Source organism: Dermacentor variabilis, chromosome 7 (genome assembly GCF_050947875.1).
Source record: "Dermacentor variabilis isolate Ectoservices chromosome 7, ASM5094787v1, whole genome shotgun sequence".
NCBI lineage: Eukaryota > Metazoa > Arthropoda > Arachnida > Ixodida > Ixodidae > Dermacentor > Dermacentor variabilis.
The window spans coordinates 73115506-73259684 of NC_134574.1; the positions used below are offsets into that span (position 1 = coordinate 73115506).

At 45.0% G+C, this 144179-nt stretch overlaps 1 protein-coding gene across 2 annotated transcripts; it reads left to right on the forward strand.

Annotated features, from left to right (window-relative positions):
* The first annotated feature begins 34952 nt into the window (after positions 1–34952).
* LOC142586840 (uncharacterized) lies at positions 34953–109216 on the forward strand. Of its 2 annotated transcripts, none has more exons than XM_075697707.1 (9): positions 34953–35103; positions 56828–57031; positions 60193–60388; positions 70212–70243; positions 72500–72525; positions 76113–76294; positions 94120–94193; positions 100551–100628; positions 108927–109216. In XM_075697707.1, exons 1-9 carry the CDS (start codon positions 35046–35048, stop codon positions 109112–109114), a joined length of 1038 nt encoding a protein of 345 aa, XP_075553822.1. In that variant the 5' UTR covers positions 34953–35045; the 3' UTR covers positions 109115–109216. The 2 variants fall into 2 exon arrangements, with proteins under 2 accessions (XP_075553822.1, XP_075553823.1); XM_075697708.1 differs by having other exon boundaries at positions 34956–35103; positions 56831–57031.
* The last annotated feature ends 34963 nt before the right edge of the window (positions 109217–144179 follow it).

Consider the following 144179-nt stretch of genomic DNA (forward strand, 5'->3'; position numbering starts at 1 on the left):
AAGAAGAACATAGTGAGTAATCAGCGAAAGAAAGACTGAAATAAATGAACACGCATATCATAACTAACAAAGAGCCTCATTTAATACGTTCGTATGGATGTGGTACATGACATGCAAGGGAAAAAGACCTGTTATACATATTCTTGGAGCCAAAATTTATGAAGCTAACGCATTAGCTGTTGAAAAATTACGCCAGTTTATGTGCAAGCTGGTAATAAGGCCCTCTGGCAACGTCGCCAGGTCCTCGAAGCTGAGATACGCGGTGCCCCTTGATCGAGAACAAAAGAGGAAACACTGCGTAATGGTAGTGTGGAGATGGAGGTCGCCTGAAGGAAGACGCCAATTAAGTGCGGTTAACTGGGCATTCCGGGAGAGTATGGACTAGGATAGTATCTGACGAACACTGGAGGCGCCTGTCGGAGGATCGCTTGTTTTCTTCGGCACAACCTACATTGTCTGACGGAGAAATCAAAGCACTAGTTAACCTCGCGCAGGACAATGATCATCGGCTCGACTCTATCGTAGAACTAGGCAAACCCTTGACTCGTGCTCGAAGCTGGTGATGGCCGCACATTCCCTCCGTGGAGTTGCAGGCTGGGCGATCAGCCAGGCTAACGTCCACACAGTTCCATCAAAGACATTATTTTTTTCTAGCCTTCTCGTCCGTCCCTTTACCCAAGCCACCACACTGGCAACAAGCTGCACCTAATTATTTTATCCTTTTCTCGTTCTCTACGTTTACCACCCGTAATTCACCGAAACCACTGCTGAGGTTACATCATTGTTTGTGTAAGTTAGTTCATAGACTTTTCCTGTTGTGATAGTCACTTCATCCTCCCGCTTATTAAGCAAATACTCCGAGGGCAAGATGTACCATTCTCCTTTTGAATGCTCGTCTGTCAATATCATTGCTTCCTGCCTACACAAGTTTAAATGGTTAAAGTTTGGCATATATTGATGCGCGAAATGAAGATCCAGCGGAAGGACACTGCAGGATAATCTAAAAACGTTAAAAAAGTTCATAAATTACTTCACGCCCATTTACGCATAACTTGCCGGGGTGAATTTTCTTTTGCATTTATAATTAAGAAGCTATTATGGACTCTAAAGGGCACATACTTTCAACCCAAGTGTATGCGCTACCGTATGTAAAATATTTTTTTTAATCTTCACCTACGTAACTTTATCCTGCAATATAGGCGACTAGACAGATGAATCTGCATAGCTCAATGAGATGCGGATAGGTAAACAAAGACATAATATCAATATTTATGCCGGTGCTGCTGCTTCAGTTTAACCAACTCATCAATTTCTTTCATCTGCAGGAGAAGCACTGCTTAAGTGTCTGCTTGGTGTAGCACGTGCTTACGGGCCTGAGACATATTTTGCGATTCCATTATAAACATTGCAGTATATGTGACAGGCAAAACTGGGTCGAGATTTATCGATTAGAAATCTGAGCACAAACGCCAGAGTTGTATTATTACCAAGGCGTCCCCATACTGTGCCAGCATATCGGAGTGTCATCTTAGAACTCAAAGGGGTCTGCCAAAAAAGATACATAAAAGACAGATAAGACATAAAAAAACAATAATAATAAAATACGTAAAAGAGACAGATTCGAGACTTAGTTTATTTTAATTCATGGCACAAAATTCCTCGACAGGGAATACTTGCTCTAAAGAAGTGCCTAACTCCTGGAGATTGACGGCAAATCCTTTAGAGGACAGTTATCATACAAAGCCCTGATATCACTCGCAGTGCTAAAGAAGTAAAGTAAGCTAGCAAGAAGTGTACTCTTCGCTAAAGTCGCTGCAGTGCAAGTAGATTTTTCATTCGATATATCCCCTGAACCGAACACAGGCAATGAGTATGTGGGCCGAATATATGAACAATCCAAAAAAAAAGCGGTCGCAGATTTTGCTCAAACATAAATTAACAGACATTTACGAAGAAATGAACTTTTACTTCTGAAACGCACAAGCATACACACGCACACACATACACACGCATACGAACGAAACAGCAGCTTTTGAAAATTAGAAAGGTTGAAAAAAATGTAAGGATTATTCTGAGAATGAAGCTTTCAAATGGTTTTGAGAAAGCCGGAACGGTAAAAATGGAACCACCCCCTCTTGATCTTTATTTGGCATTTTATTCTTTTGCTGGGTGGAGGGTTGAATGGAGGTGTCCCTTCTCACTTTTTGTTTCCCCGGCACTGGCTGAAATTGTAAGGCTAAGTATTTTCTTCTCCTGACCGACTTAGTTTGGGGCTTTCAGTATAGAGCGGAAGTCGTTCTCCTTTTCAAAGCAGATCCATCACGATTATGGCGTATTGCATTCACAATTTTAAAGCTTCAAATGGTGCCGAGTTTTGATCCGTGATGAGAACATCTAGCGGAAGGAGACCAAACTATGGTCACAACACGTTCGTGAAAAGGAGGTCACTGATATGCTAGCTTACACTTAAATATTTTATAAATTTTAAGTATACTACCGGTTGTAGCGCATGTCTGCTCCTCCGGCTAGATTACTCGATGAAGCAGACATTGTAGGTCAAGAAATCAAAGCGCCCAAATTAAAACTAAATTGCCGTCATTAGTAGTTCAACTAATAACTGTAGGTCGTATATTGCAAATTGCGAACTGAAGGCAGTGTGTTTTCAATGCTGATGGACTTAGAATTATTTTTTAATGAATCTGCATTTTGAAATTGGCGTCATCAAACTTGTGCTAAAAATGAACTGTCGTACCAGGTACATCTTTAATCAACATGCCTGTTTGTGCATTCACGCAGAGAAGAACTTGACCGCCGCTGTATATTGTCGCGCATTTTAGGAACGCGTAATAAAAGATTGGTGGCAACCTCAGGATTCATGTCACCAAAAAATTCTTGCGCGCTCGCGGGCTACGGTTTCCAAATTGCAACATGTGAAATAAAGCAATCGGATAAAAATTTACTGAGAAATTTTGGAACCTTGTCTAATGCATGTCCTTTTATTAAGTAAAATTTATGTGCTTCTTAGTGTCATCCGGTTCACGTAGTAGAATTACGTTACACGTCGCAGCGAACTTCTAAAGTTACTCTGTAACGATTTAAAAAATATACCTCATATATTTTGGCAGAAAGAACCCGGCGCTGGAACTCAAGGGAGACAGGTAAATGAGATGCGAAAGGCAGGGAGGTTACCGGATAATATTAGCAATGACCGGTTAGTGCGTGCCAGAATCAGTCATACAAATTCGTGAAGCAACTAATTTTTCCCAAAAGTTATCCTACACGTAATGTATAGACACGCAGACGTCTCTATGAACCTGTACTTGAGGCGATGCAAGTTATCGCCATCATTATTCGAGGAATAGTTTGATTTTGTTTTGCGTTCGAACAATGATATTGGCAGACATTCTAAACAGTTTCCGGCATGATATGCCCTGACATCGCTGCTGATGCGTGCCAGCGATCTCTTTGACATCGTCAGGCACACCTCGTGCAAATTGTGAACGCTGCATAAAAAAAAGTCCATATGCAGTATGGTGATTCCTCTGCTTGTACTTGCCCGGGGTTCATATATATATATATATATATATATATATATATTACCATCACGTCTGACGTCATTGACTGCGGCGACGTGCTCGCATTACCATCTGCACGCTGTCTCGCAAGCGGGATAGCCTTTGCATCAGGGCTCGTTAGGTTTGATCATGGCTCTGCACTTCCGTACGCTACAAACCCGACATCCGAAAACATTCTCATCCCTAAAGGCACTACATTGGCTTGCGCCACTGAATCGGAGTCTATATCTGTTGTTTCCTTTAAAGCAGCTTCCTCTGAAGTTCCTTGTACCGGTTGTATCTTCTTCAGCTCTTGCAGCTGCCATCAGTTCCGATCTCACACCTTCGCAGTCACAACAATTGCTTGCTTTGCTCCAAAAACATGAAGCTTCCTTTGATGCGCATTCAGCTTCGTTGGGAAGGACTTCGATAACGACGAATCGGATAGAGACAGATGGCACATCCACCGTGCGCCGTAGACCGTATCGCGTCTCGCTAGCCGAGAGGAAAGTCATTGACGAGAACGTCACCGACATGCTCCAACGAAACATAATACGCCCCTCTGCTAGCCCTTGGTCTTCCCCCGTTGTTTTGTTTTGGAAAAAAGACGCCTCTGTTCGATTTTGTGTCGACTACCGAGCACTTAACAAGATCACACGCAAGGATGTATACCCTATGCCGCGAATAGACGATGCCTTGGATTCCCTGCAGGGTGCCGAGTACTTCTCCAGCGTCGATCTGCGTTACGGCTACTGGCCGATACCTATGCATGAGGACGATAAGGAGAAAACAGCGTTTTCAACACCAGATGGGCTCTACGAGTTTAATGTCATGCAATTCGGCCTCTGCAATGCGCCCGCAACGTTCGAGCGCATGATTGACACCGTTCTTCGTGGCCTGAAGTGGAAGACTTGCCTGTGCTACCTGGACGATATTGTTGTTTTCTCGTCAACCTTCTCTCAGCACCTGCAACGTCTGGATAAAGTTCTCACGTGCCTTGCGAACGCCGGACTTCAGTGAAACACCAAGAAATGCCATTTTGCGAGCAAGGTGATCAAAGTACTAGGTCACATTGTGAGCAAAGATGGCAATCGTCCTGATCCTGACAAGGTTTCGGCAGTTCAGCACTTCCCTCGTCCCGAAAAGACCAAAGATTTGCGCAGTTTCCTAGGCCTCGCTTCCTATTTTCGCCGATTCATACGAGGCTTCGCCTCAATAGCGTCACCTCTGCACAAATTACTGGGTTCTAATGTTCGCTTTGTGTGGTCTCCCGAATGTGAATCTGCGTTCGCCCATCTGAAGCGCGCTCTCACATCTGGACCAGTACTACGCCATTTTGATGAAGCTGCTCCTACCCTCCTGCATACGCATGCTCGTGGTCACGGAATTGGTGGCATTCTCCTACAGCGAGACGACACTCTAGGTGAGAGGGTCGTTGCATACGCAAGTCGCGTTCTGGCAAAGGCCGACAATAATTACACCATCACGGAGCAGGAATGCCTAGCTATCATTTGGTCTGTGCAGAAGCTTCGACCTTATCTTCACGGCCGCCACTTTACGATCGTTACAGACCATCATGCATTATGCTGGCTTTCAACGCTGAACAACTTGTCTGGACGACTTGGTCGGTGGATTCTTCGTCTGCAAGAATACGACTTCACTATTACCTACAAGTGCGGAAAAAAACACCAAGATGCAGACGCGCTTTCTCACTGTCCGCTTCCTACGACACCATGCAATGGACCTCCAACTACCATCCGTGACAAGCTTTCGCACGATCCCTCCTCACATGCTTTCTTGTTGGCCATTGTCGACGAGATGCCTCCGCACGACAAGAAATCCTTCAAATCTCATCAACAGGCTGACTCTTACTGTCGGGGCATCATAGACCACCTTCAAGGAGCTTCGCGCCCGCCTAACGCCCGCCTTCGTCGACAGCTGACGCAATGTAAGATTGACAACCGCGTCCTATACCGTCATGTCTATCACCCTGACGGTCAACGCTGGGTTCCCTTCCTGCGACGCTCTCTGCGTGCTCATGCCCTGCAGGCTTCTCACGACGACATGACTGCTGATCAGCTTTGTTTTCAGAAAACCTATGACCGCATCAAAGTCGCTTCTACTGGCCTGGATTGTCCGCCAGTGTAGCGAGCTATGTCGCTTCCTGCGTCCTATGTCAGCGTCGAAAGCTCCCTACATCAGCTCCAAGCGGACAACTGCAACCTGTTCCTCGTCCGTCGCAACCATTTGAGGTCGTTGGCGTTGACCTGTATGGTCCTCTTCCTGTGACTCTCACCGGTAAACGATGGATTGTGACAGCCGTTGATCACTTGGCACGCTACGCCGAAACAACTTGTCTGAGTTCTGCCTCAGCCTCTGAAGTTGCTGCATTCATACTTCAATCCTTAATACTGCGTCACGGTGCTCCTCGCGTCCTCCTGAGCGACCGTGGAAAAGCATTCCTCTCGCAACTACTAGACGAAGTACTCAGAGCCTCCGGAACCACCCACAAGACCACCTCCAGTTAACATCCGCAAACCAACGGCCTCACAGAGCGATTTGATCGCAGGCTGTCAGACATGCTAGCCATGTACATCAACCCGGATCATAGAAACTGGGACGCAATTTTGCCATTCGTGACTTTTGCATATAATACCGCCGTTCAACGCACGACCCATTACTCGCCATTTTACTTTGTCTATGGCCGTTCGCTCTCTTCCTATCTTGACGTCTCTTTCTTCGCGCCAACTGTCCATCAATGTCCTTCTTCCTGCGAAGAATATGTGTCCCGCATTCTGCGTTGTCGCCAGCTCGCCCGCATCAACACCAAAGCACGGCAACAGGACCGCAAGCAGCATCACGACGCGTCTCATCGCGTCGTGTGCTCCCGCCCTGGCGAGGAAGTGCTACTCCGGACACCAGTTCGTACTCCTGGCTTGTGTGACAAGTTTCAGCTTAGGTTCATAGGCCCCTACAAAGTCTTGGAGCAGACTTCTCCGGTTAACTACCGCGTGGAACCAGTTATTGTTCCAAATGACCGCCGCTGCCGCGCCGCTGAGATTGTCCACGTTTCCCGTATGAAGCCTTTCACGAGTCGTTCACCGCCCCTTTGAATTGCGGCCAGGATGGCCGCTCTCGCGCGAGGGGACATTAGTGTGGGAATTTATAAGCTATTCTTTGCCACCTGTACATGATCATCATCATGTGGGGTTCATATGGGGTTCTTCTTCATCATCGCTTGTGGGGCTGGCTCTCGAGTGTGATCCGTGCTGTGGGCGTGGTCGGTTCGCCCAGTCTTTGACGCGGAATAAACGTCGGGATAACTGCTGCGTCACAATATATATATATATATATATATATATATATATATATATATATATATATATATATATATATATATATATATATATATATACATGAGGGAAGCTTATTGGGAAATATACTATGATTAACCGGTCCCCTAGGTACATAGCGCACATTCTTAAGGAGTCCATCATCTCCTTGAGTTGCCGATTTCGACTTAGTAGTTGTTGCCACTACCTCCCGTAGCAATGTACCTAACGTTGATTTATCAATTGTTTGAGGAGTACTGACAATCTGAAGCAATATTCGGGAAAACATCGCGTTGTGTATATAGGTTTTAGACGGTATAAGGAAGCATACAATGTGGTTTTATGAACTAGCTTATAGGCAAAAAACACCTAATGTATTTCAGCGCACGTCTCCTTTTCAGTCTAATACAATAAAGACAAACACTTGTTTTCATGCAATTGATTCCTGATCCAATGCTCCGGTGATCAAAGCGGATGTACCGGACATATGGACTAGAATTCGATCCACGTATAAGAGGAATACGAGTAAAGCGCCCCGCCAATTTGTCTGGTGAAGCACGAAAAAAATATACAGTCCTAAATATGCATATGTAAAGCTTGTTAATTCAGCGCCGAAATCAGAGAATTTACACGAAGCATTCAAATATAAATCAATGGACAGAATTTCTCAATGCTTTCCAGGAAACCAGAGCAAGTACACCGGAAAGGCTGCTGTCTTAACTTTACGAACTTTTTGTTTGAAGTGATTGCTGACCACTTGGGCTTATTTTTCGTTTCCTTTGTACTCACCGAGAAGTGTGCAGGTACTTAATTCGTTATCTGGCTGAACTACACTTTTGGTGCATTGACAAGCAGTAAGTAAGTCATGATTTTGAAGCGCTTCCTGCTGGAACATAGCCTCTTTTTGGCAGACATTCGAAGCGCCCAATTGGGCCCAGGTTCCTTTTATGCGAAGCATATTACTAGAGCTCAACCCAGCTCATCAGGCGCGGCGGTGTCGCCTTCAATACCACGTGAGACCGTGACGTCACGAAAGAGGAGAAACGGGGCTCCAACTCGCGCCGTCGCTCGCAGCGTCGCCCCCCGCATCGGACGCGGTGAGCGTCGAGCAACGCACACGTTCGGCGCGACAACGAAATGTGCGCCTGAGCAAGCGCCGCACGCCTGAGCCGACGCCGACGACACCGGCTTTTCTGCGACACGAGCTCCTTAACGCTGTCGCGTTAAAATAAAGGCTAGTATGCTTCGCATCCTGGGCTTAACCTTAGCTAAGCCACAGCCATTTTTTTTATTCGCCAGAACAAATTACAGCTCAAAAACAGAAATTGACGTTCGCAACTGTCTCGTCGAGAAAGGAAGGGCCTAGAAATCAGTTCGAAACAGGCCGAGTTCGGGGATCCTAGACTTTCAGGGAACACGAGTGGACCATATTGTCACGTTGCAGTGCGTTGTTTGTCAGTATATGCCTGATACACTGTGAGTGAACAGGGCTATTTGCAAAAGAAGACGCCTTCTATGAAACAGGACGAAACCCTACAGTATTTCGAAATATCTGAACGTAAGAGTTCTTGTGTATTCATTAAAAGCTCGCATGTAGTTTAGAAAAAATCGGGTCCCCTCTTCGCAGGACACCTAAAGGAGAGGTTTTTGAATGCAAGTACCATCTATATATGTTGCTACTATATATTTATATTATAAGAAATCAATCTGGAAAAACTAGCAGGAGCTGGCGCATTGAATACATTTCTCGCCTTTCATGCATATATCGTGGTGGTCTTCCCATAGGACATAGAGGATTACTTCCCGCTCGTCCATGCAACAAAATATATGGTTCAGAGGGAAGCTTCCTGGCAGCTTTCTTACAGGATGCGTCGCACAGAATAGATTATGAAATAAAAACTGATACACTACATCAGTAAAATTATAAAAGCGGCACCCATCGCCACAGTACTGAGCCATATATACCCTGATAGAGCTACCATTGCGCACATCAGAACGCGTGAGTTGTTTTGTTAATTCATATTAGGCAATAATTTTTAAGCGGACAAATAGTGCGCGTGGACGACGTCTTTCCTTCTCAAGTTTCAGGACTTGTCCACACAGGTATAACGATTTATTATACTTGAGCGTTGGGGAGGCCCACATGGTTTTCAAGATGATCTCACCCCTTGTGCAGGGTACCACTGGAAAGACACGAGACTCTATAGCTGGAATAAATCAGATAGACATATCGGCCGGTATTGTCGTACGAATAACAAGCATGTAGTATGAAGTAACTGTAGTGGTCCTGGAGTTCTGTTGAAAAATGGTCCCTCCTTAACTCATATTCTCTGCTGCACATCTAATTTTAACGCTTTACAATGCTAATCATCTATAACCGCCTTCATCTGGTCAAAGAAATCAAGCACACTGCTTTTCTTTTTTTACACGTAGCACATTCGAACAACGACGCTTATTGACGGAATTATGATGTATTATTTTCTTCTTTTTTGTCGCAGGGCTGCGCAGGTCAATTGAAGACATTTTCGCCAAATGCGTTCCACGGCTAGCCTTCGCCATTTCTTCAGAATTTCGCCATTTCTTTTTAAGTACCTCGTTTTTTAGAATGATATATTACGATTTTGTCGATTCAATTCGATTTTGTTGTTGGCTTTCTCTTTTGCACGTTTATTTGATGACTATAGTTCAGTCACCAGGAAATGCTTGGACATGGACGTTCTTGGGTACCTAGTTTTCTAACATTTCTGATATCATTACATTCCAATGTAATGGGCTTAATTGGAATCCTTGTGGGGGAACTTTCTTAAGGTTCTATTTTTATTTTAAATCAATGTTTTTATACATGCTTTGATAGGTCATACTGGCTTTTGGTAAATTAATTGGATAGGTGGGCACTCATTCATTCTTAGGTGTTTTATGAGTTCTTGCATCTTGAGGGCATGACATGCATTTTTTAATTCCAGTCACATAATCAATGCCTCTTTGTTTGTCTGAAATAGGTTTTTCTAAGAATTTTGATATTGCATGATGCATGGGAAATTGACGTTCCATGTTTAAATACACATTGATTCGTAAAGAGCAACCGTTTTCCGACAAAGAAAGTAAAGTCTGCCCTTTAAAACTATTTTCCAATATTTTTACCAGTATGTAATTTATAGCTAGGAATCTCAAACCGGCCGGTTGGCCTGGATCATAATGTTTGAATCATTATTATTTTATAAAGCTTCCATAATATCGAGAAATTTCCGGCCTTTAGGCAAACACGCAAGAAATTGACAGTCATTTTAGCATACACCAAAGAGGGTGAAGGCGAAAGCCTGCGTGCTCAAGAGACACCAAATAATATTCGACATTCTCATTTGAATGGGTTGTTACTTAGTAGTTGGTTTCTCTCAATAAAGATCGTGCGTTTGAGTACCTTATTTACAGCTACCTTAATTAAATGTACATTAGTGAACTTCGCCCTAATTAACACCAACTCTCGTGGGTTCGACTATCACCGAAGGTCATGGGTTCCAGTGCTCTATTTAACTATATATTAACCAACAGTGCCATAATTAACTTCGCCCGAATTAACATTGAAAGTCGAGAGCTGAACTGGGGTCACTTGGGTTCGACGTTGGTCCCAGGCCCTTAATTAACTCTCAGTTAATTGACTGTGTCTTTTTTGACATGGGTAGCGACATCGATATGGCAGCGATGTGGAAGAAGCCGACGACGAACGCGCGAGCGGTGGCACGCGAGCTCCAATTTTCTGTACCTCACAACCCGGCTTGAAAGCATGAAAGATATAAGGCTTTCACATTAAGGTGTTTATACGTACTTTCGGCTTTTCTACAAATAATTTCAACTATGGTCTGCTGTTGTTTGGTCTGAGCATGGAGAGATGTTTCTCGAGGTTCCTAACCGTGAGTATTATTTCCTAGTATGTGATTCTTCACACAATTTTCTTGTTCTTGTTCTCTCTAATCGTCTCTAATCCGACATCTTCCTGATATTCCTATGATTTTATTTCATGCAATTTGTGCAGGATATATATTATAGTTTCGGCCTAAATTAAGATAGAAGCCACAAAAAGCACACAAAAATTGTCCCGCGACTAATCGCGAGGCCTTTTTTTCCGTTCTTTAGCATTTCTTTCAGGCTTCGCCAAGGCATTTATGTAGCACTACTAAAAAGCAGAAACATGAAGCGAAAATATTTCATGATGAGCTACAATGTTTTCATTGACAGTTTCCTCTGATTATAGTCTGATTATAAGAAGAGTCTCCTGTCCCTGGTTACAGTCAACTGCAATGTTGTGTGTTTCGCGGAAACTTGTGTAATTCCATTATTTTCTACGTTTTCAGCTGGTACCTCTAACGCTGTAACACGTCTTATAGCAGAACAAAATAACTTGTATTATCATCTTGATACTTCCAGCTCTTGTATTTTCGCTATCTTGATTCTGTCTCATTTATGTCAATCCTCGTTGCGTTTTGCACCAGTGTTCGTTCAGGGTTTTTTTTTCTTATTTGTATTTGTGTAGTTCAAGTGCCCCAATGCTAATGCGTAGAGTGGTTCGTGGGCCTTTTGAGAAATAGGTGAAATGAAATAACACTTCAGAAGATAACTTATCATAATACCCAATATATAACTGGACAAAATGAAAAGGAATAGTCGTACTTGCTCCATGCGACTGCAAACAACGTTCCATTGGTTCTGTCTAGCTACATGACCCTCGCACATTTTGAAATCTTAGCACAAGTCACGTGGCACACTCTGCATATGTCTGGCCAACACCGCATTTCGGCTTTTTTTATGTAGTTGCTTGGTAGCGCCCCGTTCAGTGGTGGCAAATTTTTTAATATTCATGCACTGGAGGAAACGTGGAAGCAAGCAAGGGCACCGACGGCTCTAGAATGATGGCAGCTTGCCAACGAAGGAGAATGACTGGAAAGTGGACATGTCATATAAATTTGTTGCGCCACAAACAATTATGGAAGTCTGACCTTTTCTCTGTTTAGCCGCGGCAAACGTTTTTTGATATACTACCCTCCGCTGTCGTCTAAAGGACGTCGTCCTAAGCGGCCGTACAAGATCAAGAGCGCAGAGAGGCTTGTGAATGTCCTGGAAAACATGTCGCGCGAGCAGAGCAGCACCTTCGCAGACGACATTCAAAAATTAAATTATTCAATGTACCGAGCTGAACTGCGCTTAGCTTTCGTTAACCTCACTGACCTGGCCGAGGCTATCCATATTAAGCACAGCTGTCTCCTGCCGGTCAAGTGGATTTGCAGGAGGAACAACGCTCGAGCTTCATTCAAAATGACAATCAGACCTTGGTCGACACAGCCGGTTTGACGGCTTGTTTGAGGATCGATAAGTTGGTTGACCTTCTTGTAAAAGCAAGATTCAGGAAGTCAGGCAACACACAACGGAATATTCTTTAGGAATTGCAGAGACACGTCTTGTTTTAAATTTCGCTGACTCGGCATTTATTAGTGAAGGATAATTACTCGCTTTTGCCGTCTAATTCTGGCAAATGTTGCACTTTTTTGTTGGCACCTTTAAGGCCGACAGTTTTTGTATGACCGGCAACATTGATCATTATATAAGCTGTGGGTGGCATGTTATTGAACAGTTAGCAATAGATGCCATCTGCTGCTTAGGTGATTCATTTTTCATAATCATCATTCTTCTTTTCTGAAATAATTAGAATCCAGCCCTTAAATTTGACAGGCATCGCAGAATGAGAACACTACGATGCTTTGAACAATCTTAGATGTGGATTCATTAGATTTTCGGCCTAGATTGGTCATTTTGCAACTGTTCAAAGCTAGGACACATATAGCGACTCGATTCTGTAGCGTGACCGCTATCACACCACATGAGAACCAATGAATGCCCAGGCACTAAATTCTATTTCTCGACTTTACAAACGCTCCTCTAAGCATCAAGCAATGTTGACTTTATTCAAGTAGTCTCGTTTCTCTAAAGAGTCACCAATTTATAGAGCCAGATGCGGCGACATCTCAGGAAGCTCTTTCAATATGGTCATGAGTAGTGCATCAGGCGAGTAACTGGATATGTTGCATATCAGTAAATTGTGAAACAGCAATACTCTAACCCAGTAGCAAGAAACAATGAAACTAATGCACCGTTGCGCGTTGGAGTTCTTCGCTCTCTATCCACGATGACAAACTCCGTGATTTCAATATCCATCAAATAACCACAAACGCCCTTCAAACCCTCCAAAAATATTGGACATTTTGATTTATTTTAGGAAGAGGTATATCTATATTCTTCAACTATTTTCTCAATGCCAACCACTGCGATTCATCGAGTGGATCTTGCGTCAGCGATGACTACTTAAGCTCAGGAGAACAACAAAATTCCAATAATCATTAGCTTTTTGTGCCGACATCATATTCAGTGACTTTCAAACTGGCATTTGTCCTTTGTTAGAACGGTTAATCGAAATATGTAGTGCAAGCCACTAAACAAATTTTTTCATTAAATGCAGTGTGAGTAGTTTTTCCAGTGTGGACAAAATTTGCGGGCGGCCTTTTCAGCAATAAATGCTGCTTGCCATATCGCAATATGTGCACTAGTCTGTTGACACTTTTCATATAAACGAAGGGCGGCTGGAAGCTCGCGTGATTACATATCAATCGTCTTTGATATGTATCAATCGTCGTTTTCCTGGCCCGATATGCGGGCGAGGAGCGCGCGAGGGCCAGGAGGAAGCGCAGGGCACGTCAGCTGGCGGGTCGTAGCTACCTAGCGAGCGCCGGACAAAGCGCATCTCACGCAGCCGATCCGGGTCTGACGTTAGAACATGTAACGAGCGCGCGTGCGCAGCTGTTACGAGCAAGTGAACCAGCGAGCAGGTGAGCGCCGGTTGAGCACAAACAAGAGAGTGTCACATCCGCTCTTCTAGGCAGGTTTTAAGTCTATGCTAGGCAAGAATTTTCCATTAATAGACCGTTTAAATATCGCGCCACCTTCTTCTGTGTGACGTCACTAGTGACATCATTACTTCAGCTTTCTACTTCCGCGTTTTCAGAAATATTGACAATGTCATGCTCCCGTGGCGGGTATCTGAAGTCCATGATTCTATTTTTTGGTGTGTGGCAACCAGTGATTTCTAATTACCTCTAAAATTACAAACACTTCAGTAACTGTACTGGTAACTAAACTTATACCCTGATGTCACATCTATAATGAAACTCATGAATATTTGTACTGTCCTAGATTTTTTCTATTTTTTCCGATTTCTTTTGAATTGCGTCCCAAGTCCTCTCGGCAGGTGACCCAGAAGAACTGCGCAAGAAACAAGAGTGTCAGTCGATGCTCGTGGCACTAATAGGAAAAAAAAAACATGTGGTCTTCGGGCGCCACAGACATTCGAACCCAGTACCTCCCACATATGAGGCTCACCCGCTACCATTAAGGCAGCATAGAAAATAAACTTCACATACCATTTGCGTTCGATGTTTCGGCATGTCTGCAGAGTACCGTGTGAAACTAAGGAATTACGCAATCATCTGTGTAAAATGCAAACTCGGCCGGAAACCTGAGAAATTCGCCACTCATAGATTTTCTTTACATAACCAATCACAGATAGCCTTGTGCAGGGCCAGTCAAGAATACCAGCTGCTAAGCTTAAGTATGAAACACCTTTAATATTATTTTTTGCCAAATCCTGCAAATTTATGTATCATTCAATGCAGGTCGCAGCAAGGAACCAGCCCATACCGGACTTTTGTCGATAGATGAGCTTTTCGACAATTTGAGAGACTTTGAACAACCGACCACGTTATTCGTCGGCCCACCCTAACGGGCGCAGCCTAGGGTCGGCGTGGCGTCCGTTGTAGGCCACTTCCTACTCGGCGTTGTGGGGCGAAGTGCCTGAAGTTCAGATGGTGGAAGGGGTCGAGATTGACCCCGGCGAAGCGAATTACCCCGGCTCGACCACGACAGTGGGCAGAAACAAAATGGCTCCACCGGAGACTCCAAAGTCGACGGCCAGCACGGAGACGCACAATGGCGGGAAAGATGCTCGCCGCACGGCCACCCCACAGAGCGCGTTGAAGCAGCTTGTGAGTGCCTCAAGAAGCCCGAAATGCCTCGGCGTCATATACGCATTATCGTCTGACCAAGAGGAGGCCTCGACGTTAAGACAGTCAGTACGATTCGACTAGCCCAACCTTTGGCCACGGCGGGGGCTTTAGCTCCGGCGTGGTAATTTATTTAGCCGCATCGGACAACACATGCAAGGGAGTCGTTCGGGGGGTCGACGCCGACTTCTGCGATGTTCAGCTACTGGCAACGATTGTTGACCAACGCAACACCAAGGCGCTCGATGTGAGAGGCATCAAGACTACTACGACGGTGGGGGTGTTCTTCAATGGTATGAGAGTGCCGAACTGCGTCATGCGTGACGCGGACATACAGCTCTGCACGCTGTACAGTAGACAAGAAGAAGCGTGTTAGAACTGCGGCGATTTAGGACATCGTGCCGATGTGTGACCGAACCCAAGCAGGAAGAAATGCAGGGGATGCGGTCTAGCCTCCGCTGCCGACTATCATCAGTGCACGTCAAAGTGGGCCATTTGCGGAAGTCCTCACCTCACTGCGGACTGCCAGGGCAAGCAGCAATTCCAGCTGCCCCACATAGTGCGACAAATACGACGCCTGCGCAGGCGCGCCAAGAAGTGACAGGTGGCCAAGGAAGTTCGTTCACATGACTCCTGCGGGGTAACTGCACCTGGACGTGCGCGTTTGCTGAAGCCAGCGGATCGTCAATGCAGCCTCTCCAGAGGGCGCCCCTGGTCTCGCTCCAGGTGCCGCTCCGTGAAAGCGGCAATACCATTGAAGGTCTCACGGAGCGCCTGAACAAGACCCTCGCCGACATGCTAGCAATGTACCTCGACCTCGAACAGAAGACCTGGGATGCTGTCCTGCCGTACGTAACCTTCCCTTACAACACGGCAGTGCAAGAAACGACACAGATCACGCCATTCAAGCTAGTTTACGCCAGGAATCCGACGACTACTCTCGACTCCATGCTGCCGCACGTCTGCGAAGAAGAGAATCTTCACGTCCGCACCTATCTCCAGCGCGCCGAAGAAGCCCGACAGCTCGCCCGCCTGCGGATCAAGAACCAGCAGAGGATTGACAACCCACACTACAACCTCCGACGACGCCACGTCGAGTACCAGCCCGCCGACCGTGTTTGGGGTTGGAGCTCTGTACGCCGACCAGGTTTCAGCGAGAAGCCTTTACGCCGCTATTTCGGACCATGCACAATCATCCGACGCATTGGCGCACTTGACTATGAGGTCGTGCCAGACGGCATTTCGCTATCAAAGCGGCGCCGCTCACAACCTGAGGCAGATCACGTTGTGCGAATTAAGCCCTTACACCAGCGCTAATGAAATTTGGGGACATCGCATAGGGGAACTTTGGACCTTTCTTGCACTGTGTCACCTTAGACTTCGTTATTTTTGTTGTTTTGTTACTTTGTTTAACAAGTATCCTTGTTTGTGTCACTTGCCGTTTTGTTTGTAGCATCGGGACGATGCCTTTTGAGAGGGGGGAATTGACACGTTAATTCGTTTATCTTTTACAGGTGAGCGCTTTTACCGTCTAAAAAATGTTATCGCTAAGCGCAGGACGCGTGTACATGTATCGGAAGTTTCTAGAATGTTATCGATGCTTCTATCCGCTGTCTGTTGTCACCGAAACTTGCATAATCTGATCAGCGAGTCGAGCGCGTCGGCTTTTATAGAGCATTCGTTGAATGCTCCAGAATAATCGCTGGGACCCGCGTGCCTTCCACAAAGTTCTACGCCATTCGCGTCGCGCATGCATGCAATCAGGTTACACAACGTTCGGCGACAACAGACAGCGGATAGAAGCATCGATAACATTCTAGAAATTTCCGATAGATGTAGACGGGTCCTGCGCTGAGCGATAACGTTTGTTAGACGGTAAAAGCGCTCTCCCATAAAAGATAAACGAGTTCACGTGGCAAGTAAGCACTCAACACAGACTGATCAAACATTTAGGAAAATTTTCAACTTGTTAAGAAAAACATCATGGTTAATGGCCGATACAACGTACCTCGGTAGTTTATTCCAATTATATATTGCCAAAAGAAATGGTGAATAACGATACAGATTAGTGCGAGCAAAAATGGTTGCCCTTCAAATGGGTGAACCAAACGCTGAAAAATACTGTGAGCGGTATTCATGTAAGATTCGCGGAACAGGGATTTACTACGATAAAGCGCGCCAACATGTGATAACAGTGTTATTAGTCGGCGGTTTTGAAGAGAGAGCAATGAAAGTTATTCCTTATTATCTGTAACACTGTAGTTTCGCGAGTATTTCTTTGTGATATTTCTTGCTGCTGTATCTTGTATTGCTTCGAGTTGATCGATCAGATAGGTTTGATGCGGATTACAAATATGGATGCGTAATCTACCTTTGAAAGAACATGATCGCATGACGACCAGCAATGGCAAATTAATAATCAGAAAGTACAAGAGAACAAAATCAAATTTTTAAACAACACTTTTTTGAATAGAGATGTCGCCGATAAGTATGTTTTATTGTCGCGTGAAAATTAGTACCATGACAATACAATGAAACAATCTCAGTTCATCAAATAGGCCAGAAAGAATCATCTGCCCAATAATTGCATGATGTAGCAGCTGCAGGACAATACTAGGAACAAAAAATATGTTTGTACGCAAAATCGCTTATGCGTGTTTTTACAGCATGTATTCACAGGCGTAGCTATTTGTCCTTCTTATGGGGACTGCATTTCACCCGCTAACAGCTTAAAGTTATTACTCAGCATAGGGCGCACCTGCATCATTTGGAGCTTCGGTGAATGTTATCGTTGATTTTGTCAGATGGCTAAGTTTTCACCAATAAATGTGTAATCACATTGATGCGCGACGCGAATAGTGTTGTACAATCTGGAAGATATAACAGCACCAGAAATTATGCTGAAGCGTTCGACGAGTCATGTATAAAGGCCGACATGTGTTACCCAAAGATCATCCTCAAAAAGTATGGGGTTTTACGTACCGAAACCACGATCTGATTATGAGGCTGGCCGTAGCGGGAGACTCCGGAAATTTGGAACACCTGGGCTTCTTTAACGTGCACCTAAATCTAAGCTCACGGGTGTTTTCGCCCCCATCGAAATGCGGCCACCGTGGCCGGGATTCGATCGCCCGACCTCATGCTTAGCAGTTCAGCACCATAGAAAATAAGCAACCACGGCAGGTACAGATCATATTTCGACGATCGCAACTGGCACCAGCCGCACTCATTTTTCTTAAGTAGGAGTTGTTTTGCGCGCACAAGTACAAGTAATAAAGGGTTTTGTGGTTCGCATCTGTGTTAAAGGCTTTTCCTTCAGCGTCGCTACAACGTTACAATATGATCTTTGAGGCCTTAGCTTTTGTGTGGAAAGATACTGCATATTTGCTTCGATCAGAGATACAAGCATTCTTAGAATATAGAGCACCATAAGACATACTCTGTCCAAAAAAGTTACTATGTTCTTTCTAACCTAGAACCTAAACTTAAAAGTTATGATAGCGCAGGAGACTTATTGCTGACGTCATGAAACTCCTGTGTTCCTTTTGATATTTACTCATATTTTAGCCAACGAGCAGTTCTTTTGTATTCGTCTTGAAGTTAATGGCAATGACAGTGTTGACTTTGAACCTTAATAGTTCATGACAATACGCAGTTAACAGCCCCCTACATCACCTGTCTCCCGTGCACGATGACTATCAAGCCCATTTAGGGTGCATTGACATCTAGATATCGTGAACTAACTGCGTCGAAAGGGTTTCCGCCCCGTGTCAATGCAAAATTTGGCTACCACATAAAACGTCAACGAGAAGGCACGAAGTACTATACGGAAAAAAGAGCACGCTTGGAGGGAAATCAATAGTGCCACATGATATACTTCCCTACCGACGCGCCTTTTCTCTCATTAAGTGATTCATGTCATTTCGAACAGTATTCTGACAACATAACGCCAACCACTAATTGTACCTCTTTCTGCACACAGAAACACAAACACATACAAACACTACCTTTACTAAGTATGGACAGCTGGGATAGTTGGTTGTGATTAGCATTATGAGACATCGTTCCAGCGCACAATTTAACATGGACGAGAAGAGAAAGACAACACGAACGCCGGACTTCAACTGAATTTTATTCATGGAAAACATGGCTTTATGTACACAGGGGGAGGGAGGGGGTGCTGCTAGTGCGCAGGACCACCCAAAAATATTTCCTGGGTCTAGGCAGCAGTCATCAGAAGTGTCCAACCAAAAGACGAAAGAATAAAAGCAAAACGTAAAAGACAGGTGGAAAAACCTTTCCCTCTCTTTTCTTCCCCTCTTTTTTACATCACTCAGTACAATCTTGCTCATCTCCCGCCCTACCTAGCTGACTCGACACACCCGTTTGCCATGAGCTTATCAAGTTCTTTTTTCCCGAGTACAACAGAAGAAACACTGACACAGTAATCGTTTTCATTGGAGATACAAAATTCTTCAAAAATTTCCCGGTTTTTCTGATTGCTATATTTGCACAACACACGTGCTCGTTCCGAAAACGCCGTGCATGCTGGCTTGTGCGAGCAACAGCGAATGTGATCGGCTAAATGACCAGTGCCAATTTGTGAAGTAGCATTCCTGCGATGCCCTAGCACGCGTTCATTCAGACAGCGACCGGTTTGGCCAATATAGCATTTTCCACTAGCGAGGCGAATATTATACACAACACCGACGTCACATTCAACGAGGGCTTTGGTGTGCTTTATTTTGCAGGCTGGCTTCTTCTGCGATTCGTTTACTAGGCGAGACATACGTCCCAATTTTTTCCGGTGCTGAAAATACAACACGCAAGACGCACCTGTCGCCAACCTTCTTGAGGCGGCGAGAAACGTGTTGCCAATAGGGCACTACGACAGGGCGCTTAAGCGGGCGTGCGTATTTTTTCAGCCTGCGCCTCCCACCAACCTTTACCTCGCGAATCTGGCTCTCTACCACTGAGGCCACGATTTCTCCGTGGAACCCAGCCTTCTCCAGACGCATTAGCTGGGCGTCGACGCTGTCACGAACTTGATGTTCGCATGACTTCTCTAGAGCAGAGCGGATGCAGTTTTTTGCTATAGCTCTTTTTACGAGCTTGGAGTGGGCCGATTGATAATTAAGAATTTGTTTTTTCGACCGTGGCTTGTACTGCCAGCACACGCGCACTCCATGCAAAATAAGACACAGGTCGTGGTGCTGGATGCGACCATCTTGCGGCAGTTCGTGAGGGAACTTCATTCCAAAGGCGTTACTAGCAAAACTATCGACAATGTTGCTTATACTATTGCCTCTATCCTGAGAATGAGTCGAATTCATTACCACGAGATAATCGTCGACTTATCTAAAAACTTTCTGCACGCCTGCGTTTCAAAGGGACGCTTGAATGCGCTTGTCAATACTTGCTAAGAAAATATCGCTAAAAAGTGGTGCTAGGCAAGTGCCAATGCACACTCCCTCTTTTTGGATAAAACTGCTGTCATTAAAAGTGATTATGGTGGATGAGAGATAAAAGGATATTAGCTCTAAATATTGTCGGTTGATAACCCAGTCATGTTTTGGAAGGCCACTGGTGCCATGTCTTTAATGTGCCTTCTAACTGCGCGGAAAAGCTCAGGATGAGGCAATGAGTAGAACAAATCTTCTACATCGATAGAAAACGGAAACCTCTTGTGACACGAGGTTTCACAGCCAGAAAAACATTCGATAACCTCTGTAGAATTTTTTACCAGGAAAGGGACTTCTAACGGAATAGTACTAAGGTGCTTCTGCGGATTCCTTGATAAGATGCCCTGCCAGGAGCCCTTCTCAGTGACAATAGCCCTGAACGGAACAGATTCCTTGTGGGTCTTTACAGTAAAGAAAACACTCAAAACACAATGTCAGCAGCATTGACGCTCTTTCTTAATTTTTCTAGGTTGAGCTCTTTACATAAAGCAATAGCCTTTTTCTTCACTTTAGCTAACGACACATTCACTGGAACAAAGTTTTTGCGATAGCCTCATTTGCCTTCTCTAGGAACAGAACTTTTAGCATCCCAACAAAGCCGCCCTCTTTGACCCCATCTAATAGGTTAAGATCCTTGCTCTTCAATCAGTTAACAGTTAATCTGACAGGTAATTTTAAAGCAAAAGGCGCATTTCTATGTTGCAGTGACTCTACGCCTTCAGCTATACATCGCTCGTGTTCATCTGAACTGGCTGCCACGGCCACATTTCTGACTATAGACAGCATTCGTACCGGTTCTTCTTTAGGCTCGATACAAAACTTAGGGTCACGGCTTAGCACTGCTTCAACCCTTTCATTCAAGTCACACTCATCGATGCGGGTAACTTGCTTTGGTGCAACTTGCTGTCGCACTTGCGCTTTCTTCAACGCACGCAGATTTGTAAGACACATGCTCCACAAAAATTCGGAAGTCCTTGTAGCCTCACGGTTCAGCGTTCGAAAAAGTGGGTCGCCATTCTGTCCAGGCACTAACGAAGCGGAGTAGGTGCGCAGGCAGTTCTGCAGGTGTCTGATCTGTCGCCACAGCTCGGAGCGCATAATTTTCATTATCCTTCTTGAACGTCGGGCAGATGGGAAGCACGGCGCAAACAAGGCGGGAACACCAGGTAGGGCAAGACGGTGGTCCAGAACAAACGTGAGTTCCGTTGCACGCCATGTGGTCACTGCTAAAAGGTTGACAACGGCCGAGGAAGGGTTTGCACATAAAGGAGGAGGGGAGAAAGGGCCCAATGTACTAGAAAGTATATCGCTAAGTATGGACAGCTGGGCTAGTTCGTTGTGAATGGCATTATGAAACGTCGTTCTAGCGCACAATTGAACACGGACGAGAAGAGAAAGACAACGCGAACGCCAGACTTCAACTGAATTTTATTCATGGAAAACAGGGCTTTATGAACACAGGGGGAGAGAGGGGGTGCTGCTAGTGCGCAGGACCACCCATAAATATTTCCTTGGTGTAGGCAACAATCGTCAGAAGTGTCAAACCAAAAGAAGATAGGAATAAAATTAAAAATTTAAAAAGGTGAAGAAACCATTATGTCGGGTACAATTTATATCGTGTTCAATTGTGCGCTGGAACAATGTTTCATAATGCCAAACACTACCTTTACTTACGAGCAACAATCAACTTAATAGAGAACAAGGAGAGGATGATGAATAAAGAAATTGAAAAAGCGCCATTGGTGCTGTCCTAGAATAGTTATTTATGCAGAATACAACTTCAAAGGGAAATGCTACAATCCGACAGGGCCCGGCATAGCTCCAGCGGCCCAAGCTTTCTTTTGAGCTCCGGGCCTCATCTGTAACCGTAGAACGTGAACAGTTGTGCCTCGCTACAAGCACCTTTGGACATCTTGTAGCTGTCAGAAGGTAGTTTCAAGTTCAAGCTTAAATGACCTCAACTGCGTATGGTGTGAGGTACATTATCTGCATTCAATACATGGCATAGGCTCCCCTATCGTAGATGTCCTTGTCAAACACACACACACGCACACACACACACACACGCACACACGCACGTACACAGATACAGACACACATTCACAGACATATAGGACAATAATACTACGTAACGAGACAAACCGTCAACCCAAATAAAAAAAAAACAGCGTCCTCAAACAAGCTCCAAAGCACGTAATGGCAGAGCTGGAGCTTTACATGGTGCGCTCCGACCGCATTAGCAGCGCCTTGGTGTTGATAAGGAAAGGGTCCGAAACGACGAAAGTGATTGGTGTGTCGTGCAAAGATTGCGCTCGAAAACTCCAGCGGGGCATGTTTGAGGGTGCTGCTTTTTGATCCGTGTGGACGATTATTCATATGATATTTTCATTTTTCGCAGGCTTGCTTTATCAGGCTGAATTGATAAGCCTGCAAAAATTACATGGCTCAAAACACTCAATAGCTGCGCATAAGGTAGAGTAACTTCTTATCGTCGGTCATTTTTGGGTAGCCTCCACGACACAGAGGGCCCATGTCTTCGTTGAACATTGGGAAGGTTTCATCGGGTTTAGGAAGCCGGAAATGCTACTTCACATGGCATGACTGGAGCGACAAAAATGGGTGCAGTCGCATGCGCCGCAATGCGATTTGTAGAGGGCTTATTTCACACGATTGGAATTTCGTCAATGCGACTGCTGTTACGCCCCGGTTAGCTTGCTGCCAGGTTTTCTGGCACGCACCGCATAGTTCCTTTAATGCAATAAGAGAACATGTATGTTATAAAATAATTGCCTTGTTTTTATTCCATGCAAATATTACGCGTGTTATATTATTTAGGAAAGTTTTGAAGTCTAAATTTGATTTGGAGTGCGCAACAGTGGTCTAAGAGACAGGGCGTACGTAAACAGCTCTACGCAGCTTGTGATTCAGTACTGTGCGTTGTCTCATGTGTCATCTATATATGTCCGTGTCATTCTGTCTGCCCTAAAACATATTACAAGATGACGTATCAGCAAGACCACATAGCTACACTCACCACATATGCAGTATTCGGAATTCGGCTACAGCAAAGCCGCCGTGTCAGATCAACATGATCCCCGCGCTACCTGTGCTCAGCCTCAGCTTCTGGATAAATTATGTGTGTAAATTGCTTTGGCTGCTCATAAGCTGTGCCTGCTTCTAGCTATATTCTTGCACCAAATGCAGCAAACCCAAACCCGAAAGCCCACGTCTGCCCCTGAAGAAAGCTGCAAATAATCTTTGTGTGATTACTGAATGCGGAATGGAAATCTTGGGAAATGCATTCAGATCTACAACGGACCCAGCATTGTAAGGCGCGCGGCACCTATGAAAGGCGCGATTTGGCGAGTGAAGTCGTGCAGGAGAGGTTGGAATCAGAGGAGGTTCCTTGGAGTTGGCTGACTCTGTAACGTCATGCTGCCTCTCATAGTTTTCTTTCGCATCTGACGGGAGGGAAATAGAAGATCATGCAGCGACAACGGTTCTTGGCTTGCGAGAGCTAGCTAGCTGCCTGATGTCAAAATCCCACCGAATTTTTTTCTTTGCGTGCGCCATACGACTTCTAAAGGCGTGGCACGCTCGTCTTTCTGCTGGAAAAAGGAAACTGGCTAAGTTTGCAGCATCCACGGGAGCTCATTGAAGAAGGTATGCTTATGGGCTATTAATAACCTTGTGCAAGTGCCGTGGAGACATTACTGTCAGAACTAAGCATGTAAATAAGTACCGAAAGTTACTCTGCACCCGCCGGCCGCAAAAAAAAAGCAAGGTTTGTGACCAAAGGTACCTGGAAAAATGGGAAAAGGTGCCAAAATACCAAGCTTGGATAAAGAGGCAGAGGGAAGGGGCACTGCATTTTTACCTCAAGGCATGCCATTCGGACTCCAAAGAGCAAATGCACGAGATCGAAAAACTCATGGCTTGTAAAAACTACCATACCAATGCGTCATGCATGGTAAAGGACGTGGGCGCTTTTTGACATGCCGCGTGCCAGTCGCAATCGTCGATCCGACAACATGGTGAAAGAGAGTGAGATACGGTTATCATTTGTTGAAGTAGAACACAACTTGCCGCATGGTCTTACATGCCCCGTAGTTCTGATATAAGCAGTGTGCCGTGATTCTTAAGTCGCAAAGAAGGTAACACGCAGGACCAAGTGCACCGCCGTTATCGAGGGTGTGTTGGCAAGCAAGATCAGCGAAAACTTTCTCGAGCAGCTCGGAACACCATCATTCTGAATTATCGCTGATGAGTCAACAGACAGCGGTGGAATAAGAAACGTTCGTCTTGTAGGCGGAGCTTTAAAGGAAGGCGGGCAGGTTATGGATGCCTTTTTGGCATTACTTGCCGTTGAGGATGGTACCGCTGTTTGGCGGCCCATAATAATGGATAATTATTTTACAACAGCAAACATTGACCACGAAAAAACAAAACAAACTTGATTGGATTCGCGACTGACGGTATAAATGTGCTAATGGGCAATCGAAATTCGTTTTCGTCTCCTCCGAAGAATGAAAAGCCCGGGTTATTTGTAGCAAAGTGCCTTTGCCACTCGTGCGACTTGCGCGCCTTTTATGCCGTAAAAACGCTCCCCAGAGACGTCGAGGACTTGATCCGAGACGTGTAAAACTATTTATTCACGTACGAGCCAGCCGAAGCTTATAAACACGTTCAAGAGCTTCTCGATGTACAGCCCCACAATATACTGCATCCTCCGCAATATACTCCACAAACGCGCTGGTTGTCCCTTCCAGCTGTAGTTGAAAGGCTTATTGAGTGTTACCCTGCTCTTGTAGCCTTCTTCGAAGGCCATGGTCATGCGGACCAGCTCTCAGCCGCGAGTGGATACTCAGCAAGCTGCGGGAGGTCCTCAGCAAGCTGTAAGACCTGACCACCAAGTTGCAGCTGTATTTCCTCCAGTATGTTCTCCCACTGCTCGCGAAGCTGGACAGGGAAATGCAGGCTTAAAGAGTAAGAATCCTCATGCTGTGTGACCGCATTTCTACTGCGTTTAAAACAAACAATTGTCGAAGCATATTTGCAACCTCGATACCCTCGTGACACGCCGCTCGATTGATCGCGCTACAGCGACCGAACTAACGTCGCCCCACTCGAGTAAGTCTACTTTGGTGGCATGCTCAGAGTTATCTAAACCACTTGATGTAGACCCTACAGCTGCGCGCAACTTCAGCCTGAGATGTTTGGAATTTCATATTCCAGAGGAAGTCAAATTATCAAAACATTTTTTTAAGGCGAGGGTAAAGGCCTCAGGGCATACAGGGGTATGGGATGTGGGTGAATAAGGAATATTAAATGAATGAAAAAAGATTTGCCGATCTAATGAAGTCCAAGAGGCATCGATAATGTGGTCCCTGCGTCCACGCAGTGTAATCGCTAGGATTATGCGGAGAAAGTCCCGCTGCTGCGAGGTGCCGGAGCCACGTCGGTTTCAATGCAGGGCAAATCCCCAGCAGGTGATGGTTGTTGGCTTCAGCATTCAGCGACTCCAGGCGACTGACATGTAAGCAGATTTGCTGACGGAAAGCTTGAGGCCGACCGAAGAAGCGTAAGTCGACGTAATATATAAAGCTGGTTGAAGGCCAGCGGCTTGAGTCTGCAGGCTACGATAAGTGCTCCAAACCGTGATGTCGTCAGCGTACAACAAGAACTTCATGTCGGGTACATCGTGTAAGCGTCATGCAAGCGGGATGAAAGCAATATTGAATAATGTGGGTGACAATACCGATCCCTGGGATAAGCCGCGAAGAGGGACAAAGGAGCCGACGGCGTCACCACTGAGGCGAATTGCAAAGTGTCGGTCTGCAAGGAAAGATTTTACAAAATTCCGTACTCTAGGGGGAAAATGCAGCATGTCATTTGAAGCCTACATGGCTGCATAACGGATGTTGTAAAACGCCTTTTCGACGTCCATAGCGAGGAGAGTACGGACAGTGTGGATACGAGTTGACGATAAAACTGAGGATGCCTGGACATGCCTGGACAGCCAGCCCATCTTCAGTAACTGTGGATGGACGGAAGCCACATTGAGCAGGGTGGTAGAAACCGTGGTGCTCTAGCCACCACAGACAGTCGTGTGGCTAGCATTTTCTCAGCAAGCTTGCACAACGTTGATTTTAGGGAAATGGGTCGGAAGTTGCCAGGGTCGGTCGGCGGCTTGCCTGATTTCGGAATCGGGATCACAATAGTCGATTTCCAGCCCGGAGGGACAACGTCATCTAGCCATACCTTGTTAATGGTGTCGAGGTGTTGAGATAGCACAGTGCAACTCAGGTTCCTGTAAGCCTCATAAGTAATAGAGTCTGGACTGGGTGCTGTCTTGCGACTGGAAATCAAAATATTTTCTCTAGACACTTTACGGATGAAGCGGCTGCAGGCAATCGATCACCGCTCTGCGGTAGAGAGATGTGTTGCTTCGATTGCACCACTTGCTTCTTCGTTCTCTTTATTTGTTACGGTAGTGAACATCAACAAGCTGGACAATGAAAGGAGGCATCTTCGCAAGACGAGTCCAGGTTTACCTAGGGATGTTGAGTTTGGAAATTTTTTGCAAGTGCCTTGACACGCCACTCAAGGTGATGTTACCCCAGTGTTTCCGACACTAGGTGAGTTCGTGAGCAAACTGTTGTGCCTTCCTCATTCCGGCACTATCGTAAAGATGTCTCTCAAGTTAACTTTATCAAAACAAAGACCAGGAACAAAATGGAAGCCGTGACTCTGTGGTTGACGCTTCAAGCCAAGCAAGTTTACGAGGAACACACTGTTGCGGTTTTCCCGTGCACCAACGGCACATCGGTCTTATGCAAAAAGACGTGTACAATTTGGGATGAACGATCTCTAGACCACAGAAACATTTTCTCCAACATATTACGCAACCCCCTGGTGGGAACGGTCGTTTGACTCTAGCCGTGCAATACTGTCTTTAATAATTTCACCATTCATCACATTTTTCCTTTCATGTAAGTATGTGTGTTTTAACTGCTTGACGAAGAAGCGCGGCTATCTTATTCATATGAATGCGCATTTGACTAAAATTTTTTTCCCACGTTAGATATTGTTAGAGGCTGTGTGCGAATAAATGCTGTTGCAAGCATCGCTACTTCAACTTTCACATCATTTTAGCTTAAGTGCTGTGACGAATAAATCCTTTCCAATAAATACAAAATAATGTCTGAAAACTAAAATCTGCAATGTGCTTGCATAGCACAAACGCCGTTTACTTTACAGGGAACATACTAAATAACCGCCTTGTGGCTAAATCTAGGGAAATTTAGGAATATTTATATCCGAGTTAGGGAAAAAATAGCTTCGGAGGTTGGCAACTCAAGCTATAGATCGCTCTCAAGATAGGGCGCGTGCGATGGCGCGACGCCGCTTAAAGTAACAGTTGCTGGCGGAGAATCCCCGCTCCTCTCCCTGCCGCGCAGCCTCCCCACTTCTCTCCGTTTCGTGCGCGAGGTTGAGTCTCCGTAGTCGGCCACCCTTGCGCCCGGTCGCAAAAGGCGCAGTTGCTCCCGGAGCCAAAGGCGCCCCCACTCCCTCTCTCTCTTCCATCACCCTACGGCCTTTCGCGCAACGGAAGAAGGCGCGTGTGCTCTCCGCCTTCCACCGTCACGTGTGCCTGATTGAAACGAGGTTAACGGCTCCCCTCGCGTTCTTTCGCTCGCACGTACAGCATACAGCGCACGGCGACAATGTTCTCGAACTTGGGATTTACACAGAACATCACGGCAACGGCGACAGCGATAAAAAAAGTGCGCCTGGAGTGTCCATATAATTTCTATCGAACTAAAACGGATGACGTTAAAAAGGGTTATTGGTTTTATCCTTGAGTAGGCCATCTTTCAAAAATAATTAAAAAGAAATCCGGGCTGAGCTGCCTCCATAATACAAGCAAGGTGCAACGTATTGTTTCTCGAAAAGCCTAATGAAAAGAAGGGCCGCTTTGTGTCCGGAAAGGAAAAAAAAATGCATACGAGGAGAAAAATGCCAGAGTTGCTCTGAGTTCTTCAGCATTTAAGATTTAGTAGCTGCCTGTGACTTTTGTCGGCGCATTAGCCATGTACTGACGTAGATGCCGACGTCAACAGCGATATCCGCACTGCTTTAGTTTCGAGGTAAATACTAACATCTGTTCTTATCAAGCCATGAAAATAAAAGACCCTCGCTCATCGTACATCATAAATATTCTATTACCCAGTGTACTTTTGCGTGTCTTCAACTAAAGAAGCCCCCGCAGGGGCGTCTGCGTCAGCAGGCGTTTGGTGTGTTGCGACACCACGTACCCGAGCACACGAGGGTTGGACCCTCCCGCGTGTAGCCGTGCGCGGCTTAGCCGTGTCTGGGGAAAAGGGGATCCTGGGGGTTGAGCCGATGCTGGGTGTTCGGACCTTTAAGGCCCCCCGGCGGAGGCAACACACCTCTTCGGCCTCGGCTTCACATAGACGGCACCTCCAGACTGACCCACCTGGAGGACATCGGCAGTCGCCTTTTCCTGTCTCTCCCTCTTCGAATCTTCGTCTTTATCTTCCACTTTTTGACCTTTCCTGTCTCCTTCTCTCTTCTTATTACTTCTTTTCTCCTGGCGGCAAGGGTTAACCCTGTGTGGCTATCCAATCTTGGGTACACCATATTCGGTTATAGTGACGGCATACGACTGGCGTCGTGCAGACTTGCATGCAAGCTCTGCCGCGTCCCCTTGTTGGGCTCCGTGGTGGGCGGTCGGCGCTGTTGCCGAATGTATACATTTTGCCATGGAAACTGCTTTCCCTTCCCTTGCTGATCGCCCTCAGAAGCGAGGGCGCACCGAAGATGTCTTCAAGTTTTTTGGACGCCAAACCCAGAATTTTCCCCGCTTCCACGTTATTCATTCCGAAAAGCCAAACAAAGCAGTGCGAAACATTTCTCCGTTCCTTGTTTCAAAGTCCCTCAATGATGTTTTTGGTCCAGGATACAAGGTGTCGAGGATGGTAAGCGGCGACCTCCTCTTGGAGCTCCGCGATGTAAAACAATATGAGAAACTACCGCAACTAGTGTCATTTGGGGAGACCCCCATAACAGTAAGCCCTCACCGTACAATGAACACCACCCGTGGTGTTGTGTCAGATGATGATTTGCTTGAGCTGACTGAAGCGGAACTCCTGGAGGGCTTCAGCGAACAAAATGTGATCAACGTCAGAAGAACTAAGATGAGGCGGGATGGTAAAGAGATTCAGACGAAGCACCTAATAATTACTTTTGGATCAAGTATCTTGCCCGAGTCAATCGAGGCCGGGTACATCAAGCTCCGCGTTAGGCCGTACGTGCCAAACCCACTGCGTTGTTTCAAATGCCAACGCTTCGGTCACAGCTCGCAGAGCTGCCGAGGCCGCCAAACTTGTGCTAAATGTAGTGCCCAAGAACACACCTCTCAAACATGCGAAAACGCTCCACACTGCGTGAACTGTGATGGCGAGCACGCCGCGTACTCGCGGTCGTGCCCGTCTTGGAAAAAAGAAAAAGAAATAGTTACAATCAAGGTTAAAGAAAACATATCTTTCAAAGAGGCACGCAGGCGGGTTGTATACCTACCTAAGGCTAGCTTTGCCGAAGTGGCGCGTCAGGGGGCAGCGTCACAACGGCCTCCGGCGGCTGTCCGCCCCACAAGCCGTGAGTCGGCAGCAACGCCATCTGCCCCCGCGGTGGTTGCAGTTGGCGCTGCTCCGTCAACACAGCAGACGGGGCCACCGACCCCGAAGGTGGGCGCAGCCGAGGCTGCCCCAACGTCCCCGGCCCCTTCCTGCGCTGGCAACGGCCGGCGCAGCCAAATCCCCCAAGGAGCCCCATCGACCTCCGGGCTGGTGGGCGCAGGGGTCTTGCCCTCCAAGGCGGGACCCTCGCTGGTAATTTCCCGCTCGCAAGAGCACGTGTCCGGCGCCTCACAAGAGGCAATGGACACTACACCTATTCCCAAGGCGCACCAAGCGCCTAAGGAGCGGCGAGGCTCACTCGAACGCTCCAGAAAGGGCAGAACCCCTGTTACAGGGCCTCGAAAGAGCTCTGTAACCTAAGGCATGACCTGTTTCCATACACACAGCACTTTTAACCTTCAATATGGATACACAAATTATTCAATGGAACGTTAGAGGTCTGCTTAGGAACCTTGATGACGTGCAAGAGCTTATCCAAAAACACAATCCAAAAGTGCTGTGTCTACAGGAAACACACTTAAAACCACAACACACTAACTTTCTCCGGCCTTATGTTAAGTTCCGCAAAGACCGCGATGATGCTGTCGTATCATCAGGCGGTGTTGCCATTTTTATTCATAAAAGTATTTCCTGTCAACTTTTACAGCTGCAAACGCCTCTCGAAGCAGTGGCGGTTCGAGCTGTACTCCTAAACAAACTCATTACTATTAGCTCTCTTTACATACCCCCACATTACAAATTAACGAAGCATGAGTTCCAATCCTTTATAGATCAATTGCCAGAACCTTATGTTGTTCTTGGCGATTTCAATGCGCACAGCTCCCTGTGGGGCGACTCTCGTATAGATGCGCGAGGTCGCCTTGTTGAACAGTTCCTTTTTTCTTCTGGAGCGTGCCTTCTCAATAAGAAAGAACCCACATATTACTCTCTTGCAAACCGATCCTTTTCGTCAATAGATCTTAGTATAGTCTCTCCGTCTGTACTGCCTGAACTTGAATGGGAAGTTACCGACAACCCTTATGGCAGCGACCACTTCCCTATATTGCTAAGCTCACCTAAAGAAAACGAATATCCACCACACGCTCCTAGGTGGAAGATTGACACAGCAGACTGGGAGAGGTTCCGAAACTTAACTAGTATATGATGGGATGACATGTCTTCTTTAGAAATCGATGCTGCTGTGGAGTACTTCACAGCCTTCGTAATAGATGCCGCATCTAAATGCATACGTGAATTAAGCGGCTCGGCATGCAAACGGCATGTCCCGTGGTGGAACAATGAATGCAGAATCGCACGTAGGAATCAGAACAAAGCGTGGGGGTTGCTGCGCGCTTCGCCCACTGCAGAAAATCTTGTCAACTTTAAAAAAGTAAAATCCCAAGGTAGGAGAACCCGCCGACGGGCCAGAAGAGAAAGCTGGCAAAAGTATCTATCGAGTATTAACTCGTTTAGGGATGAGGCCAAAGCCTGGAACAGAGTTAATAGGATTAGAGGGCGGCAAAAATACTCAGTCCCCCTGGTAAACACACAGGGCGATACACTGCAAGACCAGGCAGACTCACTTGGGGAATATTTTGAGAGCGTGTCAAGTCCAACAAATTATACACAATCCTTTCTCAAATACAAACAAACAGAAGAACGTAAGCCATTAATAAGAAAAGGTCGAAAGAATGAGCCTTACGACCGTCCTTTTTGTATTGCTGAATTGAGAGCTGCCTTGAGCGCATGCAACAGCTCCGCACCAGGATCTGGTAGAATCACGTACGAAATGCTCAAAAACTTACACAATGACACGCAGGTTACACTACTCACACTTTTCAACACCATTTGGGATGTAGGGTACCTTCCAAACGCGTGGAAGGAAGCCATTGTGGTCCCTGTTTTGAAACAAGGCAAGGACCCTTCCTCAGTGGCAAGTTACCGCCCGATAGCCCTCACAAGTTGCATTTGTAAAGTGTTTGAAAAAATGATTAACCGGCGACTCATTCATTTCCTTGAACAGAGCAAAATCCTTGATCCCTATCAGTGCGGCTTCCGAGAAGGGCGCTCCACAAATGACCATCTTATACGTGTAGAAGCAAATATCCGGGACGCATTTGTACACAAACAATTCTTCTTATCCATATTCCTCGATATGGAGAAGGCGTACGATACGACGTGGCGTTACGGAATCCTAAGAGACTTGTTAGAAATGGGTATCCATGGAAATATGCTTAACCTAATAGAAAGCTGTCTGTCCAGTCGTACCTTCCGGGTAAAAGTCGGCAATGTACTTTCACGACCTTTTATGCAAGAAACGGGTGTACCCCAAGGAGGCGTGCTCAGCTGCACACTTTTCATCGTGAAGATGATCACGCTTCGCGCTTCATTACCACCGGCAATCTTTTATTCTGTCTACGTGGACGATATACAAATAGCTTTCAAATCTTGTAACCTCGCAGTCTGCGAGTGGCAGGTACAGCATGGCCTGAACAAAGCCTCAATGTGGGCAGACAATAATGAATTTAAGATCAATCCTAACAAAAGCTCTTGCGTTCTTTTTACAAGAAAGAGAGGAATGATCCCAGATCCTTGCTTAGAACTATGTGGACAACAAATACCCGTAAACAAAGAGCACAAATTTCTAGGTGTTATATTAGACTACAGACTCACTTTCGTCCCCCACATTAAACATATTAAAGAAAAATGTCTGAAAACAATGAACCTAATGAAACTTCTATCCCATACATCGTGGGGTAGTGACAGGAAGTGCTTAATTCATCTCTACAAGAGCCTGATCCGTTCACGATTAGATTATGGTGCCGTGATCTATCATTCTGCCGCTCCAAGTGCGCTAAGGATGCTAGACCCTGTTCACCATCTAGGTATCCGTTTAGCCACAGGAGCTTTCAGAACGAGTCCCGTACAAAGTTTATATGCAGAATCGAATGAATGGTCACTTCATATCCAGAGAACGTACATCAGCCAAACATATTTTCTGAAAGTCCACTCAAATCCTGAACATCCCTGTTTTAAAACCGTTAATGACATGACATATGCTACACTCTCTCGCAATCGGCCCTCCGTAAGACAGCCTTTCTCGCTGCGTGTGAGGGAGCTTAGTGATGAAATGCATGTCCCACTCCTCGAGTTCCGCCTAATGCCTCCAGCGAAGCTGCTACCTCCTTGGGAGGGGCAGATGATACAATGCGATATATCTTTCATGCAAGTTACAAAACACGCTGCAGAGATTGAAATAGAAATGCATTTCCGGGAACTCCAATACAAATACTCCTGCACGGAGTTTTACACAGACGCATCGAAGTCACGCGAGGGGGTGTCATATGCAGCCGTCGGTCCATCCTTCTCGGAATCCGATTTACTGCATCCGGAAACTATTATCTTCACGGCTGAGGCCTACGCAATATTGTCGACCGTGAAGCATATAAGGAAATCAAAACTCAAAAAGTCAGTAATATATACGGACTCCCTTAGTGTTGTGAAGTCTTTGATGTCGTTCTGTAAGCACAAAAATCGTATAATAATTGAACTCTATTCTGTCTTATGCAAAGCATATGTATCTAACCAGGATGTGGTTATATGCTGGGTGCCTGGCCATAGGGGCATCCAGGGTAACGTTCTAGCGGACCAGATGCCCACATCAATTGCATCACACACTGTTAATTCTACTGCTGCAGTCCCTGTCACAGACCTGAAATCCTTCTTAAGAAGGAAACTGCGAAACTACTGGCAACGATTGTGGGACCTGGAAACAAATAATAAGTTCCATTTAATAAAGCCACAATTAGGTTTCTGGCCTCCTGTAACAAAATCACGCCGGACAGATGTCCTATTCTGTCGCCTCAGAATAGGACACACATTTGGCACACATAACTTTTTACTCACTGAAAATGATCCTCCAACCTGCGGTAGATGCGGGGAGAGGCTGACCGTCCTCCACGTCCTCCTGGAGTGTCGGGCAGCCGAATCTGAAAGAAGGAAACATTTTTCCCTAGCATATCGGCAGCACATCCCCCTACATCCCGTAATGCTGCTCGGCCCAGAACCTTTATTTGACACCAACACAGTACTAAATTTCCTGAAAGATGTCGTCCTGCATGTTTTTAGCCCCACATGTTCGTAGCGGGTCCTCTCTTCAGAGGATGCCGCTGCGATATCTCTTTAGTATAGCACATCCCTCTAGGCCCTTGTCTTTCAAGGGCTCTGGCGAGGCAGCAGTGCTCCAAGTAACTTTAACATCCTACATATTTTTGATTTTGCATCATTCTTCTACGATGGATTTTAATGTTCATAGTAATCGCCATTAGTCATCGCCATAATTTTATAGCACGTAGATTTTACGCACTTTACAGCGACAATTTTTAGGCCACTTTACAGCCAAGTCACATCTCCATAATACATCGTCAACATCACCACTTGTCATGGCGCTCTTTGGCCAAACCTGGACCTTGCGCCATTAAACACTACATATCATCAACTAAAGAAGCTGTGGCTCTTGTTATTTGACTCAAAGAAAAATGGCCTTGAAACGTCGAACGTGGTATTTGGTTTCAATCTTTTAACTTCGACTAGATGGGCAATGAACCTATGCCCTATCACGACGCGCTCTAAACCGTTATGAACGTCACACTGTACGACACTGAACATGTGCGTTGGCGTCAAGAGAATGGCATGATAGTAGCAAAAAGGTTAGCGACATCAGGACATTACTGCGGTTAAGTCTGTTTTGTTTTTCCTTTTTTACCAAGCTAGCTTTCTTTAAATAGACAAAGATTACCGACACACCATAAAAGTGTCCGTGGATCAGCATTCTATGGCTCTGAATCCTGCTGTAATTTAGACGCATGGTCACTCTCTGATTGCGCAAAAAGACATGGATGTTCTAGCTTTGTTAGTAATTGCGATAGCTTGTCTTCTCGCTGGCGGAACCGGTAAGAAGATTCTTACTTATTTTTTTAACATCTCGCAATAGAATGTTGACTGCATTGCATGAATTCCTTATATAATTTGTGCCAATGCACTAAAAGGCAGGTGCGCACGGAACGAACGCCATCGCCACGGTAGTGCCCACTATTTTCTTGAGCAGCTTTGATTGTAATTTGAGACGAGAACAGATAAAAATCACCATAAAATATTTTCAATAAAAATAAAATGCATTGTTCAGCTAATCAATATAAATTAAGGCTGAAAGGAGGAGCAGTGGACCTTATTCGGACGCATCCAATAGAATGGTTCGTGAAAATAGGGGCTGTCGCTTTGAGTTCTCCGAGCTCGAAGAAAAGCGCGCAAGCTCTGAAGGCAGGTTACACTAGGATAACCTGCTATTAGAAGCAGGTTATCCCAGTGTAGCGGTGGCCACTGTGGCTGAGCGCCTAAAGAAGTCGGTTTCGAGAGGGACGGACGTGATTACGGAAAGCAGTAGTAGCAAAAAAAAGAGTAGTGGCTTTTCCGTATATTCATTCAGTGTCGCACAGGCTTAAAAAAGTTGCTAGTAGATATGATGGTAATGTTGCTTTCACTGCTCCCAATAAGCTAGGTAAGATATGTGCTGCCGTACAGAATAGAAAGGAGCGGGTAAAAGGCAAAAAAACGAACAGATATTTGTCCAGTGAAGCACAATAAGAACAACAGTTTTACTGACTGTCGTATGGGTGTGGTGTATAAAATTCCCCTTAGCTGTGGCCAGTTCTACGTAGGGCAAACGGGACGGTGTATCAATCACAGGCTAATGGAACATAAAACTTCGTTAACTGGTGGGTTGCCTTCTAATCTTTCGCTACATTGCCGAGATTGTAACTGCACGCCAGACTTAGATGAATGCGCGATATGGTACAGGCATAAGAATGAAGATACGCGTCTTATGGTAGAGGCATGGCATATCTTTAATGGTGGAAGTGCGTGCGTGAGTCAGCCTTCGAATACTTTACATAAGGAAGAGATTAAGTGTCTTAACAGTTATCTCTCACGTAGACCGGCACGTGTACCCGACTGACACGTCGTGTTACCATTCCTGAGCATGCGCAGATGAGTTTTGTGTCTTCTTTTTTCGCCTCAGTGCTCCCTTCAGTTGATAGTCGGCGTTCGTGTTGTCCGCTTCTCTACGCTTGTGTCCTGTCTGCACGCCTCACTTCTTTTTTGCATAATAAGTGACTGGTGTTCACGCATAGAAATTGGCAACCGAAAGGCCACCACCATGTAGCCATGCTACGTAGTCGTACATGGCGTAGATGACGAGATGACAAAACGCTTATCATACGAGGTGCGCAATCAAACGGGATCCTGAGTATTATGATGAGGATGAGGATGATGACGATATATTGAGCTCTCCTTTGGAACGATCGGGTGGCCGATATTCACCTAGCTTCCTTGAGTTATTCAAGGTATGCTTAGATGTCTTTCATTATAGCGTGTTGTGTACATCACCTTTATCTTTTCTTTCTTGTTTCTCTTGCGGAAAACTTCTATAATGAGACGTTTACTTGTTTACCTTTCTCAGCTGGGCGCTTTTCACCGTTCAATAAATGTCATCACTTAGAGCAGGACGCGCCCGCATCTATTAGAAGTTGCCCGAATACTATCAGTGATTCTATGATTACATCCGCTGTCTGTTGTCACTGAACCTTGCGTAATCTGATTGTATGCGCGACGCGAATTTTATAGTACTCTCTCGAGGATACGTAGCACCAGCGGTAACTCTGGAACATTCGATGATTGACGAAAAAAAGCTGACGCGCTTGACCCCTTGATCATATTATCGACAGTCGCCGACAGCGTTCACCGCTATCGCGTTTTGAGTGTAGCCTGGTTTTCTGATCCCAGGTTCGCCCAATGGAGAGTTAGATTCGCGATTAACAGTTTTGCTAATGTGTCCTTGGCCATCACTACCACGTGAGAATATCCACCTTGTACCCCTAACTATGCATGTGCCGGATCCTGCCCTATCCGTCTCTTTCCTTCCAGTACCCTAAATATTTCTTCCTTATTGCGACTGATGGCCGGTTGATGCTTCGATTCGTTTGAAATCCAAGCGCTTCTGCAAGGTGTACCTATTCGCATTGGCATTTTATTAGGATCGGTTGAGTGGTCCTCTTCAAAAAAGAAAAATGTTCAAGGACACGGGTCCAGAGGGGTTTCCGCACTAAATAGCTTAAGTGTTCCGTTCAACTTCTTACGGGCTTGTGAATTGTGCGACCTTTTTAAAGTTGTAGCGTCTAGCATCGTGTTATAGCGTGAATTTTTCTTACCTTTCTTTTCTTCTTTCCCCTTTTTATACCCATTTTCCTAGCGCAGGGCAGCCAGCCGATTCTTTCCCTGGCTAAACTCCCTGCCTTTCCTCTCATTATGTATCTCTCTCTCTCTCTCCTGAGTTTTGCTGCCGCAGCCACATGCCTCATCTGCATGTGGATTGCATGTGCATTTGCAAATATTTGCTACGGCATGTTTGTGTCGTCAGGCAACCAGCTCAAGCCTCTAATATCAAGGTACTGTCCTTTGAGTTATTGTACAAAATTTACAGTATAGAATTTTTATGCCATTCTTTTAAATACCCATGGTCTTTTTTGTATCCATTCTTTGAAATCAATTTACTATTTCTGTTTCGATCAGCTTTTTTGTGGCCTCCTGGTTATGTATTAAGGCGAAAGCCTTTCCAGGCTCATGGTGAAGTTTGTCTCAGCAAACCTGACCGCTTGAGTGCCTGCCGAAGCGTCATCACGCCATATGAAGACAGAATAAAGAGAGATTAAATAATGAAAAATAATTTATTGTGACAGTGAATGATAGCCTTATAATAGAGATTGGTAGAGGTTGATAATGACTAGTAATTACTAATTATTACTACTTGTCACTTGTAATGACTACTAGTGACTCCGAAATGACCAATATGTCGAACGACGGCTTGTAATGACCACAATTGATTACAAATCACTAGAAATGCTAGTAATTAGTAGAAATGACTAAATGACTATTAATTATTTGTAATGGCCACCTAATGACTAATATTTCTAACGACGGTTTATAATGACCGCAATTGATTACAAATGACTAAACATACTTACTTGTGAACAGTAATGACGAATAATGACTGAAATTACTTGTAATGACGAATAATGACTACAAAATGACCAGTATGTCTAACGACAACATGTAATGACTACAATTGATTAGAAATGCTTAAATATGCTTTGTAACGACCAGCAATGACTAATAATGGCTGGAATCTTTTGTAATGACTAGTAATTGCTAGAAAATGGCCGACATGTTAAATGACAACTTGTAAAGGCTACAATTCATTAAAAATGATTAAAAATGCTTACTAATGAGCAGTAATGACTAATAAAGACTGAAATGACTTGTAATTATGACTAATGACTACGAAATGACCAATCTGTCCAAGGACGACTCTTAACGACTAAAACTGCTTACAAATGACTAAAAATGCTCAGTAGAAAAGAAGAGAAAGAGGCAAATGATAAGAGGAGGAAGCGTAGGCTTTCGCCGTTCACAGCTTAGAAGCGATCTTAAGACACCCTGAAATTTCTTTCACTTTTAATTACCCTTAGTTGCCTGCCAATTTTCTTGACTTTTCTTTTATTCTTTGTTCGCGCTTCTGAGGCACAAATACTTGTGTACTTTATGGCCCCCTTAGTTTGGTAACCAAGTTGCTGATTCTTTCTTCAGAACTTATTGCTCTACGCTTCTCTGACTTGAAAAAATGACCAAGAGATGTCACCCTATATTGCCTAATTTTAGTGTCACCTTTTATGCTCCCGCAAAAAGCAGAATTGCGCATAAGCCCGCCAACGTGTTCCGAGTACGCAGTGAAGCCATTCCTCGCGTGCTCAGGAGGCAAATGCCGCGCGGTGTTCAATTATTTGCTTTTTTGTTTGTTGGGCGAACTACATGCGCCAATTATTCGCAAACGCTGAGAAAGATGGTGTTTTATAATGTAGGCTACGCTGGAACCATTGGCGTAGCCGGAACGGCGTAGCATTCCAACCCCCCGAAATTTTGTTTGTGTATGCTGTTGTGTCTGGGGTAGCATTCGAGGCATGGAATCCACCAAGCTCATCGCTTACTACGTCTGGTTGTAGAAAATTAAGTAAAAAGGGTTTATTTAGCTTAGTTACACGGCTCCAGAACGGAAGTGCACTTCATGCAGAATCAAGTTGAACGTCCAAGTTCATATCAGCACCCTCTGCCCTCACTCTCGGAAAAAGGCGAGTCGACTAGGGAATCTAAAGACTGTCCATCAGCAAATCACCATCTTCCACTACGGTGGGAAACCAAGCCCATGCTCGTAATAACCCGCCGTATCTCCGCCTCTGAAAAAAACTGGTTTGGAATCTGTGGAAGGAAATCAAGCGGTGGCACCTAGTTCGTTCGTCGTTCGTTCACATATTCGCCAAAAAATCGTCCAGCAACCTTTCGTGCTACCGTACGCATCGCAGCATTGACATGGGCGTGACTCGAGATAAATGTTGCTGTAGTGTAAACAAGGCAAACACACCTCTGTAAGCAAGCCGAACGCATCTCGCATGTCCTGGTCTCTTTCGGAGCAGGCCGGTCTCGCCTGATACGCAGTACCCATACCGATTGCCGGCGCACGCCCTTCCGTCAGCGCGGCACTGCGTAAAAAGCTTTGCCACCTTCCGTGTGGTTTGAGCAGTTTGGTGCACTGCACCCCGTCATACTGTAAGACAAGTGTCAATGGGATGTGTTTGGTATCACTCGTATCATTCTGTGACAGAGATGTTGCAAGAACTAAATTTACCCCCCCCCCCTCTTGGAACGCCGACGCATAGCCAGATTTAAATTCTTGTTTTTGGTTTCCCAAAATTTATTTAACCTTGATGCAGCACAGTACCTAATTCCTCGACAAGTCCGGAGCCTACGAAGTGACCACCACAGCAACTTTCTAGTATGTCAATCTCGTGTGAACACATACGCATACTCGTTTTTTCCTAGAACCATAAGAGACTGGAATGATTTACCGAACGCCATATGTAATTCTCAAACTGTAGAACATTTTGAAACCAAAGTACCAAAATATTTTCTAAATTAATCCTCATGATCTAACACTTTTCGTGTAAGTTGTAGAATCTAGTAGTGTTATATGTATAACGTTGCGATGTATGTGATGTAATATGTATGATGTAAGTTGTAGTATGTACTACGTGATGTATTTTTGGGCTACACATTGCTGCTTTATGTTTCACATAACGGCTGTTAAGCCAGATTTTGTATTAAATTTATGTATAATGGCACGCTGTGATTATGTATTAGCTATAGAGTGCTGCTTTATGTAAACCATGATGCGTTTTGTGCCATATTTGTACCTCACCCCTGTAAAGGCCCACTCGGCCAACAGTACCTGTAAATAAATCAATAAATAAATAAAAATAAAACTTCCCCAACGTCCCTGAGTTGATATCGTCAAATGCGCGCTCATCCGTGCGCTATTTTCAATGTCGATGGCACTGACAGAAACGAGGAGTCGGCATCGCGCCAATGTTGGCTTCGCAGCGGCGCAGTTGAACATGAGACGTCATTTTGCGCCACGCGATAGCGCTTCGTGAAGAGCGATTCGAGCGGCGCCGGAAAAGTTATGCGCAGCTTCTGGAGCATATACAGGAACACTACCTCATTTGTGAATCTGTTGTCGATTCCCAAATCTAACCGGCTTACCTGTGGTTAGTTAGTTTTAAGCCCCGGAAAAATATCTGATTCTAGGCACATTTTTGTGCAGTGATCGCTAGAGTATCGCCATCTCTACGTGCTAACATAGACTGCACGGACAGTGTTGGCACCGAAGCCCGCCAGAGGGCGCATCAGGTCCACTCAGTCTCCCCCTCCGGCCACCACCGGAGCTACACAACAGCGTCAGCCGCTGCCGCGCAGCTTGCGTCTTCCTAAAGTAACCTATCCTATTCGTATTGTGGAGTTTTGCGCGCCGAAACCACGATCTGATTATGAGGCAGGCCGTAGTGGGGACTCCAGAAATTCTGATCACCTGGTGTTCTTTTGCATGTACTTAAACCTAAGTACACGGGTGTTTTCGCATTTCGCCCTCAGCGAAAGGCCACCGCCGTGGCCGGGATTCGATCCCGCGAACTCATCCTTAGCACCATGTAACAATTACATCATGTATCCATAAAGTGTGCATTAACTACCATCATCATCCTATCTACGCCAACTACAGGGCAAAGGCCTCGCCCATACTTCTCCAGCTACCCCGGCCATATGCTAATTATGGCCAAGTTGTCCCTGCAAATTTCTTAATCTCATCCGCTCACCTAACTTTCTGCCACCTTAACCCTTAATGACCATCGGTTATCATCCCTCCACATTACATGCCCTGCCCATGTCCTTTTCTTTTTCTTGATTCCAACTAAGATCTCATTAGCTCGCGTTTCGTCCCTCACCCAACTGTTCTCTCTTATCCCCCACCCCCCTTTACGTTACACCCATCATTCTTCTTTCCATAGCTCCTTGTGTCGTCCTCAATTTGAGTTGAATCCTTTTTGCAAACCTGCAGGTTTCTGCCCCGTAGGTGAGTACCGGTAAGACAGAGCTGTTATACACTTTCCTCTTGAGGGATAACGGCAACTTACTCTTCATGATCTAAGAATGCCTACCAAACGCACCCCGCCCATTCTTATTCTTCTGATTATTTCAGTCTCGTGACCAGGATCCGCGGTCACTATCTGCCCTAAGTAGGTGTATTCCCTTACCACTTCCACTGTCTCCACCCAACGTAAACTGCTGTTCTCTTCCGAGACTGTTAAACATTACTTTACTTTTCTGCAGATTAATTTTTAGACCCTCCCTTCTATTTTGCCTGTCCAGTTCAGTGAGCATGCATTGCAATTTGTCCCCTGAGTTACTAAGCAAGGCGATACCATCAGCTAATCGCAAGTTACTAAGGTATTTTCCATGAAATATTATGCCCAATTCTTCCCAATCGAGTTCTCTCAATACCTATAATAAATGAAAGCTATATATAAGGGTTGGTTATATTCCGCACATTTCTCTATCACCTGATTGATAGTGTGAATATGGTCTATTATTGAGTAGCCTTTAGGAAATCCTGCGTGGTCTTTTGTTTGACACAAGTGCAAAGTGTTCCTGATTCTATTTGCGATTATCCTAGTAAATACTTTGTAAGCAATGGACGGTAAGCTGGTCGGTGAATAATTTTTCAAGTCTTTGGCGTCCCCTTTCTTATGGATTAAGTTTATGCTGGCGTTCTTCCAAGATTCCGGTACGCTTGAGGTCATAAGCCATTGCCTATACAGGGTGGCCAGTTTTGCTAGAATAATCTTCCCACCATCCTTCAACAAATGTGCTGTTACCTGATCCTCCCTATCTCCCTTCCCCTTTTTGCATTTAAATATACGTTGTTTTATATTGGCCACGCTTCTCTTCGAGACACTGATTAGGATGAGGATGTGATCGCGCCTTCAAGAGACCAATCTTAATCTGCATAACACGGACTGCCAGTGGCGCATTGGTGATGCCGAAGGCACGTCTGTGGCAATAGTCCTAACCCAATGTGTTGAGCAGAGATTTGGACTACTTCAACATGGCAGCTCTTTTCCATATCGACGAATTTGACCCTGCATTTCTAGAGAAATGAATTGCCTCTAAGGAGCGGCTCAACTTCTTTCTCGGCACAAATGGAATTGCGCAAGCCGAAAGGAAGTGCGCCGTTTTCTTCAGCGTTTGCAGCGCTGCCACTTTTGACAGCACGATCGCTGCATTCAGCGGCAGCGCCGAATACCAAAACCATTAGCGAAAATATTCCCGCTCTCAAAAGAGCACTTCGGGCCTTAGCCGATACAGACAGTGTGCCGAAACGCCTTCTACAAAAGGAGCCAAGGTCCCGGAGAGTCGGCCAGTGTCTAGATGTCTGAACTTTGGTGGTTAACTCAGCACTGCAACTTCTTGGACCTGGAGGAGATTATCCGTGAGCGGGTAGTGTGTTGGCTGGGGAATAAAACGGTGCACAGCCATCTTTTTGCCTTAAAGAAACTAACCTAGAAGATTGACTTAGAGGAGGCATTGGTGACAGAGGTGGCGGACCTGAGTGTCAGAGTCAACGGGCAATGAGGCCCAAAACACAACAGACGTCATTGCCGTTTGTCGAAGCCACGGTGAGCAGAAAACAAAGGCCTAATAACCAGGATGAAAAATCAACTGGTGTTAGGGGTGCGATAGTTTACAAAATCGAGGGAACTGTCGTTTTGAAGACTCACAATGCCGTTTTTGTAAATGGGTGGGCCTTAATGAGCGAGTGTACCACATGAAGCAGCGGCGTGATGCAAGTGCACTTCCGACGCCTACTACGAACGCTGTGAGTACGAGCCCTTCATGTGAAAAGCATTACAAAAGCCACCGGTCACCTCTGGAAACGTCAGCGCCACACAAAAGGCGCATGAGCGTGTCCATCGAGGGCGAACTGTGCCTATGGAAGTCGACTCCGGGTAAGAGTTTACGATATTTGAGGAGCGTACTTATAACCAAGTTCTCGAAAGGGTCTCTGAGCGTTCGGTTCCATTTCATTCGAGACACAGTTTTCCAAGGCAATGCTTTTGAGATACGAGGTTCGCGCCATGTTCATGTCGAATATGGCGACTTCAAGGGATTCCTCGAGCTCCTGGTGGCACACACAGGGTCACTGAACAAGCCAGCTGGGAATAAATTCGCTAAAGGCCTTGTGAGCTGAACTTGTAGGCGTGCATAGTGTGGACGGATTGACAGTAGTACGCGTCCTCGAGAAGTTTCACGGCGTATTAAGTGCGGGACTGAGAAAATGTAATGGCGCACCTGTCACACTTCAATTGGATCCTGCTGCCGTCACACCAATACGGATGAAGCTTCAATGAGTCCCCTTCGCACTGAAGCCAAACATACACGCAGAGCTGCACCGCCGGATTTAAGCAGTGAATCTCGGATCCAGCAACTGAACCAAAGTAGGAAACACGCATAGTGACACCCATTAGGGCAAATGGAGAAATACGAATATGCGGTGATTACAAATGCACAATTATCAAAACACTATCACATCACCCATAACTCATTCCTGTCCTGAAGCATCTACTATGCTCACCGTCTGGGGGACACTTATTCAAAAAGCTGGACCTTGCAGAGGCGTACCAGCAGCCAGCAGTTGCTAAGGCTGCAGCTGACGCACACAATCCACCGGGGAGCTTTCCGAGTTAAGAGTTTGCAGTTTGGTGTGAGTGGTGCACTTCTAATATTTCAGAATTTTATGGATGACCTTCTTAAGGAAATTCTAAGAGTGGTTAAGCATGCTGATGGCGTTTTTATAACAGTCAGAATGAAGAAGAGCTGTATGGACGCCTTCGTGATGTGCTGAGCCGCATTGCTAATGCCAGCATGCGTGTAAAAATTGAGAAATGGTGTTTTGGTATATTTCAGGTGGCATTTCTCGGATTCTTGACCGACAAAGATGGTGTGCGTCGATCAGTGCAAAAGCTGAAGGCGTTCCACAATGTACCTGTCCCAGCCAAGAATCAGGAGTCGCAAGCCCTCTTGGGCCTTCTAAACTTCTACCAAGTCTTCCTAACGAACAAAGCAACAGTGGCCGAACAACTTCATCATCTCTTTGACAAGAATGCCCCATGGGAATGCACGGCTTATTACGTTATGCTTTCAGTCAAATCAGTCGTTATCGTCAGAAAACGTGTTGCATCACTTCGACGACCACAAACCTCTTGTTATAACATGTGATGCCTCGCTTTATGGCATTGGGGCCGTACTCAGCCACCGACTGGAGGATGGTCACGAAGCCCATGTTGCCTTCTACCAATAACACTGACGGCTACAGAAAGAAATTATACACAGATTGACAAGGGAGCCCTGGCTGTGGTGTCATGCGTTAAGCAGTTTCATGACTATGTCTATGGGCGGAGGTTTTAGATTGTCACAGACTAGAAACAGCTGCTGGGCCTGTTCACACTATCACAGCAGGCACGTCAAATATTACCCCCACTAATGCTGCCTTGGACTATCCTCCTAACTAAGCACGACGACGCATTGACTCATCTGCCTCGAAAGAAAATACTAAACCCTGATTCACTGAGCTGTTTGCCCCAGACTGTGCCAGAGTTTCTAGTACAAATGTTTGGTTTCCTGACGAATCGCCAAACCGTCCACTCCAAGCTTAAGACATGGTGAGAATGACAACACAAGATCCCATTGTGTCACGCGTCTTGAACGGGCTTGGAGAGGATGGCCGTCAACCAATACGCAGCCGGATTTTCAGCCATTCAGGATCAGGCAGCACAAGTTGTCAGAGCAGAAAGAGCGTATCCACCGGGGCAATCGAGTTGTGATTCCGGAAAGGGGGAGGAATGTGATTTTTGAAGCCCTCCATACAACTCATCCAGGAATTGCGCGTACTAAGGCTTTTGCGCGAAGTGGTGGTGCCCTAAAATGCGTGCAAACATAAAAGACTAATTCAGTAGCTGCGCGGCCTGCGAAGAGTCCATACCTGCTCCTGCTAGAGCACCTGTCCATGCAATGGAAATAACCAAGGTTCCATGGCAAGATTGCAGGGTTACGGTATCGCGAGTAAAGGGGCTTGTTCCTGTGTGTGACTGGTGGAATGTGGCCGTTAATTAGAATGTGCACAGTACAGACAGAGGAGAGTCCCGAATTAGCGACCTCCGGGCGAACCACGGCTTGAATAAAGGAAACCGTAGGCTGTTTGGCAGTCGAGACATCGTCCACAAGAGAGGCTGGTGACATTGGTTCTCTTTTACGACGGACGATACGTGTGGAAGTGTCCGCAGCCGCCGATTGTAACGTCAGCGGTGATTAGATAGATAGATAGTACTTTTATTCGTATCAATTCACATACACAAAAATCAGGCCTACCAAAGCCTCACCAAGGGCTTGAGTGGCAGCGCCTGGCAGACAGCGAATATTAGCAAAACAAAGAATAGAGATATTGCAACAAACTCGACAAGCAAACAAAAAAAGAAAATTTAACAACTCCGAGAGACAGATATGGAGACATAACTATTACAACATCAAAAGGGATGACAACAATATGGAATTAAGATAGTAACACTCGATTAAATAATTACGGGGTAGGAAGCAACGCAGAGACGTACCGCAAAATTTTTTTCAGGGTGTATTTTGTTCTCATGCGGAATACACTAGGTGGCATAATATTGAAACAGGCAGGTACATAGTATTGACGTGTGCGCTTTCCGTACCGGGTTGAGGAGCGAGGAATGCAGTAACGGTATTTTGGTCTTAAATCACGTGCAGGAACATATGGAATGGTGAACTGACTGCACCAAAAATGTTTAAGCGCAATAGTTTCTGTTAATAAAGCGTTAAAATTTGGAAACTTTAATCTTCTGAAAATATCAATGTTATTACCGATGGGCAGGCCGTAGGCAATATTTTTGAAAAGTAAACGCAGAAGCGAATTCACCCTGCGCTGCCAGCGAACAGTGCAGTGACCATAAACAGTGATTCCGTATCGTAGTACACTATAGGCTAGAGCGTGTGTAACACATTTACGGACAGAAAAAGGCATAAAATATCTAATATTATACAGGACACAAGATACAGCACGAAGTCTTTGACAAACGAAAGAAAGGTGCGAGTTCCAAGAGAGATCACTGTCGAAGATCAGGCCAAGATATTTGACCGAATGCGCATATTTTACTGGAACACAGTTACAATGAGAACAGGAGGAAGTATGCAAATAAACAGGATGACTCAACTCAAATTTTTTTAAAGGGTTATGAAAACATAAGTTGTGTTTTAGAAGTATTAACATTGATAAGGTTAGACTTAAACCAGTCCATAGCTTTAACAGCTGCCGTCTGTAACATTGTTACAGCATCAGTGTATTTCTTTGCGCGCGCAAAAATGACAGTGTCGTCAGCATACTGGAACAATGAAACAGGCACATTGTTAGCAAGATCATTAACGTATAGATTGAATAACAAAGGACTCAATATAGAACCTTGCGGGACTCCAGAATTAATTGCCGTGAAATCGCTATGGAATCTTGAAATCGACACATATTGGCGCCTATTTTGTAAAAAGTTAGTAAGTAAATGTAAAAACGAACCTCGAAATCCCAATGTAGAAAGTTTGTCAAGCAGAAGAACGTGGCAGATGCTATCAAAGGCCTTGCTTACGTCAAGAAAAAGAGAGCATACGACTTCATTCTTATCAAAAGCTGAATTTAGTATGTCAGAGAATTCTTCAAGAAGGTCTGTTGTTCCTTTTCCTGGTATGAAGCCATATTGACTAGGTGATAGAACATTGTGCGTATTCAAAAAATTCGTCATGGTAAGTAGTAGATGCTTTTCAAAAATTTGGCCAATGCATGGCAAACTAGAGATAGGTCGGTAATTACTCATCATGTTTCTGGAGCCACCCTTATACAAAGGTATAACTTTAGCAGTTTTCATTGAAGTCGGTATTATACCCCTGGAAATGATACTATTAAGGATAACTAGTAGGACACCCTTAATCGCTTCAAAATTTCTGCACAACTCAGAAACAGTGAGGCCGTCATGACCAGGAGATTTGCTGCGTTTAAGACTGAAAAGTATACACCTTAAATCACTTTCGGTAATGTCAGGAAGGAAAGCAGATTCCATCACACTGGGAGGCATAGGACAGTCGTTAGGCGGGGTACCAGATGCACCAGAAACCAGAGAAAATAGTTTGTTAAAGTCATTCGCAATGCTCTGTCCATCTTTCTGGAAATGAGATATGAAATATGTATCATTATAAATAGTAGCGCTCGCTCCTTTCAGGTTATTTACCAATAACCATGTTTTCTTGCTGTTAAAACGTGCGTCTTTAAACTGAGACCTAAAGTGGTTGCGCTTGGCCAGACGGATCATGGCATTAACTCGGTTTCGTTCATGTTTAAACTGCTGTCGTAGTTGAGAACAGTTTGGAGCACGTCTCGTTCGAGCCCAGAGCAGATCTTTTTCTTTAATAGCTTCCAGTATTACGGGCGACATCCACTTATTGTCTAAATTTCGTTGCTTAACGATCACCATGCGTGAAGATTCGGCTTTGTGTGAACGAAAAACCTCGACGAAACTGTCATACAAGTCTGCAGGGGACACATTGTAAATAAAAGAATCCCAATCATACTTTGCTATTCTTTCATCGAAACGCTTATAATCAAGTACTGATACGCTTTGCTGGCTGCGCAAAGGTGCAGGGTGGCTGGAGCCATCCGTTAACGAGCAGCAGACGAAATAGTGGTCTGCAAGCTTGACTTCAACCACAGCAGACCGCACCAACCGGTTTTGAGAACGCACATTTATGTGGTCGATACAAGAAGAGACCAGCTGCCCAGATAAGTATTCCTCACGTGTAGGGCTGTGGATTTTAGTCTCTAGTCCCCACTTTGATAAAGTGTCAAGATAATCTGCGACTGTTGGCACAGTTGGGCGTAGAATATCGATATTCATATCCCCGATAATGCACACGTGTTCTTCACTGGAAAATGATGATATTGCAGAATCAAGCTCAGCTAAAAAGATTAGACCGTTACAACACGGAGGGCGATAAATTGCGAGTAGAATCAACGACAACCAAGGTGTATTTAGGCGGAGTGCAACGACTTCTGCTTGAGTAAAAGGAATACTAATTTCAGAAACGGACCAAGAATCTTTAACAAAAACTGCGATTCCTCCTCCTGTTCGTTGTTGACGAGTATGAGAATGCAACTGGCATCCTGGCAGCGAGAAATGTGATAACACGTATGACGAAACGTTCACTTCCGTGAGAGCAACAACGTCATAAGTTGAATAAAAAGGATTAATCAGCGCACGAAAATGGTCCCAATGCTTCCGTATACTGCGAATATTAACGTGAGTAAACTGAAATGAATTGCCTATGTGATGCTGAAAGAACTTCTGGGCTTCAGAAAAATCGGAACACTTCACGAAACCAATGTCAGACATGGTTATGTTAGTTTTTCAAGATCCGAAAGCTTGTTGATACGAATGAGAGGTGCACCTTCGGACTGTTTTGCAAGGACCTTCCCATTTTTGGTCCAGACGAACTGAAAACCCTTTTCTTTGCCACGAGACCTTGCTAGACGGAACAACTCGCGATTAGCCCGAGATAGGTTATAGTTGAAAAACAGCCGAGGAGACTCATCGTCATGCACCAAATCACGAAGGCCCTTCCGGGCCCCGAGCCATTTCTGCTTAACAGAAACTGAGCGAGTTTGCACTAGAATCGGTGGAATATAGTCGCCTCTGGATGGCAGCCGATGCACTGCCGAGATGTCTGCTTGTTCAAAATCGGTTATGTTTAGCTTGCCTGCCAAAGTACTTAAGAAAGAGTGTAAGTTTTCATCAGATTTGACAGGAAGGCCGTGAATCTCGAAGTTACATCTTCTGCTGTATTGTTCGAGGTCATTAATTTCCCCACTCATCCTGTCAATCACCTGTGTCTGGGAAACTGCTGTTGAAGCAAGCGATTGAACTTATGATCGAAGGTCTGCAAGCTCATTCTGATTAGCGGCCACTGTAGCAAGCACAGAGTCGTACTTTGACGAAAGGAAATCGATAGCGGAGCGTATGTCATCGACTGCCGAAGCAACCTTTTCACTAGCTTCCCTGACCAACAACAGTTCCTCAATTTTCACCATCAATGTTGAAACAGTTGTAGTCAAAGAATCAAGTTTCATATTCAGAGCAGACAGTTGCTGTGAGAATGAACCTTCACCTGGGTTGGATACTTCGTCTGGTTGCTTAACCGAATCAACCTTGCATGAAGGACACTTCCACGTTTCGCGTGTTACTGTACTCATCTTTTTGTAGGCGTTATCAGAAACTGACGAGCAGTTTTTCCCCAGGTGGAATTCGCCCTCACAGGTCGAACAACTCATAAATCTACCATCTTTCGGTATGGCTTTTGAGCAAGAAGTACACAAAGAAGACATGATGCAGTCAGCGGCAGAACCCAAAAAGTGATGAATTACAACAGGTGTAATCAACACTCACCTGCCAAAATGAAGCAAACGTTCAGTCTAGGACAAAGGTTTGCCGCTGACTGCAACGATCCACGAAGTTGACGGCCTTTAAATAATCGGTGATCGACGCCAGGGGGACATTATTGGCAGGTCCAGAGCCAATCAGTCAAGGATGGCTTGCTACGTCGAAACTGCAGCTTCCCCGAGATCCGCATGCGTAGATCAGTCGCCAGGAACAGTTGCGAAGATGACAGCCGTTGAAGATACGAGCGGTTTTCCAGCTGATACTGTCCGACAGCTTGCAGAGCCTGCCAAAATGAAGCAAACGTTCAGTCTAGGACAAAGGTTTGCCGCTGACTGCTAACTCATAACATCATGACTTCTTCGCATGATGACGATGCGGCAGCATTGGGGAGGCTCGTGAATTGCTAGGCGATACGGCGGGATTTTACTTGTTCCAACTACCGACACTCCGAACAATAGCATCCGCATTACCTCTGTTCTTGAATACCAAGAGCTTGAATGCATCATGGGCGATACCTTTGAGGATACGCCCGATCTTGTCCGCTTCGGCAATGTTACTCTCATATTTACGGCAAAGCGCTAGAATATCCTGAATATACGATATGTGTGATTCAGTCGATTACTGCGTGCGAGAGCTAACTTCTTAATATTGCGATATCAATCATGTGGACACTCCAGGTGCATTTCTGCCGTCGCCATTGCCGTGATGTTCCCTATAAAGTCCAAGGGCGAGAACATCGTCGCCGCGCGCTGTATGCTGTATGGGCGAGTGAAAGTGTCCTAGGGTGAGCCGGCGATGGCGGCTCATTCTCGCACGCGTTAGGGACTTTCACTTTCACTTTATCTCCTTGAAGACCCCTATTCGGGGTGTTACATAAGGGGTGGGCTACAAAGAATATAAGAAACAAACAATAAAAAAATGATACAAAGCATAATGCGAGGCAATTTCTTCTATGAAGGCAGATGAGCTGGGTATTGCAACGATGTTGTGCGCAAGTCCATTCTAGTCTTTGGCTGTTCGAGGGAAAGAAAGAAGATGCAAAAGTGACAGTACGCGCGTGTGGACGAGCTCCGTTTAAGGAATGTGCTATGCGATGGGATATGCATGATGGTGGCAAGATATATGGTGCTCGATTTAGTATGCTGTGGTAGAATTTGTGAAATAATGATAAACTGGCAATTAAACGGCGGTGGGAAAGGGTTTGTATGCCAGATTCCGATTTTAACAAAGTTACGCAGACATCGTATGAAAAATCCGAGTGAATGAACCGGATGGCCCGATTCTGAAATGCCTCAATGGTGGTAATGGGGAAAGTTTGGCAATGGCCCCAAATGGCTGATGCGTATTCTAGTTTGGGTCATATTAGTGTCTTATAAGCTAATAGTTTCACATGCTGCGGTGCGTTCTTTAATTGACGTCGTAGGAGCTCAAGTGATTTGTTAGCTGAAGATATAACGTTAGTCACATGCACACACCAATCCAGATCATTTGAGACAGTAACGCCCAGGTACTTATAAATGTTTACGCATTGAATTTGTTGGTTAGCGATTTCGTATTGAAATACCAATGGGTTAGAACGGCGAGAGAACGACATTGCTTTACATATAGTAGGGTTAGGGCCATTAACCAACGTTGACACAAATTTTTAATATCGTTTAAGCTTTCCTGAAAAGCGATTTGATCATTATCGCTAGTAACTGAGCGGTAAATGACACATTCATCAGCGTACACGCAGATTTTGCACGACACGTGTAATGGTAGAGCATTAATGTATATTAAATATAGGAGGGGGCCTAGCAAAGAGCCCTGAGGAACGCCTGACGTAGCGGGTACGGGCTCACAAGTATTGTTATTGACGTACACCGCGTCCATGCGATTAGTGATGAATTGTTCTATCCATGTTAAAACTGCAGGATGTAGGTTTAACCGTGGAAGTTTTAGGAGCAGTGGTTGGTGAGCTACTTTGTCGAATGCTTTTGTAAAGTCATGGAAACTTGCGTCAGTTTGTGTTTTAATATCCAGATTTGAGTGTAGATCGTGAAGGAAAATAGGCAATTGTGTTTCGCAAGTTAGTCCCTTGCGGAATCCGTGCTGGGATTGGTCAAAGAAATTGTTAGTATCCAGGAAATGAATTATATGGGTGTATATAACATGTTCCATTATCTTACAAGGCACCGACTTGATGGAAATTGGGCGGTAGTTCAAAGGTCGACTTTTATTGCCCGATTTGTAGACTAAAACGACCTTGCTCATGTTCCACTCTTTCGGGAGGTTTCCAGAAGACAATGACTCTGAAAACATCAATCTTAGGCATCATGCAGCGACGAACTTAGTGCTTTTTTAAAAAACGTGGATGTGATTTCGTAGAGACCTGCGGATGACGAATATTTAATATTATCTATTATATTTGAATTTCCATGTATCGAGAAAGTGATACCCGGCATTGAAGGTAGAGACGGCGCAAGAAACGTAGGTAAAGAGCGTCTGGTTCTTTAGTGAACATTGAAGAAAAGGCTGTAATAAATGTGTTTGCAATGTCCAAGTCTGATAATATTTCCCCCTGCTCATTCGGTAAGGAGATAGTGCGTGATGGCAGCGGATTAATGATTTGCGAAAATTTCTCTGGATTTTCATTTATCACGTTAGCCAGGTCGAAACGAAAGAAAGTGTATTTGCGTGAGCGGATTGCTGATAGATAAATGTGTTCTGCTTCATAGTACTTGTTCTATGAGCGATCGTTCCGCTTTTGCTTAGCTTGTCGAAATTGGCGCTTTTTCTTATTCTCGAGTGTTTCCAGATTTTACGTGAACCATGGTTTATGGCGGTTAGCTTGAATCAATACTGTTGGTGCGTATTTTTCAGTTAAGAGTGCCCCTATTTCCTGAAAATGAGACCAATTTTCTTGAACAGATTGGTGTTCAAAGGCTGTTTTGAATTCCTCGTAGAACTCTTCTAATTCATTATTTATTGCCTGGTAATTGCCTTTATCGTAAACGCGGATTGTTTTTTTATGAGTATGGCGCGGGGTCGGGAATAAGGTGAATGCAGCATGAATTACTTTGTGGCCACTTATTTTGTTACAGTAAGTAAGAGACGATAGTGTTTCAGGATTTGAAGACAGTACTAGGTCTAGGATGTTGGCATTATCATGTGTGACATGCGTTGGTTCAGTTACCAATTGTGAAAGGTTATAATTCAGACAGACATTAACGAACTCTTTGGATTCAGTGCTACTGGTAGTTATTTGAGGGTTAGACTAATCAATATTTGGATAATTGAAGTCCCCGAATAGCAGAATGTCCGAGTTAGGGTATTTTTTAACTAGTTGGCTTAGGATGGTATTCAGTTTTCTCGGAAAATCTGCAGAACTGTTGGGGGGGGGGGGCGGTAGCATACACCTACAAGTAGTAGTTCAGGTTTGGCACGACATAGGATCCATAAAATTTCTAAGTCCGAGTTCATGTGAACGGTGGAAAACGATAGTCCTTCTATAATGGCCATAAGGACGCCCCCTCGTCTGCGTCTTTGCCGATCTTTGCAGATTAATTCAATGTTAGGCAAGTCTTCTAATATTTCAGTATCAGGAATGTCATCGGAGAGCCATGTTTCGGTTAGTATGAGCAGGTTGCCTTCGGATGATGAGACAAGATCTGATGTAGTATCACGTTCGGTAAGGATGCTTCGTATGTTAGTGTAGATAACTTAAAATGACGGAATTGAACGAGCGGCAGGTGTAGCGCAGTGAGGCAGTTTTTGACGGCGTGATAGCTACGTTTTTCTTGGACACTTTGAGATGAATTGTCAAAGACATATCGCATGGAGTTAATGGGCAATGTTTTGTGATGAAGTGAATAAGGCTTAGATTTGTTTCTTGCAAAGGCGATAAGATGCCTCCGCGCATTTAGGACCTGGTGGGTGTAGTCTTCGCTAATGCCGTAAGGAGTACCTTTTAACATACGGCCATTAGACAAAATCGCTTCTTTAGTTTTGAAGGAAATGAATTTAACAATAATTGGAGAGTTTCGACCTTGGGTGTGTCTGCCCAGTAGATGTGCACGTTAAATTAATTGAGGATCTAATGTGAAGTTCAGGTTCAGGTACGAAAGCAGGGAACGCGCGCGCCTTCTTCTCTAGCGTGGATGGCACCGGCGGAAGGAGCAAAGGGGCGTACTGCTCCTTCTGTGGCTGCTTCGTATGGCGCGCCGCACGCTGGAGCCCGCAACTTACTTTCATAGTGATTTGTTATTAGTACAGAGTCTAGGTGCACATACGGCTAATCGCTTCGTGAGCTCTCTGCTCTCGCCGCTTAGTTCGCATTGACGCGTGAGGCCGCACCAAGGTCAATTCGCTCGCTGCTGCTGCCACGTTTTCTTCCTCCAGCGTTTTCACAGCGAGTGTGAGGTCACCGAGTCACATCTGTTCATCCTTCCTTGAGCGCGCGTGACACCATGCTTCTTAATTTACTCAGTAATCAAATGTTTACAACCTTATGCGGCCGACAGACTGCTACGCTTAAAATGCATTGAAGGCTGGGCGAGTTGATACGGGTTGTTGATAGGAAACAAGTGAGACAGACGAGCGCAGACTAAAAACTGATTTATTGAAAACACGTAGTGAACCCTAATTGGGCAGAAAAGACAAATATTAAACCAAGCTAAAGTGATAGATTTGTGCTCAGTAATTCCTAAGGCATGAATATTATTGCGAACAGAGCCTTAATAATCGAGAAATTGAGGTGAATACAGGACGTGGTTGGAGATTCCCCGGCACGTTCAAGTCCTTTCCCGGTGATGAAAGCACTCCTTTGTTTAACTTTGGCACTAGTATTCTAGCATTCGTTGCAAAAAAGATCCTTGCATTGTATTGTAAGACGAAATTCAGTTCTATTTCATTTTTTATAAAAAACAACTAATTGAAGTTAAACTTGATAACGGTGCGGGTGGTCGAAAGGCTTCATTTTCGCTCTACTCCGCGCCTCCCACGCATACTTGTTTCACTAACTTCGTTATCGCATAGTGCTGCGTTGGTTTGGCTGGCTCGCCAAACTCGCTCAAACTGCAAGTAGCAGATAATTCATCTTCAGTGTGATGTGGCGGAAACCCCAAACGGTCTACCACAAAGCAGCTGCAGCAGCCACGCCACCGCTCTGTCTTGCCTCGGTGCCGCCTCCTGTCGGGCGCCGTTTAACTCACCGACGGCAGAAAATGGTGCTGATGGCGTGTGCAACGTCAGCGCTCCCCCGGTTCGCTGGCGGGAGATTTCAATTTCGAAAACATATCAGGACCTTGAAATGCTGTTTTCTCGTAAATTAGGTCTTGGCGCAAAATCAGCTTTACAAGGTTTCTGGAATGGTATTTAAACCATATCAACTTATCATTTGCGTTTAGTTTCCTTTTAAATAGTGTACAACCTGAGTGACGTGTCACTATCAATGTTAACAACGTAGCAAGAAAACCTTTAGGAAAAACATTTAGAAAGAGTAGAGGCCACTCTCTTTCTCCTGGTGTGGAAAACCTCTATTATCCTATGGCTGATGAATCTGATTTTTCTATAAATACATTCCGCGTCCTTGAAAACAGGCTTGCAGCCGCACTACGGCAGTGCACTGGAATATGTAAAGTTGGGCTGTTAAACCGGAGATGCTTACTTCGTATAGCTGTCTACTAATTTACTATTGCAATCGATGTTTCGCCTGTCGGGCGACACTGAGACTTCTTTAGCTGTTAGCTGATGACCGAAAGACTTGACGACGAAGTCGCTCAAGTTTTCTTAGCATATTTCTCTGCTGGCGAGGTCTTTCTCATGCGTCTCGTACCAGCCGTGCGCGGTTGTTTTTAGATAAACTATCACATTCGCCCGCATAAGCATATCATCCCACCGGTTCTGTTTGCTGACACGCTCAGGTCATGATATCCAATCCTCGACCTCCACGTCATCTGTGCCACAGAGGTTACCTGAATATTTAGGAAGCGACAAGGCGAGAGAAATCTGCGAACGGCTATTGCGCCGTAGGTTCCGGTGCGGTGCGTGCCTCAGTGGCCATCGCCGAGGAAACAACGTGGCGACCGCTTCGTAGTTCCCGGCCTGGGTGATGGTGATGGGCGGGAAGCGTACCTCACACCTCCGCCAGCAATGTAGCACAAGAAATGTACATGTACAAACATTTACAAGTAAGGGCAGCAGCACAAGCGTAACGGCAGCCAAGATGGCGACAAGAAAGTTCTACTACCTCTTCGTCATTAGGGCAGGCCTAATGCTGCTGTCTTCTGTCTCGCCACAATATTGATAAATTAATTATTTTAAAGTGCCATTCATTTATTAGCAAAATAAGAGGGCACACTGGATCCTTTAGAGCCATGTGACATGTTGGCTCCTTCAAGAGCAATTTTACCTTTGTTTTGAAGAAGCAGTAATGGTTATACTTACAGGCGCTTGTCCGGCCATAAGGCGTCTGCTGAAACTAAATCGCCCGTAGAAAGTTTGTTCATGACATGGTTAAAATAAAAAATTCAAATATCTGCATCACGGGTATGCTTTCGTATAAAGCAGATTCAAAGTTTGCATTGACATTGCTCACCAAAGTATGTGACAATATGAGGAACTTACGTTTGCATTTTCCTTCTTACAGCAGCACCGAAGCCCTGGAATCGAAAGTCGAAAGGACCTACATGCCCAACTGCCCTAATCGAATATGAGGCATACTGCGGAGTGGGAATTTTAAAATATTTTTACAATCGTACGTCGAAGAGATGCGAACACTTCCGCTGGAATGGCTGCCTCCACGACGGTGTTTATGACACGCGCATTGATTGTGCAAATCATTGCAACCCCGGTATGTTAAATACTCGCAAATACTTGCGTTATCATAATTGCTTTCTGTGCACATTTTCGCAACACTCTTGAATTTGTCGCTGCAGACGTCAACAAAATGACCCAGTGTGAGTACATTCCGGCAAAGTAAACGCATGCGATACAGATTGAAACTCCTGCCTGTGCAGCGTTTTTACGTGTATATATATGAACGTACACGGAGCACAGTATTATTCGCGACCAAGCGGGGACAACGGAAGTACATGTCAATGTGGAAGCCCTCGTCAGACGACACATCTTGGCGCGCTCACGATAACCTGCAGTTTTTTAAACTTTAACATACATACTATTCCTGCTGTGCCTGGGTCTTTTGCCTGTTCGGATCACGTCTGCACCTCCTGTGGGCCTGACACACACGCTTCAGTAGCCTGCCGCGTATACAGTTTAGTTCATTGGAGGCGCTATCGCCGTTTATTGGGAGAAATTCTCACACTTGGCTGCATCAGCCAGTTCATGAGCTGCACTGGCGGCTTCGGACATCTGCACAGAGGGTACTGAATATCATCCACAATGGCGTTCGAAGATCGAGCAAATTACGTTGAGTTCGGCGTTGATTGGCATTCTTCTGAAAGCACAAGTAGCGCGAAACGTACACATATGAGGTGAATGAAGCATAGAGGTCGCGTTCAATATCCGCTCTAAAAAAGCCGCGCCATGTAGGATAACACTGCATACTCCCTCACGCAGTAAAAAAAATAAATAAAAGGAAAACCCAACATCAAAGGATCCTCTACGTTGTGGTCGGATCTCTCTCATCACAGAGAAGGGGCGAACTTAAACCAATGTGTAATGAGTGGTGGCGAAGCTCGAGCTGACTTGTGTGTTAAAATATTGAAGAATGTTAATATTAAATTGGATACAGCCTTGGCCTTTAATTTTATCAACCGCCGTTTAATTGTGATGTCAAAGCATACAGTACGGCTTCGACAGATCTGCTACCGGACTCTGCACAATATTTGCACACAAATCAGCACACAAATAAAAAAAAACACTTGACGTCCAGGTGGTATGGTATTTAACAAATGAGGCACAAATAGCGCAAGAACACGCTATTCTTCCACTGATGCCGTTAGCGCTACATTGTATTTTGTTCTCCATTGAAGAAGTTTTATTTGCCAGCTAAAGCTTACCGTCCGGTATACTGAGCCAGTAATTCGAATTCAAATAGTATTCGCTCTAATTCTAAATGGTCGACTTTTATTAGAACAATGCCTACCTCGCACCTACTACTCATTCGAAGGACAGTTGGGCAACCTAACATTACAAACAGCAGTGGGTGCCTCACTTGCTGCTATTGTGGCATCCCTTAACTTTGAAGATATTACAGTACGCTCACCTGCAATTTCGCAAACAAATAAAGAAAGTTATTGTCGGCTACGTGAACGACTCGTTCCGAGAAGTGAAAAACACATAAACATGCGAGTGTGGGGTACACAATACTGTAACACGACTGAAGCCATTTGAATGTCCGAACTATGCGAGACACACGGCTCGTTTCCATTTTGCAGTTCTGTTAAGACGAACTCTGTCTTACCCTTTCCTTTGCATCAAAAAGATAAAACATCTCTCGATGTTGATTCACATTAGATTGGACTGCAATGGGACAAGTGATTGCCGACCTCCTTTGGAGATGAAATCTGCTGTGACATCAAAATTTTATGTTTCCATTATATTCACGCAACTTATGTTTACTTTCACGCTAATTGGTTGCATGTGGATGAAAACTAGAAATCTGCAAAATGCAGGATTTGGCGTACAGCTGCACAATGTTACATATGTGAAGGGGACATGACTGAAGATATATGCTGCTGAGGGCACGTGGAGACGCGGATTCACAGAGTATTTTATTGCAGTAAAAGCGCAACTGCTTATCGAGGGAAGGCTGTTTCCGCATGAGGTTACTGCCACAAAAGTGAGGAGAGCTGGCGCAGTGCAAAAAAAGCGAAGCAGAGCAAGACATCCGAGACGAGAGCTGATGCGTGTCCCCCACTATGTCCTTGAATTCCGCGCAATCCATTTCTTTACCTCGCAGTAGCAAACAACTCGCCCAACAACAACTACTATTCCTCCTTCACCACACTGCTAACCGGTGTCAGTCAAGCGCCAGACCATGTGCACTACATACACTGTTGCGGTGCGGTCAGCAGGCTGTCGTCTTCTCTAACTGGATTTTTTTTTATGTCCGCCTTCATAACTCGCCTTCCGAGTGCACTTGAAATATGTATCACTGCAGGAAGGCAAGGTTCTGATACAAGTAAACAGGTATAAAGGAAAAAGCTTGCTAGTATGTAAGAATGTGCGCCACTTTATATTGATGAAATTTTCTTCCCACGCTGTTTGCCTTCCGCGGAACTCGCAGGACCAGAGTGTGAAAATTCCACTTCACGTGTGGTGTAGAATACCTTTTTACTAAGGCTGGTACAGTCAACTTAAAACAGCTGTCCGCAATAAAAACAATGTCTACCCAAAGCATAATATTTGGTACTACTGAAAAGTAAACACCCAACGCGAAATAAAACTTACTAGTTCCGGACTGAAAGCGTTAGGAAAATTAGTAGTGTGACCGACCAGGAACAATTTTGTGTCTTTCGTTTAGTTTATTTGCTGCCCTGTGCTGTCGTTCTTAACAAATCTATGCCCTCTCGGAAATGTGATTTTATAGACGAAGAGGACACAAATATTCTGTTACGTGGTAGCTAAGTAGGCATCAGTACATTTATACCAAATACATTTAGAAATATGGGCTCATTACGCGCTAGCCAACATGGAGAATGTCAGAGAGGGTGAAATTTTCCCCATCGTCATCTGTTGCAGTGCCGCTGTCTTCGTCCCCTCTAATGTAGAAATAGTGTAGAGTAAAATAGTAATAGGTGCATTATTTCGCCGCATAAGCTTTTTGTGAAACGTTCACCTTTTCTTCGGGAAGTCTTCTCTTTACTTGGTAATATGTGAATTGAATCTGTGGTCCGAGTGATGCTTCTTGTGACGGAGAACGTTGCCGAATAAAAACCTTAGAAAACGCACGAACGAACAACCGCTTTGGGCAATGATCATCGAAAGCGCGTCGTTTTTGCATTGATTTGCTCAAGGTACTGCATGTAATTAACATTGTCATGGCTTCAGATGAAGATGCTTCAATCTGTGAGAAGAGTCGAGCAAACACTTGTGAAGCAAGTTCATCAACCCAAGCTATTAAAGATCAATACTTCTACAATATAACAAATGGTACTTGCGAGAAATATACCATCTGCAGTGGAGTAGGAGAATTCATGACGGAAAACTCTTTTAACTCGAAGACGCTCTGCATAATGCAATGCGGGTAAGTATCAGCTCAAATATGAGAGGCATGCCGTGTTTCCGTGAACTCTCGTGTTGAACAATACTTTTATACACTAGAAAGTCTGAATCCATAGTTGCTGATGCAATGGTCATCTGGGGGGGGGGGAGCGGGGCCATTGCGCAGTATCCTAGTCGAAAGAACACCTAGCACAAGGAGTTCTATAACCTGTAATATTTTGCTACAATAGCTACCTAATTCGCTTTTATTTAATTTAACTACCATCCTACATTGTTTCCTAAATTCTGTGCGAGCCGTATTTGTACGATAAACAACTGCGCGGCAATACCTTTTCTTCATCGTTTATATAAATCCCTCACATATACCATCATTCAAACTGAAGAACGGATTGCCAATCTCATCGAGATAGATTCGACGACAGATGTTTCTCTTGAATCATCTCTACAGTGCTGGGCGTTGAGGAGTCTTTGGAAAGCGCGCAGAACTTACGCAAATATAACATGCACCAGAAACCCCGACCGCTACCCTATATGCCGTTGATTCCGGCAAGCATGTGTCCAGCTAGCTTCCTCACTACCTCCTGCAATTTTATACCTGCTGCAGGAAGAGGACCTGTTCGATGAGTCTATAGTTGCTGCATCGAATAAATGCCACACTCTAAAAAGAAGTTCCGGGAACTCTCATCGAGGGAGCATTGTTTGTCCCATATTTACCTTCCTTTTCGAGAGTACATCGACCCCTTTTGAGAGAGAGTAGAATAACTCCCCCTGAAAGTGTTTTATTACTCCACTCCAAGGAAGTGCTGGTCCTCATCTGCAGGGGGCTAATACTCTCCCCACAAGGGTAATAGTACACCCCCAGACCGAGTGATTCTTCTCCTCCAAACTGAGTACTTCTGCTCCTCCAAACCCAGAACTTCTACGCCCCGTAAGATTGTGATTGTAGTCCTAACAGGGAGGCTGTGCACCTTTAGAACAGAGTGCTAGTACTCTTCCCAATAGTGTGAAAGCGCTCACGTTGTACCGCCATGGTCACGTTAGAAGGGATTCACAATACATACATTGGCTAATATTTGATTCCTTTATAAGCAGCTCCTGCACTTGTGCTTGGTGAACTGGGTGTAATCTGTACCCGCCGAGTTACTCAAAATCAGTCCCAATGCTAATAATAATTTTAGAAACATACTGACGCACACATAAATTTAGATCACAATAACGCCCATGAACTTTACAACACATCTTGTAATAAAACGTAAGTATATTCATACAGCTTTATCAATATTACAGTGCAGCAATATCCTTTATTTCCAATTGGCTCCGTCTTTTCAAAACTAAAGTATACAATGAAAAGTTAAACACAGAACAAACGCGCGCAAACTCGGAAAGTATTGACACTGCGATCGCAGAAAAATATGCGCCACATTACTGGCCAGTAAACGTATTTCTAGCACAAAATGCATGCACTTATATGGCAGAGGTTACCAATTGAGCTGTTAAACATGGAGCTGGTAACGTAAATAAATTGTGGAAGAAACTTTTTTGTGCCATATTTTAAGACAGCAGCTAATTTTTAACGTCCGGTGCATCGTATGGATGTTGCTGACTGAGAGTACAGTGCATTTAGAAATGAAGTAGATTCTGATGTGAGGCCGCAAGTCTAGCTTTGGTGGTAAATATTTCACATAAAGTTATTCATGCATGGGCAGCACCCCATTGTTGCTAAACGTGCCTTGCTTTCGTTCTGCTGCAATATCCCGCCCGGTTTAAAAGCGGTACAGAGGCTTATCATATTTCCTATTCGGTTGGCGTCCTCATGAAAGTTGTTTCCTGGTGCTGCTGGGATTCATTCGTTACACGTTCTCACAAATGAGCAAAATTAAATGTACAATATTATTTAGTATGTAACAAATGAGTATGAAACTGCAAGGAACATTGGCGTTAAAATCTTGCGTATCAAATGCCCTTTTCAATTCACATCACGCTTGTCCACATTACGCTCCAATCCACATTACGCTTGAAAAGCTTTTCAATCCACATTACGCTATGAAAGGCATACTTCTAGGAGCAGCTTGCATATTTACATGATCAATTATTGCGACTAGTTCAATTGCAATCTAACTAAAGCAAAGCATGGTTTCAGGGGAAAACCAAAAATCTCACGTGATAAATATAATGTATCAAAGGCGACGTAAGCATAAGTACAGGCAGAGCAGTGCACGAAAAGGACAAAGAAGCAAATCATCATTTAGGAAAGACACCATCCTGTTTTATATATCTCTTCGATGTTCGTGGATTTTGCATGTGCTATGCATATACTTGGACAATGAACCAACTACCGGAAACCAAATCTTTTTTTCCTAATGAAGGGGTTAAAGTAAGCTCAAGTAAGAAAAATTATCGCGCTTGACAGAATCGTATCTTCGTCTCAAAACAAATATATATATGTCTGGGAAAGCTAATACAGTGCTTCACTGTGCACTCTATATTAAATCGAGAAATTTACTATGAACAAAAATGCTTGAATTTTATTATGACTTATAAAAGTTACGTCTGCAAGAACTATCAGACTAAGGGGCTTTTTCTTGATATACACTATATGTTCACATTCGCCAATTGTTGAGCGAGTGCTCCATGCAGTTCTTTGCATTGAATACATACCTGCCTCCACTAGCATACTTGGCTGGCAAGTAGATGGCGTCACCCTAATCAAAATCTCAAATACCTGATAGAAGCACCCCTATGACTATTTCACAGAGGAAACCACACCTTTACGTGTTCCAAATTAGTTTTTCAATTGCAAACGACTCTGTTAGAACGTAAATTGTGCATCACGGTGCACACAATTGAAGGCGCTGCTCCCACTTCGGGAACTTCGAGTGGTTCTAATGAGCTGGTTTCGTGAGAATGCCCGCAAACGACAATGACTTCTGGAGTACTGTGCCCCCAATGCTTCCCCTTTCTGGAACATAAGAGGAAGCCATACTTCTAAAATTAGGTGTGAAGAACAGATAAAAGAAAAGGCATAAGATCTGTCTGCTTCAAGTCAGCCTATAAAATACAGAATCACAGTGGTTTGTATTTCCACCCGTGCATTGCGAGCTGTTAAATTTATGGCAGCAGCTGCTAACCAAGGATGAGGTGTTGCTTTTTATAGTGAGCACAGGCACCGGGCTTATTGCAAGTATGTATTATGTCACTAAGCAAATCTGCAATGGTATTGCACCACTCGTTTTTTTTTGTCACACGGATATATCTGTTAAGAGGCAAGACAAAAAGCGGTAACTTCTAAGAAAACTAATCAGCTTTGCTAAAAAAACGCACATTTCTAACTTTTCAATGACACTTCCTCCTATGTGTTTCTCTCCAGAAAGCATACTTAATCTTGACTTTCCCATCACAGACATTACAAAAAAAATACCATATTAGAAAGACACTAAAGTGACAAATGATTTCATCAGCATCAGTAAATTACCGTTCTAAAACACCAAAAACACCACTCTTACAACGATAAGACGTTTGGTAAGCCAGAAAAAGCGCAAGAACGAAATGTGGGTGGCAACCCCTACTTAAGTTCCCGCACCTGGGGGCTCTGACGTCTTGGATTTTATGGCATCTTCTAGGGCCTACTAATTATATATAGCGGTATAGATCGACTACATTGTGTTCTAAAGGAACCGAACATTAAACATGGCAACTTTCAGGAACCTTTATTCAGCCAACGCGGCCCAAATGCGAAAACATACTTTGGAATCCCTGACGTCACGCTGAAGTACCGGCGCTGGGGTTTCGGCGCGAAATTCAAATACTGATACTTGGACCTTCATTTTCTCATCTAATATTCAAACTATTTTTTAATAAATGACTGCCTGCAGGGTTCTCAAACATTGCTTCATTAGTCTAAACTGATTTATTGTTTCGCTTTAGTGTCCCTTTAAGATGACTGCCTAGAGCATGTAAGTAATTTCATCTTTGTGGGACATATTGTATAGTAAAAGTTTTGGTCACAATTAGTTAAATGGCCCATCCCATACAACGACATGCTAGTTTTCTGGTCCAAATTGCATAGCAGTGTACTTTAATTCTTGGGAGTGCGCTCCTTTGCATCCTGTGGAGTCGTGTTGGGCAGGCTCTTTGATATCGTTGTGTCTCTGCAGCTGTCTTCTTGCGTTATATAAAGCGGGCGCCTGAAAAATGTCGTGTGCAAAAGTCAGCACGAGGACATGGTGTAAAACAACATGAAGACAGTCAAGAAGCACAAGATAAATGCGTTAGCTCTTAGTCTCTTTATTGAAATTTTATGGAAATGCCTGCGAAACATCTAAATGACTGCAGTAGTTAACTGCTACACTAACTTCAACAGTTATATTTAAAGAAAAAAGAAAAAAACATTTCATTCACGTTGAGCATCAATGTTACATTACTCCTACTAATAAATAGAATAATGGTCATTGTCACATGCCATATGTCTGTGATTAGTCTGCTGTGTCACAAACACCACTTGTGACACATCCTAAGCACGTGCCCAGTGTGCCCCCCGCACCATCTCACGTTGTGCCACTGCTCAAGCCATATTTTGAGGATCATATCTGCAAACATGATGCTCAGTAGGGATAAAAATATGGTCCTGCAGTTCAATGGATATGACTGGACGTGCCTATAATAAAGGGCAACAAGGCTTTTTATGAAAAACTTACTCACATTTCAAGACTAACAACTCTTCCTTGAAGACTAACAAACTACCTTTAGCGCTACAATTTTTTTTGGGAGGGGGGTGAGGGGGCTCTCATTAGAAAGCCAGCGCGAGGCATGTGGGTAGGGACAGTTTAGGTCCATTTATTATATCTCAAATTCCTGAAAGCATGCTTGAAATATCCTCGGTATACGGGTTTTGATGATCGAGGCAGGTGGCACGGCATTGCATTTCTCAATTGTTCTAACATTGTGGTTTCGGAGTCTCCCGTACGCAAGCGGCCACGAGAGCGTCAAGATACATGATATATTTTCCGCGGAATTGAACAGCACTTAAAAGTTGTGGGAAAGAAAAAGAAAATAAGAAAATGAAAAACTTTCAGTGCTTACCGCGGATTCACTAGCCGCGTCCGGAGAGAGGTACAACAAACAGTTCACGGTCTCGGCTTCCTGTTTCATGCATCGGAGAAGTCTTTCCGAACGAGACAGAACTGGTACTCCTTACTGAAAGGCATGAAGTTATTTTCATTTGTGAGCTGCGCAATGGAGTTCATTTTCGACAGACTGGCCTATTGCTGCAGTTTGAAATCTAGCATTTTACATTCTTGAAGGCATATAAAAGTTGCAGTTAGACCTTAGTTATTATTTTGTTAGACCAACTCTTTGTTATGTTTATAATAGACGACGGGTAACACATTATTGAGGCAACGTCTCATTTTGATACTTTATTCCTCCACTAAAAATATTAAAGCGATAAGTACATTACAGTCTGTCATGCAGTAGCAAACTGCACGGATTACGCTTGTAACCTGCAGAGGAAAAGCGATTTAACTGCTCATACGACATAATTCTGAAGTGCCAACTCATCTTAGCAAATGTACAGGCATGTCCAAAAGAGTAAGCCTACGCAAAACGCCCCTGAAACTGTAATTCCACACAGTAGCCGTTTTAATAAATTCCGATGCATAACTCGTCGCTTGACAACTCACTGAGTTCGCACACATAAGTAATTTTCATATTCGCACCGCGCTCGAAAACCGCAACACGAGAAACAAAACGAGACATGAAATCCCACCATTTCAAAACACGAGCAAAAACAGCTGTCTTATTCAGCCTAAAATATTAATTACTGATGCGTTTCTCAGAAGAGCAGAGTGAAAAGAACATTTCAGTCTCTCCTTGCTGACGGAGTGAACAATGCATTTAACTACACTCGACATTTTGCGAAAGTAAAACAATGCTTTGAAGAGTAAATTGGCCCTTTCACTCCTGCGATACACTCCCTTGTTCTTAGAGTGCATAAGAACGCCACACTTCACCCTGTGCCCCCGCGAAATAGGTTTACTTCTTTAGGCACCTATTCGGCTCTGCACTGCTAAGCAATATTTTACTACGAAAGCAGTTATACCTTCTAAGAGGGTTTGAGATGTCATTATTACTACACAATAAGCTGACGAGGACGTTTGCGGCCGTCCTTATGATAGCACCGCTGAATCAGCAGATCGCACCAAGCAACTGCAATCACGAGATATATTAAGTCACGTAGCTTTCAGTTACAGGCTACATGCTAAATCTCAAGAGAGAGAGAGAGGGCTCTTTATTGGAAAAACAGAGAATTTTGCCGGCGCGTATATAACTGCTGGCATGCTACTCTGTATAGGGATGGGGAATGGGATTAAAAGATTCCAGAAAAGAGTTCGAGAAAAAAAGGATAAAAGTAAATATGAAATGTCCGAGTGGACCTGATACTAATATTTACAGGTGACATGGCGGGTAAACTTAAGCTTTTGTATAGGAAAGATGCAATTTTTAAAGCTTTCCTAATTGACCAATTTCTGTCAGGTAATTGAACAATAAATCCAAAACCCGTCGCTGGTTTGAAGGGCCGGGCATTGGACCTAAGATGCTCGGTAACGTTAACGGTTCGTGGCAAATCATGTCCATTTGGTGCTCAAAAAATTGTCTCTCGTCGCGGTACGCGGGGCATTCTAGTAATATGTGCTCAATTGTCTCTAAGTTGCGACAGTTATCACAGTATGGGTTAGTGGTAAGTCCTATGCTGTACAGATAATTGTTCGTGTATGCCACATTCAGTCGAAGACGATGGTACAATGTCTCTAAGTGTCGAGGAAGTGGTCGTGGAATTTTCGGTCTCATTTCTGGGTCAATGTAACGTAGGAAGTTATCTTGGTGAAGCGGCAGATTCAAGATGCGGTCTTTTTCTTGATAAACATGTTTGCCCAACTGCTGGCCTGCTTGCAGGCATCATCGTTGCTATCACCGCGTCGTCAGGAAGACGTCTTGTCGGTGGCTTTACCCTCGTCTCTGGACAATTAAATCGCAGAGTTCGCCCTACACCACTAGCAAATTTATTTCGTTGCATGCACTCCAAGACCCGGCAAACCAGCCTGTACGGCACATCACTTCCACCCACAAGCGGCCAGTAAGCGCTCCTGCTCTGCTTAATAAGATAATATATCACGATAAAATACCTGCCCTCGGCTCACCAGTAACAGAAAAGCATACAAAGCTGCTGTTGTTGCTGCATCTGATAAATGGCAGCACATTAGGAGGTTCAACGTCCGCAAACGCGCATACGCGCCCCAGTGGCTCATAAGACCGGTTTGGTTGGTGTTCCATCGGCACGGTATTGCACTGCACCACCATTGTGCTTGGAAGTCATATTTATGGTAAATGTTACTACAGAATGCTCCTGAGGCAGTTAAAAAATATTAGAGAATTAAAAGCAGCATTCGGCTCCTTACGTAAGTTAAAGGCAACCAATTTGCATTTTGATAAGGTGTGTGCCCATTGAACATCGTTTGTTTAGCGTACGGGTGCGCAAACTTTAAGGAAGCATAATAAGGCAGGGCGCCTTCTGGTGCCTCCTGCGAAAGATGTCCAAGCCAAGAAAATTCATTAACATCCTGTTGCTTCTCTTGAGACACTCTTCAGGCTTCATTTGAGAAAGTGGAGGCACTAGGTGCTCGTATCGTGATAATCAGGATGTTTCGGTGGAAGTTTGAGCTTATTTCAACACTTAGCAATTAGTTGTATGGAGAACGCAGCCACCAAATCAATTTGCTCTAAAGCGGGAGCCACAGGCACCGCAATGTTTGAGAACGGCAATTTATAGCGTACCTAAACATTACCTGTGGCAGAATCGTCAATTTGTGCATATTAACATGTGTAGAAAGTCCATACAAACCCAGTACCGCGCGGAACATGCGCCTTGAGGACAATGGTTTGTTTTGTGTTCCCACATGCGGTGCATACGTTTCCTTGAGTGCGCCATTTTAAAACTGGCTATTTAGCTTGGAAGTATGTGCAAGGTTTTGGGTGCTACACGGATCATCAGAGAGGTGTGCGTTTGGGATGTCAGGATCTACAAGTATTGCTGTAGCAAACGAGGACGACGTTGTTACATATCAAAGATGTGAGAACTTGCTACTATAGCAGTAAATAGGTTCAGTGCGTGAAAGAATGAAGGATTTGCCGACATTACTTTACGGGCGCTGCGCACATGAATTGGGAATGTCTCGGAATGCGTGTAAAAATAAATCAGTACTTTAGAGTGAGTGAGTGAGTAAAGACTTTATTAGAAAACAAGGTATTGACGGATGCCCTTGTTGTTAGGCAGCCACGAACGCCTGTACCCGGGCGGCTTCTTCAGCTCTTTTGATGACCTTGGCCTGCAGCTCAGGGTCGGAGATGAGCAACACGGCCTCCCACTGCTCAGTATTACTTATTTCTCGATTTGGGTGATTTTCTGCTGGGCACGACCACATCATACGGAACAGATCCGCTTTTTTCTGACAATCGTTACATGTATTAGTGTATTGGTCCGGTTAGTAGAGGTGATAGGCTACGGAGTTGGGGTAGATGTTTGTCTGAAGTCGGCTCCAAGCTACGTCTTGTCGCTTGTTGAGCGATTTAAGTGCTGGCGGGTACACAGCCCTGGCTAACCTCTAGTGCTGAGTTATTTCCTGGTAAGTGACCATGCGATACCTCACTGATCCTAGCGTGAGCCGTCCGGGGGCTCGGTTGGCAAGTCCTCGAGCGGCTTTGTGGGCGGCAGCGTTGCCGGGTAGTGAGGAGTGTGCTGGTGCCCAAATCATTTGGATTGGTCGTGGGTGTTGGTTGGTGTCTAGTATGTGTTTTACGGGAGCCTAGATCCGACCTTCTGCAAAATTGCGTACTGCTGCTCTGGAATCGCTAATAATGCAATGACAATGTATGGAGGCTGTTGCCAGAGCCATAGCCGCCTCTTCCGCTTTTTCAGAGCTTCTGGTGCAGATTGAACCACCAGCGCGTATTTCACCTGAGGAGTCCACCACTGCAAGGGACATACAGTTGCGTTCTATGTATTCTGCTGCGTCGACATAGACTACGTCTTCGAAGGCGTGGAATTTCTGATATAGGGCTTTGGACCACTCGGCCCTCCTTTCCTTGTGGAATTCGGGGTGCATGTTTTTAGGGAGTGGATTAATTTTCAGATGGCGCCTCTGATTGTGGGGAATGTCTACTTTAGTGCTTTGCATCGACTAGTAGTTGAAAACTAAAAGTAACGTTCACTAGCCCGCCAAGAAAAAGATAATGTGTCAGTAAGCAAAGTAATCAGTAGTAATACGTAAAAAATATTAAAACCTCCGGAGGATATGTGCATGCTGCAGCACATAAATCAGATAGCCTTAATTGCGTGCTGCTTGCCTATATTTGAAACGGCTTACCTATATTCTTGGTGACAAGGGCATGTAATCGATGTATTGCGCGAGTATTTTCAGAGACGAAACAAGATGAAAGCGCTCTAGTCCGAGCAATTAGCTCGGACTAGAGCGCTTTGATTAGCGATGAAGCAGAAAATAGTGGCTACAATAAAAGACGCGAAACCATAAGCGTGAAGTTAAAGCTTTGTAGCTGATTCTATAGCAGGAATGAAGGGACTGAAATGAGCCTAAGTCCTTTGTTAAGCCGCATTTATCGAAAATTCTCGGCAGCGATGTATTAAGGGAAGAACTTAAAAAAGAAGTTATACATGTCGCACCTAACCGGCTGTGCTAATGACTCAAACCAAAATATTTTGTGAGAATAGCTTCGACTACAGTGAAAGTACCTCGTGATATCACCCCAAAATATCTGCTTTCTTTTCTCTATAGCGGATTTTCACTGGACCACACAAGGAGTGGACGTAAGTTTGATGCTTATGTCCATGCTGCATCATGCTGAATCACTGCTCAATGCTGCTGAACATGCTGAATCACTGTATGGTTTTGCTGGTAGAAACAGTAAGACACTGATAAGGCAGTGTCAAAAACGTTTTTCCCCTTGACAGCTTTTGTTAATTTGGGTTTACATAAATACGTTAAAAGTTCGGGACCAGTTGAGAGTCCTCCTATTGAAAGCAATGGGTCTAACTGACCAAATCAACAAATTTGAACGAAGAGACGATGTAAAAAGTATTGTTTAAAAACTCAATCAAAGCAACATTGCGAAAGAAGCACCTCTATTCTGCCGTCGTCAGAGTTAGGAAGCGGGTGGCAGTGATACCCTCAACCTCGTGCGGAGCAGAAAAGCGTCATAACCGATAACCCACTGTGGCATTCAATAATAATTAACCTTTCACAGTTTATCCTTGTTGAAAATAAACACAATGTTTACGAAGTCAGTTTGTACAGGATAATGTTGTGTTGGGAATTTCTCGGTAGTGAATGTGCAATTCCCAATCTGCAAATGAAGCCCTAGAAGATCAGACAAAAAGGACATGTGCTGTGCATGTGTTTCAAACATTAATTTCTTCGGTTTCACTTTCTGTTGGAGTACAAAGTGTTGTATAGATTTGAGGGGCGGGGGAGCTTGGCGATAAACTGTTTGCAGTTGAGGTCACCAACGTTACACGAGCAGCACGCCACGCATTGGTTTTTGCATTCAACAATCACTCTAGTACATTTCCAGGAGCGGGTGTCTAACTGCCAAAGAGTAGGGAGCGCCAGGAAGTGATAGTTAGCTTTTGGGGCAGGTATGTGCAGGCCTTCTGGCTCTGAAGTGCAATAAGCGTTTTATGACGTTGATCTTATAAGGTGTAGAGCCATACGTGAGTTCGTGGTCACCGAAGCATTACTTAAGCATTGTGAATAGTGCGTACTTTATTGCTATACTTGCAGAAGTTATTCAGATACCTACCATTAGTATTAAACGAGAGTAAAGGGGGTTAACCTAGGGGCCCGATTTTTATTAGTCATATCATGAGAAGCCAACAAACACTTATACGAAAGACAACGTAGGGGAAATTACTTGTACTTAATAAATGAAGTAAAGAAACGATACATTAATGGAAATTAGAGTGGATAAAAAAACAACTTGCCGCAGTTGGGAACCGAGCCCACAACCTTCACATGTCGCGTGCGATGCTCTACAATTGAGCTACCGCGGCGTTCTCTCTATACGCTTTTTGGGGTATTTATGTGTCCTAGTAGAACCTTGGCAGTGTTAGCCAGCGCCACCACTCAGAGACCTTGGCAGCTGACTTGGAAATTCCTTTTTGCCGCAGGCGCCATGAGAACGTGATCTTTTTGGCTGAAGGCAACTGGTCAATAAACCCACGCATGCTACCTGAAGGCATCAATGTTGCCCGATTCGAGACCCTCGTTATGTAATAAACGAGAAGAAAGGGGGTTAACCGAGGAGCCCGATTTTTATTAGTCATATCATGACAAGCCAACAAACACTGACACCAAGGACACCATAGGGGAACTTACTTGTGCTTAACCCACAGCCGCCGCATGCGAAGGTTGTGGGTTGGGTTCCCACCTGCGCCAATTTGTTTTTTCATCCACTTTAATTTCCATTAATGTATCATTTCTTCACTTCATTTATTAAGCACGAGTAAGTTCCCCTATGTTGTCCTTGGTGTCAGTGTTTGTTGGCTTCTCATGATTAGTCATTAGTTATTTCATAAGCTGAGGTCATGTGATAATTATTTCTGACATCTGATGAATCAGATCTTTCGTGCAATATTTGGGAACAAACTTGCCCATTAGTTTAACGTAGATTTACTTCAATTAGGAACCTGCATAGCATGACTAGAGTCCCTAAAGAATTTCAAGAAGGATGATAGCGAGCACGTAGGCAGCTGTTCGTAAGCTTCGCTTTCGGGACAGGGAGTTAATCTGTAGGTTCAAACAAATACTGCATGTATGACAATCATGGTGTGAATTTTTTTACTTGGTAAAGTAACTCCTTCAATAACAACCTAATAGTTATCTCTCCTACTACATTCACTGTCGATGTTCACTTTTGCCTGATAATTTTCATGTCTTTTTCAATAAGAAACTTACAACTCGTGTGGATGAAGTTGGTGTGATGAGTGCTGCTGTTTTTTTTGACGTCTTCTTGTTCCCTAATTTTTTCTCATTTGCTAACACAATTTCGCCACTGTTTCCTTTAGGAAGTGATGGACGCCAACTTCTTGGTGTGAGTATGTTTTATTTTGTGTAAGATGCCAGTAATGTTCCTCCCGCTGATCTATATAACTATAAAGTCGCAAGAACACACTATCTGAAGACTTTTTTCCATATGTTAGTTCAGACGCTGGCTCGTATAGTTCGATCAGCTGAAGAAAATGAGCACACAAATATTTCCTGCGTTTCAGTTCACAAGAGGAAGAATAAAATGAGACAGGATTTTGTTGGCAACCTTATTATACTACACTTTAGTCAGAAGCGACATAAATGCCGAAAAATTTACCCCGCCATAGAAGAAAGGGCAATAAGTTTGACCCCTGTGGCAAAGTAATGTGCTACTAGTGCAACCAAATTGGAGAGGGGTCATTATGTTTTTCAGACGATATTTTAGTCATATATGGTACGTACAGCTTTCTGAGATGTGCAGAAGAGGATTAAAAGACTCTCGGAATACCACATAACGGTTTCCTTTCTAGACCTTGCCGTCGCTGTTGTGGTTTTAGTCCTTAGACCTGCTCTACAAATACTCTCAGGAAATGTATTTCCGCTTACTGCTGTCGGCATGTAAATTTTATCGGGGTGCCGGGGCAATGTAACACGAAAGGTCAATGTACATTTATAGTGCGCTGGAGATGGCCAAAGGTTCGGTTTCAGCATCACTGACCGCTTTTTGCGTGATATTCTCGTGGCCCCATTTCCACGGTCTCTTTAATGGCACCAACACTATCGAGAACGATGACCACAGCGACTAACTTGAAGGAACAGTAATGAGAAGCACTAAATCAGATTACATTGATAAAACATTCTCCACTCACCCTACTTTTTCTCATTTGGAGTTAAGAGGCTTAATATTAGAGGTGAAAATTCATATCATTGTTTTTTTTTCCTAAATATTGCGGCGTAAGTGAGTGAAAGGTCACTTATTGCAAAGTGCCTCTGTCCATTTCAACCACCGTGCTTCAGTAAAAAATTACGAAAACTACGAATGTTCAGCCTATGGCGCTTTTTTAAATTACGAGATAGTCAAAGTTAACCCACAAAAATTTTACTAGACCCGAGCAGACGGCGTCAACTTCCCTGACTTTACGGCGGCTGGCGCATGAGATTCGAAACAGCGTCGCTACCCGTATTTTGTTTTTGCGTCTTGTCTCACTTGACAAGCACCTGCTTGACGTAACGGCAGCTTTTTTGGCACTGGAGAAATGTTGCTTACTAATACGGATCAGATGGTCCTCTCTTTAGTGTAATTGCAACATGCTGCAGCTTCACAGCAGGTAAAACAACTCGGACCAGAACAAGGCAGCCAAAGCACTTTTTAAGGAGTACAAGGCATGAAGATAGGGACTTGAAATCGTCGATATGGTGTACCAGGGGACCTCGCTAGAACAAACGTATTGGTCGTTGCTTCTCCCTGACGACCCCAAGGCGACAAGAAAAGTTGTGGTCATAACCAGTGCAAAATTGTCTTGTTGAAATACTGACTCCAGCGACATCCCTGTTACGACAAAGTTGACGAAGTGGGACCAAATTTTGATTCCCAAGGACGTCTTTTTTGCCTAAAGAGCGTAGTGCGTAAGTGGACTGGGTGTTGAACGTGCGAGCGAGAACACCAGAACGTATGAAACAAGCCGGACGACCGCCAGCTCGCCGGAAACTTACGATGCACTGAGCCTGCTCGAACGTCATTCTAGGCTTATGTATATCGCACACGTGCAGGATATTTTAGGTCTTTACCACAGGCTTAGCGCGGTGCTAAACATGAAAATATGAACCACGAGGTGGGCCAATGAAGCAAAACGATTGCATGTATTCAGAAAAGGGAATATTTATGGAGGAATACAAAGGAGTCTATGGGAAAAAATGGTGCACGTTACGAAATGAATCAAAGAGAAGAAATTAAGGTTAGAGACGCAGGAAAAAACACAAAGATGACTACCACCCTCCCAGTTCTCTTATGTTATTTATTCTTATTTATTTTATATACATTTATTTATTATCAATGCTTTATCTGCCCATACCAGTCGTACACTATTTTTCGCCGGAATAATTTCCAGAAAAAACGCTAAAATAGCAGACATTGCTACAAAAATATATGATATAGCAGCCAGCACGATGGACAAACACAAAAAACTGGCCGATACAACACTTCTTTATACTTTGTCGAGAACTAAATTGTTGCTTCCTTTGCGTTATACCCCTTAGTGTGCTACACTTGCTTACATTTACGAAAATAAACCCGGTAGGATTTATTACTTCCGCATTTTACTCTATTTGAGCTATTTGGTAACATTCAAAATAGATTCATTGAAGCTACTGACAACACACCGATAATTACTTGAATCTGTTGAGTCATTATCTGTGCTCGTTCAGCGGCGTTCCTTCTGATATACCCCCACCAAAGAAAAAAAAATTACTACTACTTACACATTCAGTCGTCGTTCCGCACTTCCCGGCCGTGGCGGCCGCCTTTCGATGGGGGTGAAATGCGAAAACACCCGTGTACTTAGATTTAGGTTCACGTTAAAGAACCCCAGGTGGTCGAAATTTCCGGAGTCCTCCACTATGGCATGCCTCATAATCAGAAAGTGGTTTTGGCACGTTAAACCCCATAATTAAATTTTTTTTTCGTTCCGTACTCTGTAGTCTCTCAAGTTAAAGTTACAGCTGTTTAACGTGCGGCACCTACGCAGCAACGTGCTATGAGCGGGCTTCAGGCTGTTTCGGTGATGTATTTGATGAATAGCAAATGACGACGAACAGTTCGAAGGTGTCACATGACGAGATATTATTGCACTCTGTGTCTTGTAGCTGTATGAGTGTCGTTCACTCTAGTGTTTAAACAGAGCTGCTAATTCAGGCAATTGACATGAGGTAAGAAATTTTATTAAGTTGGTTGTGAAAATAACTAGTCGAGAAAAAATCACTCATTGCCCATAGATATTTGAAACAGCTTTGGAGAAGCCTTAAGGTTTTGCACTGATGGTCTAAATACATTTTACGTGCCTGTGACAACTAATTCTCTTAACTACATTGCTCCCAGTTTTATTCTCTCTTATTTCTCTTTATTTGCGAAGATGTTTTTCAATTTGTTTACCCTCATTATCACGTTACCACGCACGGCTTAATTTTCAAAGTCCGTAGACAAAAACAAAAAGTGGGATGCTTTACACAGCTCGCTTCGGAGCAATAAATACTGCTTCAGTAACCTACAATTTAAAGGAAAGTAGCCCCACTTTTTTTCAGAAACAAGTAGTTTATACAGTAATGTAGCAAGGATATTTTAATTGCCCATGCGTGCTTCTGCCCAATGTTAAAGCTGCGTGATTAATTTAAACAGAATCTCCGTAGACAAAAACAAAAAGTGGGGAGCTTTACACAGCTCACTTCGGAGCAATAAATACTGCTTCAGTAACCTATAATTTAAAGGAAAGTAGGCCCACTTTTTTTCAGAAACAAGTAGTTTACACGGTAATCTAGCAAGGATATTTTATTTGCCCACGCGTGCTTCTGCCCAATGTTACAACTGCGTGATTCAATTAAACAGAATCTGCTTCTTACAGGTATGTCAAATATATATAGTCACTTGTATTTTTTTAGATGCTGGATACTACCGAAAAGATATGGATATATAAAAGAAATTCTAACGGCAGTTTTCTCGACACTGAACACTCTTGTATTAAATACGAAAAATACCAGCTGAATCGATCAAAACACGGCAGCATATCCAATTATGATTACGACTATAATTTCTTCTACGAGTGGGTGGTACACGGAAGAACGTAAGTAGATGCATTTTGTAAATACTTCACTCTTGCGGTGTTCTGGTCATGTGCTCTTGGCCACAATTAGCACATGACCTGGGGTATCTCGAGAAGTATGGGAGAGGCCTTTGTCCAGCAGTGGGCGTAGCCAGTCTGATGATGACTTAACTCTTAATATCTATTTAGGAATGTCCAAAGAAATACACATTATCCGCATGGCAAGGTCCCGTTAATAAAAAAATAATTAAAAAACATCCCCGCAGCGGCGTCTGCGTCAGCAGGCGTTTGGTGTGTTGCGACACCACGTACCCAAGCAGTCGAGGGTCGGCCCCTCCCGCGTGTAGCCGTGCGCGGCTTAGCCGTGTCTGGGGAAAGGGGGACCTGGGGGTTGAGCCGATGCTGGGTGTGTGGACTTTTAAGGCCCCCCTGCAGAGGCAACACACCTCTTTGGCTTCGGCTTCACATAGACGGCACCTCCAGACTGACCCACCTGGAGGAAATCGGCGGTCGCCTTTTCCTGTCCTCCTCTTCAGTCTTCGTCTTCCTCTCTAGCCTTTTTATCTTTCCTGTCTTCTCTTCACTTCTTCTCACTTCCGTATTCTGTGTGGCAAGGGTTAACGTGGTGTAATTATCTAACCTTGGGCATTTTATATTAGGTTATAGTGGCGATGCATGGCTGTCGTCTGCAGGCTTCCAATCTTGTAGCGTCCCCTTGTTGGGCTCGGTGGTGGGTGGCCACCATCGCCGCCGAATTTTCCAATTTTCATGGCTGAAGCTTTTCCCCTATTACCTGATCGCTCCCTGAAGAGGGGGCGCACCGATGAACAATTCAACTTTTTCATGCAACCGAAAGGGTCCTTTCCTAAATACCACGTTGTCCACAGTCAGCACGAAACGAAGAGAGTCCGAATGATATCCCCATTTCTTGTCTCTAAATCTATCACTGAAGCAATAGGCCCAGGTTATAAAGTAATGAAGATGGGAAGTGGCGATCTTCTACTACAAGTTCGCGACAAGCGACAATATGACAAACTCTCAAAACTTGTAGCGTTTGGGGACATTCCCGTTTCTGTAGGACCACACAGGTCGATGAACACAGTGCGCGGTGTCATCTCGGAAGACGACCTTATCGAACTTACCGAAAGTGAATTACTAGAAGGATGGCAAGAACAGAACGTCGTTAATGTACAAAGGATAAAAATAAGGCGAGATGACAAAGAAATACCAACCAGGCATATAAACATCACTTTTGGAACTAACAACTTACCAGACTCAATAGAAACAGGATACTGCAAACCGCGGGTAAGGCCATACATTCCTAACCCACGCCGGTGCTTCAAGTGTCAGCGGTTCGGGAACGGTTCGCGAAGCTGCCGAGGGCGCACTACTTGTGCAAAATGTGCATCAAATGAGCACTCGTCCAACACTTGCAATTCCACCATCCGTTGCGCTAACTGTGAAGGGAATTAGCCCGCACATTCTCGTTCTTGCCCATCCTGGAAAAAAGAAAAACAAATAATCGAAATCAAAGTAAAAATGAACCTTTCCTTCAAAGAGGCGCGCAAACGCTTCTCCATCAATTAATCTAGTCCATCCTACACCGATGGGGCGCGCCGGTGGGCAGCGCTACATCCTTCGGCGGCCGCCCAAGTCACACATAGTTTGACGGCGGTCACGCCATCAGCCTCCCCGGCTGGAACAGCCAGCGCTGTACCCGCCCCCGCAAAGGAGGACCAGCAGACACTCGGGCCTGTTGGACCCACGGCAACTGCCCAAGCAGATCGGCCCAACATTCCCGCCAAAGTGCCCGCCGCGCGGGCAGTATTCACCGCCCCAGACGAGGTGATGGATACGAGCACAAATCCGGCGTTTCAGACGCCCAAGGAACGGCACAGCTCCCTGGAGCGCGTCCGGAAGATAGAGATTTCGTTTCACGGGGCCTGGAACGGTCTCGTGAGATAACCTAATCTACATTTCTTAGACACACAGCACACAACACATACATTATGGATACACAGATAATACAATGGAACGTCAGGGGTTTACTCCACAACCTAGACGACATTAAGGAACTGTTACATAAGTACAGTCCAAAGGTGCGGTGTGTCCAAGAAACACGTCCTAATCGTTCACACACGAACTTTCTCCGGCAGTATGCGGTTTATCGAAAAAACCACAATGACGCCCTCGCCTCGTCTGGCGGTGTGGCAATAATAGTAGATAAGGGTGTTGCTTGCCGGCAACTACAGCTTAAAACACCCCTAGAGGCAGTTGCAGTCCGTGCGGTACTTTTTAATAAGTTGGTCATAATTACCTCTGTATACATCCCCCCGAACTACCAAACTTTCAAAAACAGAATTTCACACCTTTATCTATGAACTGCCCGAACCCTACATCGTCGTTGGCGATTTTAATGCACACAACACCCTTTGAGGAAGCCGTCGTTGTGATGCCAGAGGACGCTTAGTTGAAAACTGCCTCCTCACTACAGATGCTTGCTTGCTAAAAGGCAAAGAAACTACATTTTACAGTGTCGAAAACAAAACATTTTAAGCATTGATTTAAGCATCGCATCGAGTTTACTCTTGCCGCATCTGGAGTGGAACGTGATTAAGAATCTCTACGGGAGCGATCATTTCCCCATTGTCATAAAACTAACAAAAGGTGATGAGTGCTCTCCACATGTCTCCCGGTGGAAAGTCGATTGCGCCGACTGGACACGATACAGGGGGCTGACACATTTGACTTGGAATGATATCTGTAATCTTTCTATCGAAGATGCAGTGGCATATTTCACGGCGTTCATAGTTGATGCGGCGTCAATATGTATCCCCGTAACAAATGGATCGTCCTGTGAGCGACGTGTTCCATGGTGGAACGATGACTGCAAGAAAGCGCGTAGAAATCAAAATAAAGCTCGGAACAACCTTCGAGACTCTCCAACTACGGAGAATTTGATTATTTTCAAGAAAATAAAGTCTGAGGGTAGAAGAACGCGGCGCCATGCCCAAAGGGAAAGCTGGCAAAGATACATTTCTAGCATTAACTCTTATACTGATGAAAGAAAAGCCTGGAACAGAGTGAATAAAATCAAAGGTCGGCAAACTCATCCTTTACCATTAGTAAACACGCACGGAAATACTCTTTAGGACCAAGCTGACACTCTAGGGGCACATTTTCAAAACATTTCTAGCTCAATTCATTACTCCGATGCATTCGTCAGATACCAGCAACAAGCTGAGAGACTGCCTCTGGACCTAAAAGTAAAGAGCAATGAATCCTACAACCGTCCTTTTAATATGGCCGAATTTCAGGCTGCACTACATAGTTGTCAGCTCCTGGAACCGATCGAATAATTTACGAGATGATTCAACACCTACACCCCGAAGCACACAAAACACTCCTCTCTCTTTTTAACGCCATATTCTCTGCCAGCTACATCCCGTCAGCCTGGAGGCAAGCAGTCATAATCCATATTCTGAAAGAGGGCTAGGACAGGTCTTTGGCCAGCAGCTATAGGCCTATAGCCCTAACAAGCTGCCTATGGAATTTTTTTTTGAGAAAATTACTAACCATCGCCTGGTACATTTTCTTGAAAGTAACAAGATACTAGAACCCTTGCAGGGCGGCTTCAGGGAACATCGATCCACAACAGATCAACTTGTCCGTATCGATACAAATATCCGGGATGCCTTTGTCCGGAAACAGTTTTTCTTATCAGTATTTTTAGACATGGAGAAACCATATGATACTACTTGGCGTTTCGGAATACTTCGTGATCTAGCTGGAATGGGCGACCGAGTTAACTTGCTAAAGGTGATTTCAAGTTATCTGTGCAACCGCACATTTCATGTACGGATTGGTAACGTCCTGTCTCGTCTATTTACTCAGGAAACAGGTGTGCCACAAGGTGGAGTGTTGAGTTGTACTTTATTCCTTGTAAAAATGAATTCGCTCCATACTATCATACCACGTACAATGTTTTATTCCGTATACGTGGATGATATCCAAATAGGTTACAAGTTATGTAGTCTTAGTATCTGGGAGCGACAAGTGCAGGTTTCCCTGAATAAGTTGTCTAAGTGGGCAGAAGAGAACGGCTTTAAACTAAACCCTGAAAAAAGTACATGCATTCTCTTCTCCAATAAGAGAGGCGCAATACCGGAGCCCGTTATTGATCTTAATGGAGAACGGCTATCTGTTAGTCATGAACATAAACTTCTAGGCCTCATTTTAGACTCCAAACTAACTTTTATCCCACACTTAAGATATTTGAAAATGAAATGCTTGAGGACAATGAATCTACTGAAGCTCTTGTCCCGCACATCTTGGGGAAGTGACAGAAGATGCCTCTTGAGCTTTTACAAAAAAAAGCCTTATGCGGTCACGCCTTGACTACAGAGCCATTGTGTATAACTCTGCGACGCCTAGTGCTTTGAAGATGCTCGATTCCGTCCACCACTTGGGTATCCGCCTTGCTACTGGTGCGTTCAGGACTAGCCCCGTAGAAAGCCTGTATGCTGAATCTAACGAATGGTCCCTACATCTCCAAAGAACATATTTAAGTTTCTCTTACGTCCTCAAAGTGAAATCAGATTTCCATCATCCATGCCATTCAGTTATTCACGACCTGTCTACGGCTAGGCTTTTCCGTAACCGCCCAGGCACTAGACCTTCTCTGTCCCTTCAATTGGAAGCATTGTCTGAGGAAACGGGCGCGTCAATTTTAGCGAATACCATAATGGCAACTACGCGGCTTCCACCGCCTTGGGAGTGGAAGACTGTCGAATGTGACGTGTCGCTTGCAGAAATATCAAAGCGAGCACCTGAGGCACACATACGCTCACATTTTCTTGAGCTTCTGGAGAAGTATTCTTGTGCTGAATTTTACACGGATGCCTCTAAGTCTCCTTCTGGTGTTGCTTACGCAGCACTAGGACCAGCATTTTTAATATCCGATACATTGAACCCACATACATGTATTTTTACAGCGGAAGCATATGCAATACTCTCTGCAGTAAAGCACATCAAGCAATCGAATATGACTAGGGCTATTGTGTTCACAGACTCATTGAGTGTAGTCCAAGCCCTAATGAATGTACGTAAACATAAAAACACTTTCTTTAACCAATTGTATGCATTGCTATGCTCAACTTATAGTGCTAAACAAATGATCATCCTATGCTGGGTACCTGGCCACTGTGGCATAAAAGGCAACGAAGCTGCTGACGAGAAAGCTACTTCAGTAGCTTTTAATGACACAGACATAAACATGCCCATGCCAGCCACAGATCTTAAAGCATACTTGCGTCACAAGCTGAAAATACACTGGCAGCAACAGTGGAATGCTCAGATATCAAATAAACTGCATTTGATAAAACAGATAAAACTAGGATATCAGGTATCGGAGAGAACATCACGATATAACAACGTGCTCCTTTGCTGATTAAGAATAGTAGGACACACTTACGGCTCACTCTTACCTCTTGACTGGGGGGTATCCTCCGCCTTGTAGCAAATGCGGCCAAAATCTCACAGTCCTGCACGTTCCTATACAATGCCCTGCAATAGAAGCACAGAGAAAAAGGTATTTCATTTCTGCATATCGCGAAAATATTCCTCTTCACCCGAAATATTTTCGTAGCAATGAACCGCTTTTTAATCCGAAACTAGTCGTAAAATTTTTGGAAACAGACACTCTGTAAATCATTTGGCCAGGGAATTTTTAGCGCACGTATAACAGCCCCTGTACTCAAAGGCTTTCTCGAAGCTAAAGTGTCAATGTTATGTTTTATGGCGTCATGTTTTTAACGAAACCCTCTACCATAGTCCACAGCACTACTTAGTCAGTGTCAATATTTTAGCGGCTATATATTTTACGCCATCCACAGCAACCGATTTTAGGCCTTTTTACAGCCACGTCACATATACCATGAGAAATTCATTACCTAATTCATTGTCTACGCCATTCACAATACACTGTCAACATCACCTTTGTCATGGCGCTCTTTGGCCATACCTGGCCCTTGCGCCATAAAACACCACACATCATCAATAAAAAACATATTCTTGAGAATTTAGAACGACAGAAAGCTGAGCTAGTTGGGGAGGATTCATTATATAAAAAAAGCTGAGGCATGCAGACACGGCACAAAAGGAGAGAAGTGGACAACACGAACGCCGAATATCAACGGAAGGAAGCACTGAGGCAAAAAATGAAAGAAGACACAAAACTGATTTGCGCAAGCTCTGGGACCTGTCAGTCGGGTACATGTGCCGGTTTACGTGGGAGATAGCTGTTAAGGCACGTTATCTCTTCCTTATGTAAAGTAATCGAAGGTTGACTCACGCACGCATTTCCACCATTATAGATATGCCATACCTCTACAGGTCGCGTATCTTCATTCTTGTGCCTGTACAATATCGCGCATTCATCTAACTCTCGCGTGCAGTTACAACCTTGGCAAGGAAGGGAAAGATTAGTAGGCGATCCACCGGCTAACGACCTTTTATGTTGTGTTAGCCTCTGACTGATACACCGCCCCGTTTGCCCTACGTAGAACTGGCCACCGGCCAGTGGCGTAGCAACAGGAGGCGGCCGGGGGGCCGGGGGCCCCGGGTGCAAGGGGCGAGTGGGGGGAGTCATATACGCCTGAAGACACCCCTCTTTCCGCCGGCTTGACTGGGAACAAATGACAAAGAATGCTCCCATATCCAGTAGCCCGAGCGCATGCACCCGATACGTTGCACCGCAGAATTGTCGGCTGCAGCTCTATCAACACCCCACGATATCATTCCAGGAATGTGCGGGCTAAAAAAATTTGATTCGCGAAATGGTCGCTAAACTACTCGCCTTAGCGGAACGTTTCATGTGGGGTGCGCTCGTGCCGTGTGTTCATGCTGGGGGCAGGCGTCGTTAAACATACAGTCAGGCGTTGTAAAGCATTGGGGCTCTTGGATCCCTCTTCCGTTCAGAACGCGCAGCGAAGACGAACAAAGACAGCAGCAAGAGGGCGTTCAACCAGCGCGCCCGGCGCTGGCGTTTACGGCGAAGCGTTCTTTGAGAGCGATGTTGCATAAGTTCGGCCGTCAAAAGTCGCGAATGGGATTCTCTGGATCGTCTTCAGACTCGGTTCGGCCGCAGAGTTTTGCGGCATATGACTCGACAGGCTGTAGTCGCGGGCCCGCCGCAGTGTCCGGCTCGCTTTTACTTCCCCTCTCCAGCTCGCTCCGAGAAGCCGCTGCGAAACCTGCTGTTATGTTTCACGCTTTCCTTCTTACCCTCGAAAGTTTCAGAAAACGTTTGTTGTTGCGTAACTTCATGTTACAAGTACAGTGTCTGCATCAGCTGCACAGAATTTTATTAAAGAAAAGGTGAATTTTGTAAGGATATTTCCCTATCGATTCTATGGAGTTATGTATTTTTGTGATTACTAGGAACTCGGTAGCGCAAGAATATGGCAGATAATTAAGAATCATATCCTTAATATTCCCTTAATTAGTACTTATGGAGGGAGCACTTCAATTCGAGACTCGAGGACTCAAAGTCATATTATTAACTCAACAAAAACTTCTTAAACAAAATCGTTTTGGGTTCTACAACCTACAGTACTTTGGCACTGCGGGCGGCGCCCACTATATGGCAGCAGCGAAAGAAATATGAGATAGTGGACCAGTGACGTTGATCCCTAATCATCTCCATTGCGAGTGCACACCAACAGTAGTGCAAGCTTTCGCTGGCACGGGCTTCATCGCGCCCTTTTTTTTTATGGTGACGCCAAGAATCACCGTGAAGCGTGCTCTATTCTGTTCCCAATCTTTTGGTGGTACCGCAGCTCGGATAATCATGTTTGTCCGTATAGCAACAAATAAAAACAAGGCTTTATTGATCACAATGAAGAGAACTCGTAATTGTCATAGCAGTGACGCCCGCGCAGTAGGGGGATAGGTGGTGTTTTCCGTTTTTCTGACATGGTGGGGAGATCAGCGTCACTGACACACAATTTAATTGTAGTTTTCGTTCAGGGCTGCCCACAGCCAAAATACTGCGCGCCATATAGTGCCTACAAGGATTTTTGTGACGTTGTTGTTGGCAAGATGTGAAAGTCGGTCTTCAAGTTTGCAAATGCAATGTTGCCGCTAGAATTGGTAATTAAAACGTTATAAAGATATTTCGTGTTACTTGCGACGTCAGCCGTATTTGCCACGATGCCGCATTTGTATTGGCTGCCAAGCCTTAGAGTCTGACAGAAGATGCGCACATGCGCGTATCACAAGTTATCAGTGCAGCACCCTGTGTTATTTGGCGCAGAAAAAAACTGCGTGTATACCTGCTGCCTTCACCATCTCTGGGAAAGAAAGCGAAGGAGAGGGGGACCCAGGGGACGTGCGCGGTATCCAAGGCGGCTGTACTGGTGCTGAAACCCGGAAATTGTCGATATCCTCGCCTTCCTCGACTACACCAGGCGGGGCGGTGACAGAAGATCTATGGGCCCCGGGTGCCAGACGACCTAGCTACGCCACTGGCCACAGCTAAAGGGAACATTATAAGGCACAGCAATACGACACTCAGTAGAACTGTTGTTCTTATTATGCTTCTTGAGTGTGCGTCATCGAGGCACACTGGTCTTCCAGCTATGTAACAAATGCGGAGGATGAAGATTTATCGTTTAGCCCTCACATTTTTGTTGTGTTTGCAGGTTACCAATAGCACGTTTGATTCCGGTAAATCATGCGCGTAGGTAAGCTCTCGCAAGCATCAAAGAAGCTAATAGAGAAACGACAAAGCATGAAAGTCTCCAAGAGATCAGACACAATTTGCTGAAATTTAAAAACAGGTCAAAAGGAAGAAAATAAGGGATATTTCAATTTTATAGCGCGGGAAAGATTCAGGAAGCAGTACACACCTCAGCAGCATCTTACACTCCTTTAACTTGTGAAGGCAAAAACATGCTCCACACGTGGTAATATCTTAATTCATACGATTGCAGGGATTGCAGGGGTTAGACGTGTGGCAAGACATAACAAGCCGCAGTTTGAAGTAAATGTATGGCGCTGTAGGTCGACTTTCTCAACGACACACGCGAGCATTTAATACACTAGCTAAAGGATTTTTCGTTCTTTCTTGTGATCTCTCTTTCATTCCATCCTTCATTTTGCTTTGTTTTTCTTCCGTTATTTCTTTCCTTCGTTCATTTTTCTTTCGTTTTTATCCATATGGTGATGTAATAGTGATGGGAGAGGGCACAGCAGCAAAACAGGAAATAACCTTTTATTGAGGCAACCTCTGCACACAAAAGCAAGTTACAATCAGAGCACAACGACAGCGGCGAACACAGTCGGCGATCGCCAAAAATCTTAGTTGTTGGTGAAGTGCGTCGGCTTTTATACATGAGTCATCGAAGTTACCATAGTAAGCACTCGTGCCCGCATATCTTCCACAAAGTGCTACAGAATGCGAGTCCCGCATAGAATCAGATTACACAAGCTTCGGTGGCAACAGACAACCTACGGAACCATTCAAGTAAGTTGCAATCATGCAGATGCGCCTTGTGCTGAACGATAACTTCAAGTTGTTAGTGGGTGGAATGCAGTCTCCGAGAAAAAAATAAAGTAAGTACACGTGTCAATATTCAGCCTTTGCATCTGTGCTTGCTTACGGGGGTATGAGCCGTTCCTGATGGGTGATATTTTTGCTGCGCTGGACTAGATGCCGCTTTTCGAGTATGAGCCACTGCTACGCGCCGCTTAAGGCCCTAAATATAGACGCCGCCATGGAATTGGTGAGAACAAAACTTCGCATAGGACAAGGCATGATGTATGCGCTGAAAGAGAACATTTTGCTACGATATAGCAAAAACAGCAATATTCTATACTCACTAGTATAGTAGCCAGAGCACCCAGGTTCATCATCATCATCAGCCTGGTTACGGCCACTGCAGGGCAAAGGCTTCTCCCATACTTCTCAACTACCCCGTTTATGCACTAATTGTGGCCCTGTTGTCCCTGCAAACTTCTTAATGTCATCCGCCCACCTAACTTTCTGCCGCCCCCTGCTGCGCTTCCCTTCCCTTGGAATTCAGTCCGTAACCCTTAATGGCCATCGGTTATCTTCCCTCCTCATTACATGTCCTGCCCATGCCCATTTATTTTTCTTGATTTCAACTAAGATGCCATTAACTCGCGCTTGTGCCCTCACCCAATCTGCTCTCTTCTTATTCCTTAACGTTACACCTATCATTCTTCTTTCCATAGCTCGTTGCGTCGTCCTCAATTTAAGTAGAACCCTTTTCGTAAGCTGCCAGGTTTCTGCCCCGTACGCGCGTGCTGGTAAGAGAGAGCTCTTATACACTTTTCTCTTGAGATCTTTCGTCTCCTGCGATTGCTTACTGGTATCCTGTCTAACGCAATTACCACCGACTTCTATTGCACACTCCTTAATGATGCCCATAAGGCTGTCGTTCATTGCTTCAAACCTAAGGTCCCCTTCCTGAGTTAAAGCCGAATACCTGTTCTGTAACTTGATCCGGATTCCTCTAGTCTCCCTTTTGCCATTAACTCATTGATTGGCTTTTTAAGTACCAGTTTCTTCAATTCCCTCCTCAAGTCTAGGCTACTTCGAGTTCTTAGCATCCTATGGTCAGTGCAGCGCACCTTGCCGAGCACGTCCACATCTTGTATAGTGCCAGGGTTAGCGCAGAGTATGAAGTCGATTTCATTTCTAGTCTCGCCGTTCGGGCTACTCCACGTCCACTTTCGTCTATCCCGCTTGCGTAAGCAGGTATTCATTATCCGCATATTATTCTGTTCTGCAAACTCTACTAATAACTCTCCCCTGCTATTCCTAGAGCCTATGCCCTATTCCCCCAATTACATGTCTCCAGCCTGCTTCTTGCCTACCCTGGCATTTATGTCGCCCATAAGTATAATGTATTTGGTTTTGACTTTACCCATCGTGATTCCACGTCTTCATAGAAGCTTTCGACTTCCTGGTCATCATGACTGGATGTAGAGGCGTAGACATGTACGACCTTCAATTTGTACCTCTTATTAGGTTTCACAACAAGACCTGCCAACCTTTCGTTAATGCTATAGAATTCCCGTATGTTCCCAGCTAAATCCTTAAAATCAGGAACCCGACTCTTAGTTCTCGTCTCTCCGCTAATCCCCGGTAACACAGGACGTGCCCGCTTTTTAGCACAGTATATGCTTCTTTTGTCCTCCTAATTTCACTGAGCCCTATCATATTTACTGCCCTTTAATTCCTCCAGTAGCACTGCTAGACTCGCCTCACTAGATAACGTTCTAGCGTTAAACGTTGCGAGGTTCAGATTCCAATGGCGGCTTTTTCGGACCCAGGTATTTTTAGCAACCGCTGCTGCGTCACAGGTCTGACCACCGCCGTGGTCAGTTGCTTCGCGGCTGCTGGGGACTGAGGGCCGGGGTTTGATATTTGTATTCACATAGGAGGTTGTGGCCAAGTACTGCACCACGGTGGCCAATCCTGCTCTGGTGAGAGAGTGCGTTACCGGTTCTGGTCATCGGGATCAGGCCGCACTCCAGGCCTGTTTATGCAATTTTATCAACACGCGAATTTTTTTTTTATCCGCTGGAAAATTGCGCGGTACCGGGATTCGAACCACGGTCCTCTTGCACGCTAGGCGGATACTGTACCTCTTCGCCACCGCAAGAGTTGTACGCCTTATTTAACCTACAGTGGTGCCTTCTTCAATCAGTCAAGGTCGACCATCTGAGCTCGGTTAAACCGCACAGATGGCACTCAATTGGAGAAACCTGGTAGCTTATGACCTGCACATGAGTGGTCATAAGTAATAGAGGAGAAAAAAATTTAGAAATGTTTGAAGAAAAAAATATGTTTTTTTAAGAGCGTCCCCGTGCGGACGGTCGTGGCGCAGATATGCAATTCCTTGATATAGTGATAAACTACAAGAAAAGAGATAAAAAGGGAAGAAAAGAAGCACTGTTACTTTCATTTAAAGCTGTGATGAACATGATACAGAGACTCCATCTATAATTAGCGACTAATTTAGAAGAATCTTGCAAGATATTACGCGGGAAAGGGAGGCACTAGAAAATGGAACAGGCCATCTATTCAAAGGTTTAAGAGATGTGCTTGTAAAACTTGAAGCCCTTTGTACAAACTGCTTTACGACTTCAAGTGTACGCGAGAGCTGGAAGAATGCCATTACACAAATCAATCACAAGGGAGACGTTAAATAATGGAAAAATTCTAGGCCTACTAGAATGCTTTCAGTTGCCCATGAAATATTCACCAAGATAATTTCAACTTGAATCAGGGCAACCTCTTACTGCAATCAACCTTGAGAACAGGCTCGCTTGAGGAAGGGATATTCTGGAATAGATTACACTCATATCATGATCACTTGTGTCGTTCAAATAGAGTAATGGGTGACTAAATTGGGAAAGGATGGCGCAAACCTATCTTAGCGATAGGAAGGCACCATCAATGCACAGCCTCTGCTAATGTGGAAGGTGGTGAGATATGTACAGATATTATGCATACATCATCTGCAATCACAGCACAAACAGCCAACACTAATTTGTCCACTGCACGGACCAACTGGTCTGTTCCCTTGGTCACCAGGTCGCTGCAGTGTCGAGAGAGTTTTAGGTGTTCGCTTGTTGGCAATTGTTTTCGAAATATTTTAGTTATACTAAATTCAGATTGGTTACAAGTCTATATACATTCAGTAAATTTCTGGAAAACACTTTTCACACAATCTTTATTGTAGGGCAGGTACCACCACACGGAATCATAAAGCCCCCGCACACACACCAAAGTTGTGCCAGTAAAAATAACGATATTACGGCATTAAAGAGGCAAGATTCGTGTTGAATAAACGTGAGCATTGTGCGATAGCCCACAGCGGTGTAGGAGGAAAGTGAGCACACTTGCACACATTGCCACTACTCGTAAATAATTTGAATACCTGTTTCAATGAAGCTTAACTTAAGATAGCATCTTGCATGTAAGTATATTCTGCAGATCTTTTTTTTACTTATTGGTTTCAGAAATACGCTTGGCGTTTACTGTATGAGTATGCAGACATAAATAATTCAATATAGCACAGATAAATCGAAGCGCATTTTGCGCGATTATCTCCAGTAATATATATGACACCAAACGTTTGATGTTGCGTCTTTCTTTACATGAGGCGCGTGCGAATATCTCATGTCCCAGCCATTTTTTTAGAACTCCCCCCCCCCCCCCCGCACTTACCTTCTTCAGCTGCGATCAGATCAAACCAATAACTCTCCTGTGTGTTTTATTGTTTCCCATGAGGTTTGTATGGCACATTAAATTGGTGTACAGAGTCATGCATAATTTGCTAAGCGTGTTCGAAAAAGATTCATCGGTTACCACTGCACTATTCTTCCTGAGATTTCGCTGAAGAATCGCATTTTAGAGTCCACGTCATTCGCGTCAAGAGTTGCCGCAGTCAACTGCCTTGTTTTAAAGAAAAACAAATAAAATTCGCCTTCACTTATTGGGATGCCAGCTGCTGCGGGCGGCGAAAGCATAAGCTCTAGAAAGCACTATTTCAGCGAAGGATGCTGCGTGTTCGAGAAACAGGCAACATTGCAACAGCGAAGACAAAAAATATTACAACACCACGTTTTCAATCTCCTGCTTAAGATGGCTAAACTAACTAGAGAACTATGAAAAAGTACAAAATACTGGTTCATACGGCTCACTTCTTATGCGTCTTATGCCTTATCTTTCGCTTGAGCAAGACGGTACACAACTCACGTTGGGAGCCAGTGCAGCAATTCTGCTTTTAAGTACGTGGGTGGCGGAGGCAATGCAAACGCGAAAGAAACATTTATTTGGATAACAAGGTCAAGCAGCACCAGGAGACAAACAGTTAACATATACTAGGAAAACATTAAAAGCATCACAACATCGCCATGACACCGAGAAATCAGCCGCTGAGTATTCCCCCGGCAAACCACCTCAACTGCTTCCTGTGCGCCACCTTCATCCCACAGCAAGTTTTTCCACTCTTCATATAAGGTTCGCTCCATTTATAATGTCATTGTTAGTAATCAGCCACCGGTTAACATTCTAGCGATGCTATACTTCAACAACGGCCTATGGTGTTACGCACCAAGAATTCCTGCACAACGGATGGGATTTCCGCATGCAACATGCCGTAATTTAAACCGCAGCTGTTAAGCATGAAATGCTTTTAACTCCCGTTGTCAGCGACTATCACGTGACGTTAGGCCAAAAGCCAGAGCGGTTATCAGGGCAAGTTGAAAGAACATAGCAAGATCATCCGAACAACCAGTCAAAAATGAAGAAAATGCGATGTCTGGCACCTAACCAGTTGTACAGTACCGCAATACACACGCTAGTTACTGCCTAAACAAGTTACTAAAAAATATTGCTTCCGAGGTCTTGCTATTGTTTGTTCACAATATCACTCAAGCTGTAGCTTATAGTACGCTGAAGTTCAAAAGGCAGATACAGGGCACCACACACTTGATTGTTATCTTTTGGCACTGAGACAGTGTTGCCTGTTCAAAGCCAGTGGTTCGTGAGTTCCACGGCGCTGGTTATGCGCCGGCTTGAGAGATAGCGCCACGCTGCGTGACCAAGCCGGCAGCGTACGACGCGTCGCGGATGACTGTTTGGCCGAGACGAAACTTTCGATGCGGCTCAGTTCAAAACAAATTCGTGTGCTGTGGTGTGGTGTAGTGTGGTGTGTCGTATCGAACATGTACTATGCCCATTTTATTACTGTGGATAGTATCATCTCCAACCAGTATGCTTTGCTGGCAGCCATTTCGTGCTTACATCTACTCTCGGTTACGGTAGAGCCATAATGTATTTAAGTGATGCCAATAGCCATGTTCAGCACTTCGCCGAATTAGATTAGGCGGAGTTGTTTTGATCCGATGGTAATGCAGATATGTGCTTCTGCTAACTCTACCTAGCTAGTATTTTTAATTATGTTGGATTGTGTAATGCATGTAAAGTTCTCTGTAAAGTGGCACACCTGTAAAGTCTAAATAGCTGCCAATATGTTATTTGTCTACGAGGAGCTCCGCTAAACTTTGAGCCAATATTGAAGGGATAACGTAGCACAATAGGTCTACGGTTACTACTGTGACACAAATTCTCTGTTGACTGCTGCATATAAGCCTGTATACGTGTAAGGTGGGCAGCGTAACATGGTGCATGAAAGAATGTCAGTAGCGCCTCGCTGAAAAGTAAGACATCCTTATAATTTAGGACAAGCTCCAACTGCCTTCCCCTGGTGTGACAACAACTTCCTCCTCAAGGCGCATAAGAGTCCATGCACATATGCACACACGTGGAAAACATAGGACATCGAATACTACAATGTAATAATACGTTTTCATTCACTCTACACTAAAATCTTAGAGCTAGTGAATTATCTATACCCTCAGCGGCTGTTTTGCGGTATTCAAATTGTCCGTGAGGCTATTCCATTTGGAAAACTGTTGAACAACACTGGTGCATAACATTGTTGAGCTCTTTTTCTCGTATTTCGTTTACTCCCGAGAATGCTGGAGCCCCTTAATGTGTCCTAAGTTCATCCGCCTATTCAAAGCTAGCTTAGACGTCCGACCAGATGAGCTGATCAAGTAGATTCACTGATTCTCCCGGCTGTGGACTCGTTGGCTGAAACAGCAGGAATCTTTCACAGCAGCCAATGGCATCTTTCCAAGAGCGGTTTTGAGTTTAAGGGGCTCACAAAATCGCCATCTTTCAGTGCAGTGGCCCGTGTTATGGCTTCCAAAATACGTGCCCAGACAACGTCACTGGGATTACGTTTGGCGCATGCGAATCTGCGCACAAGTAGCAAGCCGACATTCTGATCAACAAATTATACGCTGTAACTAAGGTAAAGGCATTCGAACGGAAAAATGTTTTAATGGAATCTAGTTTACGAGAAACAGCCTCTTCAAATGTTGAATCAAAAGTGATTGTTTCCAATTTCTAAACTAGGGGAAATACAAACGTTTCGCGATTACCGTTTGGGATACAATATGTTCATTCAAGTGAAGAAAGGGAGTAGCTTTCTTCTCCTTTTTCAACCGTTTTCTAGGTTGGTCGGTGGTCGGAACCGGCAAGGAAGACGCACCCTCTGTTTCCTCATTCTCTCGCTCACTCTGTACCTAGCACTCTCGCTCACTTGTTCATTCGGGCAAGATGTTGATAGCGACCATCACTGTCGACAGTATCTCCGCAATGTTTTGAAAGAACGTTTTTATAAGCAAATGACAAGCCAAACCACAAGCAATTAAATTAGGCATAAAGAAAAGGATGTCGTGTCGGGTATGCGAAATGTATGGTACAAATGAAACAGAGAAACAGTATCTTACGAGGTGCAAGTAGCAGAAAGTAGTACTTATTTGAGGAGCTTACTGCATATCTAGAACACCACACATCGTATCACAGGAATTCAACCTGGATGCAGTTCTCCTAATAATACCTTCCATTGTGTAACTATAGACAAAAGAATAATATATGCCAAAGGGGCAGCACGCTTCAATAATTATTGAGCTGAAGCAACCTCAAAGTGTACGCAAAAGGAAGAAAAACGCCTTGTCTTTGCAACTATACTGTGGTTATCCTGCACGAGAAACATCCGAAACATGTTCCACTTGCATCGATCTTTATCCCTGTAGACTGCAGAAACTATTTTTCGCTCTCGTGATATTTGAAGGGGGACCAATTCGACAACACTGATAGCAAATTCTTGTACCAAACATAACTTGAACAGTGGAATATTGAACTCGCATTACAAATTTTAAATTTCGAAAACATTCTCCTCATTCTTTACGAAACTTCCTACTGTAGCCTCAGACGTTTAAAGTGAGACGCTACTGTTGTTCGTTCTTTGTTGAGTGTGAAATCAAAATAGGAAGAAGGAAAGCTACGCCTAGTAGTCAGCACAGCCGACTCACAACTGCATAATGCAGCAGGGGCTTGAGCTCCTGTGGCTGTAGTAGTTTACATTTAGTTTCCTTTTTCGCATGTAACAAAATATATTAAGCTGAGAAGTAAACATGTCTTCATAACTTGAAATTGACGACGATGTCATCGCGGCCGGCATAACAGAATGTGCGGCCCTACTGCAAACGCAAATTTTCGGTTTCCCATTTGTGGTCGAAGTGACAAGCACACTGCCACATGTTAAACCAACGGACATATGACTGCATATAAAAGCTAATAAACTTGATGCAGTGCATTAGAAATTTCAGTTAATATGTATGTGAACAATAATTTTGCAGGCATTTCAATTTTTCTATTGACTTATCTAAAAACCCTATACAGCCGTTGCTCCAGGTTACAGCAGGTACTAATACAGTGCAAGAAACTGAACTTTGCAAATATTCCACTACCATATGTGCAAGTAATGCAAACCTTAGGTATACCTAAACATCACATTAAATGCCAACATCACAGAATATTTGTCTGAATTTGAATTTCCCTAATATCATTACTAAAGACGATCTAGCAACATGACACGCATGTCTCGACGTCACGATATGCACTCTTAGCCCCTATTTTCTTTCGTTTTTAGTTTGCCTAGTACTTCATGTAGAAGGACCGAAAGAGAGACGCATGCGTCCGCATACAAGTACTCAATAGCTTGAACAATATAAGACTAACTTCAACTTTAACTATTGCCGCATGCGAAAGCATCAAAAATATTACTTCCATGTTGTCGCACTGCAATATGTACTAGATATCGTACCGAAAAAATGTCAACTTCCGTAATAAAGAAGCACGAAAGTATACCAATTCTTATGTGTCATTGCAGATACCAAACACGTTATTCTGCACAGTTGGGTTACGACAACAAGACTGGATTAGAACATATGGTAATTTACACAGGTAAGAAGTACCAAAATACCAAGAGCCGGCTTGGCTTTTATTACGGGGCGTGACACGCATTTGTGGGCACATTTACTATATATCTACATATTACTTAAGATGGTTAAAAAGGTCTGTTTGTGGTAGTGACTTGCAAATCGAATATTTTAAAACGGGTATCACTGTATGCTAGGTTTGAGTTGCGAAGAGAGATCTGAGAAGTAGCTTGTAGATTGCAGTGGCTGCTTTCGCACATCAGTTGCTGCCATACGTAGAAACCTGTGGCCTAGCTATATACGATTTTATCGTTATGGTGAATCAATGCATGTCACTGGCGCAAACTTGCATGAACAACTGGTCACTGGTGGTATTACCTTGACAGGACGCCACCGTTTAGCAAGTTCCCATAAATCAGGCAGATAAAAACAACTGAATAACTAGTTTCCCTTGGAACATGGTGTGTATAAACTAACGTAAGATGTGGGATGATTACATCAAAAATTCATTACATACCATGGCTAATCCATAGGTCAGACACATACCTTGTTGGCGTGCTTTCCTGTGACACTAACGCTTTGTGGCTGGGTTGTGGTTGGGTGGAGTTTCGCGAGCCAGCAAAACTAGCTCAGCACTATGCGATCGGGAAAGTACTGAAACACGAAAGCGTGGGCGGTGCAGAGTCGAGTGAAAACGAAACCCTTCGACCGGCCGCGTCGTTATCAAGGGTAATTTCACTGACTTATTTTTTTATAAACATGAAATGGAACTCGACAAGTATCATTTTGTTTTATCCCTATACTACAATGCGATGTTGTTTTTTTTTGCAACGAGGAGTTAAATACAAGTGATAGAATATAAATGAGGGGTCCTTTCGTCATCAGGTAGTTTCTTGAATATCCCGGGGGAATCTCTAGCCATGTCTTGCATTTACCTCGATTTATCGATTATTAGGGCTCTGTTCACAATAATATTGACGCCTTAGAAATTCTCGAGCATTAACCTGTCACTTTAGTTTGACTTCGTATTTGCCTTTAGTGTCTGTAATGCCAGCAGGGTGATAGCAATTGATTTTGGTGCTTTCGTTCTAGCTCCGAGTTAGTTCTTGATAAACAACTCGGCTCATAAAAAACATCGGTTGGTGCTTATACAACTCGCAACGGATGCTCTGCGGCAGCTTCTATCACTTGCTCGCCACCTAACCCATTGACGATGATATTCACCGCGTTACACCAACTCATACTTGCACCTTCTCGACCCTAACTTGCGACTTCGCCTGCCACCTGGACTTTCCTGGGGCGAAACAACTTTACTGTATCTCGTGGGGTTGGGCGTCGCATTTACAAATTATTGTTCGCTGCTCACAGGAATGGCCAAAGGTACTGTGTACAATTTGTGAGTGCGCGATGAAACACTAGGGCACCTTCTGTGTTATTGCCCATCCTTTGAAGCTCAACGACGTGCTCTACAAACTAAACGCAGTCTATTAGATAATAGAGTGCTCTCGGAGGAAAAGATAGTGGAAACGTGACCTATGCCTTCTTGCATGAGAAAGGCCGCAAAAGCCCTTCTCCACTTCTTGAAGACTGCTAGAACGTATGAGCCCTTCTTACTAGACATTTATGTGCAACCGACTACGAATGACTATTATCTTTCTCATCTCTACTTATTATCTCATTATACCCCTTTCCCCGTCCCCAAGCGTACGTTAGTTAGCCGGGAACGTCCTTTGTTAACGTCCTTACATTTCGCTTTTCCTTTCTCTCTCTCTCTCTCTCTGTCTCTGAAATTACCTCCAAGAGCTTTATTTCAAGCCTGGGAAGAAGGAAACGTGTCATGAACAAAATTTTAGGCGCGAAAAAAACGTAATAGTTGTATGCTTTTGCGTCACGACAGAGATAACGTGCGCGCACACTTCGCGTGTCTTAGTACGGGTTTTCGCCGAGTGTGGTTTGGGGTTCGTCGCAAGTAGCTGTGAAGCAGAGCTGGCCCATAGTGTTCATCAGAAATAGGAACTACAAATCTCTTTTAAGTACCTGTGCCTGTAATTTCCCAATTATACCCCTGCGTCGTTAAGGTGAACGGAAGCTGCGACTGAAGCCACATCAACCATTCGGGCATGAGGGCTTCGCCTAGAGCCTTCCAAAAAACAAAATTATTACGTTCGTGCGGACTGTGTACTACGGCGGATAACCTTGGCGCATTCGGCATTACATTAATAATTTATTTAATTAGTTATTTATTTTCCCGTACGATAAATGGGCTTCCTTTTTTGTTATCCCCATCCCAAATGGCGCTCACGTGTAAGGGGCGGAGCGCTATTTACAGTCCCATCGTCTCAACAACTTTGCACACTTGTCTCATCCAATTATTTTCTCCAAATTCAAGCGTTATTTTAAAGACGTAAGCGCTGTGCTTGCGAATGCTGAAATTATCTTGAATGAGTAGTTAAACGAAGAACACACTGTTACCACAGTAACGCAGTCCGCGAGAAAACTCTCGCGAAGTTCGAATCTCGAATCTTGAGCGTTTCGCAAGAAAGTTTTGAAGCTGGAACAGCATTTTTTGCTAAAGTATCATCGCGTGCAAATCTGATTTGTTTTTTGAGTATTAGAACAGCTAATGTGACGCTGTATATTTTCCGCGTCTAAATGCAGAAACTTAAAAAACGCGAACTTTATATTTCAGTATCACTTCGTTTCATTTGTGCAAAAAAGCTTGCTCGCACTACTACTCAATGAAGAATAACTGCGTCAACAAGATGCACAACGAAGGATCGCACAGCATCCGCGTTAGCATCGCGTAGTGTGATAGCTTGGGAACATATGCAGATACATTGTATTATTTTCAAACCGCCTACTTACCTCTCAAAAGGGCGCGGACAACGCCGAGTTGAAGTTTGCATGACCAGTCCAGTGCATCCATATCTTTCTTCGCTCCACATCGTGCTTGCCGGATGGCAGCGCGAAAACCTTTTTTTTTGATTTACTGAAGCGATTATGGCAACTGTAGGCGGAGTAACTCATGCCTAAGTCTGACAAAAGTGGCAGTGGCTTAGCTCGGCTATGCCAGGATATGCGTAGCGAAAACTGAGGCATAGCATGGTTAGTCTTGGTTAATCTTATTTGCAAGTCCAGGTTAGTCTGGTTGTCTAGCTATGCTGCGGCGTTGAGCCAGTCATTCGGCGCGCTGTTCGTGTGTTTCCTGTGCGATTCGTTTCCTCTTCATCTCATTCCGATGTTGATTCCAGGCCTCCTCCTGCTGATCGGAATTGTCGCCGTCCATACTGCCACCTCAACTGTGGTTGCCGCGCACGCGAGCTGTCCTTTCCAATCCTTCGATATGTTATCAGGCATGCGACGCAGCTGGCGAAGCCAGCGGTGGCAAGCGCAACGATAAGGAACGTGGTGTGACGTCATACCAAACGGCGGCGGCAGAGGCGCGGCGCTGCGCAGCGGCAGTACACCTGTGCCTCGGTGCTACTAGTGGCCCATGCGCAGCAGTGACTAGGGAGCGAGAGAAATATCCGCGGCGAGGCGCGCGTTGTGTCGTCATGTGCCTTCTCGGAGCACCTTAACGGCGAAATCGCAAGTTCGCGGCCAGTAAAGCTTTCGCTTTAAAACCCCGCCAAGGGAGCACGCTGTTCTTAAAGACGCGCTCACTATGGAAGCTCCCTTCACTATATAAACTACATATTATGTACACTACAGCGCGAATTCATTCATTTACAACGAAAGTGGCGGTTGAAAGAGTTCTGAAAGCGCACGCATTTCTCTAGGATGAAAAAAAAATCGCTTGCTGTCACGTGACAGTGGCAGTCCAATCGGAAAGGGGAGACTGGTGGCAGAGAACCCAGGAAACAGAAAAAGATAAATAGCCCGCGAGGCGGCACGAAAGTTGAAAAGCTGGCGCTACTTTACATATTGAGGTGCTTTAACGTGCTCAGCACGCTCCTTCATACTTTCCCCGTGGCATTAATCTCTACCTCCAGGCGCCTCCGTCCTGCGGTGCTCACGTCTTTCGCAGTTTCAAACATACCTTCGCTGATTAAACTGGCAGGCCACTTGCACTTGCGCGTGAAGGCTCATCTACTATTGAAGAATGCTCCTAACTGAATAATTAGTACATTTACCAAGTGCAGCGAATTGCCATTTTCATGTCGAAATCACTAAGTCGCCTATTTACCTGCCTCGCCTTTACTGACGATCATTACTACTCAATTGGTTATTTCACGACTTGGTAGTACCCGCGGAGATGGCCGCGTCGAGCTGCTGCTCGTTCTGGCTGATGCCTCACGGTACCTACCACCCCCTGACAGTGTTAATGCGCTTGGACATGGAAGTCACTGTACTTCAGTGTCCTCTCGTTCACGTACTTCATCTCGAAGGGATCAATGTCTGTGACACAATGATTTAGCGTTCCTGGTCAATTTGTCCAGCGTTGCGTGATCTTAGCTACTTTAGAGCGCCGCTCTTACGCGCCCGTTACTGCGGCGAGCGTCAAGCGTCACTAGTAACTGAGCGAACGATGAAAGAGCGAACACGGATCCCAGGGGGCGTGAAAGACGGCGATAGCGAAGAGAGCGCTACGAGGATAGCGAGAGAGGAGGGCATCGAGAAAGCGGGAGAAGAAGCGCGTAGTGCCGCGCAAGGCGGGCTTTGCGGCAACGATGGGCGCGAGATGGCGCCCGAGTAGCGCAGCGAACGATGAAAGACTGAACGTGGAGCCCAGGGTTGGCATGAAAGACGGCGATAGCGCTACGAGGACAGCGAGAGAGGAGGGCATCGAGAAAGCCTGAGAAGAAACGCGTAGTGCCGCGCAAGGTGGGCTTTGCGGCAACGATGGGTACGAGATGGCGCCCGAGTAGCGAAGCGAACGATGAAAGAGCGAACGCGGAGCCCATGGTGGGCATGAAAAATGGCGATAGTGAAGAGAGCGCTATAAAGACAGCTGAAAAGGAGGGTATGGCGAAAGCGTGAGAACAAACGCGTAGTGCCGCGCAAGGCGGCTTTGCGGCGACGATGGGTACGAGATGACGCCCGAGTAGCGCGCGTCGTCTTTTCGCGGATGACGCCCCCGATACCATATATGGAAACAAAGCGCTGCATAAGCGGAGGTCTCTCTGTAGCGCCTGTTGTGAACCACACCAACGCGTCACCCACGCGCTTCCTCTCGCGACCTCCCAATTAGCGAGGCAGTTGCGCCATGCTTCGCTCCGTTTGCAACGTGCAGGGCGAGACAGATTGTCCGCGCCAGCTAATATATCGCGAAATGACAACACGTATAGAGCTGCGTTGAAATGTTGCATCAGGAAGTGTCGTACTCGTCGGTTAATTTTTTTTTATTGACCAGAGTGTTTACGTGGCAGTAGGTCTGTAATAGATGAAGTCTAAACATGTAGGCTCGTTTCACGCAGATACTGCAAAATCGACTTATAAACGAGCAACAGTTCACATTCTTCAAGGTGCTCGCTTCTCAAGTTCATGCCACACTTTGGTATACTCATTTCGTCCTAGGACATGCATAATATCGGTGGCAGGCACCCACTGCAGATGCAGGAGGGAAGTTCAGACACTGGCAGTAATCACCATATCATAGCCTCAAGGCGCACGTGATTGCTAGGGTAACTGCAGCCCCATCCCAAATTCTTCGGAAGGGGAGTGCGACTTCTCGAAATAGTTCCTCAGGAAGGAAGAAGCCACGCGGGAGGATGAAGTGGCTTTTGCTAAAGATAACAGGAACGCCAGTGAGTTTTTCGACAAATTAGGATGCAAGTGCCTTACACTGACTTTGGTATCTGAACCTAGGTTTAGTGCAATTGTCACGTAATCTAACTGGCTTTATTTGCACACAGCTAATATGTGCGCAACGCATTCATTTAAAGATATAATCTACATTGCGTCTCCGTATAATTATTCAGTGATTATGAATTTATTGCACGCATAATAAGGTCTTCTCTCGTTTGTAATGCATTGTAGAAAAAAGCCATTTATTAATTTCAGACTAATAATGTTTGCTCCTTCAACATCGTAAAATATGCAGACGAGAAATGTGAAGTGCTACACAACGCACATAAAATCTGGTAAAGCTTGCAAGAGTATTTTTGCGTTGTTGGAGGTGTCGTCGCGATCATGTGGCTACAGTCACAACACATGAAAGAACATTGAGCAATGGTGTCTCACTGAAAATACCTGTGCCAACCGTTATCTTACCCCATATGTAGGCCATCATTATGTTTGATTGCGAACCCTAACGCCCACAACTTCGTTCTGTCGCGGAATAAAAAAAATAAGCGCGGGAAATTCAATTTACTTTGCCCTCTATCCATCACAAATGTGTCAGACAGCAATGAGGATTTGTACAATATTTTTTCAATACTAGGTAAGGGATCCGTCCTAAAGGAACTGGTATATTGGAGTCACAGGAAGAAGTGTGGAATTATGACGGCGAAACTAAAGAGTAAGTGTGAATTTTTATTGCTGGAAATGTTAGGTACTTTACTCTTGGTACGTGCTATTCTTTCAAGGAGTCAGAAAGCTGATTGCGTGCCGCTGATGGCTTCTGTGGTCGCCACAGGCAGCGTTCGTTTTCTTCCATTGCTGACAGAATCGATGGCAGCTATGCTCCGGCTTCACAAATTATGTGACTTTGTTAATCCTCACTGTGGACAAGCACACAATAATGCTCCATTGTAAGTCTCCAGTTGCCAAAGTTCATCAGCTACTGTCGCTGATAGTGATCGGACTTTCCATCATTATATCAAGTCTCCGTGTGGCAACCTAATCCTTCGAGATGAAAAAACTTCAATTTTTCAGCTCTCGAATATGTCACATTGCTTCCACTCTGTAAGTACGGTTGCAACAATTCCAAATTTAGCGGGACACTCCTGACTGGTGAATAAGTGTCTCGGATACCGACTTTACTATATCAGGTCGACTATGTTCCTTCACTTTTATTTCTACTGAATGATAAACAATAAACCATATTTATTTCTTATCAAACGCCACAGGTTATTTGTCGACAGTTCTCTTTTGCATCTTGTTGCATTGGCACAGACAGCAGTTTTATTTCTGTCGTGGTTCTAGTTATGCTGTAGGACCTAACTGTTCAGAGTACTTACATTCGTGTCGGTAACCGTGTTGTCAAGGTAACTACTGCATTTGCATCGTAGTCTGTTGTACAAATAGCGGAACTTGATGCACGAACAGGCTGGCATATTCCCGCACGGGCAGTGTCTGTTATTGCCAGCTGTCCACCTCACCCGTCCCTCCATCTCGACTTCGCCCACTCCTGAGTTGGCATCCCTACCTGTAAGCTACCTCTCACTCAACAGATTAATACGTAATGACGTTCAGTACATTTGCTTTATTGAAACATAATTTGTTTATCCTAATATTACGCACCTATTGTCATTGATAAATAGACGACGACTAAGATGTCCTTCTTAAGAGGAAGGCCATTTAAATGCTTCATATTACTCACGGTCGCTCACCCGTCGTGCCTTCCCCTTTTTTTAATTAGTTCCGACATCTACAGATTGGAAAAAACACAAGCAACTGCGTTTCGCTACAATGCGTAGGATTTTGCGAAGGTTCCATTGTAGAGTTGCTAATTTATTAATTTAATTGTTCTTTTGTCTTCGTAGGTCTCCAGCCCATTTTGATAATCTGCGTCCTTTCTAAAACTTACCCGAAAGAACAAATATATTTCTTCCAGCCGCCGTTCCTGCTGCTTCCTGAGAATGTCCCTCGTATTACATAATGGTAATTCAGGGTAACCTCTATCGACATGAATATTAATTGGGACATGTCAGTTGAATGACAGTCACGGTTCTCTCACTCTATTGAATTTGACTAAAAGAAACGCATCCCTTAGGTCACGCTCATAGGGCTGGTGATTGTGGTGCTGTTCTTACATACGTTGGGATGCTTGTCCATTAAAAATTGTGCTTTTGTTGCATCCCTTAATGCTTGATCTATCATTACTATGTTTTCTTTCAGTAGCCATCGCTGTCTTTAGTTTCCATCTCCTGTGTGGCCACTTCCAACGGTGCTATTATTCATGCTTGAGTTCCAATACAACAGTTGCTCTTCTCTGTGTTTATTTAATGTTTAGAAGATCTGATAAAGGTTCCGCGTGATACCTCGGTGTACTTTAAATAACAGGCACGTTATGTTCCCACGAGCATTTCAGTTATGCCAGAAGAATATCGACCACAGCCACCACCGCTATTGACTGCCGTCCATTTAGCCTAAGTCTGAGTCGAATGCAAATATCCATTTCAAGTGCAAGGCATACTCATGAAAGCTACATGTCGTGATTTGCCATTGACCCAGTGATGTTTTCTTGCGCGACACGTATTGTGGTCTTCTTCAGTGTAATGCGTTAGCAGACGCAGGAAGCAGGATGCACATGCTTCTTTTATTGGCAGCGTTCAAGGAATGATATCACGTGTGGAACCCACCCGACGTTCATTTTGCCATGAAGCAACCACGTCCTTAAAAAATCACAAGTCATCAATTAGGAGGTGTGAGGGACATTGACAACCGCTATGAGAAGGGCGCACATGAATTCGCAGTGCCAAAAAACTACTGTGCCAAAAAAAAGAACAAGTCAGTGATACGAAGACAGTGGAATATGCATTTCAGCAACGCTTTGGTCACTGCTGCCGCGTAAGCTCTTTTACGACTTTGTCGTTTTTCGCAGCAGCGCTCCAGTGGTACGTGCCATTCTTTGTGCGGGAAAGACTCCAGAAGTTTAAGGCAGCATTACTGCAGAAAACACGTATGGAGTCACATGAAACTAATAAACAAGAAATCTTTCTTGCTAATTACAAGCTAATCCAAACCGTGTTCTGGCTATCTTCATATAGCAGCGTTTCATGCCCCGCCTGACCTAATTCACGACGAACTTAGGCTTCTAGTAAAATGGCTGGCACGAGCGTGAGCTCAGGCCGGAATCCTGACATTAGTTGAAATTTTGCAAAATTCTGAGCCATTTACGGGCCGTCATTTGCTACTGACGTTGGCATGATTGCTACGCCAATTCAGGAGCCGAGTTGCAAGCCAACACATAGGAGTACTTGTGGTAAGCAACAGGCAATGAAATGCGTCCTGCCTCAAGGAGAGTGAAGCGCTTTGTCGCTACTGCGGTCAGGTAGTTCCAGTGCACCAGCAAAGGAAATATTGAAAACAGCACATCCAGGTCTTTCACCATGACTCAACTTGAAGAACGAATGATCAAAGCCTCTAAAGACAGCCTAACAGTCGACAGAACGTGCTCCATGACCGTTAGTCGCTATCGCCATGTTTATTCTGCATCTCATCGCCCAACCGCTACAGCGCTACACAGTGCGTTTTGTGATACCAACGGAATCACATAACGCAGCAGAGCGGCTAGGCGGTGTGACTTTGTCGGTAACCGGACACCAAACCATTTGCAAACAAACTTAGAAAAATGAGTTTGGCGAGAAGGTAAGCGCTGCAGATCATACGAAGAAAAACATTTTTGTGGTATACGTTAAGTACGACTTATGCACCATTCGATTTTTGATAATTACGCAGAATCATTGCAATCAACACGCCGTGGTTGCTTAGTGGCTATGGTGTTGCGCTGCTAAGCAAGAAGTCGCGAGATGGAATTATAGCCATGGCGGCCGCATTTCGATGGGGCCGAATTGTGAAAGCACACGTTTACTGAGATTTAGACGCGCGTTAAAGAACTCCAGGTGGTCCAAATTGCAGGAATCCCTCAAGCAGCAGCAGCAACGGCGGCGGCGGCGGTGGCGGCGGCGGCGCCGGCAGAGGCGGCAGCGGCAGCGGCAGCAGCAGTGGCGGCAGCGGCAGAACTGCCTGAGTCAACTTCGTCACTGAATGAGGCAACTGCCCGGAGACAACCCGAGATCCATCGACGATACGCTGTTGCGCGAATTGTTTTTGCAACGTTTCCCGGCTTAACACTTGACAGGTTAGCTGACAAAGTCATGGAAGTAGCCACCGCAACCATCGCATCCACAATATTGCCTCCGAGTAATAATACAACTGCCATTCACAAACTTCCCTGCTCTTCAGCAGTGTAATTCTCCCTAGACTCCTCTGTGAGCCCCTGGAATGCATCATCTGTGCTGCCGAATATCGCCACATGTCATCTCGTCGCCCACGCAGTGGTAGTTCCAGCAAACCAAGATGTACAGGAACCTGCCATGAAACATGACCTAATACGCGTGGTGCTTGCTATTGCCAGTGCCATTTTGGAAACGATGCTCGTCATTGTCGCCATCCCTACTGTTGGCAGTGAAGCAGGGCGGCCAACGTTTGATGACGACGAGTGGTCCGGCTCAGCATACATGTCGCCTTTTCTACGTGATAGACGGGACATTTATTTGTCGACAAAGGAGCTGACGTAAGCATTATTCCCGCCCAAGTCTCGTACCAAAAAGCTGTACTTTTGTCGTTTTTGCAAGCCGTCAACGGCACCGGGATTCCAGGTTTTTGTCGCGCTCCGTCATGCTAAACCTCGGCCTTCGACGAGCGTTCCGCTGTATCTTCCAGGCTGCAGATTTATCTCGTGCACTGATTGGAGTAGACTTCTTGCACAACTACGGACTCCTTGTCGACGTTCAAGGACGCTGTCTCACCAACTCCTTTGCGCAGCTGTCCGTTCCCGGCATCCCAGCAACAAGTTCATCGCCATCGCGCCAATCTCTGTATGTTGGACGAATTGTTTGCCCAGGTCCTACGCGTGTTTCCCGCTGTGATGCGCCTACCGGACTGGACGCAATAGGTCCACTATGACGTCTGCCTTCATATCGTCACCTCAGGCCGACAAGTCTTTTTCCGACCTCGGCGTTTGTACCCAGAGAATCTCAAGATCGCTTGCGCGGAGGTCGAACACAAGCTGTGACTTGGCATCAACCGCCCTTCTTCAAGTAATTCAGCATCGCAACTTCATATCGTGGCTAATAAGACAGGAGACTGGCGCCCATGCGGCGATTACCGGGCGCTAAACAACATTACAGTTCCTGATTGTTACACGCTCCCGAACATTCAGGATGTCATGGTAGCATTGCATGGTGGGACGATGTCTTCAAGGATCAGTCTTGCTCGCGCCATCATAAACTACCGGTCGTTGCAGAACACATTCCTAAGACTGCCTTCACCACACCGTTCAGTCGTTTTTAGTTTCTCCGCATGCCCTTCGGCATACGTAACTCTGGCCAATCGTTTCAGTATTCAATCGATTCCGTCATTCGAGGCTTGCTTTTCGTTTTTACCTACATTGACGACCTTCTCGTCGCAAACCCTAATGTAGAAGACCATCTTCAACAACCGCGGTTGTTGTTGTCACGCCTTGCGAGTAAAGGAATTGTCATCAACGGCGCCAGGAGCCAATTCGGTCGACCAGAAGTTTTGTTGCTCGAGCACGTCGTCGACGCTTGCGGCATTCGGCCACAGCCTTCCGAGATTCGCGTCATTGAAGGCCCTCCACGATCGACCACACGCACAAAGCTGCGCCAATTTCTCGGCTTCGTCAACTTCTACAGCTGATTTGTTCCCAATTGCGCACGACTTGTAGCTCCGCTAGACGCTCTGCTGGTAAACAAGCATGAGCGAGTGCTTCAGTGGACTGAAGAGGCTACCGAGGCTTTCACAAGAGTCAAATCTGCCCTCGCCGTCGCCAACTCTGCTCAGTCACCCAAAGCCAGACGCGCCCACTGCTAAAATGACAGACGCTGCAAACACCGCTGTTGGTGCCGTTCTGCAGCACTTCATTAACATCGCCTGGCAACCACTCGCCTTTTCCGCCTTTTTCGTGAAGAAACTGAAGCCTGCGCAGTCCCGCTGCAGTGTGTTCGGCCGTCAGTAACTCACCATTTACCTGACTATCAGGGATTTTCACCATTTTCTCGAAGGCCGCGAGTTTCTTGTCTTGGCAGACCACAAGCCCCATGTGCACGCCAAGAACCATTCGGCGTCCTGTTACTCGCCCGCGAGAGTCGACACCTTTTCTGCTTCTCGGAGTTTACAACGTTCTCTCATACCAAGGGCACCAACAACGTTCCACCCGACGTTCTTAGTCACGTAAATGCTGTTTCCACGTCGACGTTGGAACCTTTCATCATCGATGTCAAGTTACTTGCAAGTCAGCAGCAAGATGACACCGAGCTACGTATCCTCCAAAATTCATCAGCTTCTCTGAAATTTGAGGACGTCGTTTTGACTCCAAATGGTACATCCATCGTCTGCGACACCTCTAGTGGCCACCTCGACCGTGCATTCCAGAATGCTTTCAGAGATGTCTATTCGAAACCGTGCACAACTTACCACATCCTAAATACGCGAGACGAAGAGGCTTCTTTCCTGTAGCTTAGTTTGGCCTCAGCTAAACGCGCAAGTTCGCGACTGAGTTCGCTGCTATTTGTCGTGTACACGCTCTAAGATTCAGCGTCAACCCATCCAGCCTGCTAAAGCTTTCTATCCACCAGATACTCGTTTTGACACCGTGCACCTGAACCTTGTCGGCTCTCTTGCACCTTCGAAAGCTTACTCCTACATACACGCATCCATCGACCGCTATACACGGTGGCCAGAAGCTACACCCATATCTGACATGTGAGTGCCCGCTGTTGCAGCAGCTTTCGTGTCTAAATGGATTGCTAGGCTCGGCTGCCCATCCACAATAGTCACCAGTCGTGATCGGCAGTTTGAATCGGCACTTTTGAGCGAGTTATTCAAACTTCTTGGAACGACACATTTTCGCACGACTGCTTACCACCCACACTCAAGAGGGCTTCTTGAACTTTTTCACTGGCATCTCAAGCCCTCCCTTACGGCGCATGAGTTGTCGCAGAAATTGGTTCTACATTTGCTTCTCGTCCTACTTGGAATCAGAGCCGCCCTCAAGAGCGACCTAGGTTGCTCCTGTGTTGAGCTAGTCTACGGTACTCACCTACGCCTTCCGTGCGATTTCTTCGTCGCCACGACCAAAACACCTGTGCCTACCGACAACGTCGCCGAACTGCGAGCTCTCTTCCGTCAGAGAGGCCCGTGCCTACAGCTTTGCTAGAAGCAAGGTCTTCGTACCTTTCTACTGCACTCACCTCAGCTACCCATGTTTTCATGCCTAACTATCGCGTACACCCGTTAGCAGCCACACTAATCAGGCGAATATTCTGTTCTCGAACGTCAACCGACCACTTTTCTCATGAACACAAACGGCTGACCAGACGCAATTTGCCCTGAAACGTGTCCAACCTGCCATACTGACGCACCTTCTCCGTTGACACCAGCAGTGTGTGACGCAACCCAGCTGCAGCCCTCGACGCCGCCTTCGTACGGGACAGCCAAGACACGCCGCATCACTTGGAGTTTACATCGTTCGTTGAACTACCCTCATGTTTAGGGGGAAGAGAGGCCTCTGTAGTGGCAGCAGTATCGCCATCGCATGATAATAACTCAGACGCGCACGTCTACACAAGGCAGGTGCCGCTGGCAGGTGCCAGCGTGGGCTTCCGTGCGAAGATATAAAAAAAAATGTTACGCTAAGATATTATTCGTGTCGGTTTGCTCTCTCTCCTGGAAGGCCGAGACTCCAACGGTCTACGCAGTCGCTCGTCACCACAAATGCAATGTGGCAGCGTGCACTTCTCCAGCTAAAGGCTATAAGCAGCTGGTCATGAAGAGATAAAACTTATAGCGCTAGTTACTGAATTCTGAAGCCAAGACTGTCTGACAACTGGGACTCATTTACCTACAGGACTATTTGCGAATCTATGTAAAACTAAGTCGTTTGCGGCAGTAATCTTGATCATAGTGAAGTAATAACTAGATTACGCTCCAATAAAGGCGCGAATATGAATCTTAGACTCCTCGTAGATTTCCAGCTGTCTGCGCTCTAAGAAACTACTGCGGATTTGCAGATTACGATTTTTGCTGGTATTCTATCCAGCCGAACGACCTACCGCAAGTGAAGGAACAGTAGCGCTATGGCTGGTGGTTGTGGTTACTCTGAAGAACGGCTATTTGCTTGTCGAAAACCTGGCCCGTCTTGCGACAGACTGTGCCTCACGGGCGAAGCTCATAAATTCCAACTTCGCACACTTTAAGGAAAGCTAGAAGGAAAGCTAAGGTATATTTAACGCCTTGGAGAAATTATGTGGCTCTGACTTTCGCTGAGAACATAAATCGTGAGTGACGACGGGGGATTTCAAATTGAAAGACAGATTTCCTGAAGTCAAACGTGTGATTATCGCTTTTTTCTCTAAGCACTGTTTGTCTTCATCTTGTTTTATTGGCACATGGTCGATAATTACGAAAAGTTATACTACTATGGTATTGCTTTCTCTCTGGTTTCATTTCCTCAGAGCAGTTTTCTATCGTGTTGCTGTTAGCAGTATCTCTCAGGGAAGCAACCGACGGCTTTCCTTTCGTATACAGGGCAATGCAGCGCATTGATCGTCTTGCAGAAGCTGCACGGTTAGGAACATAATATTCGTCTCCGAAACGAATTTATACTCTAGTGTTCTCGCGATATGTCTATAGGGCATATGACAGCGCGAATACCATGAAAACGCATTTCCCGAGTAGCCAAACACCTACGAAAAATGCTAAAACACGTTGTCCTTACAGTGTGTGTGTGTGTGTGTGTGTGTGTGTGTGTGTGTGTGTGTGTGTGTGTGTGTGTGTGTGTGTGTGTGTGTGTGTCTGTGTGTGTGTGCTTGTTTATTTCAGGATGATTAAATTTCTTTCCTTTTGATAGATGAAGTTTGGTGTGAGCTCCACGTCTGGGAGGACCGTCTTAGGGAGTCATACAAACAAAGTGGCAACTACACCGGCTGTCAAGAGGAGCTATCTAAATACTGTGCGAACAACACTGAACACGAAACTGTTCGACCCGATTGCCCAAATGTCTTCTTCGTAAGAGGTGGCAGATATGGAGGAAAGTAAAATCATAAAGTTTTAAATAAATAAATATACTTCTTTTGTTTTTTCGCCGTTGTGGAAAAAAATGTTTTGCATAATAACAAAATAATATGCACCGAAAGAAATTACGGGATGCAATAGTATTTGTTAACCCTGCGTGGAAAAAAATATCAAGCATGACACGGAAAGCCACTGGTTTGTGCGGTGTCGTGTCATGCTTAATACGCCAGTTTCGGGATAGTTTAATCACCTTCAACGATAAGAATGCAGTGGCCAATGTTATTTTCCTTTCGCTTTCTGTCGAGGTATATAATGATTTCATTGCCTGACGGCGACAAAAATACGAGGGCAATGATCATACGACGACGCGTATGGCTGCTGTTGTCTTCAGTTCACTGGAATGAGCGAGCAAACCTACGGAGAAAAGAAGACAGCCGTAACCGTTTTACCCGCTCGGTTGCTACCGCAGTAAAAAAAACCGAATTAGTATTTTTTGCTGTTACCACCAAATAACTTATATTGCATGCTTCCGGTTCATATACTAGGTGGCAGCATACACAGTTTCACTCTAAATGTAATGAATAAAAACGGAATTATACAGCGAAGCTGTATTTGGCTAGGTCTCCATGTATTTTTGTTCTGCGGGAGCAAAAAATATCATCATCAATCACTCCTACCCCCGAAAGCATTGATGCTCCCGTAAGCAAGCAAAAAAGGCGATGGCTTACCGGCCTGTGAGACAGAGGCCACAAACACTGAGTAAAGCCAAGCGAACAATGCTTAACTTCTCTCTAATCATGTGTACAACATGCAAAACAGCATGTAGAAAACTGTCATTATCTGTGGCTTATAGCCCCGGGAGCAAGGAAAAAAAATACGATAACTCATGGTCCCGTAAGGTACTCACTTTGCGTGAATTACCTACGATAACACTACTCCTGCTGTCGTTGTCCGTGATTTCAATGTGAATGCGTCTGTACCGAAAAGGGAGCGGTTTACGCGTGCCGTGTTACAGACGTATCCCTTGCGATGCCACGCCGATCCGGCGCAACTAATCAGCCAGCGGCGTACGCGCATGGATTTTCCATTATCAAAGAATGTAATTCCAGTCGCGAGTGAAATAATGACCACCGATCAAGACAATAAATGAGTGCGCGTACCTTTCGTCCCGATGACCGCCCATCAAGACAATAAATAAGTTCGTACCTTAGTTCAAAATTATGTGTCACCTCCATGTCGTGTGCTAAACAGCTTCGCAGGTCAACCATCTTCAAAGAGTGGGGTAACTCACGATTCTTGAAGTGCATGTTTATTTCTGTATTTACGCCCCTCTTCTCTGTATTTTTTATTTATTGCCACAGTAACTACAGCAACGCCTCATGACTTCGAGCGTACCGGAATCTTGGAAGAATGCTAACATAATCCTAATCCATAGGAAAGGGGACGCCAAGGACTTGAAAAATTAGGGACCGATCAGCTTACTGTCCGTTGCCTAAAAAGTATTTACTAAGGTAACCGCAAATACAAGCAGGAACACCTTAGACTTCTGTCAACCAAGGGACCAGGCAGGATTGCGTAAAGGCTACTCAACAATAGACCATATTCACACTATCAATCAGGCGATAGAAAAATGTGCGGAACATAACCAACCATTATATATAGCTTTCATTGATTACGAGAAAGCGTTTGCTTCAGTGAAAACCTCAGTAGTCATAGATGCATTACGCAATCAGGGTGTAGACGAGCTGTATGTAAAAATACTGAAAGATATATGTAGCGGCTCCACAGCCACCGTATTCCTCCATAAAGAAAGCAACAAAATACCAATAAAAAGGCGTCAGGCTGGCAGATACGATCTCTACAATGCTACTCACAGCGTGTTTACAGGAGGTATTCAGAGAACTGGATTGGGAAGCGTTGGGGATAAGCATTAATGGAAAATACCTTAGTAACCTGCGATCCACTGAAGCTATGGTCTCGTTTAGTAACTGAGGGGACCAATTGCAATGCATGCTCACTGACCTGGAGAGGCAAAGCAGAGGGGCTGGTCTACGAAATTAATCTCAGAAAAATAAAGAAATGCTTAACAGTCTCGGAAGAGAGCAGCAGGTTACGATAGGTGCCGAGGCACTGGAAGTGGTAAAGGAATGCATCTACTTAGGAGAAGTACTTCCCGCGGATCCGGATCATGAGACTGAAATAACCAGAAGAATAAAAATGGGCTGGGGGGCGTTTGGCAGGCATTCTCAGCTCATGAACACTAGGTTGCCATTATCCCTCAAGAGAAAAGTGTATAACAGCTCTGTCTTACCAGTACTCACGTACGGGGTAGAAACCTGGAGGCTTACGAAAAGGGTTCTACTTAAATTGAGGACAACGCAACGAGCTATGGAAAGAAGAATGATGGGTGTAACGTTTAGGGATAACAAAAGAGCAGATTGGATGAGCGTACAAACGCGAGTTAATGACATCTTTGTTGAAATCAAGAAAAGGAAATGGGCATGGGCATGACAGGTAATGAGGAGGGAAGATAACCGATGGTCATTAAGGGTTGCGGTCTGGATTCGAAGGGAGGGGTAGCGTAGCAGGGTGGGGCAGAAAGTTAGATGGGCGGATGAGATTAAGAAGTTTGCAGGGACAACATGGCCACAATTAGTACATGACCAGAGTAGTTGGAGAAGTATGGGAGAGGCTTTCGCCCTGCAGTGGGCGTAACCAGGCTGGTGATGATGTTGATGAAGGCAGATTGGTTGGAGATTATACTAGCCATAGTCTTAAAATGGGTGTAGTGCTCGTTCGCAACGGCACACCCCTGCAGACCCCACCACACGACGTCTTACTGTGCGCTGACCCATCTGGACGCTGCCAGGCTAGAAGAAAACCGGCTGAAGCTGGAACAACCGGCAACAAAGGACTCCAAGCAGACGGAGCACACTGACCAGCTAGAAGAATAAAAGCGCCTGAAGGAGGCGCGACCAAACATCTCAGCAAATGGCTATACTTGCTTCGTGATCTCGACTCAAGAGGTCACGTGTTGAGCCGTCACTGAGCGAACGACTGGCTTCACTGATCGTTTGCTTGCCAATGGCGGCTGCGTGACGTAATGCTCTCTCATAAATTTTTCATTTCTGCATGAAGGCAAAGCAGCGCATCAGACGCTTCGGCGCCACGCCGCACCGCATCTCGTCGAGCGTCGTACATCTAAGGCAGAGCAACGCTTCCAGGCGCGTCCGCTGCCACGCCCCACAACCATTCGGCGAGCGCAGTAGACTCGCAGTAAATTTGATTTTCCATATCGAAAGTTTATGGCGCCGTGTATCTGCGTTTTGAACGTCGCTATTCGAAAATGCAAATAAATGTTCAGCATACTAGAAGCTATAGTTTAGGTGATATCGTGAACAAACATGAGGAAGAACTCGGAAGCAATATTTTTGTAACTTGTTTTGGCAGTAACAAGCGTATGCAATGCGGTACTGAACAAAGGGTTGGGGGCCACAGACCGCATCTTATTAAGCTTTGACTGGTTGTCCGGTTTTTGCCGCCAGAAACAAATAACAATGAGCCCATGTGAGGGCGACATGCGGGGTTGTTGCCGCGAAGCCCCCTCCAAGTAGAACTTTTTCAACTTGAGGTCGCTGCCGGGAGCGCCGTTGGACAAAGTGATCGACGCTATGGAGACCCTAGTCGCTGTAAACAAAATCTACAGCACCAAGCACTTGGTGCTTTTGACTTTCAAGTCAGCGTTATCTCGGCAGAGGCAGTGCAAAAGCTTCTTGAAGGTGGCGGTCTCCGCCTCAGCAACCAAGTAGTGCCTTTAGTCCCCGTGATACGGCAGGTGGCCAATCTCACTTACGTGTACCTGCCGAGCTACCTTTCGGATAACGAAGTAACCGTATGCCTGAAGACACATGAAAGCATGTTGAGAACCGAAGTCTTACAGGGACAGGTCCAGTACACTTACAGGCACAATGGACTCAAAAATGAAGATGAGTTATAACAATCTCCTCGCTAACTTCACCGAGTGAGTGGGCACAGAGTTATATTCGAACACCATGGAATCCGCCGACTGTGCAGTCGATGCAACCATGAGGAACACTACAAAGCACAGTGCCAGACTCAATTCTGTAGGAGGTGCGGCACTTTCGGCTATTCGGAAGAGACCTGCTCGCTCGCGTGCCACCGCTTTGGTGACTGGTGTGGACTGCGCCGTCAGGAAGTCACACAGTATAGCTCCCAAGGAAGGGGACGACTTCCCGATTCTTGGACAGGTCACGGAAGTCGTGAAACCGCCACGGAATTCTACGACTCTGTGGCTAACAAGTCAGACCCAACAAAAGGGCTGCAACAGCAAGGCACAGAAAGCGTCGTTCTCCCATGACAAAAGACCCCACACAGTGTGCACAACCGCAAGGAACGGAGAACAACCAGATCGGAAGCGCAGACGACGCAAGCACCAAAACGTCAATGCAGCATGGTAACGAGCAGCAAGCAGATCACGCCGCAGCTGCACAATGTGGCTGCCAAAGCAGACAGAAGGCCGAGCAGCATGGCTGCGACGGAAGCAAGCCGCGGCAATACGGAATGCCGCAGCAGTCCGTGTTGACGTCTGCTCCGAAAGGAAAGAAAACAATGCACCAGAATGAAGCCGACAAGAAACCGAGCCAGTGGTGGCACAAGAAGGCAGTAACAAGTGACGGGCAAGAAATTACATTCTGAAGTTTAAGACTACGCAGCGCTTTGAGGGCGAGGCCAAAACATAAACCGGGGGCGAAGGAGACACGCTAACCCAGGAGAAGGTCTATAGAACGCACTTTAATGCGTCCCAGCAGTCACTTATCCTGTCTGCAGCACATGGTCACCCGACAGAGCGGCCGTACCAGGAAGGCGAACATAGCTCCCGACGAGGCTCTGAAACGAGCGCACAAGGAATGGCCACTGGTCCGTCGGATCGTCGTTCGACGAAACAAGTAAGTTCGCTATCGACCACGCTGCGTTAGAGTCCCCAAGACGCAAAAACCGCGAGGGCGCAAGTCGACGCCGACTACGCTCGGCGCACAGCCATGCGACGCACAAGGAGACCACGTCTAGCGGCCTGAAACACTTTAGCAAGAAAACTGCGGGCCCCTCTCTGACCTGAAGGAAAGCAGAACTGAGCACTCGCTCGGGACCGCGCAGAAACCATAGTGGTGAACGTGAAAAAGATGGTCGGTCGAGACACATAGCGACGACTTAACGCATAGGCAACGGGGCAACGTTCCAGAGGCCATCGACCCGATGGACGCGGGCGGCAGTGAATTTTATTAGGTATGTGGCCAATAGCCACATTCAGGCATTTCATTCTCCCCCGGTTGTGTAACTTCCTCCAACTTTTCGCAACTTCTTCAACAATCAGGTTCACATAAAGGTGCCCCATGTCGTTTGGCAGACCGCTTACCGCGCTAAGCCGGCTATATTCTTCCTTTATTTTTTTGAGCAGCTAGTTCTATGCTCAGGTATGTGCCCGGAATCGTATGGATTTGAATATAGGAAGCTGGGTACAAGTATTTATATCTTCGGTGCACGTACGCGGGAAGATGTTGGTTATGACAGTCAGTGTTCCTTCCATCTTGAAGCAGGCGTAGTACTTGAAATGGCTGAGCGCAGGGAGCAGCTGTTCAAAGCAGCACATGGTCGATTACTACTTCGCCTAGCCGCTTTGATGTTGATCACCTGCATAGCACTTGTTCTCAAAATGGTTGCAGGTGGGCAGAGGCGAGCACCTGTGTACAGTGGTCTTCTTTTTTATTGTGCTGAGATAGTAGTTGCTTGTATCGGCCCAAGACTCGCAGAACGCTACCTGCTGTTGTATAATACTTTTTCCGGTTTTTGGAGGTTTCGGAGTGGAGGTTTTGGAGACTGGGTCGGAATATCGGTTATGATCGCGTATCATTTTCGCTTTGGGGTTAATGTAAAAATGGCGTCACCCTCACGCCCCCCTCCCCTCGTTTTTTAAAGCAAATGACACTGGCATGAGGTCATTTGCTAAAGCTGATGCTTAGGGTAGCACGACAGGTGCTGGTTGGTCTGGTGTGGCACTCTCACTGCTTTATTTGAGTGTTGTTTGTTTGAAGGCGAATTACGTCGGATCACCGGTTAACGTTAGTATACAGTTTTCTGTTTGAGATTGGTGTACAAACGGGATACAGCTTTTTTATTTGTTGAGCAGCTCGTTATGTATAGCAGGTCACTTTCTCAGACATAAGCCAAGAATTATTGCGTAGAGACAGATACAGCACACTGGGTACATGCATTTGTTCGAAATACGCACCTACTGTGTTCCGGCAGATGAACATTATTCAATTTCTTAAGCGACACTACATATGGAATGGCTGGTTTATTGAAAAATGCGAAGGTTATGGGATCGTTCCCCACAGGTGGCAAGTTGTTTATTCATCCACTTTCATTCCCATTAATTTATCGTTTCTTATTTCATTTATTAGGCACAAGTAGTTTCCCCTGGCGGTGTCATTGTTTGTTGGCTTCACATGATATAATTAATCAGAACCAGGCCTTTTGGTTAATTTCCTTTCTTTTTGTTGGTTGATTGAAACGCCGCTCAAGCATGCTGAGGTGCCCTCTGCTACTTTGCGCAGTTCCCCGACCATTCTTTCATACGTGCAGCATTTTCTAGCATTCTACAGTGTAACAATGCATATGCGTGTTTCTTTATGCAACACGTATGTTGCCATATTTTGCCATGTCGAGTCTTTACAGTTCCTATGTTGTATTACGTATCCAAGCTTACGGTAATGAATATGAGTACTTTATGCGATAGGGTAGCGTTTCTCTCAGATTGGCACAAGCAACTAGTGCTAAGTTACTAAGCGTCTGGGCTTAGAAACGTAGCATAAAGAAAAAAATTATAGGCGGCCACATTCTTTCACTTAGGTGTCTCTTATTGGCACTCGCACCTCGGCGTTGGTGTTCTTTAGGATAACTCGAGGCGAATGTAACGCAGGAACCAAACTCGGCGGCAACTGTTTTCTATTATTTGCTGGTTAAATATCATACAACCTTCTTGTGTGTGACGTAATTAATGACGTCATTACTTCCACTTTCTACTTTCGAGTTTCCAGGAATTTCACCAAAGTCGTGCTCACGTGGCCGATCTTTATAGTCTACGATTATTTGCTTTCGTGTATAGTAATGAGTGACCTATATTTAATTTTTATTTCAAGAGATACTTCAGGAACTCAACTTGGAATTAATGCTCTGCTATCATATCTCTAATGAAGCCCATGAACATTGTACTGTAACATTTTCTCATATTTTTCTTATTTTGTTTGAATTTCATCTCCGGTTGTCGGAATGATTTCTAATGATTCCTAATTCTTCCAGACACTTGAGGAACTTGGCTTGTAAATAAATTCATGCTGTTATATCTTGTCCATAACGAAACCCGCGAATTTCATACTATAGTGTCTTTTTCCTATTTTTCTGATTTCTTTTGAATTTCGTGAGCGGTCGTCTCAGTCATTTGTAATTAGGTTTTTATTCCAGACACTTAAGTAACTCATATTGCAACTAAACGTATGCTCTGATATCATATTGTGACGGCAGTATGTCTAGGCAGACAAAAGGGTCAATGTATTTAGGTAATGTATACAGGGCGAATCCGAGATGGCGCAAGAACAACCACACAAGGGCTTTGTCGATTCTCGTCTTCATCCCCTTGCTTGCGTCTTCTCCAATGTACGGGAATGGCTCGTAACGCCTTGTCGGCGTTTAGGGAACTGAAGCGCTGTTGACAGAAAACTAGAGCTTCAAACGACGATGTTCACGATATCATTAGATTGTACGGATCCTGACAAGCTACCGTCCGGTGTGCTGATCTCGTGTGTAATTTCACTGAGGCGACGGAGAAAAGTTTAAGAGCCAGTGTAGCGAGACAGAATCTTCGAGGACATGCCCACGTGGTGGGACGGCGTCGAAACAGACCAAAGAGCTTGAATAGAATTGAACGAGTCTGTAGCGGCTGTCTTAGCGGGCCTTTTGGTATAGCTGGTAGACAGAGAGACGAGCCCGTGCAATCTGGCGAGCTGGTTGAGCCCGAGCAGCAGTATCGCCGACGTACTCTGTAGGAACGTAGGTATCTAATGGCAGGATAGTCTCAAAAAGCAGCGTTAGGTGGTGGCCAAACAACAGGTAGAAATGAGAAACACCAGCGGTGTCATGGCGGGAGGAGTACATAGAGAACATTATTATCAGCATGCGATCAAGACGTTGGGTAAGTGCATTTGTTTGTGGATGATAGGCTGTGGTTAGCTTGTGACGTTTGAAACACGAAAGAAGGATGTTGTCGACTTTCGAAAGAAATGAACGACCGCGGTCGGTGAACAGCCGTCGCAGCGAGCCAAGGTGGATAATGACATCGTGAAGTCCACGAAGCCAGTGGCACAGCTTGTTGGCAGTGCCCGGGCGATGACATACCGTGTGGTGAAGTCAGTGGCTTTGGCAAACCACTTGTACCCCGCAAAAGAAGTCGGGTATGGTCGAAACGCATCTAGGCCCACGCGGTAGAATGGGACAGTTGCGTTCTCGATAGGCTGAAGTGGACGGGCAAGCAATTAGTACGAGTGGTTGTGGCGATGGCAGGACTTAGAAGCAGCAACATGCCAACGTACGGAACGCTAAAGGTCCGGCCCGAAAAACCGACTCCGCGCCCAGCCGTACGTTCGGGACACTCCGAGATATCCAGCAGTTGGGACATTGTGTAGCTGTTGGAGCACAGTGGAACGGAGAGACGTCGGAAGCACAAGCAGAAAGTCCAACCGTCGGAGTTCGTATATCATTGGTTGAGAATACCGTCACGGAGCGCGAACAGGTGGAGCGATGTGTCAGAGTAACATGTTAAAAGCTGGAGTTAGCAGCTCTATTTTATCTCCATAGTTTAATGATCTTTTCGCGAGTTCGTGCTCCAGTTAAGTTAGAAAATTGTGCTATGACGTTTTACATGAGATAGTTTTAATATTTACTTGTTAAGCGGGTCAGCAATTCTGTTATTTTATATGTCGGCATCGTTTTTTGCATAATTATTTATTCTTTCGAGAACTAACAGGCTATTAATAAAGATTTCATATGGTCTCGAATTATTCTAATCTATAGATTATTCTCATGTAAGCTACATGAAAGGTGCATATTTTCAAATATTCGCACAGGTTACGTGGGACACATTGTATGTGTCCGAGCAACATCGCGTTGAGGCTTTTATAAAGTTGTTGTTTGATAGTCCTAAGTTCAATAAAGGCATTGTTTTCAGTAATAATGCTATCAAAGAAACGTCTAAAAAAGCGCTGAAGATGGCAGAATGATGGCAGCTTGCCAGCGAAGGAGAATCACTGGAAAGTCGACGTGTCATACAAGTTTATTGCACCCCAGACGACCTGGAATATCTGACCTTTCCTCTTTGTAGTCATGAAAAAAGGTATTTGTTAAAATACCCACCGATGTCATCTCAAAGACGTCGTTCTAAGCGGCTGTATAACTTGAAGAGCGTAGAGAGGCTTGTGGATGACCTTTAATATATGTCGCGGGACCAAACTGCAGGTTCTCAGAGGAGATTAAAAAAATTAAATTATTCAATGCTCCAAAGGTGAGCCGCTCTTAGCTTTCTTTATGTCACTGACCCGTGCGAGGCTGGGCATAATAAGGACAGCTGTCTCGTCCGGTCGAGTGTATTTTCGAAATTTTGCAGGAGTACCTACGTCTATCTTTTGTCCGCAATGGCAATCAGATCTTGATCGACACATGAAGTTTGATGAGTTGGTTGAACACTGATGATTTGGTTGACCTTGTTTCTAAAGCAGGACTTATGAAATGAGCCAAGAAACTAACGAATATTTTTTTAACTGCAAATATATGTACGGTTTTTAATTTCTCTAACCCGACATTCATTAGTGAAACATATTTGGTGAATTAGTGAAGCTTTTTCCAGGAATTTCTGGAAAATGTTGTACTTTTTTTGGCACGTTAACGTCCAAAGTTTTTGTGTGACCGGAAACACTGACCATAAGGTATGCTGCGAGTGGCACGTTATGTACTAGTTCGCAATATACGTTATCTGCTGACTAAATGATCCAATTTTGCATAATCATCATTCATCTACTTAGAAATAATTGAAATCCAGCACTCTTGATCGACCAGAGGTGCCCTAAAATTCGACATGCGTTGTATGAAAACGCATTCGAAGGAAAGGGAGCCTGTTAAGCCAGAGGTATTCCCTTATGCGCACCGTGTGCGGCATAGCCTGGTGGCTACCAGATATGGCATTCCGGTTGCCTTTTCGTCTCCCAATAAGCTGGCTCCACAGTGCTCCCAGGTCACATGGGATGGGCCGCGGGGCCGCCAGAAGTATCGCGCCAAAGCTTTCAGGGACTGTGTTGAAGGGGTGGTCTACGAGATATCTCTAGATTGCGGCAAGTCCTACTATGGACAAACGTGATAATGTGTTAATGACAGACTGGGGGAGAATGCTAATAGTATTGGTAAGTGTGACAATGCCGATCTTCCTGCGCAATGTGAAGCCTGTCGTTGTGCGCCATGCTCATTCTTGGCAAAAATAAGGACCAAACTGCAAGGAAGTTGTTGGAAGTGTTTTATATTAAAAAGAAAGGTCTGTTTGTGTCAGCGATACACCTGTCCTGTTGTATACTGCAGAAATGTGCTTTCTTCAAAGTATGCCATCATGACCATGATGTTCTATGTCACACCTTAACTTCGTGCGCATGCGTGGGAGTTGTCTTTTTTCTATACGTTTTTGAGGCTGTCATGAAACAGTTCATATTGTGGCGCTTCACTGCTTTCTTTTTTTTATCACATGTAGCATAGTATCAGGCCGCGGTACAGCAATACCAATAAGCAAGACGTGTTAGTTTCGGGCCACGCAGGAATTCGAACCAATATCTCCCACATACGTGGCAGACGCGCTACCATTAGGGAAGCATGGAAAAAAAGCCTCAAAGACGATTCTCGTCTGATGTTTAGACATGTCTGCACAGTGCCCTTTAATACTTAGCAATGACGCGATCATCAGTGTAAAATACAAACTCAGCCTGAAACCGGGGGAATTCGCCACTTCACATTTCTCTTTATATAACTAATCACAAACATACTTGTCCAGCGCTAGTCAAGACTGAGTGCGTTGACGGGTAATTAAGAAACACTTTTATTATTGGATAGCCACCAAGGATTAAGCTTGAAGAAAACTAAAACGACACAAGCTGAGTTCTAAGGTTCAACTTCAAGTGGAATAGTGCCCGTGACGAATTACATATCACTATTAACAATGACAAATTTATAATGAGATAGTAGAAGAGAACAAAACAGCATTTTCATGCTACAGTTCTTTTAAGCAGAGAGGACATATATAAGTACGTTTAATGTGACTTCTGCGCACTAATAGCGCGATCTGGTGGACAGTATTTGTAACGTAAAATATATTAGTGCGCGAAATCTCCTATTCGAGTTTTCGCAGCTCGTGATATCGCCACGTGCGCATGTTTATTCCTTTTCCTGGGACCGCGTTTCATCCGCTAACAGCTTAAGGTTATCTCTCAGCACAAGACGAGCCTGCATGATTTGGAACACACTTTACTTTTATCATTGATTATATGTGTTCGGTATGTTCCCGCTAAACATTGTACAATCACATTGTCTGCGCGACGCAAATAGTGTTGCACTTTGTGGAAGGTACGCCAGCACCTGCGATTACGCTGGAACCTTCGAGGAGTCATGTATAAAATCCGACGCGGCTTACCCGAAGATCAGATATCGACAGTCACAACCGGTACTTGCCGCTATTGTTTTGTTTGTGCGTTAGTTCTTTTGTGGACACAAGTTAGCCCAATAAAGCCATAGTTGCGTGCTTCGCAGTTGTGCCAAAGTCTTATCCTTCAGGGTCACTACAACATGACAATATTGTTACGACGGAACCAAGAGTAACGCCGGTTAGAAGACGATTTGACGTATAGGGGTGGAAGTGTTCTCTACGGCCATCTTGTTTTTAATTCCTGTCAACATGGCTTCAGAAGAATGCTCTCCTGCAAAACCCCATGAGCTTGATTTACTAATGATCTATTTGCTGCAACTGACAATAAATTTGACGTTGACTCTATTTTCTAGGACAATGCTAAGACCTTTCATACCGTAACACATGAACTACTAAACCTCAAGCTCCATCATCTTAACATTGATCCTGTGTTATTAGCTTGGATTAAATACTTTCTTCCTAATCGAACCCAGTACGTTACGGCTAATAACGCTTTCTCTGCTTTTTCATCTGTTACATCAGAAGTACCGCAGAAATCCGTACTCGGGCCTTTGCTCTTCTTAATTATATTAACAACATCTCTGACGGCGTGAAATCGTGTCCAATTAACTTACTTGCTGATGACTGCGCAATATATCATAACATTAGTGACCCCGTCAACTCCACTAAACTACTAGCATAACTTAACCATTTATCCATATGGTGCAAGATGTGGAACATGAAATTAAATGCGAATAAATGGAAATATATGCGCATTTCACGCCGCACTAACAATAATGAAACAGGGATGTATTTTCTGAATAGCGCCCCACTCTCTGTAATTAAATGCTACAAGTATCTCGGCCTTTATATCACTGACGGCTTATTGTGGTACAAGCATCTTGAACATATAACCTCTGACGCTAGTCGCACGCTAGGCTATCTGCGAATAAATTTTAACGCCGTTCCTGCATCTTTGAAGATGATTCTCTACAAAACACTCGTTCGCTCAAAATTAGAATAAGCCTCGGTCATCTGGGATCCCCCTCAATCATCACTAACCTTCTCCCTCGAAGCCATTCAGAATCGCGCGTCCCGCTTTATTCTATGTATTTACTCTCGTCATGCTAGCATAACACTCATGAAGCAAACCCTCAACATACCGGATATTTCAGTACGTCGCGCATACAGTCACCTCTGCCCTTTCCACAACATTTACCACAACCCGGTAATAAAAGATAAACTTTTAACACCTCCTTCTTACTTTTCATCCCGCAGCGACCACCTTCATAAAGTTTCTGTGCCACCTTGTCGTACGAACACGTACTATTACTCGTTTTTTCCTCGTACGTGCAATGACTGGAACCACCTCCCTGCATCGGGCGCCACTATTACAGACGCATCGATGTTCAAGACTGCTGTGCTCAATGCCATCTAATTATTTCCTTTTTGTTTGTTCTGCATTGCTTAGCTGTGCATGTACCACTTCTTTTTGTTGCGCCTACGGGCCTTTAATATACGTAAAATAAATAAATAAATAAAGAAATGTGCCACAGCTCCATCGATAGGAAGTGTACAGACATCTTCCCAGGTGATGCGCTTGAGATGGCTACCCATCACCGAGCCCAACAAGAGGATGCTACAAGGTTGGAAGAATACCTGCAGACGCCGCCATGCATCGCCGCTATATCCTAATATAAAATATCCAAAGTTGGATACCTACATCAGGTTAAGCCTTGCCACCCAGTAATGCGCATGAAGTGAAAAGAAAACAGGAAAGATGAAAACACAAGAGGAGAAAGATGAATATTGAAGAGGAGGACAGGAAGAGCGATAGCAGACTTCCTCCAGGCTGGTCAATGTTGAGGTGCCGTCTACCTGAAGTGCAGTCCAAAGAGGTCTGTTGCCGCCGCTTGGGGGCGCTGAAGGTTCAAACATTCGGTATTGGCTCAGCTGCCCGCATGCGCCTTTCTCTGAACACGGCTAAGCCGCGCACGGTTAGACGCGGAAGGGTCCTGCACTTGTGTGCTCGGGTACGTGGTGTCCCAACACACCGAACTCCTGCTGATGCAGATGACCTTGCGGGGAAGGAGGTATAATTAGAGAGTGGTATCATGTTGCAGAAATACCCAGATATCGTAATTTACTTAACTAGCGAAAATGTGTGCTTCTGTGTGCGTGTGCGTGTGTGTGTGTTTGTGAGAGTGTGCGTGACGCGAGCAGAAGCTTGCAAGCATTGTCAAACATGGCCGCCCAACCGCTACCTTTACTCGCCGTCCTCCTTGCCTTCCTGCAACCGTCCGTTCGCGTACTGTTACACATTCTCCCTTCCCCTGAAGAGACCGCGAACAACAACCAACTTAATCAAGAGCGAGAAGCCGATGACTAAAATATATGGAAAGGGGTCATTAGTTCAGTCCTCGGATAGTTACGTAACCGGAATACAACTTCAAAGGGAAGTGCAACAGTCCGATGACGCTCAATAGAGCTCCGGTGGCCTAGCCTTGCTATTGCGGGCGGTATTTTTACCCGTGGAAATTGCACGGTTGTGCAATGCTAAAAGCACCTGTGGGCACGTTGTAGCTGTGAGAAAACAGTGTCAAGTTCAAGCTTATATTGTACTAACTGCATATGGCGTGCGCTACATTTTCATGATTCAAATGACACACACACACACACACACACACACACACACACGTATATATATATATATATATATATATATATATATATATATATATATATATATATATATATGTATATATATATATATTGCGTGTCCAAAATTCAGCTTTATGGTTTTTTTTAAGATTAGGCGCTGGGGGCACGCGACGACGACGTGTGCAAATAAGTTACATGACCTAGGGGAGAAAAACCGACATCGCTGTCAGAAGGCCACCTAACTAAAATTGAATACTTAACTTTTTGTTGACTCCAGTAAGTAGGTAAGTGTGTATTGAAATATTAGAGGCAGTCGCGTTTCTACACAGTCTCTGTTACAATAATTCTTGTAGCGAGTCTATACTCCGAGATATGCGACTCCAAATTTTGATTGCCGTTTACATGACTGCGCATGCAAGAGAGTGACAATCGGCGCAAAGCTCCTTCCTGATTTGACGCGGCTGTTCCGAGCGACGATTAGCCTTACAAGGAAGCCGCCAACGATCTCCGTGTGATTGCTGAACGTGGCAGGGAAATATTGTTGTGTCACTAAACCTCAGCTGCAGCCTGGTTCGACCAGTGCGGCGAGTATCCTACAAATATATATATATATATATATATATATATATATATATATATATATATATATATATTGTGTATGCGCCACAATCTATACGCACGTCCTCTGCATATCTCTAAAGCTGCAAATTCCGACAAATCAAATTTTTGAGGAGGTACAGTCCCTTATGTAGAAACCTGTACACGGCATTATAACATTCAAAGTGACACGCCTGCAGTCTACTCTGTTCTGGTGCGTCTCACACTGTGAGCACACTGTGAGCCTCTATCAAGAAGACCATTTCAGTAGGTGCTATGCATAATGCAGGAACGGCATGCAGGCCCACGGCAGGTGCACCTTGCTGTAGGGATTTCACCCTCCGGCTCAGCCTTGCGCGTGGTCCAAGGTCACACTGTTTTGTGGAAATAAATAATATTACTACACTATTATTATTGTTATTAGACGTTACAGCTCCTTCACAGTAATTTATGGCAATTATCCAGAGTGTTTAGATCAACATTGTTACTAAAGTGTAATGGGAGCCATTTTGAACTAGATTACTTAGCCAAAGAAAGCCCAAAAGCAAGCCTCAATGTTCATTCCCATCTGGTATTCCCAAATAGATTTTTATTGGCAAAATATTACGCCCGCTTGAATTGACTGCAATTCAATGCTCGCAGCTTGAAAACCTGATTCCTGTTCTTGCTGTCGAAGGTTGCTTCAATGTCGATAGCGATCTATAAATATTCATCTAGAAAGTTATAAGCAATGTCTATATCTTTGAATCTCTAAATGCTATTTTTTCACGCAAAAATTAGATTTTTATTCTCCCTCTACTTAACAGCGATGGAATGAAAGTGTTGACTTCATGAGTTCCAGGATCCAAACATTGTGGGGGTTTCCTGAGCTTTTTCTCTCATCTCATATAGTGTGCGTGTGTTTGTATCAAGTTCAGGTATCTTAATCACAGTTATGTATGGATTTAAAAGAAATCTGTTGACACCAAGTAATTTGTTCAACCTCGTTGTCAAATCTGCTTAATGTGACCACGTAGTAACCATCACATAAAAAGAAAAAAAAGGAGATTCAGTGCACTTCAGATTTTATATTACCTGGTGCTCTTTGCTGTGCTTGTCTTGTTCTGTTGTTTCTATTGTGAATTGAGGATACACCAGATGCTCTGCTGTGAGAATGCAACGGTACTTCTCTCCGCCGACAGCTTTCCCGTACCCGGAGATTCTCCTTAAATGTACTATTTTGCTTGGGCTTCCCAGTCACGTCTGCAACAAATGTGCCTAAGCAGCGCCGTATATTCGATTGTATACAAGTGCAAGTGAGAGGTCTGCAAGCTCTGGACATCGGAGAGGAATCCTACGAACCGATGCTGTACCCTGTGGTACTATGTGCACTCCCACGGGTATTGGAGTCGGTGTCTCGGCGGGGGAGGCAAGGGCTGTGGGAAGCTTAAACAACGGACAGAGGCAGAACGACTCGGGAGGAGCTCGTGCACAAGCACCTTATAATGGCCGCTCTGTCGAGATCTTAAGATGTTAAAGTTAGCGCTTTTAGTTGTATACCTAAAATTTGAAGAATAAACGACAGTAGATGCGTCAAATGGCACGGCCTCCTCAACGATCATCAACGACAACAATGATTAAGTATTAATACAACAAAACTACAGGTGCGGAAACTCGGGAACGGATTAAACAAGGCCGTGAAAACCATCGGTGGGGTTCAATAATAAATTACTGAACAGCAAGGATGGATACCTGGAAGAAAAAAACGCAAAGCCATCCGAGCTCAAGTCACGCGTTTCGCGAAAGAAGCACGCGAACTTCTAGGCTTCTCCTGTCAGCCTGGAAGAGGTGAGCGTTCTTATAGAACGTCTACAGCTCGCCGAGCAGGAATTAAAGGATGTGGACGCCACGATAGAACCTCGTATCAGAGAAGAGGGTGCAAAAATTGAATTCGAAACGATTTCAGAATGCACTGAAAAAATGACAAATTATATGGTCAAACTAGAATATAGAATGAAGTTGTGCTGGCAGCAGATGGGAACAAAAAGTAGCATCCAAAACGAACCAACGAGAGAAGATACTCCAGGAGCGCTAATTCAACGAATTAAATTCCCGAAGTTGAAGCCACTAAAGTTTATGGAAGAAGACAGAACACGCAACCTTTCGGGCGTAGTTTGCGGTCGCTATACATTAAAGTCCAATGCTGAGTCACATAGACCGATCTAACTACTTAAAATTGTTGCTCTCTTTAGAAGCTGACGCAGTGATTGCCGGACTAAGGCGACTTCAGAGTGCCGTGGTGATGCCATCGACCTCCCGCAGAAACACTTCGGGGACTTTTACGCTTTGATACAGGGCCATATGCAACGTCTCGTCGACATAAACCAGTCACTTCTGCAACGAATGTCCTTCATCGGCGGCGTATGTTCGATTGCATATAAGTTCACATGAGAGGTCTGCAAGCTCTGGGCGTTGGAGAGCAATCCTACGAAGCGATGCTCCACCCTGTGCTACTCTGCGCACTCCCACGATGGTTGGTGTTGAACTACCATCGATTACAGGCATATAAAAAAGAGGAACAACGCGAGACCTCAGCCAAGGATGACAACGCTTCGTCAGCGACTTTATCTTCGTCAAAATCATTCCGCCGAGTGCCACTTTGCCATCTGCTCTAGTTCATCGAGCTGGGACTCGAGACCCGAGAACGAACCCTGGATCCCTACCGAAGGTTACCGGCTGGACGACACCAGTGGTAAGCCACCTCTCAAATGGAACACAAGAACGCCGCAACGAGGAAATGGCCGCAACTCTCCTGCAGCAGCATCGCATAGCACCGCATCGGGCATGGAGTGCAAACTCTGCGACTCAAACGCCCAAATAAGCCACGAGGGCGGCACTTCTGGCAATAAATGATATTGCTTTCCACGTAAAGAGTCTATCATTGTCCAAATTGTTAAACATCTTTATCTTCTTCATGTTCTGAAGTGAAGTAGCGGTAAGTTAGGTAAAACGAGTAATGGACTATTAGACACAGTTTTGCATGCTTTCGTTATTGAAATTAAAGGTTTGATTTTATAGGTTTCCATCTATCTACTTTAGCTGTCTTGTTTATGTAGTAAGCGGGTGCTGCATAACCTATTCTTCCTTTTGTTGCTTCACTGTAAATTTTCGCTAGTAGTTGTCGTTTAGTTCCTTTATTTCTTCAGGTAAGATATGTATTGTTTTACACATTCTACATGCGTGGTGAAAGCTAGTTTTAGGTCTAATAATTCTGAGAGACTCCTAATTTCGGGGCCAAGCATTATTCTAATGCCTTCAAATTTGATCATTTGTGGACAATTTAAGCACTTGGATCATATATTCTGCTTTGTTTGTATTTAATTTTGTAGTTTTACTTGTACCCGAAATATTAATTATTTCTAATGCTTTCTTGGCTTTTTCTTGCCGCTTTCTTTTGTATATTCCTTTGATGAATATAGTTCAGTAATCAGCAAATTGTTGGCCCTGGTCGTTTTTTTCGTAGATACTTTTATATATTTGGGATATCAATATATTACAACATAATGGTCTCAATGGGAGTCCAGGGGGCGGTCATTTCTGCACGTTATTTTTTTATTAGTATCGCCGTTTTTTACAAGATGCTTTGGTTTCTCATAGTGACTGTTAGTAATTAAATTAATTTAGATAGACTGGTATTTTCGAATAAGTATTTAAGAATTGATTCCTTGTCTATATTATTAAATGAATTTTCGACGTCCAGTGATATTGACACAATGATGTGGGGCTCCCCCACCGCGGGACGGCGCGCGCGAAGGTCGGCCCCAAGAAAGACGATGAGGTGCGTGAGCTGCACGTTGTTCTCCTGACCCGCCATTCAACAGGAACGTCTATTTTGTAAGACTCCGTCTTCAATCTACGTTACATTTTTTTGGTGGAGATGCTGGATACATACTACCACACCCAGATCGAACACCGCCTACAAGCCCAGTAAGAAGTCCGGTTGAGCTGACTCCAGTTCACGTACGAACAAGCCGTAGACTTCAAATACTGCCACTCGAGCACGAGCCTCTACGCAATCGAGTCATAAGGATGAGTACCTCAGTTCCGTCTTCTTCCTCAACCGCACTGACCGAGGTCGTCCTTAACCATCCGCGAGTCCCCACATCCTTCCATTTGGACACCTTCGAAGATGTTGAGGACTGGTTCGATCACTTTGAGCGTGTCGCAGAATTCAACGGCTGGACTCCAGAGCGCAAGCTACGCAACGCCTCTTTTGCCCTCGAGGACTATGCGCGGAGATGGTTATGCGCGGACTGTGAGGCGGCCCTATCGACATGGGACGAATTCTAACGGCAGCTAATCGGCACATACGCCAGCCTCGATCGTAAGGAGCGAGCTGAATCTGCAATTCAGGCGAGAGTGCAGCGGCCGAACGAAAGCGTCGCAACGTTTGTGGAAGATATGTGCCGACTTTTCCGACGCGCGGATTCATCCATGCCGGAAGAAAAGAAGCTCAGGAACTTGATGTGCGGCGTTAAGAAAGAGTTCTTCGGTGGACTAATACGCAACCCACCAAAGACCGTTGCAGAGTTTCTCGCGGAAGCCATATCCATGGAAAAGGCACTGCAGCAGCGAACAAGGCAGTACAACCGCGACGTGTCGACCCTATCGCGTGACCCTCTCGCTATACCCTTGGACAATACCGACACCTTGCGGGAGCTCATTAGGCTTGTTGTTCGAGAAGAACTACAAAAGCTTCAGGTGGCTCCAGTATCGGTACCGGGACTCGCTCTGGCTGAGGTTGTCCGGGAGGAAATCCGGCAGGCAGTACAAGTCCAAGAGCCAAACGAGACACCACAGCATGAGGTACGGCAGCCACTGCCTCGCAAGTCGTATGCGGAAGCTGCGAGAAGTTCATTGACCCCAACTTATTACGATGTGCGCGACGTCCCGGACTTTCATGGTGTGCGTGCCATTGAACAAGCGACTGGCGACTTCAGGACTCGCCACACGCCATTCATGTCTGAAACACGGGCACCCCGCAAGAGCGACGTATGGCGCACTGCAGACCGGATGCCCTTGTGTTTTCATTGCGGTGAAGCCGATCACCTCTGCAGGGCGTGTCCTTACCGCCGAGCTGGGCTCCGTGGATTTTCACTGAATGCGCCGTGCCCGCGCAATGGGAAACGCCCCCTGGAGATTGAAGCCTACCTCGTGGATGCCAGGAACTCGTTTGCCCCACGATTCCGTGTCGCCCGGTCACCTTCACCCGCCCGAAACAGGTCTTCCAGCCCCGTCTCCACGCCGAGCGCAACAAGGTGTCGCTTACCCAGCCCTGCCTTCCGGGAAAACTTGCGGAAGTGAGGTCGCTGACGTTGCGAACGCTGAAGATCCTCCACTAAGACGACCGCGAGATACCGTAATTGAGACGCAGAGAAAGCAGCGGTTTTCGGTGTCAGTATCTTGCGACGTATCAGTTACCATAGATGACCACGAAGTCACAGCGTTAATCGCCACGGGTGCGGACACGTCTGTTATGAGCCAGAATCTCACGCGTATCCTGAACAAAGTTTCGACGCAATGGACCCGGACTCAGATTCGTACTACAGGAGGGCACCTCATAACTCCAATGGGCCAGTGCACGACCCGAGTCAACATTCGGGGCTTCATGTACATCGGTGACTTCGTCATTCTTCCTACATTTTCAAAGGACCTTATACTCGGCAGGGATTTGCTTCAGGCGAACGGTGCCATCATTGGCTTGCAAGAATCTAGAGTCAGCTTCGCTACTACGCAAGCCATAGCGAACAATATTGGCAATCACCGTGACATCGCGCTTCGCGTAGCTGACGGTCACGTCACGTTACCACCCAAGAGCAGCGTGCTTACCCTTGTCCGATGCGACATGGAGGACGACACCGAAGGAATTGCGGAGGCAAACATCCCTCTGCTTCTTCAGCGCCACATTTGCACAGCCAGAGAGCTTCTTCAGGCGCGCAACAGATGTTCAGTCGTCTTGCTAACATACTTTAGCAACGAATATCGGCATGTACCGCGATGAACGACAATCGCATTTCTTCGCGAAATCATTGATGTTACTGACATTCCCACATTGGAAACCGCATCGTCTCAGCAATCTGAGTTACCCAGCCTATAAGAACGGATTCACGTTAAGGCTGCTCTGTCAGACCATCAGAAAGATCGTCTACTGAGTCTCACGAATGAATTTGCGGACTGTTTTTCTACGTGCTCCAAAGTACGGTGCACGTCCGTCACGAAGCACCGCATTATAACTGACGAGTCCGCACGTCCTGTTCGTCAGCATTCTTACAGAATGTATCCAGTGGAAAGGGTAGCGATCAAGCATCAGGTGAAAGAGATGCTCCAAGACGACGTGATCCAGCCGTTCACAAGCCCGTGGGCTTGCCGTGTAGTGTTAGTCAGAATGAAGGACAACACACTACGCTTCTGTGTAGATTGCCGAAAGTTGAACCGTGTCATCAGGCGTGATGTTTATCCATTGCCACGCATCGAAGACGCGTTGGATCGTCTACAACATGCTAATTTCTTTTCTTCGTTCGATCTTAAATCAGGGTACTGGCAAATCGAAGTCGATGAACAGGATCGTGAAATAACAGCGTTTGTGACACCTGACGGGCTTTATGGGTTCAAAGTTCTCCCCTTCGGTCTCTGTTCAGCACCTCCCACCTTTCAGCGGATGCTGGATACCGTGCTTGCTGAAATCAAATGGCAAACCTGCCTCGTATACTTGAACGACGTCGTCGTGTTCTCGAGCACGTTTGACGAACATCTCGCACGACTCGAGAGCGTCCTCGCGGCGAACCGTACTGCCGGCCTCTCCATCAAGCCGCAAAAATGCTACTTCGGGTTCCAAGAGCTCAAATTTCTTGGTCATGTCGTTGGTCCTAAAGGCGTCCGACCAGACCCCGACCAAACAGCTGCCGTAGCCAAGTTTTCGCCACTCACAGACAAGTAGGCTGTCCAACGCTTCCTTGGTTTGTGCCCATATTTTAGGCGTTTCGTCGAGGGATTCTACAGAATTGCTGAGCCTCTCACACGGCTCACACGCGACGATGTGCCTTTCAGTTGGTCGGACGAGCAGCAGCAGTCGTTCCATGAATTGCGCAAGTGCTTGCAAGCGGCCCCAATACTTGCTCATTTCGACGAAGAACCCGCCGTGGTTGCTCAGTGGCTATGATGTTGGACTGCTGAGCACGAGGTCGCGGGATCGAATCCCGGCCACGGCGGCCGCATTTCGACGGGGGCGAAATGCGAAAACACCCGTGTGCTTAGATTTAGGTGCACGTTAAAGAACCCCAGGTGTTCAAAATTTCCGGAGTCCTCCACTACGGCGTGCCTCATAATCAGAAAGTGGTTTTGGCACGTAAAACCCCAAATATTATTATTTCGACGAAGACGCTGACGCTGAAATTCATACTCACGCCAGTAATACGGGTCTCGGCGCAGTTATTGTGCAGTGGCAAGCTGCTGCGGAACGCGCCATTGCTTATGCAAGCCACAGTCTCACCAAGGCTGAGAAAAACTACACAACCACTGAAAAAGAATGCTTAACGCTTGTGTGAACAATTGGTGAATTCCGACCCTACTTGTACGGTCGATCCTTTAATACTGTCAGCGACCACCATGCCCTGTGCTGGCTTGCCAACCTCAAAGATCCTTCAGGCAGACAAGCCCGTTGGAGCCTGCGCTTACAAGAGTACGACATTACAGTTGTCTATCGATTTGGAAGGAAGCACAGCGACGCCGACTGTTTGTCACACGCACCACTCTCTACGACGTCCTCGGACCCTGACCATTACTTGCCATTTGTCGGCGTTATCGACGCCATAAAGATGGCTGAGCGCCAGTGCGCTGACTCTAAGCTGCGACTGCTGGTCGAGCACCTTCAAGGAGCTGAAGGTGTCTTACCTCGGTCACTCCTGCGCAGCTTATCATCGTACTCTTTGCACAACAACGTTCTTTACAAGAAAAACTGCGGCAACGGTCCAAATACGTACCTCCTTGTCTTGCCGTCAGCGCGGCGCCAAGACATTTTGCAAGCCTGTCATGATGAGCCATGTGCGGGACACCTGGGATTCTCTAATACATTAGCAAGGATGCGCCAGAAGTACTACTGGCCCCGACTTTTTTCTGTGCAACCGTACGTCAAGACGTGCAGTGATGTCAGCGCCGCAAGGAACCACCAGCTTAACCAGCTGGCTTTCTCCACCCTGTGGACCCTCCTCAAGCACCGTTCCAACCAATAGGAATGGACATACTTGGGCCATTGTCAGTGACCTCTTGGCGCAACAAATCGATAATCGTCGCTACCGACTACTTAACCCGGTACGCCGAAATCGAAGCTATTCCGAAAGCAAACTCGTATGAAGTGAACAAGTTCTTTGTACGCCACATCGTCCTACGACATGGTGCACCGTCTGTTCTCATCACCGACCGCGGTGCAGCATTTACAGCCGAACTTACGGAGGATGTTCTCCAGCTGACGCATTGCTCTCACCGCAAGAGCAGTGCGTATCACCCTCAAACCAATGGATTAACTGAATGTCTGAACAGAACGCTCGCTGATATGCCATCCATGTATATGGACGTAGAGCACAAGGCGTGGGATGAGATTTTACCCAATGTAACCTTCGCGTTTAACACTGCTGTACAGGAGACTACACAGTTTACGCCGTTCCAACTTGTATAGACCTCAGACATTGCCCAGGCGGCGCTGCGGAAAAACCTGTCAACAGCGCCCCCATCCGAGCCTTGGCGCGAACTGAGTAGTGCAAGGAGAGCTGTCCGCAAGCTAAGGTGCATTGGCCACAATGAACCCTTCTCTTTCGTTTGTGTTGAGGCACGGTTCCCTAAAAATCAAGGACCTGGAAAGCTTCTTCCGCCCTTCCACGCTTCGGAAAGTAAGCTCAGCAGGGCGAAGTACGTGTACAATATAAAATAAAGTCTCAAGTGTTATTTCGGCGTACTGCAACTCGCAAGTAAAGAGAGCATCAGGTTTGTCTATAGGCATATCAGCATAAAAATCGAAGCATTTCCAATTGGTTCATATTGAATATGTCCTGAACACAAGACTTAAGTATCTCCTATATTTTTATGTATTTTATCATAATGTTATGTCTCGCAATTATTTACAGAGAGTAAATCCTTTCATAGCCTTTTCCAGGGCAGCAAACAGAAAACGTTTTCCAAGCCAGCAAACATCGTGCGATCATAACGAAAGTAAGCTTTCTACAGTGCCTATGCGCTGCGTCTTTCTTTCTCGCAGGAGCTACAGCATCACTCAGTACCTTAATTTGAACTTTTCGCAGACGCTTCGAGCAACAAGCGCGCACAAATAAATGTAAATAAACGCGGCATTTTTTCTTTACACACGTGCATTACTTCGCAATTACTCATCCAGTGGTCCTACGGCAACTTTATTGCGCACATTTGAAAAACGCAGTCGGGCAGGCTCAGGCCATTGCGAAGCGTGCTTGTTGTGTCGGCAAAGGACATACGAAATACCCAAAGTAGAAATGAGCTCGCGATACAACGATGCTCTAGAACAGGATTTTTAATTCATAAACGAACCAAAATGTTTGGTTAAGCTGACCTGCCAAATCTCTCTGTTCCACTTGTTGAGTCAAGCGGAGGCGGACGTCCGTTAAAAGGTGGAGATATCGACGATACATAAGCAGGATGGTTCGCAACGTTGTTCTTTCTGTTACCAATGAGGTGGCGGCTGCAGATTCTTGAGATTTCGCTTGGTCACCACGGTCCTCCATCAGGGCTACGCAACACAATTACGGAAGAACAAAATTGTCGCAATTTCTCATGCGACCCACTGTGTTGTGGGTGGGGAATGCAAGTAATCCGATTATCCAACAGGTTTAACGGCCCGTATCCAGCGCTCTTGCCTTTCCGCTTCATACGATCGTGATGGAAATCGGCAAAACTGAACGTTGTTATTCCGTCCTTCACGTTCATGGCAATTTACAACACAACAGTAGCTTCGATTGCGGAGTTTCTTCGTAGCGCGCGGTGCTATCGCGGTTGCCGTGGTTTCCGCCATCAGTCTGAAGAGTGAGCCAGCAAGTGCGTTATGGCAGTTCGGCGGCGCGTCCGGCTAGCGTAGAAATTAATAGCTCTCTGCCTGGGTGTTAAAGGCGCAAAACACTCGCAATATGGACCAAAATCGAGTTAAATCGTTGTTTCAAAGTCGCTAGCTGCATAGGCAACTTAGCAAGCGAGTCGGGCTTCGCACTACTCAATTACTGCCTCTTCGCACCGGCAGGTGGCGCTACGCGTCTTGTAAAAGTCCAGAGTCTGCCGTCCATACGGGCGCCACGTAACCTCAACACTTGGTGGCATGCTACCTCTGGTTTATAATAGCCCGCCCAGAGAACACGCGGAAGAATTCGTGCTAACAGCCGAAGAAGCACGCCAGCTTGCTCGGCATAGTATCCGGAGCCAACAGCATACCGACACCCTTCGCTACAACCAGGGTCGACGCGACGTCCATTACAATACCGGCTCCTTCGTGTGAGTCTGGACGCCCATTCGTCGCCGTGGACTATCGGAAAAGTTGCTCCGCCAGTATTTGGTCCCTACAAGGTTACACGCCGCCTCAGTGACGTGACCTACGAAGTCGTCTCTTGCAGTTCTGACCCCGGTTTGCTCCGTCGTCGTCCTCGAAACCCTACTATGCGCGTACCTGAACGCCGAGATGCAGTTGAGAAGCTCCATATTTTGTCACCGAAATAACTGTCTGACGCGACCGAGACGGTCGCTTTTCGCATGAGGGGGCGGGGGGGGGCGCAATTCACACAATGATGTGGGGCTCCCGCACCGCGGGACGCCACGCGCAAAGGTCGGCTCCATGAAAGGCGATGAAGCGCGTGAGCTGCACGTTCTTCTCCGGGGCCGCCATAAAGAGAAGCGTCTATTTTGTAAGACTCCGTCTTCAATCTACGTTACAATATAATCAATGACTTTTGTTTATCTAAAACAGTTTGTTTAAATATCTTTATATTGCGTGGCGCACTAGTAGTTGACGCCCCATGTTTAAATCGATATTCATTCTTTAGGAGTAAGCATTTCTGGAGAAATAAAGTGGAGCCTAGCCTTCAGAACTCTTTTCTAATATTTTCACTTATATTCACTGTATAGCTGTGGGTCTGAAATCGGCCGGCTTGGTCTGGGTCATAAGTTTTGAATATTTCGTTATTCTATGAAGCTTCCATAATTTCGCAATATTTCCCGTCTCTAGGCGACACCTAAATAATTGAGTCACTTAAGATACGCCGAAGTGAGTGAACGCGAAAATCGGCACGCTCAAGAACGATGTACTAAATTGTTTGGCATAGGCATTGAAATGCATTTTTACTTATCACTTGTTTCCTTACATTATAGATCGTAGGTTAGAGTGCCTCAATTAAGGCTACCTTAATTGCCTGTGCCTTAATCAAGTTTGCCCTAGTTAACAACAATGTTGATGTATTCGACTGCCTTGCTTACTTCTATAATAAGTAACTGTGCCTTTTTGGCATGACTGGTGACATCAATCTATCGGGGATGAGGAAGAAGCAATGTGAAAGACGACGACGAACGTGCGAGCAGTGAGACGAGTGCTGTGATTTTCTGTACCCCACAACACTAAGTGGAAACCTAATGGACCTAAGGCTTGCACTTGAATTGCATGTAAACATTTCCGGCCTTTGTATAAATAATTTGGGTTATTTCTGTTCCAATTTGGTCTGAACATGGACAGACCTTTTTTTGAGGTTTCGAACGACGAATATTGTTTTCTGGTTTGAGATTTTTACTTTAAATTTGGTTCTTATGCTGTTTAATAGCTTCAAATGCGATAGTGTCTTCATCTTTATCTGGTTTTACTTGATTATTTTGTGCAAGATATGTTCTGTTTCGGACGTAAAAGTACATATAAAAAGCAGGCGTAAAGGACTGCGCGACTAGTGGCGAGTTTTTTTTTTTTTTTTTTTGCTTTTCAGAATTTCTTTCAGGCTTGGAAAAACTATTGATTCAGTAGTTTTGAGCAGGATAAACTTGGAGCGGCAATTTTTGACGGTGACCTTTCTCACTGACCATTTCGCTCTGATTATACTCTGATTATAGAGTCTCCTGTCCATGGTTACTCTTGACTGTAACGCTAGGCTTGCTTGTCCGAAACTTGCGTAATCCCTGCGCTTTCTACGTATTTTTAGCTTGCACCTATAACGCTATAACACATCTTGTAACAGAACAACCTACCTTGCGTTACGATCTTGATATCTTCAGCTGTTGTAATTGCTTGTTCACTGACTTCTATCTTTGATTCATTTCATTTTTCATTGCGTTTCGTGGCAGTATTTTGTTCAGGTTTTCAGTTTTCTTTGTCTGTTTTCTATACTTTCTGTAACGCAAGTGCCCTAATACTAAAGCGCTGAGCTATTCTTAGGTACTGTGAGAAATGAATGAAAAAAATAACACTTGAGAAGCGGATTCTTAATAATAATAATAATAATAATAATAATAATAATAATTTTTATGGCACAAAGGAATGCAGAGGACAAGAAACGGGCCTGTCAAGGCTAGCAGTGGCTTGAGGGACTTGGCCCGGCAACATCAGCGGACGAGCGTGTAATATTTACTTTACCATAGAAGTATAACAAAATAATGTAGGATGATTAACCGTTAGGAAGCTGAACACGAGCAAGAAGCAAAACATACAGGAAGAATCAACAATCAACACCAAGACGGTAAGGTGTACATGTTTTAGAAATAATGACAAGCATATTTTACAGATGTTGAAGCATCCATGTTACAGTGAACAAAGAATGCGTGACGTTTTGACCTATGTCTTCTGCTGATACGCCATCAAATCTGACAGCACGACTTTTTTTGGTCGATGCAGCAATCTATATGGGTCTTCTTTAGTTGTTGGTGAAACAAATGCCGAATTCATTATTGAACCAAGACCACCGCTGAGACCAACAGGATCAGTGGGTCCTTAATTATCAGCGCAAACCGAATAAACGAAATCATTGAAGCTGTCCGCCAGATTTTGATTGATAGATCAGAAACTTATTGCCATCGGGTACAAATACGTACCTGGATGAGAGCCTCTAAGCTCATTTACCAGGGACCACATTTTAGCAGGTTTATAACGAGGGAGGAGAAATTTATTAAGATAGTAGTTCCTCTTAAAACAGCGCATCAGTGCTGTAAGTTTGTTCCCGGCTTCTCGATAGATGCATTATAGTGTTTCGTCATCAGGGTTCTGTCGACACCGCTTCCACAAGTTGTCGTATTCTTCAGTAGCTTTTATTATCCGACTGCTCAGCCAGTATCGGTGTGGTCTTCACTTTCGGGCCAAGATTTTCTCTACGTGCGTTCTTTAAATCGGAAATCGCCGCTATAAAATTATTATATACACTGTTGCGACAGGTATTTCTTAACACCGCGTTCCAGTCATATTGAGAAACTAGTCGGTCGAATTTATAGCAATCAAATATTTCAGTGCATTGGGATTCGTTACATTGGGATTGCTGGAAACTTGGGAATGAAAGCTGGCATCCTATAAAATAGTTGTCTGCCAGCTTTTTTGTCACTCGGTCGGAATTGATATTCGAAAAATTATTGAACGGACCATCACGTGGTCAATACAAGAATTCACAACACGATACAAAAGAAGCTCCTCTCGTGTAGCCTCTATAACAACTGACTCAATGCCATAGTCAGCTAAGATGTTCAAGTAATTGGTAACCGTGGCCTTCTCTGAGTTTAAAATATCTATGTCAATGTATCCAATGAGAAAAATGTTTGAATTAGGAGGTAAACTGAGATTTCGTTTTAGTTCATTCAAATATGTTCGCACATGTTCGGAGGGGGGACGATAAATCGTAGCTAAGAACAAAGTGACGTTAGAATTTTCTAATCGGAAGGCGAGGCTTTCCGCCCCTGTAATAAAATAAGCGTCGTAATTGTAGTTACCCATTTAGACTTGATGAATACTGCTACTTGACCCCCTCTCCTGGCCATTCTCGTAAAAAAGTGTTCTTGGTAATTTGGTAGAGAAAACTGCTACAACATATCATCTTGAACATTTATCTCCGACAGTATAAATGCATCCGCTAAGGCCATAACGTCAGCAACATCGACAAGGAACTGATCCCAGTATTTTCTTATGCTTCTTTTGTTTATGTGAACGACTGAAAAAGAAGGCTTATCACAGTTTTAAAAAAATAGATCCCAATGAACTGAAGGCCGGGAAAGAAATATAGTTTATCGCCATGAGTCTAAAGCACCTTATCGATGTCAGTGACGGCGGCAACCTGGATGACAGGGCCTCCGTTTTCCTTTCGTGCAGACATCTTTGCACTCCTCACCCAGACAAACCTATAGCTGTTTTCTCTGCCATTAAATCGTGTTTTCCAAAAAAAGTTCCTAAGTAGTTTGGGTCAGGTTTTCATTGAGATACATAGCGGGTACGTCTTTCTTTCTTTGCCAAGGCACGAAGCTTGCCACGAGCCGCTAGCCAAATGTCCCGCAAAAACGGGGACGGAAATCTAATGAGCACGATAGGCATTTTATCTTTTCTGGCAGGCAAACGGGGATCGCAGTTATGTCAGGTGATTCAAAATTAATTATTTCTAGCTTCTGTGCGAGATCCACGATAGCAGTTCGCAGTTTTCTCGCGGTAAAATGGAAACCCGTGCAGCTCCAGGTTCGATAGTCTGTTATACTGGTCACAGCCATTAATATGAGCCCTGAAATGAAGAATCTCAGTGCATTGGCTATTCATCGTTTCCCTCAGCGACACCACTTGAGTTTCTAGGCTTTTCAACGTCGAGTCAGACTCTTTTATCTGTATCAAAAGAGTGCCAAAGCTGATGACAGAAACTGTACATAGTTTTGCAGTTCAACTACAGTCTCGTTCACTGATAGAACTTCATCTATTTTTGGTTTCAGAGCTACACATTAAGAAAAAAGAAAGTAAACAGTGAGACACGGCAACCTGACTCTCTTTTTTCTTCCAAAGGCCCATTTTTGCGCGAGTAGAGTCACAAAACAAGAGTCAACATTTGTGCATGGGTCGTTTGACTCTCAATAGCGCACGAATAGTCGGTGTGGAAGATCGCTCCTCCTGAGAGAAAGCTTAACCTCTAGGAGCAGAAAAGATCGACAATTGCTTTTCGAATTTTTCCTGAGTTTGTGTGCATACGCGCTCCCAAATAGAAGTTTCTTAGTTTAACCATTAGTCATATCACCGTAGTAAGTTACTATGCATTTCTACACATGTTTTCTTATTGAACCAATAAGGGATAGACATTATATATTAGCAGTTAAAAATTATTCCTGATAGTTAATACAAGGGCACTCTGGCACAAATGATCATAAACTGTTCAAATATGGTATTTTATAAATAATTAAGGAACGGCCATTACACATGCAGAACGTAAATCTATGCATGAAACGTCCTATGTTAAACCTTTGTGTGTGTCCATTTATGTGTCCGTGATACCACCTATAAACACATCATGTGTACAATGTGAATTCGGCGTTGATATATCCACACAAAAGCCATGGTATGTTAATTTGATCCACTTAAGTGCCTCACGAAAATTAGGATTTTGTAATGACACATTATTTTTCTTACTCTAACAAAAGAAAATGTTAGGTTTAGTTTTTTACATAATAGCAATATATAGTTATAACGCGAGTTCCACGCATGTGCATGCACTTTTAAACTACACTGAAGTAGGGTTGTAGAGAAGGCAATGAAAATATAAATTATCATATATATAACAAAACGTATGACCACAAGGACAACTGAGTAACAGTGTCAATGACAACATCAATCGAAAAACAGAACTTTACATCTTGTGTGAAGCACTCAGGAGTACTTCATATCCAGGTTTCACAGCAGACATCCTACTACTTTTTGCGACCCGAAAGGAATATCGGTGCCTACTTAATTCTAGCCATCTCAAGTCTTTGGACTAATAAAAAGCAACTTCGTTGCTCAAAATGAAGCTGCCAATCATCTGGAAAAACTCTGGGTCATCTCCTTTGTGCAATACGAGCACATCCACTGTTCGTAGACAGCACACCTTCAAAACCTAATTCAGTGAACTCGAAACTTTGAAGCAGCTGGTGCCTCTCTGCAAGGGTCTTACAGATATTCCTGAAATTCTTTACGCGCATTGCAAGGCTCTTAAATTATTGGTGCATTGCCTCAAACCTCATGCACCACAACTGCTGCAGTGGCCCAAGAAGAGATATCATGCGGGGGTAATGCATCAATGCATTTTCGGAACGAGACGGACAGATGGGTAGCCTCTGACAAAGGAACGAAGGAACTCTTGAACTTTAGTTTCCAGGTATGAAATGGGCTGCAATGGAAGGTTCTCTGATAAAATTGTGTCCACTATTTCTCTTAAGAGGAGGTATACTTCCCAGTACTCATTTCACGCTGGAACACTGGACCCAAATATTTGGGACAAGAGTCGAAAAAGACACCATTTTTGTGATGCGGTGCCCTTCAGATCACTTTTGCCTTGTACAAAGGCTTCGCATGTTGGCGGCGGTTTGTTTGTCACATCATTTCGACCATACTGAAACTTGCTTACTTTTGAAGGTCTGATGAGAACAAGATATGCTCCTCAAACAACCCTTTTAGCACATGCTGCATTAGAAATCACAAGGTTCATTCAAACATATAATGTATGATATCCGGTGGTAGCTGCAATGTAACATCAAAGTCTTCAAGAGAAAACATTACTGACTCACCATTCAAGCCATACAGCTGCTTATACAATGCTGGGTTTACTTGAATCGCTTTCATGTAGTTTTCATGGAGCTCTTTTGTTCTTATTTGGCATAAATCTTCTCTTGTTAGTGATGAAAGGTTTCTGATTTGTGCTATGCAAAACCGACAAACAGATCCATTTGCAAAGTTGCAGGAAAAACCACCCAAGCGATGCATCGACAAGTTGTCTCCACAGACAGCTAAAGCTACCACCTTTACACACACTTCCTTACCATCTAACATGGCATTAAGGCCCCTATCTATGAATGTTTTTAATTCTGCAAGCAATGGCCTGAGCAAGATTTCCATGCCATACTTTGTACGTCTACATACTTTGACACGATTGCGAGATGCAGCATTTTTAGCTGTGCACGATATGCAGGAGGTACGTCGATCACACCGTAATACACTGCCAAAAGCTTGTGCACACCTCTGGCTGCTCCAATTGGGTTAGCAATTTCAAGTTTATCTGTATACAATAAAAGGTGAAGCAGCTTCTCATTACAATTCGAAAGTATGTCAGTCACATGCTTCTTATAAATCCTGCCTTCACGGTACCTTTGTATTACTGTTGCTTCGGCAGCCTGGGGTTTTGTTATCTGTTAAGAGATGACCTTGCAGCGCATGAAATTGCTCAACACGCTGCCTATAGGAACGTAGTAGAAAGAAGCGCGGTAACAGTCAGTATATGTGCGCTTCTGAGCCTCGGTGAAAGGGAACTTGGATTCAGCATACTGAACTCTATCGTACTGTGAGCGAATATCATCAAAAAGGCCTTCACGGGAGTTGCAGTTCAACAAGTTAGTGAGAGAGTCAGGCACAGTAGAAAAAGATGAATTCAGCGCACACCTCACTCGCTCTGCAAACTGTTGTTTGGTCCATCTAAGTGTAGCCTTAACTTCTTCGAACAAAGCTTCGCAGGTCGAACTGGGCACCTTTCGTGTTTGAGCAGCACGGAACAACAGGTTTGCAAGTGATTTCTTTACCCCTATGGCAAAGTGTTCTAGTGTTGGGGACTCCGGCATTTCCTTGAACCTTGTATCAGGTCCATGCTGCGTATTGTCACGTGGTCGTGACGTTGAAGAACACAGTAGTAATACTGTGAACGACAAAACAAATTTTTATTGGGCGAACCTGTGCCCACAAAACAGGCTACACATATAGCACAACGATAGCGGCGAACACGGTCGGCGATCGTCGAAAATCTGAGCAGCGGATCGAGCGCGTCGGCTTTTATACAGCAGTTGTCGCATGTTCCAGACTAATCGCTTAGACCCGCGTATCTTCCGCAAAGTTCAACACCATTCGCGTCACGCGTAGATGCAATCAGATTACACAAGTTGCGGTGAAAGACAGTGGACGGAACCTTCGATAACATTCCAGATACTTCTTTTACATGCAGGCGCGTTCTGCGCTGTGCGATAACATTTGTTAGGCGGCGAAATGTGGTCGCCCGATAAAGTTAAGTACACGTGTCAGTATGATGAGCGGCGAGCTGGTCACTAACACCTGCACCAGGATCTTCTGTTGCGTCTGAGTCATAAGCCTAACGATTTTCGTCGTACTCACTCCGCGTTTCTCCGTCAACGCGCGAAATCCACTACTGGTGCTTGCGATAGAGATGGCTTCCGAGGCTTGACACAATTGTGTATCGCTTTTCACGGCCTTCAACGCCACACGTACCTTCGAAATGTGACTCCGGGTAGTGGGCATCTTCATGATGCCAAATCACGCGCGTAAACTTAGTCGCAAAGAAATGGCATAAAGGACACCGAAAGCTGGGGACGGTACTCATCGCTATACACCAAAAGCGAAGGTTTCTTGAGTATTTCGTCGGTCAGTGCGCAACGTACACAAGCTAACCTCCATGGCGGAGTTAGCGCATGACACGAAGAGCGCAGCTGCCCCAGCGACGGAGCCTGCGCAAACCAGAAAAGTTTATCGATGAGCGTGTAGACAAGGCACCTCCGACAACGTCGATCGTAGTAATGCCGAGGAACGTTCGCAGAAAAAGGAAGTAGCAGTAGCGATCAACAACTCCGCGCCGCAAGTGATCGTGTGCAAGATACCGTTGATACCGCTGGCTTGCGTTGCGATTATCTATGGAATCTCACGCAAGCTTCATGGGGCTTATGCCCATCCGCTTGTTATCTTCGAATAAATATCGAGCTAATCTCGAGACCGTAGCATCCGTTGCCGCCAGCTGATTCTACACCACGTAATTAACATCCAATGAAAAGTGAGCATGCCGATGAAAAAGATTGACGGCGCCTTAAACTGAAAAAAGAAAACACAGTACATACACATAGAAATAAACAATTGCGCTCTCCAGAGCGGTTCTAATCGAGCACCCTACGCTACAGCAACAACTCCGGTAAAAATACACTGATCTCGAAGGCTATGCTTTGGAAGGTACAAGAGCAAAAACTTATTCAGAAGTAAAATATCTGTCAAAGACGGCATTATAATTTAAAACATAGCGTTGATGACGAGCTTCATTGGCTGAAATTGCTCTTCATAATGCTGAAGAAAAAACGTAGACTTGAGATCTGCTTTGTTTACACGGAGTGAGCTGTACATTTCATGTTTGACAGCTTTGACGGCTTTGACATTTTGTTATAGATTTGGCTTTTGGATGGTGCGAAAACCGGGAAGACCCGCTTGACGTACGGCCGCGGCGAGATGGCGACGAATTCGCAGGATCTTTGTGAAAAAGTAGCGAACAGGAGCGCGCTTGAAACCGCCGTGCAAGTTGTTTGCTTAGTGTCTTCCGGCCAATCAAAGAAGGCTGTTCTACTCAGGGGTGCCCTGAAGCAAGCTGATCTGCGTGGAAGCCTGCATGGAAACCACTTCGCGCTCTTGTCTGGTAGATGCTTTCCGATTCAGGTGAGTGTCCGAAGGATTAGTTTGTATCTCCCGATGTCCTTAAAGCGAAGCGGTAATGTCACTAGAAGTACTCAGAAACTTTATATGCTCGTTTTGACGGTGTCCTATCGAAATTATAGTTAGAGGAAATATGGGGCAGGTGGAGACATGCGCGAGTAGGCAAATTAACAACTACCTGCGTTGAATAAGGGCACAATTTAAATTGCTGATACCTTGTTTTCTGCCGGTTTAGAAGCACTTTATTAAATATATACATGTTTACTTGCCGCCCTGGGTGAATCAAAGCTGAGATAATTTCTATATTTGGATTGAGTGGAGCGCACGTAATGCTATTATGCTGCCGAAACGCA

Bases quoted from the DNA above. Each gene is read 5' to 3' on its own strand.
- LOC142586840 (XM_075697707.1), top strand. From the start codon at position 35,046: ATGGATGTTCTAGCTTTGTTAGTAATTGCGATAGCTTGTCTTCTCGCT. The intron at 57,032-60,192 runs GTATGTTAAATA...TCATGGCTTCAG, and splicing joins TGCAAATCATTGCAACCCCG to ATGAAGATGCTTCAATCTGT. The intron at 94,194-100,550 runs GTAAGAAGTACC...TTTCAATACTAG, and splicing joins ACATATGGTAATTTACACAG to GTAAGGGATCCGTCCTAAAG.